This window comes from Catharus ustulatus, chromosome 5 (genome assembly GCF_009819885.2).
Source record: "Catharus ustulatus isolate bCatUst1 chromosome 5, bCatUst1.pri.v2, whole genome shotgun sequence".
In the NCBI taxonomy this organism is placed as follows: Eukaryota; Metazoa; Chordata; class Aves; order Passeriformes; family Turdidae; genus Catharus; species Catharus ustulatus.
In genome coordinates, this window is record NC_046225.1 from 11,361,805 (window position 1) to 11,503,127 (window position 141,323).

The 141,323-nt window shown below is 43.5% G+C and overlaps 7 protein-coding genes across 7 annotated transcripts in view; 3 read left to right on the plus strand and 4 right to left on the minus strand.

Moving 5' to 3' along the window:
- The window catches only part of COQ2 (coenzyme Q2, polyprenyltransferase), a 7,923-nt gene extending 514 nt beyond the window's left edge, over positions 1–7,409 (minus strand). The window contains exons 1-7 of the mRNA XM_033061230.2: positions 7,184–7,409; positions 6,926–7,092; positions 4,446–4,567; positions 4,146–4,231; positions 3,141–3,274; positions 2,494–2,682; positions 1–10 (exon numbers count right to left, since the gene is read on the minus strand). The exon at positions 1–10 is cut by the window's left edge and continues 514 nt beyond it. Coding sequence (XP_032917121.1) covers positions 1–10; positions 2,494–2,682; positions 3,141–3,274; positions 4,146–4,231; positions 4,446–4,567; positions 6,926–7,092; positions 7,184–7,409 — 934 coding nt within the window. The remainder of the gene's footprint in view (positions 11–2,493; positions 2,683–3,140; positions 3,275–4,145; positions 4,232–4,445; positions 4,568–6,925; positions 7,093–7,183) is intronic.
- Positions 7,410–10,419: 3,010 nt separating this feature from the next.
- Positions 10,420–22,743, minus strand: HPSE (heparanase). Its single transcript, XM_033061401.1, is given in 14 exon segments — positions 10,420–12,344; positions 13,080–13,226; positions 13,360–13,478; positions 15,083–15,197; positions 15,706–15,812; positions 16,449–16,542; positions 18,009–18,056; positions 18,579–18,750; positions 19,189–19,362; positions 19,712–19,837; positions 20,856–21,001; positions 22,426–22,642; positions 22,645–22,701; positions 22,704–22,743. Coding segments are annotated over 14 exon segments (1,722 nt in total). The 3' UTR covers positions 10,420–12,184.
- A 5,786-nt stretch (positions 22,744–28,529) lies between these two features.
- On the minus strand, positions 28,530–42,184 carry HELQ (helicase, POLQ like). The gene is made up of 18 exons (XM_033060792.1): positions 41,932–42,184; positions 40,795–41,533; positions 40,267–40,445; positions 39,520–39,720; positions 38,430–38,502; positions 37,848–37,945; positions 37,182–37,280; positions 36,390–36,535; positions 35,479–35,718; positions 34,675–34,816; positions 34,264–34,368; positions 33,551–33,770; positions 32,669–32,826; positions 32,199–32,297; positions 31,741–31,914; positions 31,138–31,251; positions 30,079–30,213; positions 28,530–28,727 (listed from the first exon to the last, which is right to left on the minus strand). Exons 1-18 carry the CDS (start codon positions 42,082–42,084, stop codon positions 28,620–28,622), a joined length of 3,183 nt encoding a protein of 1,060 aa, XP_032916683.1. The 5' UTR covers positions 42,085–42,184; the 3' UTR covers positions 28,530–28,619.
- Positions 42,185–42,307: 123 nt separating this feature from the next.
- MRPS18C (mitochondrial ribosomal protein S18C) lies at positions 42,308–44,641 on the plus strand. The gene is made up of 6 exons (XM_033061228.1): positions 42,308–42,371; positions 42,471–42,544; positions 43,515–43,598; positions 44,010–44,067; positions 44,379–44,438; positions 44,522–44,641. Exons 1-6 carry the CDS (start codon positions 42,320–42,322, stop codon positions 44,596–44,598), a joined length of 405 nt encoding a protein of 134 aa, XP_032917119.1. The 5' UTR covers positions 42,308–42,319; the 3' UTR covers positions 44,599–44,641.
- A 451-nt stretch (positions 44,642–45,092) lies between these two features.
- On the minus strand, positions 45,093–51,000 carry ABRAXAS1 (abraxas 1, BRCA1 A complex subunit). The gene is made up of 9 exons (XM_033061227.1): positions 50,860–51,000; positions 49,852–49,942; positions 48,902–48,938; positions 48,325–48,391; positions 47,471–47,664; positions 46,767–46,886; positions 46,420–46,504; positions 45,827–45,935; positions 45,093–45,683 (listed from the first exon to the last, which is right to left on the minus strand). Exons 1-9 carry the CDS (start codon positions 50,944–50,946, stop codon positions 45,259–45,261), a joined length of 1,215 nt encoding a protein of 404 aa, XP_032917118.1. The 5' UTR covers positions 50,947–51,000; the 3' UTR covers positions 45,093–45,258.
- Positions 51,001–52,429: 1,429 nt separating this feature from the next.
- On the plus strand, positions 52,430–73,239 carry LOC116996657 (glycerol-3-phosphate acyltransferase 3-like). The gene is made up of 13 exons (XM_033060534.1): positions 52,430–52,495; positions 52,744–52,915; positions 66,103–66,175; positions 67,699–67,969; positions 68,347–68,421; positions 68,728–68,817; positions 69,119–69,212; positions 69,499–69,614; positions 70,304–70,359; positions 70,702–70,787; positions 71,418–71,546; positions 71,973–72,052; positions 72,491–73,239. Exons 3-13 carry the CDS (start codon positions 66,148–66,150, stop codon positions 72,603–72,605), a joined length of 1,140 nt encoding a protein of 379 aa, XP_032916425.1. The 5' UTR covers positions 52,430–52,495; positions 52,744–52,915; positions 66,103–66,147; the 3' UTR covers positions 72,606–73,239.
- A 25,489-nt stretch (positions 73,240–98,728) lies between these two features.
- LOC116997026 (glycerol-3-phosphate acyltransferase 3) lies at positions 98,729–121,972 on the plus strand. Its single transcript, XM_033061218.1, has 12 exons — positions 98,729–98,933; positions 108,585–108,657; positions 114,398–114,668; positions 115,742–115,816; positions 116,309–116,398; positions 116,587–116,680; positions 117,091–117,206; positions 118,294–118,349; positions 118,812–118,897; positions 119,321–119,449; positions 119,910–119,989; positions 120,825–121,972. The coding sequence occupies exons 1-12, from the start codon at positions 98,793–98,795 to the stop codon at positions 120,949–120,951; spliced, it is 1,338 nt and encodes a 445-aa protein (XP_032917109.1). The 5' UTR covers positions 98,729–98,792; the 3' UTR covers positions 120,952–121,972.
- Positions 121,973–141,323: the final 19,351 nt, after the last annotated feature.

Below are 141,323 nucleotides of genomic sequence, written 5' to 3' on the forward strand. Positions count from 1 at the left end.
AAGTGTAAATCTGCAAAAGCACAGTATAACATTAGAGGATTATTATAAATTATCTGCAACTTCAAAAAATTATTCCTAAACTCTAAAGTCTACCCTTACCTCCACAAGAAAGAGGACTACTCTGTGCTTAAATTTTTTTTTTTGCATAACTGGCATCTGTGTCTGACAGATTTTTTCAACATACAGCAGGAAAGTCAAGGATCTCATATGAAAATGATTCCCAAACCATCTCAATGGAAGTCTATACAAATAGCCCAGTTACTGGTGTGCCTGATTTGATATTTAAAAGGGTAAAAATATCTGGGCATGTAAATAAGTCTCTTTGAGATTTTCCTTAATAGGTTGCCATCTAATTCTGCAATGCAACTTTAGATAACAAAATAAAATAAAATAAAATAAAATAAAATAAAATAAAATAAAATAAAATAAAATAAAATAAAATGGCATGCACTTTTCCATCTCTGCTGCAAGGTGCTATTCCATGTTTCAGTAGAGACAAGGCACTGGAGAGCCAGCAGTGAACCAGGGTAACTGGAAAGCACAGGGAAGTGCCAGGCCCTGCCTTGCCACACAGGGCTGGTTTCAGTCCAGCTGCTCTTAGCCAAGTTCACGCAGTTCTCTTTCAAACAAGAGCCAGAACACCTGCCAGCAGCCAGAAGTAAGGCTTGGCTTACCCAACATGGCAGCTCTCTGCTGCGAGTCATAAATAAAAGTGAAAAAAAAACCCGAAAAAACCAAACCCCACCCCCCAAAAAACCTCAAAAAACAAAACAAAATAAAACCACAAAAACAACCCAAAAGGTATAGCAAGAGGATATTTACTGAAAAAATATTCCCAAAATCAAAATTTGGTGCAAAAGTCTTGAGAACGATAACAAGAGTTAATTTTGATCAAAATGAGTGAAAGGATTAACAGAGAGAGAGCCCCTAAAACTTCAAACCTTGCACTTCAGCCTTTGAAAAAGTTAAAACAGAAAGTATTTGACTGAAAGAAGTGAAACCTTCCCCAGGAAATCTGCTTCATTTGTGGCTGCAGAGAGAAATCAGATGGTCAAATGATCCAAAACAATGTTCACAAGCTTCTAAAATAAGATGTGATCCACACCCTTAAGAACCTGTCAGCACTCAGACACTGATCTTGAAACTCTGAACTGACAAACTCAGCAGCAGCCAAGCTATTCTTTCGGAAACACAAGGAAAGTGGATGTTATCTTTCTATAGGTGCACTCCTTGAGAGGGATATAAATTGACATCATCATGACCCAAACTCCTCTGCTTCAGGCAAAAGTTCAGTGAATCAAGGAAATCTCGGAAATCCTGGTCCTCAAGCATCTTACTCAGCTTTCTGAGTTTTCCTCAGTTAAGGACACAGTCAGAAAGTTTGAACAAGAAGATAAGCATGAAAATGTTTAAGCAGGACTAATGTTAAAATAATTCCTCAAAAAGAAGCTACTCTGTGGTACACAGAACAGTTCTGCTCTTGTGACTTTGGCAGCCCACACAATTGTGAATCCTCCATCACTTACACTTACTGGTCTGCATTCTCACTTATAAAGATCCTTAAAAGAGGTTTCCATTCATGACAAAACTACAGCATAAAGGCTCTCTGACAATTCAAACTGTAAATGATCATGCAGTGGATGTAGTATTTTTTCCCTCATACATTTCCAAGCACAGGCACTATGAAAACAGTGGCTGAGCGCCAGACTACATCACCACAAGAACTCTCTTGCTCAGAGCTATGTTTAATAACCATTACCTGCATGAGCATCACCATTAAAATGCAACATTATGACCAACATGCTTTATAAAAAGTGCCACATTAGCACAGATTTAACTGCTCAGACTAGCAATGGTTTTACTAGTGCAGTACACAAACCTCTGCCATCACTCACCTATCAAGACCAGCAATTAATTTTTGAATAGGGTGACTTGTCACTTACTACAAGACTGTGTAACACAGTTGCTAGGATACAGAAAGAACAGGGTAACAAGACCCTATCTGCATCCTTTACTGACAAAACTAATTTCTTTCTTTCTGTTATTCATAAAAAAATTCTAAACAAATGCAACTACAAGACTGAACTGAACGGCTCTCTGCTATAAAGAGAACTCTTTAGAACTGTACAATTAACATCTGCTATTATGTGTGCCAGACACTGCAAGAGCTGTATCAGAACAGTCAACACCACAGTATTTTGCAGCACTGAGGAGAAAACCCTTTCCTTGAGATCACAGCTTAATGTGTGGCACTTCTGTTGGTTAGGAACAGACTGAAACTCAGTGCTCCACTGTTTGTGCTCAGGACTGAAGGTCTCCTCAACCAAAAGGTCTGCAAAAGGTACTTAAGCCAAGCTTATTGTCAGAAGACTTTAGCTCTCTTTACAGGAACTGTTTTTCATGGGTAGCTCATGAATTGATAGGGGTTGAAAAGCTCTCTGATTTCTTAGTAGGAACTTCCACATGGAAAAAGTATAAATAAACCCATCAAACCTGGTGTGCCAGGTGAGCCCCTACGGCAGCCACAGCTGAGTAATACGGGAAGGTTTGGTTGCAATTCATCCCTGCCACGCACAAACTCAGCAGCATGGCCAGGCTGAAGCCACTGAGCCACAGCTTCGTGTCCTCCTTGAACTGCAGGGCAGTTGACTTCACACCAATCATGATGTCGTCCCTCTTATCCTGGAATGAAAAGATGAATTACCACAAAATCCATAATCCAGTGTCACTTCATAAGAAAAATAAAAATGGGGGACTTGCTTAAATTTCCAATGCTTCTTACTAGGAATCCAATAAAAGGGAAGTTGTAGATCCCCATATCAACATTTTAAACTAGAAGATTGGTCTTAGAGCTGCTTTAGCAGCCAGGAGTTAATACCAGTGTCAAAGTTATTTACACAATGCAATAGCAAAAGGGCACAAAGAGCATTGTACTTCCATCTTTCCACCTGATCTGTAAAACCTTGGCAAACACCAATAAAACACTGAAGGGCTGGGACTTCATTGGTGCTGCTTCAGCTCAGCTGAGGGTGAAGAACTGCAAGAGGTTATTTCTGCTGTTTGACAACAAATCTGCAAAGGAAACACACAAAGTTGTGTGTTTAAACACAGGGATCTGGAATGTCTCACTGTTACCCTACCTGATGTGCATAAATGGTGTCGTACACCAGTGTCCACATGACTCCAGCAAAGTACAAGGGCAAACACACAGACCACTCACACGACCCTTTGATGGCAGACCAGCCAAGAAGGGCTCCCCAATTAAAGGTAAGTCCTAAAAAAAATTAAGATAATTTTAAAAAATAAGGAAGTTACAAGAATGCCATGAGTAATTAAATATTATTTATTTCAGAGTGTATCATATCAGCAGCTTTTTGTATAATATCAACATCTCTATTTTTCTACCACTTATTTTCAGGCAGGTAAGAAATACAAATAATTTGACATTAAATACTCCAGATATGCAAAGAAAAATACATATACTACACATTTTTCTCTAATTTGAATTTGACTTCATTAGTGTAGGAAACATTTGCACAGAATACTCCAGAGTACTCAGACAACAGGTCTGAAGGTAAAATGCTCAGATGACAGGCTGAAAACAGTACACAATAGCCAACTATGGTACTTCTAGGCTGAAAATGACAATTTTTGGTAAAAAGAACCCTGAAGGCAGCTGGAATATGACAGCCAACATACACAGGTATGTTTTAGTAGCTCAAACTAAAATACAAGCACCATCAGTATCTTTTCAGGAGTTGTTTTAGAAGCTGAAGACTGAAATGCTTAAATCTGTATTTAAGAAAGGTTTTGAAATAACCCCAAAACTATAATTATAACCACAAAGCTCATTCTCAAATGACAAATATTTATTTCCTCCCTACTCTTCCTCCTTCTATCGCTCCATCAAAACAATAAACTGATTTCTAACAAAAAAAAAAAAAAAAAACCCAAGGACACACATCAGCTCTGATGCTTGTCATAAATTAAGAAGCTTGTGGCACAACAGAGCTTTGTCTGTAAGGTATTTCTATTTTGATGTAAAGTTATGAAAAGTCAGATTGCTAAAGCTCAAGTACTAATTTGTAAAACACCCCAAAAACTACAGCTGAAAAACAAAATTAGAAAAAATATTTCCATCTCACCCAAAACTAGCTGGGGCCAGTATGTTATTCTCTTCATCAGAGGGTAGGTGATCACAAGGGACAAAGAGGCTGCTCCTAGAATGATACTGCAAAAAGTATCAAGAGGATTAGTTTGCCAGGCTAAGGATCAGTAGATGTAGTGCAGCATTGCAAGGGCTCTACACGGTACTGACCTAATTATTTTCCTTCCAGTTACAATTCCTCCCTCTGACCCCAACACCTTTTCTACTCAAAATCTCTGTGCTTAGCTCAGGAGCCAGAACCAGACTTTAAAAAACCAAAAGATATCTCATACATCACCTGTAGTAATTCAGACACAGGAGCACACAGAGCGCCAGGCTGAGCTGTCCCCCAAGAAAAACCAAGGACTGGAAAGTGGTGATATCTCCAGCTGCCAGGGGTCTGCTTGCTGTCCTTGCAACCTAAAAATGGAAATAATATTACCACCAGCTACTTCTGGAACTGATGGGCAATTTACAATGTTTGTTTCCTATTTTCTGAAGAGAAATGAAAGGGCCCTAATTCTGTTGTTGACTTTTGTTTCTCTCTAGTGGCATTTTCAGAATTCAGTCCCATTGATGTGGAATTCACAGCTGTGAAAAGACAATTAATTTAATCCCAGCTGGGAGACAGTGGAGTTTAGAAACTCTGTCTGGAGCAAGAAATCATACATGGTAAACTGAAGAAAGAAACAAGTATCAGAAAAAAGTTAAAATAAATGGTGAGTTACTTGCTAATGGTGACCAGTGCCCAAAAAAACCCCCAAATGACTGAATTTCACCTCAACAGGAGGAAGAACTCTACACTGAGGGTGGCAGAGCATTGGAACAGTCTACCCAGGGAAGTCATGCAGTTTGCCACTCTGGAGACATTCCAAACCCCACCTGGGTGTCCTCCTGTGCCAGCTGCTCCAGGCGACCCTGCCTCGGCAGAGGTTAGACTAGATGATCCCCAGAGATCCCTTCCAACCCTAATAATTCCATGGAATTGTGCATGTCGGTGAAAATTGTGTCAAGTCTATTCAAAGAGGTTCAAAAGGAAACTTTTTACAGAATATTATGTATATAAAGTATCTTGCCTACGCTTGAATAATGTGAATTCAGATAAACTCTTTTAGCAGTTCTTCCCCTGGCCATCAGGTTATGTCAACACCAAACACTGCTTTTGGAGTTTAAACATGCACCTAACATACCTGTAACCAATTCCACTGCACAGTGCCACCAAAGTGGGATGTTCCACTTACAGAAAACATTCAGTAGCACAAAATCTAAACCCCAAACCACCATCACCTACACCACCCAACATCCTGTTATCCTGTTGTTGGCCTGGCCTCTATGGCACTTGTGTTGAAGGCAGCTTTTTGAGGGACTCCATAAAAAGTTGTGAAGGCAATTTTTAAAACTTTCGACCTGACCACACCACATAAAGCATAAATTAAATCATTATATTGAAATTCCCTCTTAAATATCACACCCCCACATCAAATCTGTTTGGCACATGCAGTTGTCAACACTTTCCAAACCCTAAAGCACCCAAAGCTGCCATAAAATCCATCCTGACTCCCTGCCTTCCCAACAGCACAAATACAAGTGCCATATTAAGAACTTCACATACTGGATTGGCTCTTGACACACTTATTCTGTGCCTTGCAGGGCCGAAACCCAAACTCCAAAACCACGGGAACAATACAGGAACAGAAAACAGGAGAAGCAAACAGTGACACGTCACCAGGATGTTCCCCTCCAAAACTGCACCTGTGCACGTTTCAAAATCTCACACTGGGCACTGCCTTGTGCTTATTTCCCTCTTCTGAACAAATGGGAGACGAGAAATGAAAATAACAACATAATAGAAGGGGATTAGCTCAGGGTTGGGCACGATACTCTGAACAGCCAAAATTAACAACACAACAATACAAGGAAACACTGCTCCTAAAATTAAGAAAAACAAACAAACAAAAAAAAATCTTGGATAAATTGTAACTAGCGTGTGTAACAAAACAGCGTTACTTGGTTTGCTCTCCTGAAAAGCAAGGTTGAGAAAAAAAGTTGTTCAAAGCCGTGCCTACAGCTGACAACAGGATGTATTTTATCTAACACAGAGGTGAGTATTCTAGATTTATTACAGCCCTGGACAGAGAAATGTTGTATGAAGTAAAATACTTTCTACTATTTTTGGAGCAAATGAGGCAAATTAATTGTGTGCATCTCAGACAGAAACATGGAGGAATTCCTGAACCTGGAGCCTTGCACTCAGCAAGGAATCACTGGTGATGTTCACGTACTTCAGGGCTTTCAGGATCCTTGGTGCTTGGCTGAGAAAAAACAGCATGTGTAAGTGGAGTCTCCCTCCCTGGAGACATTCCAAACCCACTTGGATGCGTTCCTGTGTAACTTGCTCTAGGTAAGCTGGCCTTGGAAAGTGGGTTGAAGAGATCATCTCCCAAGGTCCCTTCCAAGTCTATAAATTTTGTTGATTCTGTAATGATGGAGATAAGTGGGAATGTGCTTGGTTCACTGAAGGACAGAAGGGCTTAGGTTGGAAGGAGACCTTAAAGATCACCTCGTTCCAACCCTTGTGCTGTGGGCAGGGACACTTTTTGCTACACCAGGTTACTCGCAGCCCCATCCAACTTGGCCTTGAACACTTGCAGGGGTAGGCCACCTAAAATTCTCTGCGCAACCTGCTCCAATGCCTCACCATCCTCAGAGTGAAGAACTTCCTCCCAGTATCTACCCTAAACCTTCTCTTTCAGCGGAAGCCGTGCCGCAGGTCTCTACCTGTCTGTCATAGTCGCGGTCCCACATGTCATTGATGGTGCAGCCGGCGCCCCGCATGAGCACGGCCCCCGCGCCGAACAGCGACAGCATGCGCCAGTCCGGCAGGCAGCCGGGCGCGGCCGCCAGCGCGATGCTCCAGGTGCACGGCAGGTACAGCAGCCACGTCCCTGCGGGGAGACAAAACCCGCGGGCGGGCTCAGCGGGGAAAGGGAGGCCAGAGCGGGGACACGGGGCCCCGGCCCTCCCGGCCGCGCTCACCGGCGGGCTGGTGCAGCCGCATCAGCCGCAGGTACGGCTGCAGCGCGGCCGGCGCGGCGCGCACCAGCTCGGCCGCCGAGAAGCTGCGCGGCCCCAGGGGAGCGACGGGGCGGCGGAGCAGCAGCGGTGGGGCGGCGGAGAGGGGCGGGCAGGCGGCGCAGAACCCCGGGGTGCCCCGGAGCCCGGGGGTGCCCCGGCACAGCCGCGCCAGCAGCACCGCCGCCATCTTAGCGCCGCCCCGGCGGCGGGCCGGGGTCACGCAGCGCTGCGCATGCGCGGCGCCCTCAGGCATCCCGGGCCGTGGCTGAGGCGGGTCGGGGCGGCCTCGGGGAAATCCTCGTCCCCGAAACTTAATCTGATCGTTCTTAACGTGCGTGTCGTCTCCAACACCTATCATCACTGTAGGTTAATAAAACAAAAGAGAAAAAATCAGATTTCCCATGTGGCCTTTGTGTGTCTTCTCCTCGCTCGCTCGGTTCTCCCGCCGCCCGCGTGAGGCGCTGAAGTGCTGAGGGTGAATGGCTCCGACAATCAGCGAGCTGCAAAAGCAGCGGGCGCTTGGCTGAGGCCGGGCTTGCACTCCCCGAGCCGGAGGGGACGAGGAGAGGGCTTGGCGTGTGTGTTGGGAAACCTCAGACCTGCACAAGAACAGCCCAGGTGGCCATAACAAACCCGCCTTGGCATTCCCACCCGGTCCAGATTGGGTGTAACCATTGAACTTCATGTTTCAGGGGCTTCCTCCACCCCCGAGGGATCAAGACTGCGATCATCACACCTGAAAATTCAATGCATCAATCAGGTGTTGTTGCTGGGTCTGCAAGTGGTGTTACTTGTGCAGAAAAATTCACAGCACCAGAGGTCTGTGTCCAAAAAGGAGACAGAGATGTCCTCTTTATTGCAATAAAGGGAGAGGCGATGGGGCATTCCCCTGGCATCTCTCAACTTGTTGGAGGACGTAGCTTCCTTTTAATCCTATTTTCCTGGCTGCACGGCCCTCTTCCTTTCCCCATTGACTGAGGTACTTGAGAGGTACTGCCCGAGTCAGCTAATGCAGAGATCCTTCTAATGTGCACAACATCCCACGGCCTCTTTCCTTGTATCTCTAAGTTCAGGAATTTAACACGGCCTTGGATGAGCAAGTCTGTGTCAATTAGTAACATTCCTCTGAAATTTATGGTTACTCCCTTTGCTTCTTTCACCTATCAGTATCTAGCTTTTCCTACAGGCAGGCTCACAGTTTGTTTGTAATGACACATTCTCCTCATTCCTTTTATATCTTTCCACTATCTTGTCCTTTCTCTTTCTTTTCCTTATGTATTTTCTTAAATGATATCTTTATACTTTTCTATTGTTGTATTTCTACAGATAATAGCCGGAATGGCTTCATACCTCTTTTCCATCATTCTAAATTAAACCTGCTGTATATAAACTCCTGTCATTCAAGTGTCATTTCACTCTTATCCAGCCCAAGGGACTCATTAACAAGGATCTCAGTTACCTCACCTTCAGGGTTGTAACGCCAGCTTATGAGCTATTGCACAAACCAGAGAGCAGAGGACAGAGCCATAAAACCTTTGCTTTGCATGACATGGTTTCTGTTTTCAAAATGCCCCCAGATCTGCTGCTGAAAAATTCCTTAGGGAGTTCATTGTCCCTGTAGAGTATAAATTCTTTTGCATTGTACACTTCCTTTAGCCTGAACAACTCAAACACTGGTAGAAAACAATGGAAACCATTTGGAACTTTAATTTCCCAAGATGCTGACTAGCAGGAGGAAGTGAAATATGAATGTGATGGAGAAGTGACTTTAATGTTTTGCCATTTATTGTTTTAATGAGCAGTACTCCACAACGGTAAAACTATTTGCACAGGACGATAAAGGAAAGAATTGCTCAATTCTGAAACAGAGTAACTAATAACCTAAGCTCCATTTCACACTGATAAGGCCATCATGGGTTTTATTAAGATATAGACAAATACCTGAGGTATGTTTGAATGGTGAGTCCTAGCAAGGAATCCCCACAGCCTCTCTGCCTGCCACATCCATACCAACATGGATGCTCTGTCACAAGGTGGGTGCTCTTCCACAGACACTGCTTTGGGGTTTTTTTATGTGTGATGGGGCAAGGAAACCCTGGACCACCTGCAGAAAATTTCTAAAGAGCTCGTGGAAGTAGAGCAGAAACATAAACTTTTTACAAAGTAAACTTTTATGGTTACTACCACTGTATTTATATTCAAAATAAAGTGGCCTGGCCCTTCAGTGAAAGATAATCTAGGGAATAGCTCATTTCAGACTTATAAAGCCTAGCTGTCTTGTTTAGCTCAAATCTGAGCTGATTGTCAAAATGTCCCTGACTCTAAGGAGATTATCAGTTTCCTTATTTTCACTAGCACAAATGATCCCCTGTACCAAAGTGTAATGCAAATTAGTTCACCTTCTGAACTGACAGGAAATCTGGTGTGACTAATCTGGCCTCCAGAGTCAAAAGGACAAAAGTGAATTGGAGTGAGATATGATTGTCCCTGTTCTCAAATAAGCGTACACACATATATTCAATCCCCCAAGGTCACAGAGGAATAAAAGCCCCAGAGATAAGGGTGGGGGAGGCATTGGTCCTGTGAGAGTGATGTTCATCTCTGTTTCAGACCATAGCTTCCTTGGAGTGCTGAGATCCGGCGTCTTTCCCATTCCCTGACCTTCTGTTCCTCTTGCTCTGTTTGTACAGAGCTAACTGTAGCTATCAGCTTGATGTGCAACACTTTGTGAAGAGAAGCGTGGTTACTGAGCTATAAAATCAAACCTCCCCACCCCACCACGAAGAGCACGGCTCAGAGAAGGATACATGGTTGGCAGCAGCTGCCATTTGCATGTACAAACACCCCGGGCCCCTCCTGGTAGTTCCAGTCACCAGCACATGGACCAGGTCTGAGTCACATTGGGTGGAGGGCTTCTGGGCTGGTCAACACCAGCTTCTGGCAAACACCATTGAAACACACCAACCTGTGTAGGATTTCTCCCATTTTTCCAAGAGCACAAGGGTGCTCTTGTTGGTAACAAAAAAAAAAAAAAAAAAAAAAAAAAAGCATGGGTAGTTATGACAAAAAGAAAAGAAGGGAGTGTCCTGGTATCAGCATAAAAAGGAGTCTTAAAGTGAAGGCTGCCAAAAGTTGGTATAAATTTAATTAAATTTAATTAAAATCTTCAAATACAAAACTCACAAGCATCGGAATAAACAAATTTTTTAGAAAAAGTTCTAAAAAGAAGCTACCAGGCAAATGATAACTTTGATATTTTAGTTGTAACTTACATTTTTATAATAATAATAATATATTATTGCCTTTACGTTGACTGTATGTAGGACTTTCCATCTTACATTCTCTTTAATTCTCTTATGGAACTTGGACAATGTAAACAAACTTAGCCTTCCTAATTTCTCATCTATTTTATCCCCTGATACATAACCCTTCACAGAATGCATTTGTTCCATGGATGCACACACTCCTTTGACACACTGAACTCAAATAAAACCTTTTTATTGTGCAGGTTTTCATCACAGCTCCTAAAGTACCTCAGGTTTGAAAGTCCTCTTATTAAAAAAGGTTCCCTGCCCTGTGTTAAACCCCATGTAGCTGGTAGCATCTTTTTAAAGCTTAAAAAGGGAAGTACAGAGGTGTGGGGTTGTTCTTCCCTGCTGTGCTCATAAATATATCATAATGCATTGAAGAGTGGAGTGGGTTACATACTTTCAAGAAAAGCAGATGCAAATAAATATATGCAGGAGGCCACAGCTACTGTCTGAGGCTTTTTGCTGCCCTGAACACCAACAGCCTGTGTGCCACAGGGAGCTATTGCTGGCACAGCCACCTGCAACAGGGTGTGCATGGGGAAGGGACAGCTGCAGAGAAAAACCACCACCAACACTGGTGGATTTTGGATTTCTGTCCAAAATCACTGTTTTCCCAGTAGGAAGGATGTCAGCCTGGCTGGGCTGCTCTGTCCCCAGGATGCTCTAAGGCCACTGATGTCCCTCTGGTGGCTGAGGGGTGAGTGGTTTCCTCAGCCTCTTTCCTATCCCATTTCCCTGAGGACGGGAGAGACCTGAGTGCATTAGGGAGTGTAAAGAGAGCTTTATCTGTGCATAGGTTCAGGGAAGTCCTTTCCAGCTGAGCTGCCTGCAGGGTGGTGCAGGTTGAAGAGTCACAAGCGCTCACTGTGCAACCCCTTGAGCACAGAGGGCCTGGTGGGCTCCTCTCCTTTCCTTGCAGGGATGAAATGTGTGATGCCAGAGGTAGACCCCCCTACAGGGACAGCCTGCATTTCCTGCCTCAACAACTCACCTTTGGAAAGCACAGAGCCACAGCTCCATCTTGTGACTGAGCACTCCTAGCTTCAGTAAAATGTGTGTCATTTCCCCAGATGTGATAGACGATCTGGTTTCCCTGCAAGGCCTTTGCCCCTGCAAGCACCCTGACCTTGGTTTGCTTTGCACTTTCCACCCCAAGATACCATCAGCAACCACAACCCTCTCCCAGGCTTCCCCTCATGGTGCAAAGTCACAGCTGTACAGCTCAAATAAAATCTCTGCTCATCCTTTCTGAAGGCAAGCTTTTGAAGAAACTGCTTTAGGAGCTGTGCTTGCAGAAATGAGAGGGAGAGGGGAGGTTGCAGTGCCTGGGCTGGCAGAGCCCCAGGCAGTATGAGAAGCTCCCTGCGTGGTGTGGAGAAGGGTTCCATGCTCAAGCACAGTGACAGACTGGATCAAGAGGAAAACCAGCCCCTACCTGAGCTTGTTCCACCTGGATAATTCTCCTGGGATCTTTCATGTACCAGTTACCCAGTGGGACCTTATGTCTTCTCCAGCTCACAGTTGTACTAGTGCTGCAACATTTGCATGCCTTACCAGAATTAAATCCCATGGTAGAAATGTGAATTTCTAGGATTAGAATTCCCTGCTAGCCAAATGCCTTACATTTGTCCTGAGTGTGTGTGTTGACCACTTAAACGCAAGCAATAGCTTTGGCATTTTTGATAACATAAAAGCCGTAGGAGAAGGCTGGAAGGCCAAGCAGGCTGCCAGGGCCAAGGGGCTTTTCCATAAGCTCTGGCAGCGTTTCATCATCCAGCATCCGTAGCACACGGCCGTTGAGCTCAATAGACCTGGAGAGGGACAGAGAGACTGTTTGGGCAGCTGTGCTCTGTTTGCCATCAAGCATAAACTGCTCTGGGCCTGAGTGTAAACATTAACTCAGCCCAAAGCCAAACTAAACTTCCCTTGAATGTGTGCACACACATGCACAGATATCTGCAGCACTCCCACTGCAAGAACTCCTTAAACACATTAAAAAGTACCTTTCTTTCTCTTCCAGTGAGGTCAACAGCTAAACAGGCTTTGAAAAGTACATGTTTTAATTGCTTTTTTCCCTGAAAATATTAATATTCCTTTATGCCCAGAGAGCAGATCCTTTCCCTGTGGATGCATTAACAACGACAACAAAAAGACTCCACCAACATACAAAGCCTGAACACATTCCTGTAAATCAGGAGCCAGCAATTGGGAAAGCAATAGACCTGTGCTTGTGCCAAAAAAAAAAAAAAACCAAAAAAACCAGCTAAACGAACCAACAAGACTTTAGCAGCTGGTCCAGAACACTGAAGCTTGCTAGGATAAACTTCCAAATTAACATCAAGTAAATTTCCTTATAACTTAGGAAGTTTTCAGCAGCCTGAGTTTAGGGGACCTGATTTAACACAAGTCAGATCTTACTGAAAAAAACCCAGATGACTGAATGGTAACCTCTTCTTTCCCCTTGCAAATTGAATAAGATGAGGTTTTAAAGATATATAAGCCTACTCACAACCTTTTCCACAGGGACTGGAGGAATTGAGGCTTACCTGGAAAGAATATTCTCCTTGCCATGTGGCAGTAAGAGGTACTGATCCACATGCTTGCTCAGTAGGTGTTCCGGTAGCTGCAGATGTTGGGTAACGTTGTAGAGGTTTAAGGCAAACAGCGTCACATCCCCTTCTCTGTACTTTGGGCTGCAAGGCAAGAGAAGGTGATGGTGGGGATCAGAATAATGTGTGACCTTGCACTGTCCCAAATGGCATTTGTTGGCCCAGAGATGGCCGTGGGCTCAGTTTCTGGGATATTCCACCCTTTCTGGAGGCTTACTTGTGGCTGTTGGTGCAGTGGAGGTAGACACGGAGCTTCCTCTTGTCAGCTCCTGCCAGGCCCACCTGCAGTACCTTGGTACCCACCAGCTTCTTGTAGAGCAGTGAGAGCCAGTAGTCCTGGGAGGCACAAAAACACATGGAAACGTTTGTGTACTGCCAGGTAATCCACACAGCGCTTCATCTAACCTTCATTTTGAAGCTCATTTCAAGGGGTTTTCCCCCAATAGCTTTTGCTTTACCAAGCTTTTCACCACATCTACTTAAATTCACACAAACACCATAGCTGAAAGGGAAGCCCTGCCTGTGAACAGCTGTGTTTACAAGATACCTCAGAGTCATTTTCCCTTTCATACTCAACCCTCAGAGCTTTGTTGGGGGAGATCGTTTGCATTTTGGAAATGCCCTTCTGCAGGGTACAGAAAACCTTGGGGCTGAATGCAGGGGTGTGAGCTGCCCTTCCTGCAAGAAAATTTGTACCTAAGGCACAGGTGCAACACCAGGAAGAAGCTCCTAAACTTCAACCCCTTTAGTTAACGTTGTACTTTAGAACAGGTATCAGGATTGTTTTCTAAACCCAAGTCACAAGTGCATCCTCTGACACCCCAGGATGATGCCTCAGAGCAGGGCAATGCTCAGTGCAGACTCATTTTTCCAGCTCATCTCTTTGTCTTTGAGGTTTTCTTAGGAGGAAAATTGTTCTGTTTCTCTTCTGACCCACCACAAGCCCAGAAAATTACTTTTGCTGTCAGCCTTGATGCTCAATCCCTCTGCAAGGAAGGGCAGCCTTCTGACTCTGCTGTGCTTCCTCATTTCTGTGCTAGCTACAGCTGATGCACCTGGGCTTGGATTTTCCTGCCTCTGAAGCATTATTGGCTTGGTTAGCATCTATACTGCCTGTAGGCAAGGAACAAGCACAGAGTTTCAGTCCCAATTAAATCTGTTTTTAATTAGGGAATGAAAAGCCAAAAGCCACAAGCCTGATGATGCAGCCTCTGGCATAGGAAGCAGCTGAACAAGTAGGATGGAAAACCCCTGTATTCTGGCTTTTCTTTCAGGCTGGCTCTATGACCACCCATGAAAATCACAATTTGGAAGCAGAAAAATGAGAGGGAAGCTAGAAAGGAAGATGCTACCCTGTCACTCCAAGCTAAGTGCTAGCAGTACAAAGAAACATGCCATATGTCCAAGAACAATTTATAGTTCATATAATGAAGTTTCATCACAGCAAAATAAATGCTAATCATCCTAATAAATCAAACCATACTAAATTAATATTTCAGTTTAATTATCCTTCAGCTGCCACTGCAGGATGAATGTGCTCACAACCTATAATGCTTAAGTCTTCATGTTGGCCTGATTTTCAGGTGGAATAGAATTGATTATAATATCTGTTTTCACTTCTGTTTATAAACTACTCATCACTCAGCTGAAGAGTAGTCAAACCAAAACAAACCATCCAAAAAAGCCTTGTGAGCTCCAGGAGCTCCTGTGTACAAAACAGAGCGTCATGTCCCACAAATCAGCTTCTGCTGTGCTGAAGACTGGCTGCACCCACATTTATATGTAATAATGCATTAACCCATAGTGGAACACGAGATAACTTCAGGTGCAAGGACACCTGTGACCATCCAAGCAAAAAAAGGTGTTAGAAAAGCTGGCTTGTCCTTCCACACCCGGTGTTATCCGTGCAGAGCTGCATTCAGGGGGTGTTATTCACATACCGGCAAAGGCTCAAAGTCGGCATCCACCAGGTGGTAGGTCCCTGCCCCGAAGAAGACCTGTCTCATCACCACATCAATCCCCTGCCTGGCTGAAAGCCCCAGCTTGTCCAACCACCTGCCAAAAAATGAGACAAATGTCACACAGATGAAAGGGCTGACCTCAACTGTACCCTGTTGCCCCTCTCCAACCAGCCTGGGAAGCAGGAAAGCAAAAATCAATGTGTGATGCTGACTTCCTTAAAAACACACAACTAATTTCAAGCCTTGCATTGATTACACTAAAAAATAACTTCAGACCGCTTCTTGAAGTCCAAATTGGTGGGAACAGTTCCATTCCCCTGTTTGTAGGTGGTGGAAACAAGGAGTGGCAGCAGATTCTCCTGAACTGGCCGAGGGTCTGAAGGCTGGGAGAAATCATCACACCAACAGCAAGGTTGCCTGTCATCATCAGACTTTAACTTGCTGGCCCACCAGGCCCTGATAAAAAGTCATCATGTCTTATAGGATGGAAAAATCTGCCTGCACTCCCCAGGAAGCCAGAGGAAGCCACGTTCCTCCTGTGGGGCGGCCCCGTTCAGCTGGTAAAATACGTAATTTCCCCACACCTGGCACAAAGTACTCACATAAAGCCAGCAACATAAGTGTTAGACAGCCTGGGAGCTCCTCCTCCATAGGCAGAGCTCGTCTCTCCCAGCCACACCTTCTTGTCTGGCACGGTCTGATCAACAATCTGCCCAGTGTGGAATTAGGGAAGAAGAGGAAGAGATGACAGTTAATTTTTTGGCTGCTGAAATAATAAAAAAAAAATTGTGCTTTAGCCAAAGGTTTACTTAGGATGTTTCTATTTAAGGGATAACACCCTGAGATGGGATGTCACAGAAATTTGGATCAAAAGGACTAGAAGTAGATTTAGATCCCCCCCGAATGAAAACCCAAACTTGCTACCTACACAAAACAGGGCAAACATCACTAATATCCAGGTTCCATAATTCTTGTGCTGAGGAGTGCTATATTCAGTAGTGCTGTGTTCTAAGTTACAATGTTCTCAGGATCTCAAAATACAAAAAAAAAATGCACCAGGGGGATGGGATAACCATAAATTACATCCCTGAGTAATCACTATATCAATAAATGAGAAAGTTGTAGGTGTGTGATAGACCTGGCACCATGTTTGCTGCATGGGAAACTGTTGGAGCTTTATTGTTAGTATCATTAATTTTAATTTTTTTTTTTAAATATACAATGTCAGCAGAACCCAAGCTTTGGGTATCCCTGTTCATTGCTAGTAAGAAATGGTGCCTTATTTTGAATTCTCTGCTAACCCTCTGGAAACTGAACATGGAAATGATTGAACATGACAAGGCACCTCCAGGACTTCATATATGGCTGTAGCAAAGGTATCCAGTACTTCAGGGCTCAAGAAATCCCCTCTTGTTGCACTCCGTCCATTCACATAGTAACTGAAAATGGGGAAAAAAAATAGCCAAAATTAGGGGAAAATGCCACCAGTGGCACAAAACACCACTGAAAGTATTCTGTTGATTGGTACATTTACCCACAGCATGATTTCTCTGTCCAGTGCTTTTTAAATTTTTCTTTTCCAAATGTGTGGGTCTGTCACTTGTATTTCAGATAAAATTACCTCGATGGAGGCAGGATATTACTGAAATTTCCACCAGCAGAAGTAATAGGTTTGTTTGCATCTCCTCATAGATTTATTAATATATTAATTATGATTACAAATATATTAATTATAATTATATCTCAATTATAGAAATGATATAATCTACTAAAACACGTTTAGAAACATCACCAAGAGCCAGCTTCTGTAAGTCTTCTCTTGTTGAGGAGTCTGGCACTCCTTTGTGATTACTTGCTTTAATCTATCAAATTATATATTAAAAAAATCACATCACAGCATCTGCCCATCTGCTGGAATATTTTGGCCACTTAGAGGGAGCTGGAACATGAGCATCCCTACAGCATGAATGTTGCCCACCACCGTAGCCTGAAGAACTTTTAAGTCTGGTTTGTCCAAATAAATTGGGATCCCTGTGGTTTTTGCATTTCATCCTGCTATCACTCACTCCTACCAAAAATAGCTGAAGCCTTCCAGCCACAAGAGGAAGCTAAAACCTGATAATCCTAAATTAGTAAAGAACAGCCCAGGAAGGGGAAAGGACATGTTCCATGCCTTTCTAGCAGCACAAAATACATAGATAATTGATGTATGTATACATGTATATATAAAATGAGTGTGTGTATCTTTTCTCACTGTTGCATGTCAGTGTCCTACTTTTGACTCTGGAAGGAAAACTCCCTTCACATGGAAATGACTTTCAAACATGTGGAGTTCATGGGCCTGGGGCCAGTTTACCCCACTGCCCCCATGAGCACTTTAAACCTACAAATCAAAGTCACTGCACAGGAGCAAAGGGCCAGGTGCCAGTGCTGTTTGCTCTGTGTGTGGGATCTGAGAGTGAATTACCCACACAGAGCCCAAAATGGCTCAGAGAGCAAACTCGAGGGAGCAGGAGGAGCTGCTGGCATGTCTCCACATGGACAAGGGTCAGCCAGACCTGCAGGGGTTTTCCTTTATATCAACTAGACATAGAGCAAACACAATTATCATCTTGCACACGTTGCATTCCCTGCTGCTGGGCTTGTGTGACAGCATCCCATCGCTGCTGTTGGTCTCTCTGTGCCAAGCAGACCCTTTGGAGGCTTCAGCATTTCTGTAATGTGCTCCCTCAATTCATCTCTAATTCTGAACAGAGAAATTTGTGGAGAGGCCCGTGAAAAATGGTTGAAAGGAGCATTTCACTCCCTTCTTTTCTGCTGAGATTGATAATTCTGTGCAAGTTGACATTTTTCAAAGAAAACGAGGCAGCAATCAGAGTGACAGTGGTGTCCAAGTGGTACTTACTGGTGCCATGTGACAGAGTCGATGACCTTCCCTCCTGATTTCAGGAAGCTGCAGCCAGAGGGGATGGTGGAGAGGAGGGGATTAGCAGTACCAGTGATGGGTCATGGCCCTCCCACCAGTGCAATGCTGAGCACAGCCCTCCCCTCTCCCCACAGCTGGCAGTACTGATGGTGAGTGCCTGGGGACCAGGCTTGCCATGGCTTTTAAGCAGGCTTTGGGCAGCCTCAGCTTTAGTTGTCTCAGCAGGTTGCTGGGAGCATGAATTGACATTTGTGTAACACATGGGTGTTGCTCAGGCTAAAAGCCCTTGTTAGCACAGTCCTAGAGCCAGTGCTGAATGGAAAATGTGCTGAATGGAAAAAAAAAAGGAAAATGGACCGCTGATGCACTGCCAGCAGCTGTTTCACCTGGCTGAGTACCCAGGCCTTGAACTCAAGCATGCGGGTAAGATTTTAGTTGTCATCAAGGGGAAAAAACTTGAAGCCTCTTCATGCATTTAGGGGCAGACAAGCCACAATTCCCCACACCTGCCCCATGCCAAGGAGTGCTGCTGGAACCTCACACCCCTACCTTCTCAGCAGTTTCTGTGTGTGCTTTCGGGGCTGCCCAACGTCGGGGCCGTAGAGCTTGGCGTGCTGGTAGAGGACATAGTTATTCAGCAGCTGGCGTAGGTGAATAAAGTCTTGCCCCAGCTGGAAGCCATCAATGTGGATGCCAGATTTCTTCCTGAAGCTGTTGGGCTCTGGGGAAGACAAATGCACATCTACACCCCACTCTGTTTCTAGGACACAAAATAGGGCAGCTCCATCCATGTGGGAAGCACCAGTTCCCTAAGGCTTCACCTGATCTGGCATGGTGTGGGTGAGATATTTGAAGGTGAGCATGATACCAAAAGCTTGGGGGATAGAGAGTGCTGCTCTCCAGCACTCTGTCCCTGCCATAGGTGACATCCTGAACCTTATGGGGCATCGTTCACCTCATCTCAAAGCCCTGGTAGGAGCAGCATTGCTCATTCATTGTGTCTTCTTGTAAAATCCCTCTGCAAATTAAAACCTTATTGTCTCTTAATAAAACACCACCTTGCCTCTATGTTCCATCAGCCAAAACATCCAAAGCTACCAGCCCTTACCCCTGGTGGCACTTTTCTAGGTGACAGCTGGCCTGGCCAACAAGCACTTACCGTTCCCAAGCTCCCAGGAGATGTTGTACCTCTGGGAAGCACAGTAGTCCAGCAGTGCCTGGGCATTCGAGCTGTCCCACTGCAAGCCACCTTTCCTCAGCAAGGCATTGAGTCCAAAGATCAGGTGAAACCCCGAGCAGTTTGCAAAGCTGTAGAGAATATCCAGAGTATTTTCTGCACAGAGGAGAAAGGAGGGGTGTTTATCTCAGGGTTGGAGCGTGCTGGTTGAGTTCTGGCCAAGCAACAATCTTTACTGCCTGTATTTATTTAGCCTGATGCTGCCAAACTCTCCCAGCCAGACAGAAGGGGTCAGGCCTCACTACACAACATCTTGCAAGCTTTGACAACCTCCCAACCCCTGCAGCTGAATTCTATTAAATGTGAGGTGGCAAACAGTAGAAAAAGAGTTCTTTGAATATTTTTCTAAGCAGCTGAAATGTTTCCTATTCAGTGGTTTCAGCTCCTAACAGCCTACACCCTTTTACTGAAGGGCAGAGAATTGCACCCCCTGTTTAAGTCTTACTTGTAATGGTGGTGTTTTTGTGCTTTTTCTTGTTCAGTTCAGCAAGAATCAGCTTCTCCTGGCTGGGCCATTGGGCCAGCAGCACCTTCCCAACAGCAGCAAACGCAGGCCTTGAGCCACAAGCCTCTGTAGGGCAGAAGAAGGTTGATAGGAATTAACCCCTCACCTCCACAGCCAGCCAACCCTTGTTCCAGTGAGCTGACAAAGCCCTGCTGTGCTTGAGGAGCAGATGAGCCAAGCTGGCATGCAGTGGTGTGGCAGGGATCACCACCTGCCTTTCTGTGGGGCAGGAACAGGGCAATGCTTCCCACACTGCCCATCTTGTGCAGGGGAAAGTGCTGCAAGTGACTTCCCCGCTGGCTCCCTGCCAGAAGCCATGAGACACTTTTCCTTCAAAGCTCATGTGTTTTCTTGGCATGCAAACCAGGAACAAGCCATAACCAGAGAGGAAGACACGAGCCAGTCACAGGAAGTGGCTGCTTAGCAGAGTGCTATTAGGGGAAAAGCATCACTTGACTTCAAAACTGAACATCACAGGTCAGTAATGTAGGATTGCACAATTGTGCTATGGGCCACAGGAATACACAGGACTTTTTTCATCTGAAAAACCTCTTGAAGAGTTTATGCACTTTTTTTAAGTTCAAAGAGAAAAACCAAGCTCAAGCAGCTGGCAGGGGTCCAGCAGGTTTGCACTTGCCGTCAAAGCAGCAGAAGGGCAAGGCTGCACCCCCAGCCCAGCTCTCTGGCTTTGGGGGAGAGATTGAACACTCTCTTCTCCTCAGGTTATGTCTTCCATCTATTCCTTAATTTTCATAATGAAACCACAGCTTCTGAGCTGAATGTGACCACTTTCCAGGCAGTGGGGGAGCTCCCAAGATTACTGCAGGGAGCAGAGGGAGAGTCTCAGCAGATGCCAGGGAGGATACAAGTTCCCATACATCCTTTCTCATTTTCCCAAAGCTGGCACAGCTCTTCCCACAAACCATGCTGAAAGTCCACAGCTTTCCTCTCCATGGATGATGCAATACTGACCCTGTGGAGGGCCCCAGTGCTGCTGCTGTGCCCTTGCAGCATCCTCAGCCTGCATCAAAGACCCTCCAAAACCCAGGATGGTTTCAAGTCTAACACGCTGATGCTTCTTTACCTTGCTGTGCCTGAAGCTCCCAGAGGACTTTTTCTTCTGAAGTTGAATCCTTGTTGGGATCAAAGATAAGAAAATCTGTCTCAGTGCCACCAAACCTCAGGAAACCTGGGGACAGGGCCGTTGCCAGGGCACGCAGTTTGGAATTGCTGAGGAGGGAATGGCGAGAAACAGAAAACCACTATATTTATGCAGACTGTGTAGAGGGTAAACGTGGCAAGCACTTTGAGGAACATGCTTCAGTGGGTGACCTGAGGCTACCCACTAGCCTCAGGGAGTTCCTGATGGCCAAGTGAGCCAGGGGAGGGTCTAATGGGGCAACAAGGGGACAACATGCCTGAGGGAACATAATGATGGGCAGGGAGCCAAATCCTGGAGGCAAAGTAAGGCAAAAATTTAATAAAACAGTCCTGGCTTTTTTGTTGTTTTTTTTTTTTCTCATCCTAAACATCCTCCTCCTCTGGAATTTTTGGTTTTGTTTATGCAGCACCGTCATAAATGTTCTGTGAGAAGTTGGGTGTAAAACTGACTACATCATCAGCCCCAGCTTCCATAGACAACAGCCAAAGCAATTGCCTTTGTACCCAAGGGAGATTTATCATCCCTGCTGGGACAGGTGTTGGCTTTATCAAAGCAGATGTACAAAACAACATAACTCTGTGGCTTGCTTATATCCCATGCAGGATGAAAGGACAGCCAGCCTTCTCTGGAGGAAACCACAAGGCATTGGAGGGCACTGGGCGCATCAGACACTATCTGCTCTGTGATGACAAACAGCAGATTAGAGGCCACCAAATACTTCCTGCTCCTTGTGGGGACAGAGCTGGCCTCAGGCTGAACCCCAAAAGTCTGCATTTGGGGCTGGATGTTGGAGACCCGAGCACTTTCCAGTAAAGCTGGTGACATCTTTCTCACCAGCTCAGTGAGGAGGAAAACGTGCAAGATTTGGGAAAACATGACACGTTTTTTGAACACTTCCATGGATGGTGATCCCACCATCTGCTTCCCTGTGCAGCCTGTTCCAATGCATGACTACCCTCTCAGTGAAGAAATTTTTCTTAATATCCGATCTAAAGCCCCCCTGGTGCAACTTGAGGCTGTTTCCTCTTGTCCAGACACTTGTTAGCTGGAGGAGACTGACCCACACCTCACTACAAACAAACTCCTCTCCAGTACTTGCTGTGAGCGATAAGGACGCTCTGAAACCTCCATTTCTCGACGGCAGACAATCGCAATTCCCTCCGTTTCCTTCTTTTTTTTTTTTTTTTTTTTTTTTTTTTCCTGCTGGCAAAGCAGCTCCTGTCCCAGGCTGAGCCCCGAGCTGACCTTTCCTTGTATCCACCCAGGCCAGCCGCTCCTTCCCCGAGCACAAAGGGACCGGCGCGGCTGGCACCTGCGGAAGGTACCGGGAATTAGGGAGAATTAGGGAACCCCGAAGCAGAGGGGACCCAGCAGCCTCTCCCCGACCCCAATTCCAGGCTGGGGAACTCCCTGCTCCCCCCAGCTCGCTCCACAGCGCGTTTGCCGGGATGACCCGTCCCCCCCAGACCCAGTGGGGTGAGAGGCGACTCACCTGAGCAAGGCGACATAGCGCGGGTCGCGGGCGAGGCTGGCATCCAGGGTGAGCGAGAGGAAAGCCGGGCTCACCTCCCTTAGGGGGCTGCCCCGGAGCCCCAGCCGCAGCTCCGCCGCCCGCTGCCCCTCGGGCAGAGCCGGCAGCAGCAGCAGCAGCAGCAGCAGCAGAGGCAGCGGCAGCAGCAGCAGCATCCTCCGCTCCGTCCCCGCCGCTCTCCGCCGGCACCACCCCCGCGGAGGGCGGGCCCGGGGCTGCTCCGCTCCCCGCTGGCGTGAGCAGGACCTTCCTCACCCTCTGGAAGGGCTGCAACAGCATCTTCGAGCCTTAAATCGGCGGCGAGACACGCGAAACCCGGCGTTACTCAAACGCTTCAACCATTGCAAAATGAACCTGTGTTTCCAGCTGGTTCCTCTCCTGCTCACACCTTGCTTGCTGCTGCCTCCTCCTGCATCCCTCTCCGCCCGAGCGGCCCTGGGCATTTCCGTGAGCAGCCAGAGGGCTGGAAAATGGCTACAGGCTGAAGGCTGCCGCTCCAGGGCTGGGATGTCAGCCTGGCATCCCATCTGCGGGAAACCGAGTCCCAGCAGCACACAGCATGTCGTGCTGAAACCTGGCTCTTGCGACAGTCCGTTCTGTTGGAACAAGTATGTCCTAATTGCAGAGGCATGAAACTTGGAATTACTGTTACTGAAAAGATTCAGGCATGCTCGGGGTCTGCCAGCAGAGTCCAGTCTGTACTCCAGCTCCTTCTCCCAGCAGCTGGCCTTGCTGGGAAGGGCTGTCGAGGAAAAGCCAGAAGCAGCCATGGAGAAGGTGTCACGGCTCAGTGTCAAGGGATGGCTTGGGCTGTTCCAAACCCTACACCATGGCAGAGCAACTAGACCAGGTTGCTCAAAGCCCCATCCAGCCTGGCCTTGAACACTTCCAGTAATGAGGCGTCCACAGCTTCTCTGGGCAACCTGTGCCTGTGCCTCAACACCTTCACAGTAAAGAATTTCTTCTTAACATCCAATCTAAACCAACCCTCATTCAGCTTAAGGCTATTCCTCTCTTGTCCTGCCCACTCCATGCCCTTCTCCAGCTCTCTTGTCATCCCTTCAGGTCCTGGAAGGTGCTCTAAGCTCACTCTGGAGCCTTCTCTTCTCCAGTCTGCACAATCCCAGCTCTCTCAGCCTCTCTTCAAAGGAGAGTTGTTCCAGCCCTCTGATCACCATTGTGGCCTCCTAACAGCTCCACATTCTTCTTCTTTTGGGGGGCCCAGGTCTGCATGCAGTACCACAGGTGGGGTCTGGAGCAGAGGGGGACAGTCACCTCCCTCGACCTACTGCCCACTCTCCCTTTGAGGCAGCCCAGAATACAATTTGCTTCCTGGGCTGCGAGAATGTTTCCAAGTTTCTAAGCACACTACTGAAACATTCGCAGAGTTTTTAAACAACTACATTTAACACCACCTTTACATTTCCCACCTGCACCAGTTCATCCTGAAGCATCCATATTTCTTAGGAAGTTTGTTTTGAAAACAGCTGGCCGCTGGAACAGGCTGTGAATCTGTTACTTTATCTGGGTGCAGCGCTTTCCACACACCGAAGTCGGGGCATTAATCTGTGGCTCAAGTGCTCGTCTGCCCGGCCCCTCCTGTTCCTGCTTGCTCTGCATTTTTGCACTGTTAAGTAACTCTCCACCGGAACTAGAAGGACTCGACCAAATTAACTCTGTTTTCCATGAGCACATCCCTCCCTGCCAAAAAGGAAACGTCAGTGACACTTCTGACTGTCTCGGTATCTTAGGCAGGGTAATGCTTCCCATTTTGGGGGTGCAGTGCCAATTATATGCCTACGCCCCAGGAAGGGCTGGGGTGACTGTCTGCCAGAGGAATAACTCATCTATCAGCAGATGACTGGAGCACCAAACAAACTACCCAGCCCCATGGGTAAACTAAGGATATAAGAATGTAGCTCAGTATGTGAAAAATCATTGCTGCAAACGTAGCTAAAGTTGTTGCTACAGGTGCAGGAAAGGGCAGGAGCTCTCAGCCTGTGCACAATGTTTTTCTGTTGGAGTTCCCTCCTTCTGCTCTCATTTCCTCCATGTTCTTCTTTGAGAAGAGGCACTTTGGGTCACTTGCCACTGTATGTGCTGTATTTCTCACAGCAAAGGCACAAGGTGTTTATTTCAAATGGTCAAGGCTATGTTTTGGGCTCACTTGCTGTGTACAGATGTGTAGGTAAAGTCTGGCACATGTTGTGTTTTTAGCACCCTGGGAAACCTTGTATCTGGAAAACAATGCCTTCCAGCAATAGCTTAAAGTTTGAGGTACTAAATGAGAAGTGGCAGCTTTTGCCTGAGTGTTTTTCACATGGTTTTACACACGTTTTTAAATATTGTAGAGTGGGGGAGTTCAGTACAGATGCATTTGGACTTACAGAAATTAGGGCAGAATTTGAGTGATGCCCTGTGAGCTGAAAGGGGAGCGCTTATGAACTAGGACAAGGCTTAAGACACTTGAGTGTCACTGGAAGCCAGCTCCAAACAAGCATTCCATCCTTCTTCCTCACTCTACACAAAGCCTACCCCTGCCTTGTGACATTCAAATGCCTTGGTCTTGCAGCTCCTATCAGACAGTTCTGCTTCTCCCAGTAATGCCATTGGACACCCTGTGATGACTGGGTTTTTATAACTAGAAAGAACTAAAAATAAAACCTTCCAGGAATTTCAACTGTCCAACAGCAGCAGCACCATGCTATTGCTAACAGGGGCACCTCTGCTGTTCCTGGGCAAGCACCAAGAACTGATATATTTATACCTATATCTACATATATGTAAGTGCTTTACCTTGTGTGTATTAAGGAAACTCAGAAGGGAAGAGCTGCCTGTGCAAAAGGCAAACAGTTCTTGTGACACAGATGTTTGGGCAGATGAACAGAGCTGACCTGTGTCAGAACATTGCTGTGTTTCTACATAGGAAACCTTAGGAAGATGAAACTAAGGCTAAGCTGATGCCAAGAGAGCATGGAAACTGCAAAACCAGAGATGCCTATCAGAGTGATTTTGTGATCTATCCGTCCTCCCTGCCCCAAGCCTGCAGCCAGACCTTGTCCTGACACAGCACACAGCTCTCAGCAATCCCTGCTGGTTTTATTTCTGAGCCCAGCTGGTTATGGGAATCTGAGATAGCACACACTGTTTATTCAGAGATGGAAATGAGACCTTGGGTCTAGATTCTAGCAGTTCCCTTTGATATCCACACAGAGATGAACTGAAGCTTCAAAAGGAAGGAAAAGGTGAGAGCTAGACAGGACTAAGTCACGTGGAAATGCCTTTCCAGAGCACAGGAGCACAATAGGTCTCATTCACACAATGAAAATTAACAGCTAAACATTACCCTAAGCCTGACTCTCTTACCAGCCCTTCCAGGGAGACAGTTTTCAGTAAGTTTTGTACAGGGGTTCCTGAAAGCATGGGATCATGACTCAGGGGAAGGAAGGGAATCACACAAACACAGGAACTTGTCCACATGGACAAGCTGGAAAGTGGAGTGAATAGAAATAAAGACTAAGAAACATGCTCTGAGGTTTTAGGTCAGAACATTTCCCTGCACCTGAACAGACTTGCACACGCAATAGCTCTGATCCAATTTACTGTGGGTTATGAAGACATTGGCAGGAACATCTGACAGACCATATATTTATGACCTACTTAGCTTTAAAGTATCTACCATTATATCACATAGGAATAAGGTAAATTCATCAATGTTGCTTCTTTCTCTTTAACACAGCCTTAGGATACCAACATCCCTTTGAAGCAAGTGAGAAATGTTTTGTTTCCAAAATATCTTGAACCCATTCTCAGCATAAGTTTTCCCATAGCACATCCACCCATAACAGGCATTTACCAAACTATTGCATACCCATTCCAACACCTGCATGTTACATATATTTAAAAAATATAAATATAAATAAAATACCTATATACATAATCAGCTCAGTACTGTACTTGACACTGAAGCACTGAGCATCATCTGGCAGCAAAAAAATACCATGAGCAGCATCTGTTGTATTCCCTTTTTTCTCCTCTCCCATCTCCACCCAGGGGAAAAGCCCAGGTAAGAAAGCTTTATCTGAAAAGCATTTAATCACACTTTAATACATCCTGCAGAAAGAAAAAGCAGTATGAAATACATCTACTGCCTGGCCTGATAAGCTTGATTTTGGGAAAGTAAGAGAAGTTACATAGAGCAAAGTTTCAGTGCAAATTAGTGCAGCTTCATTTCACTTCTGATGCTCTCAAAGGTCACAGAGAAAGCCTTGGGGGAATTGCACTCATCCATCCAGGCAGAGCACAGCTTGTGTACAGGAAAGAGCAAAGACAACAAATGCCAACCTCTTTGTCTTTCCAGACTTCATTTATGTAGATTTAAAACCACAGTTTTGTTTCAAACCAGCTTTTCCTACCATTTTCACAGGAGCTCTGGCATTTGTAGGGAATACCTGACTTTATTCCTAAATGTGGATCTCATCAAAACCTGATCTTGCAGCAGGGCTGGGTCTTGTGGTCATGTGTAGTGTGAGGATACATTTAGCAAGTGGCAGGAATGGTATTTTCCTGCTGTTCCCCTCTGCTATATAAATACACAAAGTGTACACTTTAATTAGCATGCAAGTACAAATATCATGCAAAGAATTGTGACAGAGGTTACTGGCTCATTAACTATTCTGTAATAGATGTAATTAATGGATTATTTCCATAACATCTGTTATTGCAGTAACTCAGTACTCAGAGTGAATAATTTTATAGTAACTTCCTGGAGTTCTTTTCCCTCAGATCCACACAAAATTGTACCAAACTTTGGAAAAGCACCATTAGGTACCAATAAATCTTTAATATAGCTGTGTTTTCTTCCGTGGGTATTACACCACCTGCTTAGATATGTATTCATGGTTATGCTGAGCACCATCTGCCTTTTTGAATGTAACACAAACCAATAGAGAATTTCATATAATAATAATTATTATATTAATATTATTTATCATTTGGTAAAAAATACCTCTTAATTAAAAAGGCAAGGCATTAAGAGAGACTTACATATAGCCTCAAGTCATGGCAAATATTACTTCAGCCCTTGAGGACCAACTTCACATTTTTTTCATGTTTCCAAATCCAATTGTGCCTCAGGTGCCCAAGGAAGCTGATGGCCCATGCCTCATGTTCAAGGCCAAGCTGCGTGAGGCTTTGAACAACCTGGTCTAGTGGAAGTGTGCCTGCCCATGGCAGAGATGAGTTTTAAGGTTTCTTCCAACCCAAACCACTCTATGATTCTGTAATAAACACATCAAGCTGCTCCAGCTTCCAAGTCTGGCTTAATGTGCAGGCCAATGTCAAGTACCACACACTTGAAGCTTTGAAGTTTTCTGTGTCACAAATGGGGAAAGTTAAAGCATCCTCAAAAATACTTTTATGAAGCCTGACTTTTTGCTGAAGTCTTTAAAAATCCTGGCTAGGGTGACTGACCCATGCCCATGGACTCTCAGAACTTGACAGGGCTTCTCAAATGTCAGTTCTTCAGGATTTCATCTCTGCTTAGTCTTCACATTTAAGCAAGAAATTTAAACACCTTTAAAAAAAGTAAACCCTCTGTTTAGAAGACTGCTTCAGAGGCATTCTGAAAGAATTATCTCAGGGAATTGCCAGAGGCTGAATATGAATTTGGTATCTGCATTTTTTAAAAAGGCTTAAACTAGGCATCATTTACCACCTCTTGCACAACTCTGGGACAACTTCTTTGTTATGTACTGCAGCTCCTTCCACTAGCTACACTTAGGGCACAGAGAATCCGGCAAGCAGGCATTTCAGGGTAGCTCACTCAGAGGCACATGTCCTAAAGAGAATATCCAAAGATATTATATAAATCAGCTGTGAGCATAAGCTCTCAGCAGAAGTACACACAAAGCAGTCAGTCCAATTCCCAAAGGACTCCTAGGGCTATGCCTAAAACCAGGAATGCATGAAGATATTCTGTCCTATTGCTCAAGAAGTTTATAATCCAAACCTTCATATAAAGTCAGCTTTCCAGGAAACATTCTGAATTCAGAACTCACTCAAAATTGTGGTATACAAAAGACATTAAATATTTATTATATTACAGCAGCTTTAAACAGGAGAGGTAAAAACATTAAAATATGCAAATTTTGGATTCATGGTTTTTCTTCATTAAATCCGTGGGTCCCTGGGATATCTGTTGGCACTTTCAAGAGCTCTTCAACTTCTTCCTGTAAAGCCTCAGCTTTTTCACTCAGCAGCATCTACAAGAAAAAGAAACAAAGAAACAAAAATTAGAAAACAAATACAAGCATTAGCTATAATTCTTAGATTAAAACACCAATGTTTTTTTCCAAACTTGCACCTGGGTCTGTAGAAACTTCTGCTGCTGCTGCCAGGACTGCAGCTTTGCCTCAAAGGACCAGCATTTTTTTGCTGATTAATGTACACCCACATAGAAAGCAGTCACACAAAAATTCATACAGCACACAGATGGCTTTCTGGATTCTGCCATCACATAATACACCAAATTTACAGAACATGAACAGTTTTGTCTGGAACTGTTAAGGAACATTTTAAACTTTGTTGGAATAAACATTTTAAAGTTGTACCTGCTGAGCTGACAACTTCTTCCTTTATTTGAAATTTCTTACTACAGCATTTTACACCAGACATACAGGACTCCTGGTATCAGCAGTTGTTTAATCCACTGCCCTGAACTGCTTGTTGCTGGCATGGAGAAGAACAGGACCCCATGCAAGCACTCTCCTAACTTCCCAGTTAGAGAAAACTCCATTAATTTAATATCTGAGCATGAGAGTTAGGGTAGATTTGCTAGATTTGATGTAGATAAGGAAGCTGCATATATCCCTTTCCTCTGGTTCCCACAGCAGCAAACTAAAAAAGCAGCAAGAAGCCTACAACAACATTATCTGAACATGACTTTTTATGCACAACCCCCAAAGTTGGTATGTTTACTTCATGAGAATGTGCAAACCAAAACTTTCTAATTGACTGCCTCATTTGTACACCAACCACCCATCCTTTTATTCTGGACATTCCCTTACTTCACCAAGAGCTTTCCCTTTTAACAGAATCAAACCTGCAGCCAATACCATTGCAAGAGCAAATGATGAATGGAGATAGAGAATACCATCCCTTGATAAAGTATTTTTTGTATTTTTTGTTTAGACACAACCCAGTGTTTGTTACAGAACCTGCATATTCAAAATGGAAAAGAGGAAAAAAACAAAAGCAACCTCAATAGGTGAGGTTAACCCTGCACCTTGCTGTTTTCCATTTCCACAACCCTACAAATCCTACTCTTTTGTCACAACTACCACTAGAACTGATGTAAGATAAGTCCTGAGATACAGGCAGAACTGAGCATTTCAAGCTGTCAAACATTTTTGCCCTTTGCTTCCCCTCTAAAAGCAGCACCACCTGGCCCTATACACAACAGATTGTTCTTAGCACAGATCAGCATCTGGATCATAAACATCCACTAATGCCTTCACTAGTAAACTGAATCCTTCCCTTTTAATGTCATTCAAACATCCACTTTTGACATACTGGATGCTGAAGCAGCTTTTTATAGCTTTGTTCCTAACTCACCTTTGCAGATGAAATGATTTGCTTGGCTTGACGTCGTGACAAGTGCTCAATCATCCTCACCAGAGTTTCTGGATTTGCATTAGCCAAGTGTGCCAAAGTTTTGTACCCTGCATTGTAAAGCTGTTTGGCTCGTGCCTGAAAATACAGAATTGTGTTAGATTATCAGAACAGGATATAAGAATTACTGATAAGTGCCAATCTCTGCACCAACCTCAAACATTTCCTTCTGCTTATCAAGCCAATTCTTTTTCTAACATTAATACTCACTGAGAATCTTTACAGCTCAAAACCACAGCTTTACCACTAAGATTTACCACCCTAGCAATCTTACCCAGCTCTCAGGAACCCATTTGCCTTTATTTTCTCTGAGCCTAGATGATGTCTTCTCGTTGTCATGTTTTCTGCATTCACTGTCACTGACAGGAATGACAGTCCCACATTCTTTGGAGGTGTCTGTCTTGTTTAGCTCCTCAGGTTAAAACCTCACTGTCACTAAATTCTATGGTTTTCTACAATATGCTGGACAGGAAAGTTAAATCATTTTGCAAAGAGCAGAACCTTGGACTGAAGCCCCAAAAGAGCTTTTATTTTAATAAGAGTCTTTGATTCAGAGACTGGGTAAATTTCTTTTTTAAATACATACAGTACTGGAAGTGATTGCCAAAGCCAAAGTTTCCAACAGGACTTTGCATATTTGTGTAGGGATCTTCTAACTTAAACATGTAAAATCTTATTTCTCTTTACTCCCATGAACTGAAGAATCCTTACCACAAAAGAAAATTGGACTCTGTTTTCCAACTGAGAACACAGCTAAATTATTGTCCAAATACAGCATTTTCATAGTTGCTGTGGCAGCAGCCAGAAGGAAAACATTGGTTCCAGCTCCCATTTCCTCCACAGATCACTTTTCCCCCAACCTCCAGACTGTTGTGGAATAGCTGCATTATGCTGAATTCCCAGTAACAAATTAGCTTGGTCTTTCAGACACACTTGAAAGGCACAGTAACATTATGCACACAAGTTAACATTGAAAAGTTTCATGGAGCCAGATTTACTGACCTCTAGAACCCCTGCTACCTCCATCAGAGGGATGAGCTCTGTCTTAACACAGTATGTCAACTGCTTGGTAAGTTCTGTCAGCAAGGCTTTGTAAACCCAGAATTCTTCCAATTCCTGCAGAGACAAAGATTGCTAAAAATCAGCTCCAAAGTTCTGTATTTGGGGAATATGGCTGGCAAAACTCTGCTATGGCAACAAGCACATATTTGGCTTTACATGAGGGAAGCACTATTATTTCCAGTCACCCTTTCAGAGGTGCAGAGGTGTATTCAGCATTCTTCAGCTGAACATCCCAAAGCTGAAGGATAAGCAATGCATTATTTCAATTATTTCACCAACAGCATTGGCAGTGATGAGTGCTCTGTTCAATTTGCATATTTTCACATTCTCAGTGCATAAAGTTTGCTTTTACTGTCAGAAATGACATTGTATGAGCATTCTTTGCTCAACAGAAAAAAAGACATAGAACAGGAAAGGTGAAGAAACATTTTTTCACAGGAAAGGTGAGATACAACACCTGTATTCAGTTCTAAAGAGAACAAAACTCCAGATTTTGCAAAATCAAACCACAAAGAATTTATTGACATTTTTTCAACACAGTACCTCACAGAAATGCAGGAGGCAGGATGCAAAGGAAGCAGCAGAACTGAGGAGATTCTGCACATATCCCCGGGACATGTTAAATTTCTCTGAAACACTCCATATGTTGGTCTCTTTCAGCAGGGAATAAAGGACAAATGTCAGGTACAGCCTGTTCACCACAGCATTGTCCACATTCTAGGAATAAGACAAGCCAGAATTCAGAGCCAGTATCACACTGCAGATGTTCTGTTAGTACTACAAGGCAAATCTTTTCATCTCTGCTCCCTTCACAGCTTTAAAACATTTCTATATTACACACAAAGACATTTAAACATTAAGAAAACCAACCAATGAGATTAAAAGAACTTTAATAATCAGAACAGCAATAAACAACACTAGAAGAAAAATAATCTGGAATTTGTAAATAATCAAATAAAATCACAAACTGTCATCTTAGGTATGAGAAATATCCAACCTACCTTTCTGATGGCTTGACCAGAAGCCTTTTTTGTAATAAAGCTTTCAGGCACTCCCACAATATCTGCTACTTTTCGCTCCGCTGCACTTAGCTGGTTGAACTAAAATCAAATTTTATAAAGAATTTTCCGATTATTAGTTCTCTTAATATTATAGAAAACACAAGTCTATTATCCACAGTGCAACAATGTTTTTCAATATCTCTATGTAATCAGTAGAGTAGTACTACAGGCACCAGTCACAGGCAGCTCTGAAGCTTCTTTGCCTACTTGTTTGAATTATCTGCAACTGTCCATCTCTGAATGCCTCATTTTAACAGAATTAAATAGATTTTAGTGTTCCCCCAGTAAAAAATTGTATATTTGCCATCAGATTGTTACCCTACTTCATGTCCTGTGTGTTCAAACCCCCTGCAAATTTAATACACAGGATTACTGAATGTCCCAATGCATCTTTGCTAGCAATTTCTCACCTGTCTAAAGTATATCATCCAATCTGGGCTACAGGTAAAAGTCATATCATAGGGAGTTGACAGATACAGGAGATGAAAATTGCTCTCAAGAACCAGCCCCTCCAAACCCTTCTTCAATTCTCTGTACAGAAGATTGCAGTATGCCAGGTCTATTGAGCCTAGAGTAAGCACACAGGGTAAGAATAAGCACAATTATAAACAGGCACACAGAGTTAAATAAAGTACATTTTAAAATAGAATCAGTATTGTCTCTACCTTCCAAAAAAGCTTGTAATGCCATCTGAACTGGAGAGAAGTATCTGTAACCTGAATATATTCTAACCTAACATGAGCAGTGAAGCAGAGCTGAGGAGAGGCAGCCACCTGTTTCCATCTATGTTCATTCTGCGTGGGTTTGGAGTGCTTGTGAAATGCCTTGGCTTTACTGAAATCCTGCAGTAATGTTGTAGATTGAAGGGACCCCTCAGACTCTTCCTATTTCAATGGAGTGTACCATACCCAAAAATCTTTATGATATCACAGGCAAACAGAATTTCCTGATGTATTTTTTTATTACAATTGGCCTATATGTCATATACTCCCTTTTCCTCTTAAGCTTTCCTAGAAATCCTTCTGTTTACAATAACCTGTCCATAACAATGAATTGTAAAACAAGGTCCTAAGCCACTTTGATTACAACCACTAAATCAAATCTTTAAGTGATTTTTTAGGGGTACAGTTCTGGTTTTGTTCCCAGTGGGATCAATATTATCACACCTCATTCCCATTGCATTCAGTCATGTGCTACTTCACTCCCATTTTTGGTCCACTACATCATGTAGTAAAACTCTCTACAATTTATTTTTCATTGCAGTTTATTAATAAGAATAAAAAAAGCCTTACCCTTATAAGTAGCTTTACCCAAGGGTGTGATTGTCAGTGCAGATTTGGAATCGTGGTCCTTCTCAGATATTGTCCCTTTCAGGAGTCCTTTTTCTATTAGATTTTCCAGCCCATCTTTAATTACCTCTGAGAGGCTCTTCTCTTTAGACAGCAGCTGCTGCTGAACACCCAGCAATGTACAGCACATAAAACTGTCCACTTCCTCACGGGTAACTGCTATCTGCACCAGTTTGGGAAGTGATTAGCATATTTGAAATCATAATTTCACACATTTAATAAGACATAGGAAAAAATTACTGAATAAAGAGTTTGTGTTTCTATAGAAATACATCCCAACAAGCAATGACAGTACTTGGTGGTGGATCTGATGGATTGCTCTCCATCTGTTCTATTATCTTAGCTACTGCATCATGTTAACTTGTTTCTATTTGTATTTTGAATCAGGTATCAGAAACAGAAATATTAATATTCTATTTTATAGTAAGATAGATATAATTTTTGCTTTTACACATAAAATGTGTAAAAGTTATATGATTACTTATTGAGTTAAATGAAAAGATCTAACCAGGTAAGGAAAAAATTTTATTAAAGCTGTTCTGAACTTGCAAGCCTGAGTGTTTAAGCAGTCTGTCTTTTTCTACAGAATCAACAGGTGACATTTTTTTGGCATTTCCAAGCACTTAAGTTACTCACAGAGAAGAGTTAACTGATACCTTCAGTCCAACTAAAGATAACAACAGGCTCTGCATTCCCTTGGTCAACTCCAGCAGAAGATTGCTGTAGCAATTCTCCAAAGGACTGTGAACTAAATCCCGAACCTACAAGGGGCAAGGAATATATTAGTACAGAACAATATTCATGCATTAATTTTACACTTAAAAAAAAAAAATCAAACCTGATATGCATGATTCAGCTTATAAAGAAAGTAAGGCTAAAGACTGCAAGTTTACAGTTCCCATCTGAAAACAAGCCACACAAAGGTAGTTTAAAGGTATCATAACATAAATCAAATGCTTACAACTTTAAGAGGTGAACAAAAATCAAGCTAGGCAGCTTGGCTCCTCCTGTTTATTCTGCCATCTTAACACAGCAATTTAAATTACCAACAGCTTTGTAAAAATTACCAAGTGTTTGTCTTTTTCTTGCACTATGAGAATACTTTCTCCAGCACTGTCAATACCAGCTCGACCAGCTCTGCCAATCATTTGTTTGTACTGGTTCTTCTTCAGGAAGTCATTGCCAACATAAGGAGATCTGAGAATCACCCTGCAAAGAAGTCTTGAGTAAGTTATACTTTATATTCAAATTACTAAAGCAGCAATAAAATGTTACAAATTCAAATTCATTCTTCACATGTGCCCCTTACCTCAATAAGGTAATAATAAAACAATAAAAATCAAATGCACCTCTTTGGACAGATGTGTAAATCAATTGCAAAGCATTAAACTGTTTAAGGTGTAGTAAATGTGCACACAGAAGTGGATTCTTAGCAAACAATCTTTGGTCCCACAAAGACCTATCATCAGAACTTGTATATGAAAAGATAACACATTTTTGTGTTAAAACATATTCCAACTGTAACTCCTTAGAAAAGGTTTATTTTACAATTTAAACACTATTCTTAGAGTATTTAAAGAAACTACTATTCTCTTGAATAACACTACTAAAACCACTAAAGCATTTTTTAATTTATTAAAACTTCCTTAGTCCATTCAGATAAGTGCTCTTCAGTGATGTATTACTGATTCATATTTCCTAAATACTGCAGTACTGTGTCCCAAGTTGAACACAAAAATCCCTTATACTTCCAATCTGCTGGAAAAAGCACAAACACACTTTAAATAGCACTGAGATTCCCAACTTATTAAAGAATTTTTTTTTTACAAAGCAAAAAATCAATGTAAAAACAAAATGTTTTGCCTACTAACCTTCTAGCTGGCAGGTTGACTCCAGCAGCCAGAGTGGCTGTGCAAGCAAGCAGACACAGGACACCTGAAGAATAAGTTTCCTCTATGCTTTTTCTTTCATCATTTGTAAGGCCACTGTGGTGATAGGCAATACCAAAAGGGATTGTTTGCTTCAAAACAGGACAGACAGTTCCATTTCCAATACTCTTTAGGTTCTTGATGAGATCTTGTTTTTCTTTCTCCCTGTGAGCTCTAAATTCTCTTGGAGGAAGAAAAGTATTTCTTTAGACTTTGATCAATCATTAACTAAAAAAAAATAAAAAAACAAGAGACATGCTAACTGTCTACTTCTGTTCATCATCCATTCCTCTAACATCTAAGCTGGAGAAATAGTTATTTCCAGTAACTTTGAAATAGCAATACACAAGAGGCTGATTTAGTTGCTGATTTAGAACCTTTCTTGTTTGGAAACACAGGAACAGAAGGGATCAAATACTGGGTGCTTTAGATTTAACAACTCAGATTTCCAGAGTGGGTATGGAACAGAGAGATTCAACTGACTACCAAAATACCTGACCAAACACCAGGATACAGAGAAATGTATTTGTTTTCTAAGCTTCCAGAAACCAGTGCCAAAGGGACACAAAGTTGCATTAATTTAGTATGCTTCTCCTTCTTTTCTTTAGCATTTGTCCTCTGATAATCATCTTTCTCAACTGTTTTAATACAAAAGTAAGAACTTTAAAAAAACTTTTATTTAATAAGCCTTTTGCAGTTTGCTATCACTTATGCAGTTAGCAACTTCACAAGATTCCATGCCCTAAGCATTTACTTCTAATCACCAGGGAAAGACACTTGCAAACTAAATGACAATAAATCCTAAGTTGCAAGCAATTATTTCACATATATTTTAAAAAAATACAGAAACTTACTTCTTGAGGTACTTGCACACCAATGAAGCCACATTTTCACAACTCTTTTTAGTGGGACAAAAGATCAGGCAGGAATATTTAGGAATAACTTCAGTAACCAGTGCAATGATGTGGTCAGGATCTGCTCTCTCCAGACTACTAGAATACTGCAATAAGCACAGATTGACAAATATTTAAACCTAGGAATTAAGTCATAACCTAAATATTTAATATTTGTTCTCAACAAATTGCTTGAATACTCCCATTGTGATATAATTCCAAGAAGTTGTAAGATAAGCCTTTCTCCCTCACTTGAAAGACACCTGACTTGAGGAATGCATGGATATACAAATCAAATTCTTTGCTTTTTTCTTTAATACTTCATTTTCTTTTAGCAACACTCGTGTCTACCATTAGACACATTTTTCTTTGGTTGAAATGAATCCCTTCAAGGCAGTAGCAAGCTGGCAAAACACCCAAAAGGTATTTTCTTTCAGTTTTGTCTGAGAGAAAAATCTACCCCCAAACATAAAATATTGAGTATCTGGAACACTCAAACACATTACTCTTCACATGTCAAAATATTGAAGAATCCTTTACCTTGAGGAGTAAAAAACAAGTGAAAATCAAGTTAAGCATTCAGTATTTTAAGGGGTTTTTTTCCTTCTCAAAGCCTACCACTTCTTTCTCATGGCTACTACAAATTAATTATCATGTTTAAGTGATTTCTCTAGTAAAAGGTCTGTAAGCAGATCAGTGTAAAATAATGCATTTCACAACAGTTCAAAGAAATTATAAAGATTTTGTTTTTACCTTGAAATTAAGGAGACGTGAAAAAGTAAAGCCATTTTCAGATTTGCTGTCAACTGCATAAATGGTGTCTTGTATCTTTATGTATTCCTTTAATTCTACCTAGCAAGATAGGAACCACAAAGAGAACCTTTTAATAAATCATTCAGTTTTCTCTAAAGCTATTGCTGATGTACAGCTGCAGCTTTTCTCTGAGCACCACATGTCATATACTTGCACATAAGCACAGGCTTTAGAATTTTTAATAGAACTTAACAGTTTTAATTATTTGCTTTGATAAAGCATGGAATCACAATGAAGAATGCCAAAATGTATTCCATTAGCAATTTATAAACCATGCTGTCCTGACAGCACACTCTTGCATGTAGCCAGCAGTACAGATTCTAGTTGCACCAAATGGACTGCAATGATTCATCACAGTAGCTGTAATTTAGGGATTGCTCAAGTTAAAATGAAACAAATGCCTTAGCACAGCAGTATAAAGGTTATTGCATTTGGGTATTTAGAAATGCATAGTGCTATTTATTGCATTAGCAATTAAAGAGCAATAGCAGGCCTTGTATTAAACTGCAATTAAGCACAAAAGTTGTGATACAATCCCAAATAGATTTACTGTGATTTTAGAGGCAAATATCTTCTTTACTAGTTCCTGGTGTCTTGGATACAGACCGGTCTGAAGTTATTAGTGTAGTACTCTGCTTGCAGGAACTTCTGCAGGTCTCCAACATTATTTAATGTTGCACTCATGCCAATGATCTGTGTCTTTTCTGTAAAACAGAAGTTGAGATTAATTTATTGTCACATCACCAATTTTTAACACTTCTGTTCACTACTTGTCATGAGACTCCTCCTTCATCACCTTTTCAAAATGCCAAAGGAGCAGGTTTGAAGGGAAAGGCTGCTACCAAAGAAATACTAACTAACTAAGAAATAACACTAAGTTACAAAATACTAACTGAGACATAAATGTAAAAAAAAGAAGCATTGAATTGGATGCCAAAAGGACTCCTACAAAGAAATGGAAGACTCGGGATTGCACAGAGAAGTGTCAAAAGAGCTTCAAAACCACCCTGACATCGTTAGATGGTCAAGTAACACTTAAATGAGTAAATGCTGTTAATAACAGAGAGTCATGCCATGCTTTTCACAAGCAGCCAAAACAGCACAAAGCCAGAAAGTGAGAGAGTGACTTCCTCTCAGAGAGGCCACAACTACAAAACGTTAATGACATGAACTGTAGCCATGACTTACTACTGGTGTAAAGAATTTTCGCCAGAGTGATTTCCAGTATTGCTCCACGACTTCCCTCCCCAAGCATATGCAGCTGTGCACAGAAGGGGAAAAGAAAAGGCAAGAATGCCATTAAGAGTATTTCTAAAAAAACCCTCCAAAATACATAGACCTAAAGAAATAGTATAGAACTGTCTTTGTTGGCCTTCCTCATAATATCCCTCATGTCAATTTGGATTGTTAAGTTCAGATGTACAAACTCATTTAAAAAGCATTTAAGAATCACAGAAAAACAGACTCATGGGCAAATGTAGACAACAAGATTTATCTTCCATTTAACTGGACCACAAGTGACACAAACAGTTAACTCCTGACAGTAAACAGTCAGTGTGGAGATCTTTGCATTCACCAGTCGGAGGCAACTTTACACAAAATGTGGTTCAAGCAACACTTGGAATAAAAACATTCCCAGAAAAACCAGAAGTGAATGCTTCAGCTGCCCTGTTTAAAAAGTACAGTGCTAAAGTATGGTCAGCCAGCCTGAAGAATTCCATGAGTTAAAATCCCTGTTAGATGTTATACCTGATAATCAACCCCACAATCCATCCTGGCAGCACAACTCAGCCCCACCACTTCAAGGGACAATTCTCACAGCCAAATATTACTTGGTATTTTTCTTTTTTCTCAATGCTTCACTGGGTCATCAATACCAGACACAAAGTTGCATGGTTTCACATCTAAGAGTTAAGTTCTAGGCTTCATAGAGTACGTTCCATACAATTAAATTTCTTCATGCTTTTTTACAACCCGTTAGAGACTTCTAAATGACAAACAGTTACTCAGGAATTCACCATCAACCACCACCACAGCAGATTTCTCAATATAAATCTATCTCTCTAATACAGCAATAAATGCTTCATTTAAAGAAAAAATAGCTTTCAGAATTACAGAATCATGTGCCAATTCAGAACATAGAAAATAAAAGTAATTTTCATGATGAACACTGTAGGCAAAACCAAGCAAGGCAAGAACTGCTCCTTCCTAAATAATTGCTTATTAGAACCCTAAAAGAACTTGAATCTGGTAAATCTGAGTACATTTTGTGGCCTACCTCATCTACCACAACCAGGCCGAGGTCATCAATTCTTTCTGTTTCAATTAAGGAGTTCACCAGGGCGTGTCCTTTTTCTATAGTAGCAATATAAAGAGATTTTTTTACTCTCCTTTTGATTGGTGGAAATCTTCCTTTACTTCCTGCATATTCTTCGACCAGGAAACCCAACTCTATCCCAAAACTTGATAAACCCCTAACCTATAAAAGAAAATTAATTAGAGAACAAATATATGCTCATTTTGGATTTCAGAAACTCAACAACTCAACAGAAAACCAACCCACACCACAATCAACTGTTTGAATTAGTGAAACATATTAGCTAAGAATATCTATTCCAGCTACAAAATTGAAATGTCTGCACATATTATCAAGTTGAGTTTCGTCTGTTCTCAAAAACTAACTTTCCCTTTGTACCAAAAAATGTTAGTTTTTATTTCAAGATCATTTCTCCAGCAAGTTGGGCAGCACAGCTTTTAGGCTGCAGAGCTAAACAAAACATCACCAAAAAAGCAATTATTTCAAAATTCAGCACCTTTTACTTCATAACTCAACATCTTCATCTCATGATTTGTGTGTTCCACTGCAAAATTACTGACCCTCAGAGCAGTATTTAGGAGATGTCACTCACTTCCCACCATATGTTCATAAAAACCTTGCTGAAAACCAGACAAGTGAGCAAGTAAAAAAGCCTACCAAGAAAGATTTATATCAAACAAAGCAGTACCAGAAATACTGTACCCAGACCTTTTCTTGGACAATGGCAACATATGGCAGGATCATCAGAACATCCTTCTGCCTGCAGAGTAATTCTTGGAGAATTATGATTTCAGCTACAAGAGTTTTTCCACCACTAGTTGGCAATGAGTATATCAAGTTCTTCCTTTGCTGTAGGGATTCTAACATTAAGCAATCATGCTGCCACTCTGCAAAATGAGAAAGGAATTATCAGCAACCTCAGGGGCATGTTAGTTGGTACCAAAATGCCTGTGTTTCATTCAGAACACTTTGAGCTCAGTGTCTGAGTGCTTTCTCTCAAAAAAAAAAAAAAGCACTTAAAGCCTTCAGTGATGGTCATTTCCAAAGTATTCTATAATCCAGATGGACACCACCTATTCCATCAATTTAAACCACCAAAACTGTGACTTCCTAAAACAGGAAAACTCCTTTCCAACGTGGTTTACGCTAAGCGTTACCTTAAATATTTTTACAGTAAAATGGGTGACACAGACAATACTCCACTAGCAGCTCTTTTTTATCCATTAGTTACACTACCATAGAGTGTTTCAATCCCTCGAAGTTGTCTGAATAAATCTTTAACCTTGCTAGGTAATCCATAAAAAGGGCCTATATCAACAGAAGAAGATTCAATAGCTTTCCTAGCCACAAAAATCTCTTCAGATAGAACAGCTTCTTTGAGCTGCTTGGTCTTGGAGACCTGCAGAGTCTGGGCTCTGGCATTTCCAGTCATAGCACTTTTCAGGTGATCTTTCAGACTCTCAGTTTTAAATAAAACACGCTTGGAGTTCGAGGAAGAGTCAATAGGTTTGTTCCTGTGTTCAGCACCAGCAGAAAAAGACAATGGGTCCCTGACTTTGTCTGAGGAAGAATTCACACGTTCATCCCTCCCTTTTGAGACTGGAGATGTCCTAGGAGCAGAAGAAAGTTCATCCATTTTTTCAAAATACAGAAGTTGTGATGATGGCAAGTCATCTAAAATAGACTCCGTTAATTCCTGATTGCCATCAACTGGGTCACTGTCACACATTTGGCAAGCACCCTCTTTGTCACTTTTATGATCAACCACATTTTCTGAAGCAGAAAAGTTATCTTGCTCTTTCTGGTGAGCTCCTGACAGGAGATTCCCAAGTACAACCTCTCCAGCTGCTTTCACATCCATATTTTTGTCCTGCAGGTATTTGTGTTCAATATCATCCACTTGAGCTATCAAGGAATCGTTTCCATAAAAGCTGTCATAGTCACCAAACATATCCTCCTCGCTATCGTTACTGCCCTGCAAAAACGAAAAAGGAGGAATTTACACCCTGAGGCAACACCACTGAAGGCACAACAGCTTGCAGAGCACAAACATCAAAGCCAAGTCACCCAAGTCGGCCCCAGCTTGACACAAAAGCATTTTGGCTGATGTCGTCCGTGAGGACAACCCAGCTTCGGCTCTGAAGGAATGCTTTGACTCAGATATCATACAAGCAGGAGGATACGTGCGCAGAGAGATGACAGAGATGATTTTTTTCAACGCTAAAGCCAAACAGCATCATACCCGCTCATACCAAGTATGGCCCTTCCTGACACACACCACCCTCCCAGACAGAGCTCGCCCGCCCCGCCGTCAGCCCCAGGATCCCGCCAGCCCCAGGATCCCGCCAGCCCCAGCATCCCGCCAGCCCCTACCGCGGCCTCGGCCGGGGCCCCCTCGCCGCCAGAGTTCGGTCTCTTGCGAGCCACCGGCGAGCTGGCTGCGATGGGCTGCACCGGGGCCCGGCTCCGCTTGCGCTCCGAGCTGGAGCGGCTCCTCCTCCGCACGGCGAGCCGGGGCTCTGCCATGTCCGGGGCTGTCACGGCCGCGGCGGGACACGGAGCGAAGCCACCGGACCGCCCCAAAGAGGCGCGGCCGCCATGGCGGGAGCAGGGACTTCCTGCAACAAGCCGCCGAGGGAACTCGTGACCGGGCCGTGACCAATCGCCTGCCCCGAGTCGGGAGCACCGCGCTGCTATTGGCCAGCGAGCTGCGGGCGGAAGTGACGCGAGGGCGGAAGTGGCGGTGCGCGGCGCGGGTGTCATGGCGGCGCGGGCGGTGGCGGCGCGGAGGCCTTGGCAGCGCCTGGTTCCCGGTGCGTCCCTCCCCATTCCCCGCGTCCCCTCTGTCCCAAGCGTTCGCGTGTCCGGGCTGTCACACTGCGCCGCTAAACTTATCGCTCTCTCTCCTGCAGCGGCGCTGTGGGCGCGGCCGCGCCGCCTCCAGCATGAAGGGCAGCCTGAGGGGCAGCATGAGCGCTCGGACCAGGTGAGGCTTCCCCGCCCTGCTGTGCCACTGCTCCCCCGCCGCAAGGCACAAGCGCTGGCTGGAAAAGCTGTGCCCTGGTCGCTGTGCAGCTCGGGCTCCTCAGACCCCGAATCCATTGTGGGAGTGCAGCGCAGAGGGAGATCATCAGGCGCTGGGAGTTAAGGCCCTATAGATATGTGTTCCAATATCTTAACTAGAGCCTGTTAAACCTGCTGTCTCAGTAACAGCGACAGGACAAGGACCAGTGATGTAAACTAAAAACACAACAAGTTTCACCTCAGCACGAGGAAGACTTCTTTACACCGAGGGTGGTAGAGCTGCCCACGGGTGTTGCGGAGTCTCCCTCTCTGGATACGTTCCAATCCCACCTGGATGTATTCCTGTGTCACCTGCTCCAGGTGACCTTGCCTTGGCAGGGGATTGGGCTGGATGACGTCCAGAGGTGCCTTCCAACCCTCACTGTCTGTGACTGTGAAAAGTGAAAAATAGCCTTTCATATCGTGTAAGAATTTGATGCTGGGTGTATTCTGAAGCTTGAGAAGGTGCTCAGTCCTTGGGAGGTATTTCTGAATCTCTCTCTTCAGAAAGTGTGAACATACAGGAGCTTTCTCAGGCCATTTGCTTTGAAATTATTAAAAAGAAAAAATTGTTGTGACTTATCAAACAGAACTACTTTTCTACCAGCTTCTGTAGGTTGTGACTTCAAGTAGAAGGTGTAAGCACTGTCTCACTGAATGATTTAATAGAGTTGCTAGTCACATTGTTACTGAAATATAAAAGGCTGTTGACTTGTGTGAAATCTGTTAGGTTGTAAGGTACCAAGAAGTGAGCTAAGAAGTTATTTAAAACATTTAGTGGTGCACTAAATATCTCTTCGGATTTCAAGACAAATATTGATCAAAGGATTAAAAGTATCAAATGTTCTGTTTTCTTGTGAAGCTTACAGATGTTAATAATTGTCTGATTTCAGCCCATACAAATGGAGAACCCCTATAAAGACCCTCCAAAGAGATGTGTCTTATGTGGAATAAATGTGGACTACAAGAATGTGCAGGTGAGTTTAAAAATTGCTGTCCTTGGATGAGGGTAACTGCTTTACTGTTTCTAAATAGTAGAAAGTGCAAAAATCTGTTCATATGTGTAGGGGTTTAAAACTTAAGAGTAAGAATGTGTGCAGTTAAGGGCAGAATAATGTAGTTATGCTAAGATGCGTGATCTACTAATGATGTGTGACAACTCAGTTGTTTAACAACAGAGTCCTTGGTTACAATTCAGCTGCCACAAAGCATGGAAGTTATTCTATAGAAAATACTGCCTAGCTCCAAGCTGTACTTTTTTCTTCAGGTAGAACTGAGTTTTGAAAAAAAAACAGATAAAAAAATGAAAAATAGAGTGTAACATAGTAACATAAAGCTCCAAAGAAAAAGTTCTTCAACTGACTTTGATTTTTCTTAATTTTAAGTAGCTTCTTTCCCAGTTTGTTTCTCCATATACTGGCTCCATCTATGGCAGGCATATCACAGGTATGTGAAGTATTAAATTAAATCATACATGGGATAATAATTATGTTTTTGTGACTAAATAACTGTGCATCAGCAGACTTCCTGAAACTAACCACTCCCAACTCTATACATTTTGTAACAGTATTCTCCTGACTTAGTAGCCTGCCTCAAATAATTAAAATATCCCTTAATTGTATGCATTTTGTATTTAACAGTGAAAGCACACGTGCATTTTTTTAGAAAGACTTAATCAAAGCTAGAGGGAATTGTCAGTAACATGCCTTTCACCCTCTAATGACTTGCTTAGTGTTGAAAATAATTTCTCTCTTTAGGCTTATGCAACAAGAAGCAGAAGGAAATTACAAAAGCTATTAAAAGAGCTCATGTATTTGGTAAGTATGATTTTGCTTTTGAGTTTTCTGACTCAAGGCTACTTTTCTACTAAGAACACCTCCATCTTTTTTTTTTTTAACAGGATTTATGCCAGTTATGTTTAAGAACCCACAATTTCTCACAGACCCCAAGCTATGTAATATCAAGTATCCAGAGTGATATACTGTACAGAAATAAACAATAAAATTGTATTTCTTGTTTATATACTTTTTTTGCTGGAAATGTGGTTTGTTAGCATAATATGTGGTTGACTGAGGGGTGGATGTCAGTCATTCTTTTATTTTTCTTCATGAAATCTAGACAAGTTATTGTGGAAAGGAAGATTAAAGCAACAATAGAAACTGGCAGCTGTATGGACCCCTTCCTCTGGTCTTGCTAAAGCTCAGGTGGCTATTATTTCTCTTGCTGGGTTGTAAGATGGGGAGAAGTAAACAAGCACTCGTTTCCTGAGGATAAATTTATGTATTTAAACTGTGGCAGTTCATGTAGACAGCTAATTCATGTGATGCTCCCTGCATCAGGAGGGTAGCACTGCTTCTTCACCAGCAGCTTGAAGCTGTATCACTTTGGGGCAGTGTGTGACATGCTTATCCAACTGGCAGCATCCTGTTGAACCCTGAGAGAGAAGACAGATGGAACTCTGGAAGGCAAAGTGAGGGAATGTCATCTTTGATTTATCTTTATGCTGAACAGGATTTGTGCACTGGGGGAAAAACCAACCTGCAAAAATGCCCTGTTACATACATCCCTGCAGTGCAATAGATAGATACATCCCTGGAATACACCAGCAGCAGCTGTTGGTGTGAAGTCATCTGGCAATCAGAAAGTAGGAGAGTGTGGGTATTCATTTGCATCTCTGTTTTTTTCAAACACCTCCTCATCTGTTTCAGTGCTACTCAGTGTTAGCTTCCTTTCCTGGTCGCTGTCTTCTTGGTCAAGTGGTTCTTGGTGAAGCTGCAATGATCTGCATTTCTTGAATGACTTTGAAACTGTTGTGGTCCCCCTGACTTTACGCTTGTTCACATGCCTTGTTTCAGCTTCAGTGAAGTCTCTTTCCTCTACCATGAGAGTCAGTTTGTCCATGACATTGATATGATGGTCTATGTTACAGCAGTTCTTGGATATCAGTTGGCCTTTGAAAGAAACAATGCATGTCTGAAGTCTGGAATTGGGGAAAAATGTTCGCAGTGCCTGACAAAGGAGAACATTCTCCTTTGGCTCTGGTGGGTGGTTTTTGTCCTGTCCTGAGGAAACAAAACAAAGTCAGAGTTCAGAACCTGTTGCACCACTGCTGTTTTGGGTGCTTCAGGTTCAGAAGTGTTTTTTGCTTCTGTCACTTGAGTCAACTTTGGAAGGGCAAGGCTTGCATCACATTTGGTTAACTTACCCGAAGAATTTTGTTGCTTTTTCCTCTTTATTTCTTCTTTCAATTGGCTCACCTCTGCTAAGAGTTTCTCTACAGATCGTTCACTGATTTCTACTGTAATGCATATTTTCTGCAAGAAGAAGAGCATGTTGATCAGATCAACAGTATTCACAGCAGCTGACTAAAATTGTTGCAAAATCTTTAAAGGTACTCATGGTTAAGTGGAACACAAAGTAGTAAAAAGCTTAAGTAATGACTTGAAGGTGGATTGTCAGATAATTTAAACCTTGTATTGAATGAGGTGCAAGATGTTTTATTTGATCCCATCTAGGCACAGGAGATCTAACAAGCTACAGATAGTACTCCTTCAAAATAATGCTTTTGTGAGAATTTATTCGCAGACTAGAAAATTAAACATTGTACTTTCATCAAATGGGAACTTAAAACCTCAGCTTTGAGAATATAGTGTGCAGCACAGTAAATGGAACTTGCTGATCTTTCAGTTTGTCCATGTTTTGGACACAGCTTTGTTTTCTCATGCAGTGCAAGATGTGGTAGCCCTTGGGTGCCTTGGTTTTTTAGACCTGAAGGTGAGGCAGGTATGCCCAGCTTACCTTCAGTTCCTCCTGCAAGGTGGCATACATCTCATTTATCTTATGAACCTCTTGTAGGGACCCATCTTCATGGAAGAATTCTGACCTGTGGACCAAGAGTAGAACTGTATAACTGCAAGTTAGTGATCCCAGTGCTTACTTAGTAGGAGCTTTAGTGAGTAAAGAAGTGTTTTGGGCTTCAATGGCAGGTGCCTGTGTTGAGACAGACAACTCCTTGCAAAATGGGTCAACAACTGAGCACGGTATGGGTATGGCATTTACAAAAGCACTTGAATGCTTTTATAGAATGATGAGTGTAGTTATGGTAGTGGGAAGCTACAGCTGTCAGTAAATACGACGTGTTGTACCTGTGCTGTCTCACAGCTCTCACAAAACCAGAGGATACACAGGATCCAGACACTGTTCTGTAACCTTGCTGCTCTGCCATGCCCAGGTTGGTAACCACCAAAGGGACTTTCTGGAAAAGACTTAAAATGCAGAACTATGAAAACATGATCTATTAATACCCAACGGTCTGTCTTTCAAAGTTACATGTTCTTGACAATTCAGGATCTAAGGAGAGTGTTACAGCATAGTTAATCCTTTCTAAATATATTACATCACATACAGATGAGGCTAAAGGCAAACTCCAAAAGCAACCAGAAGCTGAGCAATGTCCATAATTTCCTCCTTTCTGACTACAACACACACTAATGCAATACTTGCTAAGCCTAGACTGTGAGCAGCATGTCTCTGAAGATGAAGCTAACACAAATTTAAATATTCTGATGAACACTACATATGGTTGGAAGTCCTGTACACAAAACAATTTGATCAGGAGGGGCTTAGATGTGTAAATAAACTGACAGTGTCTGCGAGGTGATGCTGGCACTACTGATAAAAAGGGTAACCCAGAACAGAACTCCATGGTAAGCCTTCAACTGGGCTCTGACAACATTAGGAATAATCTCATTAAATATTTAAGTTTCAAAAGTAAAATACACAGTGTTACTGATTCAGTTGCAACAAAGTAGAGAAACTTTCAAGTTTTAGCACATGCTGTAGACATTACCCTTCCTGAGGCCGATGTAGAGCATGTTCCAATCTGTAAGTAGAACAACTTTCTGTCATCACACTAGAGGTTAAAAGGAGGAATACAAGCCCCTGATTTGATAGGTGTGACTGCAGGTTTTTATGCAGAACTCTTTCCCGGAATGTCATGGTCTGGTCTGTGTTGCGTCTGAATTTGTACCATCCTATTACATTCTGCAGGCAGAAGAAAATCCACAGTTACTGCTAAATCATGATGTCCCTCTGTGTCACACTGAAGCAAGTTTCATTCAGTGCAAAGTCATGTCTGAATTGTTTGCTGTAGGTACATAGTCAAGCAGTTGGTAACTTGCAACCCTTAAAAATTCTAAGCCCAATTCCCATCTTGTTTCTTGCAAAACCATCTGTGGAATTGATCTGTTTCAGAACCTATGTTCAAGCTCAAACTGCAAGCTTTCTTATGTTTTGTTTGTTTATTTATTTTCAGCTTCCACTTTCCCCTTGTAAAATTTTGTTCTATGGAAAAATGGAAATTTTTTTAATGAAGTGGTCCTCAGCCACTTGTGAGCTGGCCTCAGCTGATCTTAAGGTGGAAATTGGTGCAATTCCTTTGTGATCCTTGAAGTGTTCACTTGAGAAATTAATTATTAAAAATAAAGTTGTGACATGTAGGCAAACCCTATTCAAAGATACATTAAACTGTTTTTGGGGTTTTTTTTTAAGGAGGAAAAGGATGTAGCTGCCTTGACCAGCAGCATGAGGGACTATAAAAGGTTTAAAATGAGAAAAGAAAAACCTTGATGCAAGAGGTATCCAAAATAGCCTCCAAAATTTGAGTGAGCTCCTCAGTATGGTTTAGATTTGAAAATAAAATACCTTCTTACAGCCTGACAGTATTTTCTTCAGGGCAAGTTCATTCAGTTCTCCTGCAGAATTATAAAAGCTAGAAGAAAATTAGGACAATTAGAGGAGAAGAAATTGGACTGGAAAAATAACTAGCATGCTGGGAATCGCCTCACTTTTTTTTTTATTTTTAGTTACTACTATTAAGGGTGAGGGGTTAGAATGTATGGAATGCTTTTTTTCAGTGTGTTGACATTGTTCTGTAGCTTATATGGTATCATAGCTCACCAGAAGGTGCAGTATGCCTTATCTCTATTTCTATGTGCATGAACAAACACAAAAAACCCCACAAAAAACAAACAAAACAAAAACCAAAAAACCAAAAACCAAACCAAACAAAAACCCCACAACCAAACAAAAAAAGTTATAAACAACCAAAATAGGAATAGCATATAGCACAAGGCACTTTGGATCTGTAATTCCAAGAGGTTGATATGAGTACCATAGTTACAGCTGGGTGATTTTCTCAGCCAATAAAAGTTTAACTCTTGAAAAGTTCAAGTTAGGATTAATTTTAACTCTTCAATATCTGTTTACTTAAGATTCTTACCTGAACAACTGGTAGCAAGGAATATGCTTCTGTATGTCTGGAAAGAGAAAATAGTATTACTCTGGGTTCATCAGTTCAAGATGTATATTCTTCTATGTGCTATGATCAGCATGAAACTCGTAGAAGGACCAAGAAATAATTCCATATAATTTCTTAAAATTGCATGCATTAACATAAAATTAAATAAGGTGAAGAAAGGAAATATTTCTTTAAAAACTAATTTATTTTGTCAAATGTAAAGGGAACTACTTACATAAACTGTATTTTTTTTGTATATTTTTCTATTTTGTCAACTGAAAAATCAAGCTGGGAATTTTATATTTTTCTTCTTTCTGCTGGGTGCAGGAGTACTATGTATGAAGGATTTCTTGAGTTACTCAGTGCACATCCACTCCAATCACATCAAGAGAGTAACAAAAAATACATCTGGCATCTGCTTAGTGAAATTATTAAAGAGCTTGCAGCCTTCACACACGGAATTTTATAAGCTCCAAATGAGGTAATAGATACTAATACATTACAGTTCACATCACTGATAGACAAAGCTTTTCCAGGGCAATTGTAGTGTAGGAGAGTTTGTGATTTAGCCAAGACAAGGGTCTAAACGCTAAGATATGTTGAATGTAGCAAGATATTTGGCAAGATCTTATCCACTCAAGGAGCTAAGAACTATTATTTCTTTTAAGTTACTGTGTTTTCTGCAGTAAAATTGTAATTTTTTTAGCACTTAAAATGTTACAAAATAACCTTTCCATGTGCTTTCGGCTGGGGTTTTTTTTGTTTTGTTTGTTTGTTTTTTTGGTTGTTTGTTTGTTTTTTTACATCTGCGAATCGTGTCGAATCTTGGAGCTTTGACCTTGCCTGGAGTTTTTACAGCTGTCCCTCAAAACAGAAAGCTGTCATTTACTGCCCAAAACCAAGCAGGCTATGAAAAATACACACACACTAACCGATTGTATAAACAACTTCAACATCATCCATTTGTGAGTCCGTAATGCTGTTCTTGGCTTCACCTTTCACATCTCCGAGGAGAAAACCTTCCTTTAGAGGGGAAGAGGAAAAAAAAAAATCACATTAACAGTAGCACTGAACAGACACTCCTGCTCTCCGCGGTGCTGGTGCAGCCTCGTCCCCTGTCCCCTGTGCAGTTTTGGGTGCCACAACGTAAGACAAACACAAAGCTATTAGAAAGTATCCAGAGGATGGCTGCAAAGATGGAGCGGCTGGAGGAGCAGCCACAGCAGGAGTGGCTGAGGTCGCACAGTCTGTTCAGCCTGGAGGGGACACTTCAGTGCAGTCTGCAGCTGCCTCAGGAGGAGTGGGGCGACAGGCACTGACCCGAGGGAACGGCATGAAGCTGTGTGGGGGAGGATGAGGATGATATCAGGAAAAGGCTTTTCCCCCAGAGGGTGTTAGGGCACGGGAACAGCCTCCCCAGGGAAGTGGGCACAGCACCAAAGCCTGGCAGAGTTCAGGAAGCATTGGACAGCACTCACAGGGACAGGGTGGGATTCTTGGGGTGTCCTCTGGAGCCAAGAGTTGGACTACAAGGTCCTTGTGAGTCCCTTCCAACTCAGCATATTCTACCACGATTCTCTCTAATAAGTGCTCTCTTCAGAAGACGAAAAGGGAGAACAGCAAAGAACCCCCAGCGCTGTGTCGGGTGGCTCGGCGGAGGCTCCCGCGCTCACGGAGCCCGAGCGGCCGCGGCCGTGCCGTGCTGGGGCCGGGCTCGGCCCGGGGCGGACACGGCGCTGCAGCCGCCGCTCGCCCCGCTCGGGCACCGTGGGGAACACCCGCGTTTTTCCGCACAAAGCGGCTCAGGGGCGCGGCGGGGCGGGACGGCCCCGAGCCCCGGCGCTCTCCCGACAGGGCCGGGCAGGGGAGGCCCGGCGGCAGCGCGGCCCGCCCCTCCCTCCTCTCCCCCCGACCCGGCCCGGCCCTGGCGCGGCACCCACCGTGTCCGAGTCGGTGCTGAGGTGCTGGAAGGCGAGGGCGCCGAACACGAAGCCCGAGAGCAGGGCCGAGGTGCTCTCGCCCTCCATGCCAGCAATGGCGGGCCGGGCCGCGGGTGGAGGGAGCCCCCAGCGGCCGCCGGCGGCAGCGCCGCCCCCGGCCCGGCCCTCAGGGGGTCGGATCGCTCCTCAGCCGCAAAGCGAGGAGTTGGAAACGCCTCTCGAAAGAGCGTGTTGGCTGATTTTGATCTTGGTCTGCTCTCAAGTCTGGTCAACAAGAAGGGAGATTTAATCCGTGAAACAGTCACTGAATCAATTAGGTTGGGAAAACCTCTGAGATCAAGCCCAGGCCGTGACTGACCACGATGTGAACCAGGCCGTGGCTTTGGGTACCAGGCTTGCCATAAACACCTTCAGGGACAGTGACTCCATCACCTCCCTGGGCTTCCATTCCATTGTCTAATCACCACTTCTGTGAATAAACTCTTCCTAATGTTCAACATAAACCTCCCGTGGTGCAGCTTAAGACTGTAAGATAGCAGCTGACAAACAAGCTCTGAGTGATGTCCATGTGTTAGAAAGACTAATTAATTGTTGGTAGAATTGTCTTTTTAAGGTTTAGTGCTGGGCATGCTTCAATGGTCTCACCCAGGGGAGACTAGCTGTTATAAATGAGAACCAAAAAGTCTCGATATTAAGCAAAATTTAGATTGCTTTATTTTATACAAACAGAGCAAAGCAGAGCTGGGGAGATGTGAGGGGTCACCACCCACTCCACACTCTGTCAAACCTTGGTTGGCAGCCTCTTCTTATAGTATGGTCTCTCGTTGTCATCAAGATTTTTTGGGGTTTTTTTCTGTCATAATTTTGTCAGGCAAGCAGTGGTGGCTGAAATAAACATCCGTGTAAAAGTCTCTGGGAGTCAGTCTCATAGATAAACATCTGGTCTCGGTAGATAAAACTGGCAGAAATTGGGGAAGTCTGGTCTTTGAAGATAGGCAGTCATTGATAAAACAAAGGCAGGAAGTCTGATTTTGCAAAATCTATCGGAAAGTCTAATTTTATAAACTGGTAGTAAATACAAATTATTTAGAAAACATGATATTCATAACAGGGGGATTTAGAACAGAATGATTTAATAATATTTTCCTCTATCAAGTGTCCATGCTTCACTTCAGACCTTAGTATTCTGGTTTATAAAACCCCAATACTTTTATGATTAACGTGAATCTTTTATCAATTATCACATAACAAAGCTTGGGAAGAAGGATGCCCATTGATATTGGCTACAAAGAATGCAGAATTTAGGGGCAGTTCAAGGGTATGTCCTGAGGATGAATCACACTGTCCTGTCCTCAACCATTGCTCCCAGTCCCCTGCCTGCAAGCTCTGGGCCGAAGGGCAGGTTCTGTGCTGATGGAAGCACCACGCTGAGCTGCACTGAACTTTAGTTTGATGCTTTCACCAAAATATCAGTGTCTAAACTGAGCTGCCAGGCCCACATCATCCCACTGTGAGTGAGGGTGGAGCAAGCTCCTATCTCTGGAGTAGGAGGATTGTGTCATGCCAGCCTGCAGTATGAAAGGCATGAGCTCCTGTGCATACCAAAGCTGAGCCTTTGGAAACAGGACATGCAGCTGTGAGTATGTCTGGAGGTGCACTGCACTCTTTGAGAATGTGGGGAGAGTCTTCTGAGTTCATAACCTAATAGAATGTGATAAGGATGTAATGAAATGATAATGCTAAATAATGAGCTGACAGCAGTAACTTGTACCACTTCTTCCTCAGACAAAGACTGTTTGCAGAATGCATGTTTTGTATTTGGTGAATTGTTGCATCTTACTTCTTTTAAATACTTGTAGTAACCTTATTTTTTTCCCATTCTAGAAGCTGTTCCTGGTATATCAGTCAGAAGAAAGCCCTAGAAAACAATTTCAGGAAGAGAGAGTTACAAGTGACAACATTATTTGAGATGTCATCTGGTCTAAAGGCCACAGGAAATTTACTCCTTTACTTCAGGAGAGCAAATTTTTGATTTCATCCTTCATCAGGACTATAGGTAAGCACATTCTTTGCCTTAGATGTTAATTACCTGACTCTTGAAATAGGATGTATGGACCTATAGTCTTTCAAGAGGTATTTCTATGCTTTCTAGGGCTCACATATACTTTTTTAGATTGCATATAAAATTTATATTTTCAGTACAGTTTCTTTTCCCTTACTTTTTTCCCAAGATCTAGGAGGAGAGTGGTAAGTTTTGGCATATTTAGATTTAAATAAAATTCTTTAAGTATTATTTAAAATATGTATGAATGATGCCAGTGTTTAGAAGGGAAAATTGCTGTGATTCTTAACTATTGTTGCAGTGGAGAGAGAGACCAGGTAAGACTTTCATTTCTTAGCACACTCATAAATGATCTGAATAAGGGGATGACAAGTCACTGGATGGTACAGAATGATGGACATTTTGCAATTTCTTGCAATGCAGACCATGTGATATTAAACAAATGGGTAACAAGTACAATGCATCTAAAGGGATATATTACAACAAAAGATTCCATTATGGACCATGTTGCTGTGGTAGAGACAACAAGAACAGGTGCTGTGACAAGCTTCTGTAGCTGTTTGGGGAGAAAACGTTGAAAGTGGATACGAAATACTGACCCAATTCAGGAATTCTCCCAAAGGACCCTGTGCTGTCCTTGAAGTCACTCCTAAGCCAGAGCTGGGAGAAAATTGTGTGCATTTAATCAATGCAATAAGTGTTAGGCATTGACAAATTAATTTATTGCATTGTGTCAAAGGTACACAAACCATATACAAGATTTATGTGGACAACATATGAGGTATGTATTGACAGCCATGCAAAACCTGTAGATGGGTATTTATACATTGCTGAGGCTTACAAATGTAATCAGAACATGTAGTGGATTTCCCTGTTTTCAGATACAAAGACTCAATCCTGCTGTAAGCCATAGGATACAATAAATAACTTTCTGTAATTGTTGAATTTAACTTGTGTGGAAACAATAATGCTTCTGTGGTCAGAGCTAAATGTGTTACACTCATACAACGAGTGATACAGTAGTTAAAGATACTTCTTCATTGTTTTCATAATTCATCTGCTGATGGCTAAAGATAAAGCGTAGCTAGCACACCCTTACTGTGGTCAGATATAAACACTCTCCTGTTTGGTGGCATAGATGAAATCTGTAGTGACCTAAAGAGCTAACTGTTAGAGTGAGAGTGCAGAGGAGCACATATTTGCGCTTCAATGCATGCAGGCAGTGTTTTTTCCATAAATAAATATTGCACCTGACACTGCTTACCATGCAAGAGGTGACCTCTAAAGTTATTCTGGTCTTTTGGAGGATTTTCCACAAATAAAGCATGAACCTCAGTCTTGATAAATATCAAAACAAAACAACCAGAGATTATTGCACCCTTGAGTAGCAATTAGGTAAGGAGTTTGATAAATGTTAGGTTGGAACACTGAGGAGACATAAGCATAACTAAAAATGTCTTTTTGCTGTTGTTTTAGCTGGTTAAAGTTTAGTTGGAAAGGAGATGTTCTTAGTAGATTTCATTCTGAGTATACTCATGAGAATTACTGGGGTGTAGAATGTTCTGATCAATCCTGTTTGAAGAGTTTCTTATCCTGCAAAACATAGTCCTGGTATCCCTGGAAGTTAAATCAGCCCAGGTTTGCTATCTGACTCTGTGTCATAGACTTACAAGGCTTTTCTAAATAGATCAGTCTGCTTTGTAGCTTGGCAAAACTCACAGAGAGGTACCAGGGAGCCCAACAACTGGAGTCAGAAGAATAATTTTAGCAATAGTAACATCTTCCTGTGCCTAATGGCAATGTTGGGGTGCATTTCTGTACCCTGGATGCAAGCAGCTTTTGACAATATTGCTACTCCAAACAGGTAAAAATTACACCTTGTATATTTCTTATAAAAAGGATCAAGTGATAGAAGGTTGACCTTGATTGCCAGTAATGATGATTGTCATTTGCCTCAGGTAGAAATTGCTCTTTGTTAACCCTTAGGGAGTGTGTTACTTCAGCACCTGAAGCACCACCTGGCTGAAGCTGATGGGTCAGTGCTGTTTTGGAGCAGTATCTGCTGGGGACATGAGATATTTGGGTGGTCTGATAAGAAAGGTGGTACAAGAAAGGCAGGCTGCAGACTCTCCTCGGAGTCACTGGCATGGTTACTGTTGGACAGCAAGGAAGCATACCTGGAAAGAGTGGTTGCCAAATTTCTGTGACTGTGTGATTCCTTCTTTTTGAAGACCATGGAAAGTGTTTTTTCCAGGCTGTGTTCCCCCTGTGTATCAGAGGGAAGGCAAAATCACTTCTTGAAAGCTGCTCCCAGTGCAGTTTGTTATCTGTTCACAGGGTATATGAACCTGCTTATAACCTGACTGCTGTATAAGCACTGCTGTGCAGGAAAGGGCTGTTTATACCTGATTTAACCCTTCCATGTAAGACACTACAGACAGACACAGGTCAGTGCTGTGTTTGCTTCTTCTTGCACTGAAAAAATAAATGGGTCGTAATTCCGGTTCCCTCCAACAACTGGCAGTTAGGCAATAGGCGATGTTTTGCAATATGAAATTAGTAGAATGACCTCAAGGGATCTAGAAGCTAGAGTGGGCAGCTGATGCCCATTCCATCTCCTCGTCATTTCCCTAGGAGACCAGGAATTGTTTCAAGTGAATTTCTTATGCTTATGGGTGTCAGTTTGAAGTTTGTTAAATTAAAGAGAACTTTGCTTTTGGATTCCTCCTGTGTCACCCACATAGATTTCTTCTAAGTTAGATTCCATTCTTCCAAATGGACAGAGAGTTTTGCACATTTTCTGGTGGCTTTTCCTGACACATGGGGTACTTCATCTTAAAAAACGTACTTGTGGTTATTTGGTATAAATTCATCAGCTATTTTTTACTGGACCTTACAAATGAGTGTTGCATTCTTTGGCTGCATTTTTATTTGAATTATTTCCAATACCTTCCCACTTTTGGATAAAGCCTCTCTCACAGCTTTAAAACAGATGTGATTGAAGCAGGCTGGCTGCTGGTAAGACGGACAAAAAGGGCAGAAGAATGACATGCAGAAGCACTGTTTAGTCAGTGGATGGCAGAACTAATTCTGAAAGAAATTATTTTGCTGACGAAGTTTATGTAGCCATATTACAAACTGTAGTTATTCAGTTTGGTGTTGGATGTGTTGACTCACATTGGAATTCGACAAAAATTGCATTTCATGGTTCTTCTTCTGAAATAATAATAATAATAATAATAATAATAATAATAATAATAATAATAATAATAATAGTAGTGATGAGGTGCAAAAAAACGTATCAAATTTCTGACCAAAGCTGTGTTATGAATTGCCTGAAGAAATAAACTATTTCCTTTCTTCTTCACATCATGAGCAAATTCATTATCTTCATTCAGGGCAGAGATAAAACTCAAACCCATATTCACTTCTACAGCAGTCTCAAGTGCTTTGGAGTTAAGACATGCAGTGCTTAGACCAACATGTCTCAGTTGTTTTTATGCTCACGGTCTCGAGAGCAGACAGATGCTTTAGGAGCTTTGGTGGTCATTTTTCTGCAGAAATTTAGCAAGATTGAACTCCTTGGTCATGGTTGGACAAGTTCCAGCATTCAGGTTCATCCCTTAGTGGGTTTTGGGACTATTTTCCATTGAATTAGAATTTTTATTCCGTACTGTTAATAGATAGACATGAAGAATCTCCTTGGCTTTGGTGTCATTCCCAATCTGGGTGGCTAAGGTGCAGGTTTTTTGTTTGTGTGTTTGATTGCTTCTTTCTCTCTCCAAACCATGTGACATCAATGGTAACAGAATAGCAAGACCATTGAAATGGTTTTCATTATTTTGGAAGGTACAAAATGGATAAAGCAAAGAATAAATGTAAAAAGAGCCTTGACTATAAGGATCTTGTAATACCTTTGGGTAGATGGTTTGACCACCTCAATAGAGAGGCTACTAGAAACTTGTCAGTTCTTTCTTTATATGGTTTCACAGGATGAAAAACAATTCTCCCTTATCCAGGAGAGGAAACTTCTTCCTCCCACCCAAGCTAGGGAAGTCTGTCTTTCCTTTTCTGCTCTTAAGAAATTGTCTTAGCATGCCTAAACTTACTGCTGAGGCATCCCACCAAGCGAGTCGCCACATCTTCCTGTTCCTTGCAATGCTTCATTTTGCCCACCTTTCCTGCCTCAAATCAGGTCCCAGAAATTACCTCCACCCTCCCGCCCACGGGGTTTTTAGCGCCCAGACGGTGTGCATACCGATCCCCTGTGCCGAGGCTGATGGCAGCTATTCACAGGTGCTGCCAGGTGGATCAACGCCCTCTCCTCCACTCTCCATCACGGGCCACACTATGGAATGTGTGTTAGCTAGGCATGCCACTTGAGGAAGAGACAGAAAGGAGAATAAGGAAGGGTAGTTAAAGAAAAATAGGTAAGAAAAGCTGTTTTACAATGGAGCATTTTTCCTGGACAAGCCCTTTGGCGGGGCAGGTGAGAAATATTGTTTAATGGTGTACTTGGCAGCAGCAGGGTGGAGAGTGAGGGACTTAAGGTTTTCACCAAGAGAAAGAGCACTGGGAAGGCAGAAACTCTTAAAAAACAAACCAGTGAGGTTTGGTAGAGGGAACAGAAAGCTCAGAAGGTGGCCTGCAAGGGGAGAGAAGGTAAGGAAGCTAAGTAATGAAAAGATGCAAAAGAGAAGTTATATTGCTGGAAAAGATTGCAATGTCATTTGAAAGACCTGAGAGATGCCATGCAGCAGCAAATCTGAAGCTACTCCACTCACTGTGTGGCATAAGAAGCGTGCCATGGATTCACAGGGGCTTGCAAGTGTCAGGAGTGTGCCTGCTGATGCCTGGGTGTGTGCTGTAAGCTAGAGGTGGTGCAGCCCCTTCTGACAGCTGTGCTTCTCTCACTGCCTGGACAGTGTTGGGTGCACATTTTACACAGCATCTTTGGGGCTGCTTCCATTTCTAGGGAATCCAGCTGCTCCACAACACAAACCAAGCCATGGTGCTTGGGAATAGGATCATTTTGAAAGGACAGGCCCAGCTTCAAACACACCAAGGGAAGTACTGGCAAAGGGAAGGTCTTTTGTGGAGTGGCATGTCATGGTCTTGGAAGTTGTGCCCTAAATGCTCATTCCACCAAGACTGGTGAATTTGTTCAGTGGGAAGGTAGTAAACGAGCAGCTGCTGGGCTCTCCTTAAGTTCTAGAGTGATTCACTTGGTATCATCTGTGATGCACACAACAAGGCCCAAGAAGGGTGGCTGTAAAGGGTTGACCTGGCTATTTTGTAAAAAATACCGAATTGAATTATTGAAATTTGATAGGCTAGAAGGAGAAACAGGGTTATGTATTGCATTTCAATTCTGTAGTCGAATAGGTGCAAAGATAGATGGCTTGTTACTTCACCACAGTGTATTTTGTAACCCTGTAATACAGGCTTTTTGGCTAATTTCTGATAGAGTGGAGGAAGCAGGTTTATTGTCAATCCTTGCCTGCTGAAACTTGCATCTTCATTTCATATGTGTTATTAAAAAATAAAATAAAATATAAAAAGCCTGACTTGCATGTCAAGCTTCCATTTCATTCATTTGTTCAAATACCAAAACAAGGCAGTTATTACACCATGAAATAGAAAAATCTGATTAAATCACAGATTTGTGCAAATGTCAGTTGGAAAAATGCTTCATAATGCATTAATAAGATTTAGAAGAGAAGATTTTAGGCAGTCTGAAAAACACACCCACCTAGTTCTGTATTGTAATTTATTGGCAGGACACCTTGTGAAAACCAGTTGTCACACTGACAAGGTTCCTTATTGGCAGCATCTAATTATCTAACATATAATATTACTTATCATGTTTTTTTCTTTCTTCTCCCGTGGTGAGCAAGTGCTTATCGATTACAAGGAGGTGGGTGGAGTTAGGGCGGGACAAAGGGTAGAAATTACCTTATCACTGAGAGTATCAGTAGTGTCAGTCTTCAGTGAGCAACAGCCTTCTCTTAGAGACAGCTTTGGCTCTTACAATGTGTGATTTTTATTTACCTGTCTCTTGAAGCTTGCTTGATTTTCCACTACAGATGAGCATATATTCTCAGAAAGGCAGCTGGTTGGCATTTTGGTGGAGCAAATATGGAAGAAAATAGAGAAGGCCATGGCCTTGCAGAAGGCAAGATTTTGTCTATCTGGATGATTTTGTTTGTGGCATTAATTTTGTTGCCTTCGGTGTTTCGAGTGTCACTGGGGATTTCTCATTTCTATGTGGAAATTTTAATTAAAGTGTTAGAGGTAAGTTGAGAAGTGGGTTCAAAAGGTATGTGTTTCTACAGGACATGTTTAATAAAAAGATAAAGATCTTTATATTTGATAGAAATGCCATAATGTCAGCAAAAAAAAATATCCATTAACTTGCATGTTGTTTGCAGCTTTACTTTATGTGATAATCTTTTGAGAAGTGTCTTTAATGCTATCTAGTTATGTGCTGACTTATAATCTGCTACTGGTTTGAGGGGTTTTGGGATTAAAGTAGAGATTCCATGATATTTTCTTTCAGTTCATGCTTGTTAGAATGCTTCATGCAAACAGAATACTATATATTTATATATAACATTCTACTTGCAAGTAAAATGACAAGTATAAAGATCTATTAGTTTGTGGGAGTTGGTAAGTAATAAAAACATGTATTTTAGATGTATATAAGTTTCAGTTGTTTTATTTGGATTGTTTTAATGGCATGGAATTAATATTCCAGGCAAGAACACTGATGCTATGTGTTTGCTTCACCCAGTTATAAATCTGGGGTATCCAGCAGTTAAAAGTTCTGCTGTACAAGACTCTTAAGGAATCTGTGTGAAACCTTCTAAAAGTGTAATTTTTATAGAGAGAAAAAGGTCATGGCTAGGATCCTGATCCCGCTTCTATCGGTAAAAGGTTTCTGGGGCTTTTTATAAGCCAGAATCCCATTTAGTTTTTCAAGTTTGACTCTGGATATCCATTATTAGCCAGAAGTAGGTGCTGTGAATTCATCACATTGAACAGTGAAGCATTTTCATTTTCCAGTAGATTAACTTTGTGCTTCTGGCATAAACCTGCTTTCTGTGAATATACTTCTACTTGTGGCAGAAAACATGTTACTGTGGTTGTTGCTATTATTATTATTATTAAGCCATTGGAGTAATCTGTTTTGCAGTAGAACATCTGCAACGGTGTGATACAGTTAATATCGTGACCATCCTACCTTGCCAATTCTGTCTTTTATTCTTCTTATATTCTCTTTTGTTTGCTGTTGTTTGGAGAGTTTTGTTTGTTTGTGAGTTTGAGGAGGTTGTTTGTTTTATTTGTTTTAATACTGTTTAAGAGCTCTTGGACAGTATCTGCCTTCAGCTGTATGAACATTATTTAGCATAGTGCACGTGACTGCAAAATTTAGCGGTTACTTTTTTTTCCCGATACTGATGTCAGGGGGCAATGACTGCCTGCAGTGGCTGTATGTAATATTGACCTTTATATGTGAAATATTTTTTAATCAGACAGTGGTATGCTAATTAAATTCTTATTCATATCCTAATTAAGAGCTGCTCTCATATCAAACCTGTCTTTGACACATTTGCTGCTGCAGTTGGTGGGCATCAAAATAATTTCTGGGAGCTTTATCCCCTGTGCATTTCCCAACTTTAAGAGATGTTTGACCCACTTAGAGTGTATTTTATATAAGAAGACACTTCTCTTTCATAAAGCACATGAAGTGTTTTTCTCTCCACAGTTTTTGTAACAGGTTATGAGCATGATAATTCTGTGCTAACAATGTGGAGGATCAATGTATTGAAAAATACATAAGTTAATTGTTACATGATCAGCTATAGCCTCTTGTGTCCAGTTCCCTGTTGCCACAGCAGCTAATAACAGAAACAGCACAACTCCATGCACTGCTGTTTAGGCTGGCTCATTTTCTTCTTTTGTTCAAAGTTGTTCTCTAATTGTCATGTGGGCAAAAAAGGAGCTGCCTCTGTCTCCATCTTACAATTAACTCCAATGGTTTTCTTTGAAGTACTATCAAATGCTTCTCATTGTGCCACAGGAGTAGCTAAGAGCAATCTTGGTGGGAAATGGGAGGGAGAAGGGATGGAGGGGATGTTAGGTCCCCTTTGCTTGTAATGTGGCCCTCTAGGCTCTTTGGAAGAAAGGGTAGGACTGGAAAATGCTGGGTTAAAGCTTGTGCATAGAATTGCTGGGCCTATTCTCAGAGTCCTGGGGCTTTTTCACCAGAATACCACCAGAATACCAAAACTGCAGCTTGGGATAAGTCAGCTTTAAAGCAGGCTTGTTTGAGACATGAACAAGCTGACATTGAAAGCCCAGAGAGGTGTTGACTGGTTTCTAGCTGTGGTGCTGTGTTCCTGTGATGTTGCTAATGGGATGGTGCACAGAGAGCATCCGTGGTTCCTGTTGTCCTCTGGAATGGGGAAACAGGATGCCTTCCCAGAGAGCTGAGCTGGAAATGCTGCAGATGCTTAGTCATGTATTAGCACACAACTGACTGTATTGCAGGAATATCACTGCTCTAGGAAGGGCCAAACAACTGGGTGATGCTTCAGCAAAAATCCAACCTTGAGCACTATGGCTGGTCTCTCCACTGTGTTACATTTGACTTAGTCGGTTATGAAGACCAGCAAAATTAACAGAAAACTTCTCACCTGAGGGGTTTCTTTATATCTGTTTCTTACAGCAGAGCAGAGGGAAAGCATGTTTTACTTTCCTCCATGTTTGGCAACTTGAGAAAAATAGAAGAGTGGAGACTGAAATCAAGGACTTTAAAGTAAAAAAATAATTTTAAAAGTTTTGTTTTCAAAGAAAATGCATCTTTAGATCTTGCTTTATTTGTTGGGATCGAAAAAGGTGTTTCAGAATAAAACCCAAGTTTTCAGATCTATCACTAAGCAATGAGTAATGTTGGCATATGATGAGATAAGTCACTGATTTCTTGACTTCACTGAAGTGTTTTAGCACTGTGAATGGTGATTGGAATAAATGGCAAAGATGTAATCATGTATGGAAATAATTTTTGACTTCTGCTGTTTTTCTGTCAAGGAATCTCTATACTTGTTCTTTTAGAAAGAAAATAAATCATTTTATAAAAGCAAGATTTAAGGTTTGAAAATTTGGGGTGACTTGTTTTGTCTGCAGATGCTTTTTGTGGTGTTTTTTTTTGGTTTTTTTTGAGGACATATGGATAAGGTAATAGCAAAAGACATTCAATACAGCAGTTTCTCAATTGCATGCCTATTGGCCTATTATTATTATTACTACTACTACAACACTTAATTTACCCTTCAAATATTTCTGGAAATGATAGAGGTGAACGTGGTTTGGATTTTGTTAGTGTTATTCTTCCACATACGCTTGTAAATTTTGATTTGTAAATAATGTCTTTTCTCTGAGCTTTGTCTGTCCTGGAGTCTGTGGGAGATAAGAATAGTAGCAAATCTGTGCCAGGGATGTTACTCCAGTGATTGCAAAAGATGCATTTGCTAGGATGAAATCTATGCCTTGCTCACAGAGGCCTGTGAAGAGACAAAGAAATACATGAAACAGCTGCAGCTCTATTTGCCAAGAAAATTCTGAAGTTTTTCAGTATCTGAACTTCTGTATGAAATTGGAGCATTGTTGCACTGTTGCTTCTTGAGAAAAAGAAATCAGCCAGCTGAAAATTGTGAGTAGTTTTTGCACTGAGAGCTCACTTGTACACGGAGGCAGCTTGCTGTAAACTCCTGCTGGAGTATGGCAGATATTGCAGACACTTCAGCTGGTGAAAAAATGCTCTGCTGTGCATTTAAATACATGGTTATCCTTAGCTGGCCTCTCCATCAAAACCCAAACAAATTATACCTGTGCTTTTATCCCAAACCAACCCTTCTCAACCCATTTCATAGTTCTCATGGAGCAGCCAGGAGATTTGTGAGTCCTTTTCACAGCCTGAGGGTGGACACTCACATCCTCTCAGACGCTGAGCATAATAACACTCTCCATGTGGTCTGGGTTCATGTTTGTGATGGGCAAGGAGAAGTGAGGCCAGGCAGAAACCACTGTTGGATGAAGAGGTCACAAGTGCTTGATCTTGGTGATTTTAGTTTGTGCTGAAAACCTGCCAACCTTTTCTCTTTGCTACCAGAGTGGAAGACTTTACATAGAGAAATTACCCCAAAGCCTTTGTCACACATGAGGGAAAGATTCAGAAAAGTTCATATAATGAGTGATTACAAAAATATTTTCTGTGAATATTTGATATAAGGTAGCAAAATATGCAAAAATAGACAAAACTGAATTATTACATAGTATGGAAAAATGGAATACTGAGCTGTGCTTGAAAGTGAAAAGGGAAGAAAAATCCTGCAAGAAATGAGATGTCAGGAAATGAACATTCCACATTGTATTTCATGGCATGTCCTGTGAAGACAGTAATTAATATAATGAAGTATTGAGCACCCTCATTTTGTTTAGAATGTAATTACAGGAAGCTCAAACAAATGGACTGTTGGAGTTAAGCTGTCAAGTGTTCAGTATTGCAGGTGGGATAAACCGCGGGGTTTTGGACTCCTCACATCCTCATCACTTCAGAAATGGGAGTGAGGAAAGCGCAACGGCTGAGTTCTCATTCAGTCAGCAAACGTAGGAATGAAGTTGCTACATTTAATACTTAAATTCTGTGTTAGTTGCAACATCTGTGTTTTTTTTGTGAGGTATTTAAAACATCCTTTCATTACAGTTTTGCAACAAAGACCAGCGTGACAGCTCTGTCTCAACGCTGTGCAATACAAAGGCGATGGTGATCACAAAGCCTTATTTCATTTTTGAAAACAGATTATACAGATGCTACCAAATGCAGAACAACACAGTGGCCACTCCAGAGTTAATTAGTGCAGAGTTTGACCCAGACAGATGGCTTTGACAGGTGTCAGAAAGCCTAAGACCTGGGTGACTGTACAGCTGTACTCCCTCCTCACTGCTTGTGCTTCAGCCTCCCTTGCCAAGCCACGAGTTAGGAAAATTTTGTGTTCCAAGATGGTTTGTGGAAATATATTGTCTTTTTTCTTGCTCACACGCTCTGCCCAAAGCTTTCCCATGGTAAACCTCAGTTCTTGTAGGAGAGAAAATTGATAACTGTTCCTTAAGCACCTGTTCTGTGCCAGTCCAGACTTTGTAGATGCCTGTCTTAATCCATCTCAGCCAGCTCTTTTCCAAGCTAATGAGCCCTGTGTAACTGTTCAGGCTTTGAAAGCTCTTCCTCATCTTCCTTGGACACTGCCTTTGTAGCCTTGACTATTTACTTAGTGTGCCATTTTTGCCTTACTCTCTCTCTGTGCTAGGAGGCAAGATTTGATAATTTACTAGTAAGCTTTATAAATTTTGTTGGTTTTGACTTCTCTTGCTCATTTATTCTCCTGGATATTCTCTTCTTCTGGATATTCTCTTCAGGATAGTATGAGCAAGCTCATTTCTGGCAGTGCTGGCCAGCTGACAGGTGCTTTTTTGTGTAGGAGGACAATGATAACCAAGATAAGAGTGGTAGACAGAATGCAGGAAAGCAGAGACTAAGGCAGAAGGCTTTATTTGTCAGTCTCAGATATTTTATATTTTATATTTTTTCCTCCTCATACCATGCAGCTATCTTAGAGGATACTGGGGGAGGCATGAGGACTAGCAATATTTTGTAGAGAGGTTAAATTTGCCATGTCTGTCTTTCTTCTCTTTTGCAATGTTCCTGTACCTGTTCTGTATGTTCTTTCATTTCTCAGTGTGTGGGATGCTGTTTTCATGACATCCCCTGGCTCCACCATTCTGAATGACTCTCCATGTGTTGCAAAAGATTGAGAGAGATGATGTACCTGTTGACCTTTTCAGGAGAATAATTGGGAAGTATAGACAAGATGATGGTCTGTGGTGCAGGTTTTTAAATTTCTTTTTAGGGGGGTTGTTTGCTTTTTGGTGTTATCAAAGACAGTTTGTATGGAGTTTAAAATACGCATCAAAGCCTATTTTACCTTCACTTTTTGATTTTCTTTTATGATGGCTGGTAAAAAAAAAAGGTCAGCTAAGGGCAACTAAAATATCCTAATTATGGCAAGGCAAAATGTCCATTTTGTTACTGACTTAACTTTAATAACTACAGAGAGAGCTGGTAGAGAGCATGCAAAACTTAAGGGCGGCAAAAAGCTGATAGTTGTTTGCACATGAGACATGTTGTAATGTAGTGAAGACTATTTGAGATCAGCTTTGTGGTGACTTGTGTGGCTGCATATGTCAGCTACAGGGAAATACAATGTTTAGCAAGAGTTTATATGAAGCAGATGGATTATCCTTATCTGTTGGAGATAGCAGATGAAGGCATAAATTGAGCCTTTGATAATGAGCAGAACCTGCTCTCAGGTGTCCTGTGCCCTTTGTTATGTATTTGACATAAATGCAGACAGATTTTAGTACTTAAGAGAGCTATTATTTATATGTCTATGTATGTATGATGAAAACATTCAAAACTAGGCAAACTTCAAAAACCAGGCATATTTTTATATTTGATTTTGCTAAGGGAGAGTTTTATGATGCTCTACACAAGGAGAAACTCAAAAACATTAGTACAGGGGAGGATGAAAGGTCGGTACCAAAGCTGCTATCCTCTGAAATACTATTGGTACAAAATGTTGCCAGCTCTGTTTTCTGTCAGAGACAACTTGAATGCCCTCAAAATGAGGTAATCTCTTTTATTCTTTAAGAGCCATTTTTTAGATCTATTTTTCTGGCATGCCTGTAATGTCAGGGATACTATTTTGTATGATCCTATTGCTTGAAGCCAGCTGGCGAAGAGAGAGTTTTGGACACATTGGATCTTATAGAGTCTCATTGGTAGCTCAGTAGTTTGTTGGACCCCCAGAAAAAAAAACATCTGCCTGTGTCCTGAAAAGAAATTTGAGCCAAGCAATTTTTCCTGGAAATGGCAAAAAGTAGTCTATGTAACAAATGAACAGGAGATGTGCAAGGCATCCTTCATGCTGAATTTGAAAAGGGAAAATCCTAGATCTGTCAGGGTAAAAGAAGCTCAGACAATTCACCTTAAGTAATTACAGAATGTCTGGAACTGTCAAAATGAAAACCATCAGCATCTACTTTTCTTGTTTTGGGAACAGTGGGCCACCCTGCAGATTGAGGAGGGAGTAAAAAAGCAGAAGGCGATGGCACCTGAAAATCTAATCTCCTCTGGTAAGATCTCTGGATGAAGGGGACACAGTACTATTTATCTTGTAAAAAGGCAACTCTTTTAACAATCTTACTTAGGATTTTGATGAGCAAATATCCATTGAAGTTACAAAACTACATAAGCATGTTATAAAAAAGATAATCTCTGAGTTTTGTGAATGAAAGGAATTTGAGACTAGTGTGGGTATAGAAAGACATTGCTGATAAACATTTGGGAAGCATCCCTGTTTTCATAAGTGTTTTTTGCTTTCTGGCTTCATCAGCTTTCTCTTTACAGGATTGGGAGGAATGAGTGTTAGTGTTTGACATGGGTTTGCATGGTTATCTTTTGCTTCTTGTAACTCCTAGCATACAAAAAATCTAGGGTCTCTCAAGTGAAAGAGTTACAGCATCCCATGAATCACACTTACAATTTGCACTCTTTCCTAGACATGAGGGTAAAATCCAAATAATTGTTTTCCCCAGCTGTTTTACTTTTCTTCTTTGACCAAAGAGGAGTGGGTTAAGCTCGCATAGTTATCCTTTTACTTGTGCCATTTTTAGTCATTAGTCATGTAGGCTGCTTGATTTGTCAGCTAATGATTTTCTGGTCTGATGGTTTCCTGGGAGTTGAAGGTTTTACTGAAGTGCAAATGGAGGAAAGATTTGTGATTCTGATCAGGGGGAGTTAGGTTGATCAAGATAAATTGAGTGTATTTTTACCATGCATGTTTAATGTCATCCAATACACCCCCTCAAAAAAAACCAAATTACTGTGCGGGGGTGAGGCAAACAAAAAACCCCAAGTGTTAGCTGGTATGAACCAAGAGAATTTTAGTCACTGTAACCAGCCAGATAAGAATCTGGTCTCAGAGTGACCTCAGCAGATAGCTGAGACTTGCTGTATGTCTTCCTATGGGGTGTGATTTTACAAATAGCAGAGCAAGAATGTCTTGTCATTCTTCCTGCATGATGGGTCTGTGTAATGATTTGTATGTCTGGGGCAGGGGGGAAATCCAGGAAATTTCAAGCTTCTTGGTAGTGAAGTGACTCTTAACAAAGGAATGGGGAAGATAGAAGGTTCCACCAAAAAAAAAAAAAAAAAAGGCAGAGGAAGATGTCTTCTACAGCTGAGAAACAATAAAGTTAATCAACAGCAGCAAGAACAACTATCATACAAACTCTGCCTGAATTGAGTCAGGGCACCAGGAGGGATCTGCCATATTGGCAGTGTACAACTGACATTTCTATGTGTGAGTACCTATGTTATTTGGTAAACACCAATGAAGTAGATGTTGTGCTCAAGGTTTTATTTGCAACTGGATCAGAATCCTTTTCTCCTTCCTCAGCAATTTAGGGGAGTTATATGACATAGAATTAGAGAAATAACTTGTGGAATGATCTGTCAGTACATAAATGAGGCATAGCAATGCCATTATGATGCTCGAGTAGAAGAGCTGTTTCTAAAAATCATGTATATTTCACTGTCTTTGGAATCCATATTGTTCATTTCACCATGTGGAAGGAAGGCTCATTTCCTCGTGCAGGGATCATCCAGAGAGATGAGACCCCCATGGAAGAGGAGGTTGCTGGCCGGTGCCAAGGGTGTTTCAGCCTTGCTGATGTCATGTACTTCTCCAAGAAGGGCTGTGAGGCAGTTGCAGAAGATGAAGTCACTCGCCGGTTCTCCTCCGAGGAGCTGCTGTCCTGGAATCTCCTCAGCAGAACCAATGCCAACCTGCACCATGGCAGCTGGAAACTGGCTGCTGTGTGGGTCACTGGCATCCTCATTCGGTATTGCCTCCTGCTGCCTTTCCGGTGAGCCAGGCAGACTTGGTGGGATCTTTTGTCATGGTTCTTTTTACACAAGTTGAGAAATAATGCACTATTGGCTAGTACAGGAAGGAGAACCTGGCATGACCTTTGCAAGAAGCCATGTAACTCAAATATCCTGTTAAAAAATAGATTTCCCATGTTCCATTTGTTTTATTAGTAATTAATTTGCTTTAAAAATCCAGCAAAGCTGGATTAAAGAGTTTGTGTGCTAGTTAGCTAGTGGTTTGTTGCTAGTTAGATGCTGTTAATGGTGGAAGGAGGCGTTGTGAAGTGGATCAAAGGGCCAGATAAGAATACCTTCTTGATTACTCCTCCAGTTTGGCTTCTTGGCATTTAATTGAGATTATTTTACTTTGTAGCATCTGCTTGTCTGTTTTCAGCATCCTGTTGCTGGTGTTGGCCACTACAGTGGTAGGACAGTTTCCAAATGGCAGGTAAGTGTTGCTGAGGGCTCCTTCAATTTCTTCTGTGTTTATTTAAGGACTTGAACTGGTAGTTGAAACACTCTGCTGAAGTCCAGGGGATTGATCATGGGGTGACTTTGTCTTCTGTAAAATTTTGTCTCCTGTAAAATGAGTGTTGTGAGAGAGGGTTATGGCAATGGCATCTGAAAGCAGACATGAAGTGTGAGCCTTAGTATGGTCTTTGTAGTAACAGCAATTGGGGGTAACTCAGAGAGTTTTCATTGCATGTGTGACTCCACAGAACTGGAAATGTATTTATGGCTTCATTTCTTTTAGAGTTAAAGGCTGGCTGAGCAACCAGGTCCAGATGATATGTGCCACCTTAGGTATCCGATGTCTGAGTGGCCTTGTTCACTTCCACAACAGGTGAGTGCTGCCACCTTGCCCTTGTTAGTCTGGAATTTGTTTCTTGCAGCATTTAACATCTCGAGTTTTGGAGCAGGATTCTTATTCCATTACTGCTTGGATCCAAAAAGCTGCTTGGATCATCCAGACCCTCTCAGGATGTTCACATGCCTTCCAGTGTTTCCTGTTGTGTATTGGCATGGTGTGCGTAGATGATTTACTGTCTTCAATCATTTAGATGTTTTTCAGTGCTTGCCACTTGATTGGGCCTGCAGTCTGGAGAATAAACTTTAACTAATTACTTTTATGGTTGTTACTGCAGGGAAAACAAACCACAGCGAGGAGGCATCTGTGTAGCCAACCACACAACTCCATTGGATGTCCTAATCCTGGCCAGTGATGGATGCTATTCCTTGGTATGAGCAAGACAGTTGGTAAATATCAGCAGTGTTGAGATACCCATAGATGTAGTGTTGGGTAAGAGGATAAACTTCCTGGTAGAAAAATTGGGATTTGACAGCATTCAAACTCACATTCTGGACTGCAAAAAACCAGATGCAGGCAAGTGTGTGCACATTTATGACCAAGGGGATTGGTATAATTTGTCAGTAAGCTTAGAAATGGTTGTATCTGTGTTTAGAATTTAATCATTTAAATGTGTGTGTGTATTTGCTTTGTAACAAGTTGGTTTTGGGCTTTCAGGTTGGCCAGGTACATGGAGGGCTTATGGGACTTATTCAAAAATCCTGCATGCAAACCTCTCAGCATGTCTTGTTTGAACGCTCGGAAATGAAAGACCGTCACCTGGTGAGGAAAAAGTAAGGTAGTGAGGTGTTTGCTTCATTGTCTGATCAGGTCTGGTAATTTGTCATCAGTGCTGTCTTTTTTTTGCCATCAGTTGTCTTTTTTTTTTTTTTTTTTTTGTTATGTATGGTGTTTTGATTTTGTTCTTTAATGCAGGCCAAAGAGGAGCTCCATGCTCTTGAGCTGTAGGAAAGACAGTTGTCTTGGAAAATAACAGATTTTAGTGCCTGTAATCTGCTAAGTGGTGATATTTGTGGCTTTAAGGGATGCAGCAAATGTAGTAAGGTAGTGACCTGTCACTTAACTCAATGTGGTGAATCATTAAATTCATGTAAAATGGATGTTGTGAACCTAGAAAGCATGAAAACTAGAAATTTGGAATATATTTCAGTCTAAAGAAAAGTTTGACTGCATTCACAGTGAAATATGGGAAGTTATTTTCACATGTTTTAGATAGCACCATTCTCTGCTTAAAATGATTAAAAAAAAAAAAAGAGCTTTGTAGAAAATCTACTTTTTTAGCTAGCAAGAGATACTGAGATAAAGGCCTGAAACCAGAACATATTCCAGCTGCAGCAACTGACTGGGCAAAGGGCAAATGGGCAAGGGCTTTTCTTGTCCTATGGGAGAGGCAATGGATGTTTAGATTACTGGACAAATACAAAATTTCAGTGTATACTTCATATTTATTTTCTCTCCCCAGAATCAGAGAACACATTGCAGATAAGGCCAAGTTACCCATTTTAATTTTCCCAGAAGGTAGGAAGCAATTGTATTGATTTTATTGCTTTTCTCACTTCTTGCCATTGAGTACAGTTTATTTTATCCAGTCTTTGGAAGTGAGGTGTTTGTTTTTAGTTTGTAGAATTAATTAGCTCTTGGGAGATATTAAAAGTCAGATTCTAGTATTTTACAAAGTTTCATGAAGTTTATTTGCTTTAGCATATAACATAATGAAGGCATACAAGGCTCTGGGATTATGTTCCAGAACTAAAGCTTACTTTCTCCTATAACTAAGTCTCCTTAAGACAGTTTAGGATTCATTTCCTGATACTTTTCTCAGAGTGGATTAAGCCCTTCCTCTATTTTAATTCTGACCAGGCACCTGCATTAACAACACCTCGGTAATGATGTTTAAGAAGGGAAGCTTTGAGGTAGGAGGAACCATCCATCCAGTAGCAATCAAGGTACTGTAACTGCAGTTTTCCAAACATGTAAGGATTGTTTGCAAATGCTTCTCATGACAGAGAAGCTGTTCATGTGTAAGCCTTGAAAAGAGAAATGTTTGGTGGGCATAAAGTACCAAGAGACAGGCACTTGTTGTGGTTTTAAGCAGTGTGGGAAACATGTCATTTCTGTCCTGGCTCTTGGGTACTCTGAGGATTAAAGTTTTCTTGGCACTTTCAAGTTTTTCTGAGTAGCTTTAGCCAGGTCATTCTAGATCTGGAAATATAAGTTACTTTTTCTGGAACTATAATATAGCCTGATCTTATGGAAGTTGTTAAAATTGGTAGGAGCATTGTCAAGGAAACCTTTGTATGCATGTATGTAGATTACAAGTTTTTATATTTTGAATAAGTCTTCTGCAATAGTTGTGTTTTAACAAATCTGTCACAGTTTGGGGTCATTGCTTGTAAAGGCTAACTGTTAGAAACTTGCAATAAATATTGGAGCTTTACTCTGAATTTACTGATGCTTTCAGGAGGTGTGATTAGATTTGCCCCTTATTTAATAGGTTGAATTGTGACTTTGTAGCCAAAAAAAGAGAGCAGTTTAAGTGATTTAAACCAAGGCAGCTTATTCTTCTTATCTTCCAGTATGACCCCCGCTTTGGAGATGCCTTCTGGAACAGCACAAAGCATTCCATCATGACCTATGGTTTTAACGTGTTAACCAGCTGGGCTATTGTCTGCAATGTGTGGTACCTGCCACCGATGGTCAAAGAGGTTCTTTCTCTTTTGTATGTTTTCAAAGTGCTTGGGAAATGTTGTCTGGAAGGAGGTCTGCATTACCACACAAGGTGTTCTGATTCTTTACTGGTCACCTAATGGACAGAGGCCAGGAAGCAATGTTACAGTCTTAATTTTGAGCATGGATTTGTGTGGGATGGATCCCCTGCTCTGGCCAGGTGTGGGACCTCCTGCTGTGTATTGTTTGAGGTTGTCCCAGAAACCAGAGAGCCTCCCATGTAGTTTTTTTTTGGCACCAAATAGTGGCAAACCAGGATCAGCTGGAACTGCTCTGCAGCTCACATTCAGCTTGTGGGTCTGGCATAAACCCCAGTGCCTGCTGTCTGACAAAAACCTATCTCTTTAAGGAGGCACAGAGAAAATGTCTGTGTTGTAAAGCAATTAACTATGGTTTTTTTTCAGGAAGAAGAAGATGCTGTTCACTTTGCTGACAGAGTCAAGGCTGTCATTGCTGCTCAGGCAGGAATGTCTATGCTTCCTTGGTAAGAAGCACCACCTCTGGAATTGTTTTTCAAGGTGTTCTGTATTCTGGAACATTAGCATGGAATCCTTTAAAACCTGCTTTGTTCACACTAGTCCATCGCCCTTATTGACTGACTCAATTAATGTTACTTTATTATCTGAACAATTACATTAGAGTAATTATAATAATATAGTAGATAGACAGAAACAGAGCTGACAGTGGATCTAGACAGCAGGCAGTATGAGATGGAAATTAATTACTTGCCTGTTAAATACTGGGTTAAAAGAAGGGCATTGTGGTGTGGTAAGTCCTGGTAGTATAAATCACTAAGCATTGTCTTACAAAAGTCAACATTAAGAGTGGAAACTGCTTTGACTACACAGTCTAAATATAGTAATGTTTTCCTGTCTTGGACCCTGAAGTGAATTTAAAGCTGTTTCTTTTCTGTATCTTTCAGGGATGGGGGACTGAAAAGGAAAAAGGTCAAGGAGTCTTTCAAAGAAGAGCAACAGAAAAAATATTGCCAGATAGTATTAGAAAATGGATCCGTGGGAAATGGAAATGTTTGTTAAATGCTATTTATTTTATCTCATTTTTCCATGACTTATCTCTACCAGAAAATAGAATGGTTTTGTATTAAACCCAACTTGTTTTCCTTCTGTCGCTGTAAGGTATTTTGCATGTGACGCAGCAGGGAAACCATAAAAGATTTCCTTATTTAAAGCAAAGTACTATAATTGTATAAATAGGAAATCATAAAATATGCTAATAAAATTCTCCCTGATGCTGAAAAGAATCTACAGTAAAATTAATGAATTATGTTCATTAAAATGCCACTTTAAAATACTTGCAATACCTTGAGGACTTAAATGGTTACTTGTAATAAATCACCTCTGTACTGCTAGACTCTCTCAGGGACTTAGACTGGCAATATTCCTGTGAGCCACAGTAACCATGTTGCTCTAGAGACTGATCTCCTGATGTCAGAAGACATGAAGCATTTCACCAAAATATGTTTTCTGAATTGCATGTTGGAGAGGAAGTGTTGGATGTCAGAGGGAAAAAGCAGATGTTGACTCTCTTCCATGTCACAAGACCAGGGATGGCATTGTAGAAAGTTTTCTGCTGTGACAAAGAGCAGAACAGTGTTCAGGGCAGCATGTCCCTGATGTCAGGGTGTGTGAAGGTGAGGTAAAATTAATCACAGCCAAGGACAGTGTAATAAAAAATATCCTTTTTTTTTTAAATAATATCTTGTGATTTTGTTAGATCCCTTTCTGAGTCTGTTTGTATGCTTTACACAAATTAAAGAAAACCTGTGATGTGACATCCACTGTCCTCTGTTGCTGTTATTTCTGGATAGCTTGCTACCACTGAGTGTGAAGGCTGAGGATTTGGCCTGAAGCCCATCCTCTAGGAACAGAGCAAGTACACTTAAGGAGTATGCAATGGGACTATTTCCATCTCTTATAGTATTTATTGGTATAAAATATGTGCTCTCCTGGTAAGAGGCTCCCATATGGATCAGGCTTCTATAACTCTCTGAATGTCCCTAATAAAACACACGCAGATAGCTGCAGTTTTGGCCAAGGTGCTCTTAAGACAAACCTTGGTAAGAAGAGTTAATAATGTTTACGTGACAGCAGCCTGTTGGCTGAAGTCTCAGAAAAGACAGAGGATCAGTAGAAGAATCTGCCTTTTTAGTCACCCAGATTAAAAGGAAAGTCACCAGGCAATAAGGAAAATTGCATCAGGCTCTCCTGCTATGGAACGGGTCTTCTTGCTCCCACCTATACTAAGATGTGCTTTCATGGCTGTTTAGGCTGTTGATTTATTTTCTAGGTATAAAAATGTAAAGAAATGTGGTTGAAAATCCTGGTAACTCTCAAATTATTTCAGTGTGCCAGAGTTTAAAACTGGGAGATTTTCTTTCTGTGTGACTGATTTCTGAGAGTTGCTAGCAGAGACTGCAGTAAGACAAGTGTTGAGAGCATTCTTCCCACACTGCTGTGTGCTTTCTTCCTTCTCAGAGGTAAAATGGGAGACTGAATAGACAAAGGGCCAGACACGGGAAAATATGGAGAGATAAAGCACAACTGCTGGAAGATAAATTTTCTGCTTCTGTAAGGAATTAGGAGATTGATGTGCCTTTTTTTCCTGTCCTGCAACACTTCTCCAGCTCATCAAGAGGAGCCTTGGAATGTGTGATCCTCATTATGGTTATGACTCCAAGCTGTGTAAAAGTAAAGCTCAGACCTCTGAGTGTATGAGTGTTACATGTCATCTGTGAGAGGATGGTGGGATTGTCAGTATTTTCTCAGCCATTTTTTGGCTGTCTTAGCAAAACAAGCTGAAAACTCTGTGAAGTGGGTACTTACAGTAATTTCACGATTATAAGCCGCACCATTTTGACTAAAATTTTGGTCTGACCCTGAAGTGTGGCTTATAATCAGGTGTGGCTTATATATGGACAAAGAATGAAAAGTTGCTGTTTTAGTTTGGAGGACAGGTGTCTGCTGAGAAAGGCAGGAGCTTCTCTTTGAAATGGAGAATGTAAACCCCCTCCCTCCAAATTATTATAATTAACTCCTCTTACCCTTTTGCTTCACACACATCTGCTCCCTGTGGAGACTGAGAAACATCACCCCAGCAGGGCAGGGGAAGCATGAAATCACTCCCACATCTCTCTTCTCTTTCTTTCACAGGACCTACAAGACACTGTGAAGCTTGAAAATGAATGTCAACCACACAAAAATCCCTGGCTTAAAATTTTGCAGGCATTTAAATTTTGCAGTATTAAAATTTTGCAGGGAGTATTATCTGATGAAGGTTGGCAATAGAGGAGGGGACCAAACTGGAGCCAGGTACCATCAGAATCTTCCTGGTGGCTAAAAGTTTTGGCCCTGCCTGTCATTTCAGGTGCTATTTCCCTTTCTCCTTGCTTTATGCTGTCCATCAGCATTGTCTGACAGCATGATGTGGTTCTTTAAAAAGGGGAGGGATCAGGTGCAAGATGAATTTTCCAAAAGATCTTCCAAACGACTGTGTGTAGAGGCACAGAACAGCTTTCTGAAACAGAGTTAATAATTCCAGTTGTTAATAATACTCCACTCACAGCTGATGCTGTTCCCAGCACCCACAGCCAAGCTGTGCAGATCCCACTTGTTTGCAGGCAGGTTGGGAAGGAGAGAGAAGTGATTCTGAATAATATTTCATGTGACATTTGGCATTTAAGAATGTTATGGCATTGTTTTAAAACACTTCATGATTTCTAAGCAATCCTTCCAGAGATTGCATGTATGAAAATGTGCTTATTTGTTTCTATAGGTTGACTTTGCACGTGTGATCTCCTCAGCTTTTCAGAGCACTTTTTTTGAGCATTGGGACACACCACAGACTTCCCCAAATTAATTGTGCAAAGTGCACAATGTTTTGAAAACCAGTTCCTAAATAGATACTCGGTATTGAGCAAGAAAGGTAAGTGATTGGGAAAGCACATGAGTTGCTATTTACAGCAGCTGAATTTCAAAAAGTTTTAGCAAGTTACAAGCCCTCTTGAAAACAAGCAGGAAATATTCCACAATATTCCTTCAATTCAATTGTCATTATTAAGTTGGGGTTTTTTAATGACACGGCTTTTAGCAGCTCAGACCACCTGAAGTGGACCTCCTGCTCACTACCCTGGCCAGCAGGGCTGCAGAAACATGGCATGAAGGATGATCAGGGCTCAGGGAGCTTCAGGGATGTGCTTCAAAGGGCTTTTTTATTACTCTGCTCATCATCTTCAGAGCTCTGGGCACTGTGTCAGGCTCTCAGCAAGTGTGGAACGGTGGGGAAAAAAAACAAACAAGGACAAGAAAGAGAGAAGATTGTGTCTGTAATTGCTCACCTGTAATTATCTGCCATTGTGCATTCTGTTCCTGCTTCTCAGTAGCATAGAACCAGGAGAGTATTTAATTGCAACATGGCTCTGTCCATGGCATTATCTGCAAGCAGAGCAGATCAGCTCAGCCTTGTGGGGCTGAGGGAGAGATGAACTGCTCTGATGGAGATCAGGAGGGGCAGCACGGCACAGCTGCTGGATCAAGAGGCAGAATACAAATCACAGGGCACCAGTCTGGGATTAAACAAGCGCTGTTCTCTCTTTTTTCTACTGATCACTTGGTGGTGGCAGAGTCCCACATCCCAGCGAGCATCCCAACATGTTCTGCACTGTGAGGCTGATTTTCCAAAGCATCCACAGCTGGCTGGGGGTACAGGGATGCACATGATGGGGGATGATGTGAATTTGAGCTGCTCAAATTCTGAAGCAGAGGGAAAATTATCCAGACTTGACCTGCAGTGTGACCTGAGCACAGGGAGAGATGCTGAAGGTGTCCCCTCCTCAGTCCCTGCTCCTGTCCCCTGGCTGGAGCCCAGCTCAGGCCCATTCCCAGGTGCAGGCTGCCCCTGGCACAGGCTGTGGGTGAGTGCAGTGCGAGCCTGCAGATCTGGCTCTGTGCTGTGGGCACTCACCTGGGTACCAAGGAATTTCAGAGCTCTCTGGCAGCACTTTTGTGCCACAAAGTGAGGAGTGGGGTTTCAAACCAATGCTCTCTGCTCTCAGCTCTCCTCTTCCCTGCAGGAAAAGGAGTTTTTATACAGCCTGGCTGGACCTGTGCTCATGAGCTGATCTGACCAGTGAGGAGGATAAAACCAACACTCTTTGGTGTGTTAGCTGGAACATCCAAGTCACCACACAGCTCTGCAGCCACCTCATCTCCTGCTCCCACTCCCACAGCCTCTGTCCTGGTGCCCTGAAACACTGCCACCAGCATTAGACATAACAGCAGGCTTAATTAGAGCCTGGCAGCCTGCCAGCATCCAAGGGGCAGAGCTGAGCTGGCTGCACCGCTTTCAAAGGGGTATTGAAAACCCAAAAACAATACACTGGGAAATAGCAGGGCAAGCTTTGTCACCCTGATGTTGCTGTGGGTCAAGCACCTGTTTTGCCTCAGGTTCATTCCCTGGGAAGAAGAGTTGAGCAGGGGCTCTGTGGTCCCTGACCCCACTCCCAGGATGCTCCCAGGGGTGCACAGTGTGGTGTTGAGTCACATCTCCACCCTGCCCTGCTGGAGAGGGAGATGGAAAAGTGGGATTCCCCCCCACCATCCCTGTAGGCTGCGGTGGAGCTCAGGAATTTTTTCCCTTCTGTGACAAAATGAGATGACACAATGTATTTCCATGGTTATCACAGCAGCACATCAAGGCTCCTGGGGCAATGGATTGCCAGACAGCCTGGGGGTTTCAGTGATTTCTTTTTTTTTTTAGTGATGCTGTTTTAACTCAGAGAGCGTGAGCCTCCCAATGAATCACATCTCAGGCAATTAGAAGTTTCCTGTCAGTCGTGACTTCTTGGATATTATTCCCAGTAGTGTAAATGCCATGCTTGGAGCCAAAATTGAGCTCAGCCAGCGAGAAACCCTCACTTGTGTAAATGAGGAGAGCCCCCCTCCCCCCCCCAGACCCCTCTGAACCTCCTCAGGACCCCTCAGGGCCCCCCAAAATCCTTCTGAACCCCCTCAGGACCCCCCCAGAGCTCCCCTGAACCCCGCCAGAGTCCCCCCAGGACCCCCTCAGGACCCCCCAGGTCCCTCTGAGCCCCCTAGACCCCTCAGGACCCCCCAGACCCCCCCTGAACCCCCTCAGGACCCCCCAGACCCCCTCTGAAGCCCCTCAGGACACCTCCAGACCCCCTCAGGACTCCCCAGAACCTTTAGCAATCTCGGTCGTGCATGTGAAGAGATATCAAACAGGAATACAATTTCGGATTAGAAGAAACAATTTAGCAGATAAAGAAACAAAAAATGCAGCACTACTAACGGTAGGTACCCCAGAACTCGGAGAAGGCGAGACTCAGGGATATCCCCCTTGTCCCTCCCAAAAAGAGTTTGAAGGAAAAAAAAAATAAAAAAAAAGATAGGAGGTACATTAGAAGAAGGTAAGTAGAAATTACCAGATGAGAGGGAATTAATATCTAAGGATTGCACCAGAAAAATTCTAGAGACTACATTTGCAAACACATTGGGGATCACAGGCTCTGGCAGAACAATTTCTGAAATTCTTCGGGTGTAAGGGGATTTATGAATTAGCTAAACAGGAAGTGCAGGGGTGCCTGATATGCTAAAAGGTTCACAAAGCCAGGACATGACAGGTAATTTGGGGTAGTTGCCCTATAGCCTATAGTCTATTTGAAAGAATCCAAGTGGATTTCACTAAGTTACCAAAGGTTGGAGGTATAAATTCTTGCTAGTACTAGTAGACAAATTAACTCCTTGGGTAGAAGCTTACCCAAGCTCAAGGGCTACAGCCCAGACAGTATCTAAATTCCTTCTGGAGGAAATCATCCCCTGGTATGGTATAATCAACTATATAGACTCAGACCAAGGAACACGTTTCACCTCAAAGGTTATTAAACAACTGGCTGAAGCCCTAGGAATTCGGTGGGAATATCATACACCATGGCACCCCCAGAGTTCTGGACAAGTTGAGAAAATGAATCAGACCTTAAAAGTTCAACTATCAAATTTAATGACATAAACAAAAATGTCCTGGCCAAAATATCTCCCCTTAGCATTATCAAATACTGGGACGATGCCTCACTCTGACACAGGGCTATCTCCTTTTAAAATGTTACACGAGATGCCTTATGGCCATGGGATGCCAGTGGGACATCCAAAAATAGAAGATGGACAAATACAACCCTACTTGATAACAATAAATAAAAATTCACAAAAATTGCGAAAACAAGAAATTGTCACACAAAATGCTCCTTTGGGGTTCGCCATGCACAAAATACAGCCGGGAGATCGGGTCCTCATTAAAACCTGGAAAGAGGTTTCTCTCTCTCCTCACTGGGAAGGTCCTTTTCTTGTCCTTCTAACCACAGACACAGCAGTCCGGACAGCAGAAAAAGGCTGGACACACGCCTCCAGAGTGAAAATCAGAAACACCCAAGTGCAAAGTGGCTTCCTCCCCTCAAGATAAAATTGCCCCGAACAAGCCGGTGATCAACCTAGATCAGATAAGGTGAATAGCTTCTGGATGCAGATGTTTTCCTTTTGTTCGTTTCAAGTGCCAAATCTGTTGTGAAGTTTAGGTTACACACTGTGTACGGGAGATCTGACCTAAAGGGCTCTGTACTAAGTGTTTTGAAAAGAGCTGTCTTTGACTGACGGAATTCTAGTACTTGCCGCTGAATTGAATCTTGCTGAATTAGATTCTGTAGAGTGGGTTCTCTTACATCAACACGGGGTTAGTGGGAAACTAAATTGCAGGGCTGAAATTTTAAGAGTAGAGTGCCAGAGAACAAATAAAGTACCTTGTTGGACGGACAGGATAAAATTATCGAGGTGGGATGTTTTTAAGAGACGATATGCAGCTCGGACTTGGTCCCCTAAAGAACACCTCTGCTGCCAAGAGGACGGTTTGCCTCGCAGCTAGCAGCAACCTAGTGGGCGTAGGCAGAGAGGTATGCATTAACCGATTAACCCATACCCAAGGAATTCTACGAGCTCTGCAGCACAAAGCCGTAACAATGAGTGTGGGGGATGCCCACTAATTAGCACCCCGACTCGCTCTGTCCTGGCCAACTGCACCCGTAAAGAAAAGGAGGAGACTGAACATTTAACGGCACTCAGTATGTGAGGTGTAAATGGGGAAAGAAGATGATACGCTATGATCTCAAGGCAAGACATGAGAAAGGGCAGTCAGAGACATTTGCTCACAATATCCAGAAGAGAAATGCCAATCGCTCGGTGTGGGTAGGGGGAAAACAAAAGTCGGTATAAGTAGCTTATTTTCAGGTGAATGAGTTATGTTATGACAATACCCGATTAAATATGTGTGTCATAGAAGGAAAAATATATTGGGCGGGCAAAAATCTTAAGTTTGAGAATGGATTAATCTCGGACGGTAAACCAATCATCATCGACCTACTTGAAGAAAATGACAAACGGGTTTGCCCAATTCAATAACACTTTTTGTTTCTCCAGAAGCAAGGAAGGCATGGATCCTGAAAGCGAAATAGAACAAATAGCCTTAGAACAGAATGTTGTGCTGAAATTGATTATAGAAAAACTATAAGGGATCTTGCTACAGAAATAAAAAGGGTGGCACATGTCCCAATTCAAAAGTGAAATTCCATTCTCCAGGCATCCTGGTGAGAACAGTTATTCTCGGGAGCATAGTGGAAAAAAATTGTATTCTTTATCCTGTGCTCAGTAGCTGGAGTCGTCTTCCTACCATACTTGATACCTTGTTTCATCAGATTAATACACTTAGTGGTGCAGGGCATGCAAATAGCTGCTATGCCCATGGACCCAGAATTTAAATCTGGAAGAGATGCTTTTGGAGTCACCTTGCTCCGTGGTTTGTGTCCTCTTAGGGTACATTTGGTGTGGACATGGCCAGCTCTGCTGATGTGTTTTGGGATGGCACAGCTGGTAACGGGGGGTGTGCAGAGCTGGCAGCTCAGCTGGGCTGCTCGTGCAGCTGGAGAAGGAATTTCTTCCTGTTTGCTGGGGTCTGGCAGGTAACTCATCTCCCAGATTTGTGCAACAAAGTGCTGACAAAGGGAGCAGCAAGTCCAACTGGTCCCTGGGAAAGCCAGGAATTGCCATGGCCATGTGGACATGACAAGTGTCTTCAGTGCTGGGGCTGTTGGTGAGGAAGTGGCTCCATGGATTTTTTGTAACTTTTTTTTTTTTTTTTCACATCTAGAGTATAGATTTTCTTTTTGTCCTATAGCTGCTTTCTACTGTCATTGTTTAGTAAATTGTCTAAAGGTGGGGAGTCACTTTTTCTTTCAGAATACTTGGAGAAATTGTTTGGTTGTGCCTGGAATAGCAGGTTTGGGTGGATAATAAGCCAATGTACTGGTAGGGCAGAAATCAATGGCAGAAGTACACAGAACTTTTACCAGTTTAATTAGACTACCCACACTCCTTTTTAAACAGCCTGGTCAAAGCAGCAGAGACACAAAACTCCTCATTTAAAAGGATAGCGTTGTAGATCAAACTTTTCCACTGTTTGCAGTGAATCCTCTAAAAACAGAAGCTCACCGAACCCAGCTGAACAATTCTGCCAGAGAAAACCTGCAGAAGAGAAGGGGATGTTACAGCACCATCCAGCGCCTCTTCTCCCTGCAATATCCGGGAAATTTGGATTTTCCACTTCATTCGAGGATGTAGGTGGGGATGAGGGAGTGCATTGGCTGCTTAGGCAATGACAACTTCTTTTCTCAACCAGTGTGGAGAGAGAAGGGAGCTGAGGGATGGAAAGGAGCTTTGGAATTTCATACAGGGAAGATTTTGGCTTTCCCCCTGAGGACAGTCAGGAAGGGGATGCAGCAGCAGGAAAATGGGAAGAAAAGTTAAATAAGAAACTGGCCAAATGGCATATTTTGGGGTTGTATTTTTGGTAGAGCAATGATCTGTTCAGTGAATGACTGATCAAGAGGAGGCTGGTGTTGGTTTTTGCAAACTCCTTGTGTTGAGGACTGCACCTGTAATCGGGGAACAGGCTACATTTTAATATGCTTTACATTCCTGTCCCTTTGTTTCATTTTCTGCTGGAGAGGTGATTTAACATCCTCTGATTCCAAACTACACCAAGAACAACTTTGCAATTATTCCAAATCACCCACAGGAGATGAATTTGGGGATGAAGCCCCTCTAGGAAACAATTTCCAGTGTTCTCAGTCTGAGTTTGGGAGCACAGCTTGTGCTGCGAGTGATTCAAGTGTGAGATTAATGACTCTTCAAAGCTTTTTGTGATCATAAATATCCATAGTTATAGATGAAATGTGTTTTCTAGCAAGTTGAATTTAAACCCCTCAAAATTAATTATACCTTAAAGCATTTAGTAAATGTTCTGATGGTGATGTGGAACTTAACAAAAGTCACTTATCTCAAAAAAATCTTCACCCAAAATTCTCAGTGTTTTCACTACAGCCCTGCAGAAAAAGCTGGTGGAGAGTGTTGTCTATAAATTATAGTCAGAGTCTAAATTACAGTTAATGCCCAATCTGGGGCTTGAATTTATATTTGAAGCTCTCACTGGAGTTGCAGTGCTCATAGACAGAGCTGTTAGCAGGGTTAGGGTAAAAAGAGCTGCAACAGCATGTGAAATACTCCCAAGTTGCCACTACTTAGCATTTTATTATGATTATTACTGAATTTAGGGCTTCCTAAAAGAAACTCCAGCTCCTTGGGTAATGTGAATTTTTGGAGAATCCCAGAAGCCACTAAAAAATAAGATCTATGCTTTAAGAGTGCAGAAACAAGCTTAAAAGTGTGACTCAAATACATCCCCAGCAATTTAGTAAAAAACAACAGAAATCAAAGTACGTTAGCATATCAAAAGAATTAAAAATATTTAGCATAACATTTCTTAATAAGATCCCAGGGTTTGGAGAAGAATTGGAGAAGATTTTTTTAATTCTTCAGTTGGCCAGCTTGGTAATAAAAATATCTTCTTTTTTTTTTTTTTTTAAATAATGGTAAATTATCACATACAATATCCTGCAATTATGTCTATTACACCGAGACAGTGCAGAAAAAGCTATGGAATCATAACTTAATCATTTCAGTGATTGTTGTATTTTATAAATGCTTAATGTAGCATCAGGGGGATGTTCCTGCTCGTTTAGTAAATGTGGCATTGATTGTTGCTCTAAAGGCCCATTCAGGTCAGAATTGATAATGATTGGAAATTTCCCACCCACGATGGTAGGGTAATTACAGCGCTTTTCTGCTGGGGTTTCTCATATTCAGATCAAACCTGGACAAAGGTCCTTCCTGCGCGTCGATCAATCCTGATGATGTGTAATTTTCCTTGGGAGGGCTGATTCTCGCTTACGGGGAACCGAAGCTTTGGAATGTAATTTTTCCCAGTGGAAAGAATTTAGGGGAACTGGCATTGGTATGGGGGGAACTCCCGGCTGCCTGATCTCTGGTACTTGACAGTTCTTTAGCGATGATCGTTCCTGATCGGTTTGGAGTGGTTTCAGGATCGATCGTTGAGCTAGGTTTGTTGATATGCTAATTAAGACCTTTGTCTATGGCTCCGGGTGCTGGAGGTGGCTGAAAGATTCTCTTACTTTATTTCTTTATTTTATACAACATTCTTATATATAAACACGAACTATAACAACATATATCACAGTTTCAAATAACCCTGCCCAAACACAGTGAACTTGAACCTCTCTTAGGCACTTTTGGACCCCTCTGTGGCACTGCTCTGCTCCTTTACCTGCGAGCTTTGGCACGGCAGGGGTTGGGTGCTGGGTGTGATTCTTTTGGAGCGCCTCCAGCCGCTCAGCACTCAGGCTCCTGGGGCTGGGTGTCCTCTGCCATTCTCTGTGCCCTTGTCCCCATTGTAATGTTAACAAAGTCGTTGGCTACACCCTAGGACGGTGCTTAATGACACAAGGAGAGGCGGGGAGGACACCTGAGAGCAGGGGCGGGCTGGGGGCAGGACGGGGAAGCTCTGTGTGCCCGGGACACGCTCTCTGTCTCTCTCTCGCTCGGTGCTCGGGCAGGAAGGTGCGCGGGGCTCTGACCCCCGGGCATCCCCGAGCGGGGAGCCACGTTCGCCGCCGCCCTGCCGCTGTGCCCCGAGCAGCCTGCCACCTCCGGACACCCCTCTGAGCCACAGGTAAGCAGGGGGTCCCTCCTCCATCCCTCTCCCGCCTGAGCCATTGTCCTGCCCTCCGCAGCTGCGGGGGGACCGGCCCTGCTCCCCGCAACCGGGACCGAGAGCGTGGAGACGGCGCCGGGGGCCGAGGGGGGCTGGAACTCGTTCTGCTGCTCTGTTCTGTCGCTAATGGTCATAGCTGGTGGTGGTTTGGATGTCCTGTAGCTATCTTAGTGAAGAACTGTTATTGCTTAACGCCTATCTTTGCCTGAGACCCCCTTAACCTGTCCTCCAAAGCAGGACACGGGGCAGGGCTGCGGGGAGGAGGGAGAGACTGCACAGCTGCAGCTGGCTCTTTCAAACTGCTCGGTGCAGAACTGGAAGAACAGTTTTCCCCCTTTCTCTCCATCCCTGGGCAGAACATGAAGATGAAGCTGCACTAAGCTCTCTGTTTTGTGGGCTCTTGTTTGGCTTGGGTTTTTTCTGGCTTGATTTCTGCGTGACCTATCACAGAAATGTGCATCGGCGTGTGCACGCTCCCTGGCAAATCCAGATATGATGTGGAAATCCTAAGTGAGGATTTCCAGCCTTGGCTACAGGGGACACAGGCTTCTGAAAATGGGGCTGACCTTGGCAGAATAGGAGCCGTGAAGGGAAGCAGAACTGAAATACAGGTTAAGCAGAAAAACCCCGCTTCCCCTGCTCTTACCTTTGGGGTGCTGAGTTCCTGCATCTCCCTGGCTCTGCAGCTGGAGCTCACCCGGTCCTGGCTGTGGCTGACAAAATCGGGCCTGGGACGTTTTTAGCAGCAATCCATTTTTTAAAAGAACACAAAGAGCATCCAGTGCAGTAGAGTCTTTAGGAAATACATCAAAATAAGAGACTTTGGTTTTCCTGTAGTTCTCCCTCCTGTTTTCACCTGGGCCGGAAGGATGGGCAGGGCCTGTGCTTATCATATGAAAGTGATGCTACTAAATTTCTCCAGAAGTTCTGATGATGATGATGATGATTATTATTATTACTAATTTTCTGACAGAAAACACTGTCATTTTCCCACATTGTTTTCAGGTGCTGCCCAGGATGGACATGTGTGGGTGGGTGAGAATTACTTCACAGAGAATTTACTCTTTTTCGTGTTTTGTTTTTTTTTTTTTTTAGACATAGATAGCCCTGAATAGAGGTCTCTGTGACACTTACACCATTCTTCTCGTTCCTGTTCTTGTCCATCCTAGTTAGTTACATGTGTAGTAAGTTTTTGCATTGACTAAGGACTAATTTTGCCACCTAACAAATGCTCTGCATTATCTAGCTACGCTGCCGAAACACAAAGTTTTATTTCTGATGCAATTTTTACCCCTTTTTCTGAACGCACTTGTTGCAAAAAGGAAAGCACGTGCATTTCCTATAAAATTGTTTGCATTGAAAAATGACTCACCTTTCTCTTGTTGAATTCCCTCACCTCGAATTCAAGTCTGAGGAGCCAAACAGCTGCAGCTATTCTGAGGCCTTTTATACCTCGTGCAAACGAGAGGCGGTCCCATATATATATATATTTATATATATAGGGGTATAATTAACCACAGCCTTTGCTAAGGGCCTCCCTTCCCTCTCTGGGAATCAGCTGGGATAAGGGTTCTCCTCTCATTTCAATGAAGAGGGTGTTTCACCTTATCTCAGTTTGTTTTTCAGTAGATGCTTTTGGGCATCTAAAGCAGAGGCTTTGACGATTGTGTGAAGAAAATGGCATTAAATACAGTGAACATTTAAGTTCATAGTTTTGGGTTGTGTGTTCATAGGTGATAAGATGCTTTTGTAATTTTTAGTTGTTCTTGGGGTTTTTTTGTGTTTTTTCTTTTTTTTTTTTTTTTTTTTTTTTTTGGTGGAATACTGGTTCCTGAAATTTCAGGTTGAGTAAAGTATGACACCTGAGATTTTTTTCAGCACCTTTGTTGTATGACAAAAGGCATCTGACCTGTGTTAAATATGTCTGAGATTGAAGCTTCAGGCGAGTAAAGGGAGGACTGGGACCAGGAGAGGGAGGGTGAGCAGGCTATCCAGTTAGGTGTTACCTTAGAGTGGGTGGGGGTGGTTTGAAGGCAGTGCGGTGTAAAATGTCCATTTGTGAGCCTTTGAGACTTTTCACAAGTGCGGCAGATGGATTTGCACATCTCACAGCACATGGGCACACCCGCCTCGCTCACAGAAACGCCACCTAACTTTGTCTCTTCCTAACCCAGGTGCCCATCGGAACAGCCACAACCTCAGGCTCTGGCTGAAGCTGTGACCACTCAGGACCCCCAAATCCCACCCCAGGACCCTCCCAATGACCCCCATCTCCCCCCCAGCCATGACCACCCCCTGGTGCTGCTGCTGCCTCCCCCCGCCCCACCGACATCCCTGCCCGTGTCCTGATCGCCGCCCGCTTCTCCCCGGACTGCCCCACACCTCCTGGCCTGGGACCCCCGCCCGGAGAGGGGGTTTGGGGGGGATTTGGGGGTCCCTGAGGGGTTTGGGGGGGTTGTTAGGGGGGGTACAGGGGGGTTATGGGGGATTTGGGGAGGTTATGGTGGGTACAGAGGGGGGTTTTGGAGGGGAAAGAAGGGTTTCTGGGGGTTATGGAGGGGTAGAGAGGGGTTTTGGGGGGGACAGAGGGGATTTGGGGGGGTAATGGGGGTTTGGGGGGTTTCAGGACGGGTCTCTGACCCCCCCGTGCCCCACCAGGTCTGGCCCAGGGCCCTGCAGGAGCTCCAGAGGGGTCTGGGGTCTCTGGGGAGCTCTATGGGGTCTGGGGATTTCAGGGGGGTTTTTGAGGGTCCCTGTGGGAGCTTTTTGAGTCTGGGGGTGTCTCTGGGGGTCTCTGACCCCCCATGTTCCCTCTCCCCAAATTCACAGGGACCCCTCCCCAAATTCAGAGGGACCCCCCAGAAACCCCCCAAGCCCCACCCATGACCACCCCCCCAAAACCCCCTGGGACCCCCCGGAACCCCCTGAGACCCCTCCCCAAATCCCCCCGTGTCTCTCCCCAGCATCTGTGGGACGCTGCACTCAGTGGATCAGGTGAGTGGGGGCGTCCCAGGGTGGTCTGGGGGGGTCCTGGGGGGTTTTCAGACCCCTCTGACCTCTCCCTTGCCCCCTCCCCAATACCTGAACATCAAACTGACGGACATCAGCGTCACGGACCCCGAGAAGTACCCGCACATGGTGAGGGGTGGGGGGCTCAGGGGGGTTTTGGGGGGTCTCCGGGGGTCTCAGTGAGTTTTTGGGGGCTGCTCAGGGGTCTCAGTGTGTTTTTGGGTATTGCAGCGGTTTTTTGGGGGTCTCACCGGGTTTTCTGGGGTCTCACTGAGTTTTTGGGGCCCTTCTGGGGTCTCGGAAGTTTTTGGGTTCTCACTCATTTTTGGGGCCTGCTCGGGGGTCTCATTGAGTTTTTGGGGTCCCCTTGGGGGGTCTCAGGGGAATTTTGGGAGGTTTTTGAGGGTCTCAGGGGGGGTTTTGGGAGCAGTTTGGGGGTCTCACTGGGTTTTTTGGGGCTCTCACCAGGTTTTTTGGGGGTCGTTCTGGGGTCTCAGAAGTTTTTGGGCTCTCACTGAATTTTGGGATCTCTTCAAGGGTCTCATTGAGTTTTTTGGGGGCCCCTTGGGGGGTCTCAGTGTGTTTTTGGGGGTCCCTCCTGGTTTCTTAGGGGTCTCACTGGGTTTTTTGGGGGCCGTTCAGGGGTCCCACTGGGCTTTTGTGGATCCCAGCAGGTTTTGGGGGCCTCATTGAGTTTTTGGGGGCTGCTCAGGGGTCTCAGTGTATTTTTGGGTATTGCAGCATTTTTTCAGGGGTCTCAGTGGATTTTTTGGGGGTCTCACCAGGTTTTTTGATGCTCTCACCAGGATTTTTGGGGTCTCACCAGGTTTTTTGGGGGGCTGCTTGGGGGTGTCTGAGTTTTTGGGGCCCTTCTGGGGTCTCAGAGGTTTTTGGGGGACCCCTTGGGGCAATCTCAGGGGAATTTTGGGGGTCTCAGGAGGTTTTTGAGGGTCTCGGGGGGGTTTTTTGGGGGGGCCCTTCTGGGGTCTCACTGGGTTTTTCCGGGCCTCACCGAATTTTGGGGGTCCCTTCAAGGGTCTCATTGAGTTTTTGGGGCCCTTTGTGGGTCTCAGGGGGGTTTTGGGAGCAGTTTGGGGGTCTCACCCGGTTTTTAGAGGGCCGTTCTGGGGTCCCACTGGGATTTTGGGGTCTCAGAGGTTTTCGGGCTCTCACCGAATTTTGGGATCCCTTTAGGGATCTCATTGAGTTTTTGGGGCCTCATTGAGTTTTTTGGGGCCCCCTTGGGGGGCTCCCCCTCACCCTCCCCCCCTCCCCAAATTGAGATTTCCTCCCCCCCTTAAGCCCCCACCCCAAATTGGGATTTTTCCCCCTGAAGCCCCCTCCCCACCCTGAGGGCGCGCCGTGGCTGCAGCATGGACACTGTGAAGTCTTGGGGAGGGGGCGTGGGGTGGGTTCAGGACCCCCAGAAACCTCCCTGGAACCGCTGCAGACACCGAGAAACCCCCCCCAAAAAAACCCTCAAAAAAGACTCCCCACAAAATGCCCCAAATTTTTCCCCCAAAGCCCTCCAAAATTGCCCCCAAATTCCCCCAAACTCCCCTGGGCTCTGAACCCCAGAATTTCTTGGGGGTCTGACCCACCCAGAGCCCCCTTAACCCCCCAAAGCCCCCGAAAATTGCCCCCAAATTCCCCCCAAAAACCTCCAAAGCCCCCCGAATTTCCCCCAAGATCCCCCCAAACCCTCTGCAGGTCTGAACGCCCAAATTCCCTCTGATATTCCCTCCAAATCCCACCCAGAGCCCCCCAAACCCCCCAGGGGATCTGAGCCCCCCAAGCCCCCCGGGGGTCTCACCCTGAAGGCGTCGGCCACGGCCTCGGCCCCTCGCAGGTTGGTCCAGGGCGAGATTCCCACAAAGAATTCCTGGACTCTGGGGGGCAGGGGGCGGTTGGGACCCCCAGAGGGTCCGGGAAGGGGTCCCAGGAGGGTCCCGGGGGTCCTGGTGCCCCCCGGACTCTGCGGTGAACAGAACGTCACCCCCGTCCAGCGCCGCCCCCTCGTCCGTCACCGACAGCACGCAGAGCTGGAGCTGCTCCAGCACCTCCCGGAGCCCCCCGAGCTGGGGGAGGGGGCAAGGGGTTGGGGGGGGTCACGGGGGGGGGAGGACACCAGGTTAGAGCCCCCTCCCTGCAGATCCACAGAGAGCCCCACGAGCTGGGGAGGGGGGCAGGGGGATCCCAGGGGGGGCGGGTGGGACAGCGGGCACAACTTCTCCGGAACCCGCAGTGATCCTCCAGAGCCCCGGGAGCTGGGGAGGGGAACAAAGGGGTCATGGCGGGGGGGGGACAGCGGGCACAACCCTCCCACAGAATCCACAGAGACCCCGCGGACCCACAGAGCCGCCTGAGCTTGGGGTGTGGGCAGGGCGGGTCACAGGGTGGGGGGACAACAGGCACGATCCCCCCCAGAACCCGCAGGGGGCAGCGCCCACACCAGGGCGTGCATGAAGTGGCTGAAGGGCTCGGACATGGCCGGGGGCTCTTTCCAAAAAACGGGACTTTCCAAAAAATGCGACCCCTCCTCAAAATGAGGTCTCCTCCCAAAAAATGGTACCTTCCAAAAACGGGCCCCCTCCCAAAAAATGGAACCTTCCAAAATAGAGACTACTTCCAAAAACAGGATACCCCCCTCCCGAAAATGGAACCTTCCAAAATAGAGACTACTCCCAAAAACAGGATACCCCCCTCCCCAAAAACGGGACCCTGCCCCTCATCAGCGGGGCAGATTTGAGGTCGCCCCTTGAAACGTCCCCCCTGATCAAAACAGCTCAAATTTTGAATGGGGGCGGCCCAGAGCCCCCACTGGGACCCCCAGTTTATTCCCCCCCCAAACGGCGGGCCCCTACCCATAATGCATTGCGGCGGCCCTTACCCATAACGAATTGCGGCGCCCCCCATACCCATAATGCATTGCGGCCCCGCCTACCCATAATGCATTGCGGCCCCGCCTACCCATAATGCCTTGCGAACGCGCCTACCCACAATGCATTGCGCCCCCCCCGTAATGCATTGCGCCCCCCCCCCCCCAATAATGCATTGCGGCCGCGTGACCGGCGCGTGGCGGTCGCGTGGCGGGCGCGTGACTGGCGCGTGACGGACGCGTGGCGGGCGCGTGGCGGGCGCGTGACTGGCGCGTGGCGGGCGCGTGACTGGCGCGTGACGGTCGCGTGGCGGGCGCGTGCCGGTCGAGTGCCAGTCGCGTGCCGGGCGCGTGGCGGGCGCGTGGCGGGCGCGTGGCGGGCGCGTGGCGGGCGCGTGACGGGCGCGTGACTGGCGCGTGCCGGTCGCGTGACTGGCGCGTGACTGGCGCGTGGCGGGCGCGTGGCGGGCGCGTGCCAGTCGCGTGCCGGGCGCGTGGCGGGCGCGTGGCGGGCGCGTGACGGGCGCGTGCCGGGCGCGTGGCGGGCGCGTGACGGGCGCGTGACTGGTGCGTGACGGGCGCGTGACGGGCGCGTGGCGGGCGCGTGGAAAAAACTCGCGGGGAAAAATCTCGCGTGAAAAAAAAACTCGCGTGGAAAAATCTCGCGTGGAAAAAACTCGCGTGGAAAAAATCTCGCGTGGAAAAAAACTTGCGTGGAAAAAACTCCCGTGGAAAATAACTTGCGTGGGAAAATCTCGCGTGGAAAAAACTCGCGTGGAAAAAATCTCGCGTGGAAAATAACTTGCGTGGAAAAATCTCGCGTGGAAAAAAACTTGCGTGGAAAAAACTCCCGTGAAAATAACTCGCGTGGAAAAATCTCGCGTGGAAAAAACTCGCGTGGAAAAATCTCGCGTGGAAAAAAAACTCCCGTGGAAAAAACTCCCGTGGAAAAAAACTCGCGTGGAAAAATCTCGCGTGGAAAAAACTCGCGTGGGAAAAACTCGCGTTGGGCGGGCTCGCGTTTGGCGGGGAGCTCGCGTGGGGTGGGGGGGGTCGCGTGGGAGGGGCTCGGGTGGTGGGGGGCTCGCGTGGCGCTGGCGTGGGGGGGGGCTCGCGTGGAGGGGGTTTGCGTGGGGGGGGGGGAGCTCACGTGGGGTAGTCTCGCTTGGGGGGGGTTAGCTGGGGGGGGGGCTCCCGTGTGGATGGGGGACGCTCGCGTTGGGGGGGGGGGTCTGGCGTCGGGGGACGTCGCCTGGCGGTCACGTGGCGCCATGGCCGCGGCTCGGGGAGAAGGCGGGGGGGCTCCGTCCCTGTCTGCCACCGTGGGGCAGCGCTGGGCCAGGGCGAGCGAGCCCAGAGGCGGCGGCCGGCCCCGAGCGGCCCCGCCGAGCGGCAGCACCGGGCTCGGCCACCTGGCCCTGTCGGCACCCCCGAGCGGGCCGATCCTGCACAGCCTTAGCTCAGCCAGTAAACCCCGCCCTGCCGCGGTTCTGTTACTAATTGGCAACTAGTTGGCACGCGGGTCCTCGCTGCGAACGACAGAGCGGCTTCCACTCAGGTGCGGCTTATTTATGGACAAAGAACGAAATGTTTGCCAACACCCAGAGATGCGGCTTATACTCAGTGCGGCTTGTATTCGTGAAATGACTGTACATAAAGAATGGGGAAATGTAAAGCAGGTGATGAACCCACACACTTGTCAGCTACAAGTGGAATGTGCTTTGTTAGCTGCTGGTAAAAATGCCAATCTGACTTGAAATAGAGACTACTTTGTCTTGCCTTGTTTTAAAGAAGTGTTTCTGATTTTTGGTGTTATTTTCTCTACCTACCTTCCACCTCTTCCTTTCTTTTCTCTTGAAATGTAAATGAAATACAGAATATGTCAGCAGAGACCTTGGCAATTGCTTTTACCTGAAATTGTATACTGCCAAGGTTATGGAGGAATTGATTATTATCCAAAAGGTCTCCACAGATAAGTGTGTTTTCCTCCTCCACCAGGAGGGCATGGTAACAGTAAAAAAGAACAAGTGCTTATGACAACAACACGAGTGGGAAGCTGACAAACAGCTTATTTTTTACAATCAAGTATTTTGCACTCATGTTACTCTTCCTCTTTGCTTATCTTTCACTGGTCTTGCAGGAACCAGGCTTTTAAACTATTAGAGCTCCTCTTTTTTAACCATGTACCTTTGCAGGATCAAATGCTGTATGGTCTCATGCTGACAAATGATAGGCTGAAAAGGAAACAAGTGGAATATTTGGGTGGATCAGGCAAAACAAAGCCAATCAAGGAAAAAAAAACCCAGAAAACTTGCAAGCCTTGTCAGTGTTAGTAATGTTTTGCTTGTTTTATTTTTTAATTTATTATCTGATAGCTGTGCAAACAATATAGACAAGATGTATCGTCTTGGACAAGCCTGTGAGCTCTTTCTCCAGAGCACTAATTTCCTCTATTGTTTACCATTTAATGTATTTGCCCTTAACCAAAGAGCCTCGTTCTTTTAATTGACTGGATGACCTCATCTCCAAATTAAATATGATACAGCTAATAAGTGCAGCTAATAAGACCTACATTCCAGGTAGCTTTGCTTTGTAATGTGGTGCTGCAGCTGGTACCTTTGTTTGAAGCATGTGAGGGATGCTGTTGCTGTGGCACTAATGCATGAGGAAACTGAAACAAACTACAGTGGTCCAGAGTGCATTCATCCCAAACTTGAGCTGCCTAAGTTGAAAATAAATATAGGTTGGAATGAATTAATAAAATAACTCCCTCTCACTCTGTGAGTGGGGCAGAGAATGAAATTAGCTGCTGCTTTTAATTCTTGAAGATATCACTGTTTTAACAGCTGTGTGGATGGAAAACCAGATATATTTTAAAAAGTCCTCCTTTATGAAACTCAGGCAGTGTGCTGATTTTTATAATAATCTTTCTCTATAACATACTTGCAATACTGATTGGTATATCTCAAGTCCTTTATTCCCTTGGCTCTGAATGTCTTTTTCTAGCGCTGCCTTACATTAGGGAACGTTTAAAAGCTCATCTCCAGCTTTTCCCTGCTGGCTGCCTGTTTAAGGTGCACCGTGTGCTGAGCATTAGAAGAGATGTGCAACGGGGGCCATCTGGTGGCGTCCAGTCACTGGTAGCAAACTGGTACCAGTATAGAGTACAGCCTGCTCTCCCATTTCCAGGAAACCATGAAAACGTAGAAATAACATTGCATACCCCAAACATTGCATTTTCAATCATTGGCCATGGTTTGCTACCCGCAAAACTTGTGCTTGCTTGAAGTTTCAGCAGCCTTTGCCTTGTGGTTTCTCCAAGCCATCTCTTCCTGTCACAAACCAAAATCAGAACTACTGTCCTTTAGTTCATTCAAAATGAGGTAGGGGTCTAACCCCTGAACTTTATTTTTGTTTTGTATTTTAACACTCAGTAGATGTGACAAACCTGATATGGTACTGGAGGCAATACATTTGCATTTGCTGGGGTGAGTTTCTTCAGTACCTTTAAGCTGTTTGATCTGGGGCTGAGGATGCTTTCAGAATAAGTTTTCAGGATAATGAAGATGTTTGGAACTTGTTTTCTACCAGCATGCAGTTCCTTGAGCTATAGTGGGAACTATAAACAGCGCCAAATTTAACAACACAGAACTTCACTCAAACTCTTCCATGTGCAGGTTGTCCTGAAAAAAGTCAAGCCTGGGCAGCTCCTCACTCTAAGGAAAGTATTTTGGTTACATATTAGTCTGAGGTCTGATTTCAAGCAGACCAATGGAGATTGGTCACATGTGTCACAGATGAGACCTCTGGGGTTTCTGGCCACTTTGTGGGATTTGCTTTTGGAAATGTTTCTGATGAAAATATTTCTGTTTCTGTTCTCACTCTTCTGAGCAGGTTTCCAAACTATGGCACAGATTGTGGAGATGACCTGTGAGGAGTTCACAGATGTTCCAACATTTGGTGATGGAAAAGGAGACTTGGAAGTTAGTGAACATCCAGCATACAGAGGCCTTCCTGGCTCTTTGGGTTTTTATTGTTTTGTTGCACATACAGGCAGGACTTCAGCTTTGTAGCCATTTCTCCTCTCCCCTCCTCCTCTATTTATTATTCTGTTTAAGGATGGCTCCTCAATTAGTGTACCAGACTCCTCTGTGAGCAGAGTTCATTGTGATCAATTGTCATCAAGGCTCATGTTTAGTACATCCAATCAATGCTATTCTATATAATGGCTGTGGTATTGACTGATTTGTAATTTTACAGTATGTTGAGCCCTGCTGAACTCTTTTGATATGATAATTGCTTTACTAATCAGTAGTCATGATTTGTGTGCAGTTGTGGATTATTGACATCAGTTGATATCCCCTGGCACTTGTATTTGACAGTATGAAAGATGCATGTGGTAAAAGATGTGTAATATCTAAACTGTGGCTATTAGTCAGAGTAATATTGGGAAAAGTACTGTATCCTTGCATATCAAACTTTTAAGAAGTAGGTTATTAAATAATTTGGAAAGATGTATTTCTTTTTATAAGGGTTAGTTATTAATAACTATCCTTTAAGTTTATACAGACATCTGTTAAACAGCCCTTTTTGTAAGCATTCATTATTTCATACATTAAATACTGCATTTATCAACTATATAAGAGATTTTTTTTCCTAAAATGCTCATCATATGTGGCTATGGGTGGCCTACTTTTCTCATGTAATTTATGGTTTCAATAAGAAGTATGTACATGCATTCAATGAAATAATAATTGAAGTTTGTTACACTTCAAATAACACCTCAGTCCAGTGTTTTAGTAATATAATATTCTGAAATCCACCTACAAGGGATTAGAAGGAGACAGATCGATATACAAATTAAATTCTTGTTTGATTTGAGCTGAAGCTGATTTTTATCCAGGTGCTGTCGTAAGATATTTGGGCTTTTAAGTTCTTCTTTGCATGTTGCAGTGCCTGTGTGACACGGGGATCCAGTGGGTGCGTTGAGCTCAAGGATTACACCAAGAAGTGGCATCCCTCTCTGTGTGTCTAAGCTGCCATGAGGACTACAACCTTATTAATGCTCTTTTGGGAAGTGCAGGCTTTAATATCACTCAAGGAAAAATAAAAATAATAAAAAAAACCCCAAACCAAGATGTAAACTTAAAATAATTTACTGGCTATCAGCATGTTTGTCCTTCCTTAAAATCCTAGAGTGAATGGAAAGAGTTTCTTTTAATTTAGTTGCCCTAGAAGTTTCAGTCATTAAAGAGATAATGAAGTTCTGGAATAACTTCCATGTTTTTTCCCTCACTGTTTCCTCTCTCCCAGTGCAGTAGAAATCCAGGCAGCCAGGTCACAGTTGACAGCTGAAGGAGGCGTCATCCTTGTGGCCTTCTCCTTGTATTGGTGTCACAAATTCTAGCAAATCTGCTGGGTTGATGAATTCCGAGAAACCTACATTTCTAAACCATGGAAATTAAATTGTTTGAGGTGGGGCATGCATGGGTGCTGTGTTCATGAAGCACACAGTCCTTTTAAGCCCTTGCTGCTGCTGGGGACAGCACACAAGGCTGCAGCTCTGTCCGTGCACACTGCCAGGCTCAAAGGCTGTGTGGAAGCCAAACTACTTCTATTTATTTTCAGCGTAATAAGAATTGTAAGTCCATGACAGCAGACAGTAAAATTCCACTTAAGATACAAAATGAAGCTGAAAACATCTGACTCCTCGTATAAAAGGTATCAATTTTTACAGTGAGTTACAGCAAATACAGTGGTAGAGAGAAAGCATGACCTGCCTGCAGCCAGAAGACAGACGAGAGAGTGCAGGATTCCCCCAAGAGGCTTGCTGGCTACCTGCCATTCCTCAACAGCACAAGATAAAAGGGAGCACTGGGATAACCACCCTGACCCTATTTGTTTGCAGTAAAACACTGATATTTACATGAGATGAAACTTTTTGATATTCTGAAGCTGCGCAGCTCCAGTGATAGGAGACAAATGAAATGCTACTCTTTATTGAATCTGACCTACCAGAAACTAGAAACATGCAATAATTCAGCAAAGGGAGACTGGGACTGTCTCATGAGGTACAGGCTTTCTTTCCAGGCTGGTTCCTCCATCCTGGAAACCAATTTTGCAGCCATGTTCCATACCACCAAAACTTGAGAGGTGCTGATAATTAAGGGGGATAAAATAAGTGTGGCCAAGCAAACAAACAAACAAAAAAAACCAACAAAAAATTTAGAAAAGCATTGTGGTAAGACTGACCCTTTTCCTCTGTTTTTTATTCAGTTTAACCCCCACTAAAGCATGTGTTACACCACAGAGTCATGTATGTTTGGACAATAAACATTTTCTTGCTACAGACATAAAATACACTATTGCTAGTATTAATAGGACAAAAATTAAGAATCTCTGAAACTCTTCACAAAGTTAAAGAAAAAAAAACAACTGAAGTTTTTGCATCCATTTGGAGCACCTGATTTAGGTAAACTTGAAGCATACCACTTCAACCACAGCTTTTTTGGCATGCACTGTACTTTGTGAAATAAATTGAAAAATGAGCATATATGAAAATGTTTTCTTCCAAGTACAGCAACACTGGTATATTCTCATGGGATGTTTCTTTTTGGAAAATACTCTGTTAGAAACATGACTAACTGTAGCCCTTTACATAAAATAGGTCTTGAACAAAATAAAGCATTGGAAATCGTTAAAACTGGCACTCTTTCTGTATCTTCAATGGAATCATGCTATCTTACTCATACTGAAGGTATGATCTTAGTGCTTGAACAAAAAAAAAAAATCTTTCTCTCTTAGGATAACAGGCTCACTGGTAAAAGTGAGGCAAAGACATTTTATGCCCTTGCAGATTACATTGCAAACAAATAAAATGTAATGATCTAATCAACTTGGAACTAAATTGCCACTAAAGAGGTGATCAGCAGTTTATAACAGCTTTATCTTTAAAAGGCAAAGGCCACTTGGTAAAGAACTTCAGCACAGCCATGACAGGACTTTGGTAGCAGCTCTGTCACCAGGAAGCTGTTGGATGAGCAGGCATGTTTCCTTCCTGCTGTCCTAGGCAGAGAAGGTGGCTTTTCAAGCAACTCAATAACAGAATTGATTTTTTCCCTTCCCTTTTAACATTAATGGCTTTGTGAATTATTCATGCAAGCATGGAGGGGAAACCTAGAAGCAATAAATGTGCTTACCTGTGTCGTGACTCTGTCCTGGTGCTGTTCAGCTCACACAGGATGGCTGCCTGTGCCTAAAACTGCCTTCTGCCATGATATATTTTCAGTGTTTTCCCCACAGTTGTGTAGTGGGAGAAGGGGTCAACTCAGCCACCTTCCCTTGCTCTTAAAGCACAAATGTTGGTAGAGACTGCTCCCTTCCTACTCTTTGTTTATGGAGCCTGAGGACAGGGCCAGCAGGTCCAATAGCCAGGCTATTGCAGCACAAAAAAGCAATGCCTTAATTCCATGTGCTGAATATTACAAGCAGAGGTCTCCAGAACCTTCTTTCGTTTCTCCAGGTACACTGATGGATTTCAGACTTCTGAGACTCAGGAATTTGCCACACACCATCAAATTTGACATACAGTGTGCCATTTCACTAAAGCAGAGGTTAACAAGCACATGGAATAAGTCAAACTATTTTCAGTTTTCAAGGTTTGTTTTCTCAACAAACCCACAAGGCAACACTTTGCCTTGCACAGGATTATCTGTATTGCAATCCCTGCTTCAGATGGCAATATTAGAGGAAGGTACTGAAATGTCAGGGAGATACAAAGCTGTGTGACCCATTACTGTGAACGCTGTACTGTTTTCCTCAGCATCTAGACAGCATCCACTGTTGCTGCTTGGGCTACCTCTGTCCTTTGGATGAAGACTTTTGTTCTTTAATGCCAGATGCAGACAAACCAACCAGGCATTTGGCCTCTGCCACTTGTACCCTAGATGAAAATTCACAAACAAGTGCTAAAAAACTTGTATCACTTTCTGCTTGGGTAGCCACAGATAAAATACAGAATTAAAATATCTTATCCATGGGTGTGTTACAAAGCCAGTTTGGGAAGTAATGTTATTTTAATTTGTTTCTGTTCTGGGCTTTGGGCACTTTTAATTGACTTGGATTCACACATCTTTGTAATATTTAAAAACCACTTGCAGTGCAGATAGTAAAAACTCTTTATTACAATGTGTATGGCACTGTCAGGTTATGGCCTTGATCCTAACTGAGCCTTTTGGGCATGATCATAACTAAACACTCAGAAAAATGGAGATGCTGAAGTGCTGCTTGGCAATGTCAGATCTAGCAGGACAATTGTGGTTGTTGTGTCTAGAGGCTTCATCAGGATTCATCCTGCTTCTGCCTCAGAGAAATGATTTAACCAGATGAGGCAGAGTAGGAGGAGAGACACCAGAGCCCTTGTCCACACGGCTCTCCTGAAAATAGTTCTTTAGGCCTTGGACTCCAATTCAGTTTTGTTTTTGTTTTTGTTTTTTTTTTGTTTTTTTTTTGGGTGGGTTCTAAGCACTTGGCTCTCAGATCTATTTCTGATCTCTCAAACATGGAGAGGCACACCAAACATCCCATTTCTATGGAACAGCTACGAAAGATGCACGCAGAAATTTTGCTGGCTGCCTTTTTCTCCGAAGACGATGCCATGCCCTGGGGCAGTGAATGCCTCTTCCCTCCTCAAATCAAAAGAGAACACAGGCAGACTTGCCCCTTCTCCTTTCTTTAGCTATCCTTATCCTCTTTGATATTCACGGACGCAGGAGCTTTGCCCAGTTTTCATTTTGCTCGCCCAGCTGCTCGTTTCGGGCTTCCTACGGCGCTCCAGCCCACGCTGCGGCCCCGCGGCGCCCGCAGTGCCGCCCCCGTTGGAGCCGTTTCTTCCTCCACCAGGAGCTCTCCGTGCCATCCGCCAGACCCGGCTCCAGCCGCTGTTCACGAGGCACATCGGCTTCCCGAGGCGGCCGGGCCCGCCCGAGCCCCCGGGGCGGAGCGCAGCGGGGCGGGCCGGGGGCGGGCCGGGGCGGCCGCGGGCCTTTAGGGCCGGCGTGAGGCGGCGCCGCCCGCTCCCCGCTGGCTCCCCGCTGCTGCCGGCCCTGCCCTGCCCGGCCCGGCCGTGCCCGCCATGGAGGTCGTGTGGGCCGTGGGGCAGCTGGGCGCTGCCTGGCTGGCGCTGGTGATCGGGCTGGTCATGCTGCCCTCGGCGCTGGGCATCTCGCTGGGCATCTCCGAGGCCTATATGTGGGTGCTGGTGAAGACGCTGGAGGTAGGCGGGAGCTCTGAGGGGAGCGGGGGTGTTCCCCGGGGGAGCCGGGCACGGCACCGGGGGGTGCGGGTGGATATCCTGGATCTCCCTGTCGGCTCCGGTCCTCTCTGCCTCCTCCTGAGGGCGGGTCACGTCCTGCCGGGCGTCAGCTCTGCCCGGCTGGGAAAACTGGAGATCGGCGTTGATTTCTGTAGCTGTGGAGTGCTCTCCCTGAGGGGCAGGAGAGCGGAATAAAGCTCGTCACCTCGGGCTGTACCATGGCCTGGGCGAGGCTGGCGCTGCTCGCTGGCAGCGGTGCTCCACCCGCGGGAAGTGATGCCGGGCCGTGCTCTCGCAGGGGGTAGATAAAGCTCTAAATAAAGCTGCCAGCTGTGCTGATGCTCAATACGCCGACTCCCATCCGAGCGGAGCATGTCCAGCACCTCAGTTGCCATCTGTCCCTAAATTCTCAGGTTTCTCGCAGAGGAACTGCTTTCTGCATGGGGCGTATTTAATGTGTGAAAACCCTCCCTCTGAAGCTCACCGTAGTGGTGACGAAGAGTGTTTTTAAATTGTTGCTGGACACGATTAGATTTAAATATTTACTACGCTTTTTCCAAGGAGGAGGGGCATCCAAGCCAAGGGAACAGCTGTAAGGAGGAAAAGTGCGATGACTCACAGCACAGTCAGTGGCCATGCGATAGATATCAGTATGTGATATGGAAAGTAGATTTTGTCTAATTTCATCTTGTTCTTCGAGGTTTTCGGTCAAGCTTTGTTCCTGTACTTCAGTGCCTGGCTAAAATAGAACCCTACCTATTAAATCAGCATTTGTTAAATGCATCTTAAGTCAAAATGTTGTAAGCTTTTGGGTAAGAATGAATCTGCTTAAGCACTTTCTGGGACTGTGAATAGTATCAGGATAACTGTTGAGCAGAGATGTAGGATTTGGGTAGCAGGTAGGAAGTAAAGATCACCCTGGCCTGAGGGAGCAATCCAGATGGCCTAGTGAGATAGTCTTGTTTGGATGGCTTGTGATGACCTGCGAATAACCACAATTTGCATTCTTTATTCCTAGATCATTAATCATTATTTTTTAGTGTCATCAAATGTTGCAACAAGAGGTGACTCAAAATGGTTTGGGCAAAATTACGGAGAAGTATCATGGCATATTGACGATGGTTAATTGTGAGAGCTCTCCTGTTGCCTAAGGGAGGAAATAATGACTTATCTTGCAGGTCAACATTACTTTTACACGAAGTGCTTTCTGGAATTGCATGCTGCTCAGTATATTAAAAATTGTATTCGTACATAACGGCATTGGAAATAGATATAAATTAATGCTTATATAAAAGAAAAGGCAGTGGAAAATTGGCAAGTATTCTGAGATGAGTCAGATAAGTTGGATTTTGTGTGAGAATGAAGAAGCTCAATCCACCCAGGTATTCTGCTTATCTCAGCTTGGCCTTGCTTTGCTTGCAAATTCTTTGTCCTCAGAACACTTGCATGGGGATAATCCCTGAAAGGAAGTGGCTTGTTTTGGGATGCCTCCTCTTCGTGGCTCACAGGTGTGTCTTGGTTAGAAGCCCCACAGAGACTGATTGTCTGCAGCCAGGTCAAAGCAGCACCTGAAGATGTGCAATATCTAAATTGTGGATATTAATCAGTAATATTGGGAAAAGTACTGTATCCTTGCATATCAGACTTCTAAGAAGTAGGTTACTAAATAATTTGGAAAGTTATTAATAACTGTCATGTTAACAATGAAATGTGCTGCTAGCTGGGTGTCTGAGACTTCCTGGGATGTTGAATTGAGTGTGCACATCTCCTGAGAAGAGTTTTTTGGCTCTGTGAAGTCACAGGATGCTTCGATCTCTGATGGCTGAGGCCTTTTTCAGCTGTGTTAACTTAATAGCTTTCTTAAGCTTCCTCTTCCGCTCCCAGCCCTGGATCTCCCTAGGCCTTTTCCCCTCTTTCCCAGGAGGAGGGCGGGCTCTTGTACCTGCAGAGTGTTCAGTCAGGATGCTGCTGCTTTTGTTGCTTCTTTAATGGGCCGGATTACAGGAACTGTCTGCAGAGTGGTGGCTGTTTGTGCATCCCAGCTGATACCCAGTGGCTCCTTGGCTTTGCCTGTTTGTATCCCGTGTCTTGGCTTGGAAGGACACAGTGACTGGGGTTTGTTTCCTGCGTGGCCTGTGTTGTCAGCTTACAACTCCTGCTTTGTGACAGTCAATCTGTTTTGAGGGCCCAAGTCTGTCCTTAGTTCAGGGACGGTTTGCTGTGATACCTCTTCAGGTCATGTCAGATAAAACAAGACATAAAGCAAGAGTGAGTCTGTGGTGTTCAGTCGAGCAGGCTGTGGGATGGAGCAAGCTGAAGATGACAGGGGGCTGGTGCTTGAATTTTTCCCTGCCAGTTAAATAAAAAATAAATCTTTTTCTGCTTGTTCCTGGTGCTGCATGATCCAAGAAAAGGGAGGGGAATGCTCCTTTTAGGAACAAAGTGTTTTTGTACTTTGACCATCTGACATTTCTGACAAGGGACATCAGTTGGTGCACAATAGATTTTTCTCTCTCAGCTGCCTCAGCAAGACACGCCGCTAAGAAAAGCGCAGCGTGTACAGATGAGGATGTGCTGCTGTTGGGTTGCATTTGACCCTTAAGTACTGCACTAGGGATTACCAGCTTTATATGGATATATTTTTCCTATGTGACTGTATTTTTTTTAGTGTGATAAGGGAAAATGTGTAGAAGGTTATGCTAAAGAAGTGCAGCAGGCAGACCGCTTGTTATTTGAAAGCCTGCTGAAAGTGCATTAACTTGCTTCTGAATTACCTTACCAAACTCAGCAAACTTTTAGGAAATTGCTCATTTTTTCTTGTGGCTTTTCTTCTAGTGTTAATGTAGAAGGATTTCTAGCACCATGTTAGCATGTTTTTTAAAAATGTGGGAGTACTGCTGCAGAAACATCTCCAGCAGCTGTTTGCCCCTACGAGGAGCTAGTCTGGACTGGTCACCTGCTGTCCTGATGCTTGTGAAGTCACAATATTCCCTACTGCTGAAATGCTGGGGACTGTCTCTTGAAGTCATCACAGCACACTGCACTGCTCTGTTTGTTAGATAGCTTCCAATTTTAAATTTAGTGTATCTTTACCTCTTGGTCTCATTTTTGCTCTGTCTTAATCCAGTGCCTCTTGTGAACTCTTAATATGATTTGAGGGTGTTGAGGCCCCTGCAAACATGCCATTGGAGCTGTCTTGCCAAACACTGGAGAATCCAGCCTTTCAGCAGGTCCTTTGCTTTCATTGAGGCTCCCAGAGCAGCCACTGTCACAGAGGGTCAATTTCTCTTATTTCCATCAGATCGTAGAAAATCTGGAGGACCGTTCTGGGTTGTGTCTGTATATTTGGCAGTTGCAATGCACCCTCAAATTGATGGTCTCTTCTTGATGGATTGTAGCTCACCTTGTTAAATACTCTGGATTTTTTTTTTTCCAGTCTCCTGGAGTATTTTTTGGGTGTGCCTTGCTGCCTGAGACAGTTGAGTTATCAACAACACTTTGTGCAGACTGCCCTGCTTGCCCTTTCTAATAGGAAAAGTTTCTTGTGTTTTTTAAATTCTGCAGTGCATAATACTTGTGAAATATTAAGAAACAAGAAAGCCTGAGGGAAGTGAGGTCTTTAGGTCACAGTTGTCAGGAAACAACTAACCTGGCTATTAAGTAACCAACATTATTGTCTATTTCTGGTTTGTTGATGACTGTGAGCACTTTTAGTACACTCCCCCTCCCAGTCTCTCGAGGCTTTTTGTGGGGCTTGCAGTGAGCAGAGACAGTGCTTCTTGTGTGGCTGGTTTTGCTGGCTGTAATGCACAGCAGATGCTCCACTTGTAGGTGTTTTTCATGTTCTGTAACTGATCCATCAGGGTTTAACAGCAGCCTCTTGTAACAGAAGCAATTTCTGATACCTTATTATGCTGCCTGTAGGGAATGTATTTTTGCTAGTCAAGAGTGTAATATTATTCTGTAGCTGCAGGTTAAGCCCAAGTTCCTTGTGTTGCAGTTAACCTTGGCAGTAAGAATGGACCTAGATGTGAAGAAAAAAGGACCTCTCATTGCCTCAGTCAAACTGGAGATCGTGGCTGTGCAGGGCAGGAGGGACGGACTGTTACTCTTGTCCTAGGTATGCCAGGCTGCAGCTTCTTCCCATGAGTCACCATCAGGATCGTGTGTGATACCGGGTGTGAGGGTGGGGAAGGGAGAAGGAGAGGACAAAGCTGATAAATAGATGAATCATTGTGGGCTTTGACTGCTGCTTGTGTAACTCGCTGGCCTGGGCAGCAAGCTCTGCTGACTAATGTCATTGCACAGAGTCAATGAAGGCCTCTGTCTGTGTAATTGGTATCCTTCAAGGACTGCTGGGCAGAGGAGAACCCAAGAGCTCTTCGAGCTGCCAGCTCAGATGGTAATGAGAAGCATGTCTTGGAGACATGCCTGATGTGAGTGATGCACCCTTGTTTACAGGACTCATGCTGACTTTTGGAATAGTATTTTAGCAAATTTTCTGCAGAATTGTGAAGTAAATCCCCAGCCTGTATTAATGTAGACCCCAGTCATTTGAAGGCCTTTATGTATGTTTACCACAGATTTAGAAATCAAGAGTCTTTGCACATCAATAAATTCGGCAGAGCTGCCCTCTCCTGTGGTTGCACTGGCAATTAATGTCCCATATTCCAGGTCAGCAGCTCTTGTCTGAAACTGCTCTCAATTTTACAGCAGGTGAACACTGTTCGTAGGCAAATGCTATTAAAAAAATAATAGCGGCTGTCTTCAGAGCTTGCCTTGAAATAAAAGTTTGTGAATCTGCTGTAAAGGAAGCTGCTTGGCATTCCTTTTGCTGATCCCATTGGTGTTATCCTGTAAAGCTGGACTCTTTATTGCTCATTGGATACCTGTCCACCAGGAATGACCTGCTATGCAACTCCTGTGTGCAGAAGAATTTGGGAAGCTCCTTGGAGGCAGTGCCAAGGGTTTCCCATCAGAATGAGAAGTGCATGGGAGATGAGAGAAGACCTTTTGCCCTGACTTGGAAATGATTGCTCCTTGTGGTGGTGGTGTTGCCTCACACAAAACAACCCAATGACTGGCATGCAGATTTTGCTGTGTTAAACAAGTGGCATTGTGTGGGATGTGCTCTGCAATCTTTCTGTTGTTGAGGTTTGGAGAGATTCCAAGGAGGAATGGTCACCTAAACTAGCACATAAACTTTTGGCTTTGATCTGGCAGTGCCTTTAAAAGAGGAACATCAGTGGTCTGTGTCCACATGATTGTGGATCTCAGTCATCTCTCCCTTCTGAAAAATTGTCAAACATTAAGTCAGAGGTGATGTAAAGGTGGTAAATGAGGTGAAAGGTTAAGACCTATTTTTTAGGGGAAGGAACAGGGCAACACTCTGAGGTGTTCCTAGTGATTTGTCTTTTAATCCCAGCAAAGAATGTCTGGAGGTGCTTTCATGAAATGACATGTCAGGTTTGGCTTTGGAGATAGACAGCTGTCAGAGGCAAAAATCACACATTTACAAAAGATACCAAAAGCTCTTCCTAATTCCAGGTAAGACAGTTGCCAAATAGACAACTGTGTTTCTCAAGTACTGCATAGATCCTCTGTGTGTGGCAGTTGCTTAGTGATAAGCAAGTTTGACCACTTTGGATTTTTTTTATTTAAAGTGCTGATAAATTAGAGACCTTTTCTAGGAGGATAAGGAGGAAGAGCTTTTCAGGGGAAAGTTGATGTTTTCCTTGTCTAGTAAAGTGTGGTATGTTCAGATTCTGCCTTGTGTAACTAAAACATGCAAGCTGCGTTCTTGTCAGCAGTTAAGATACTGAAGTTTCAAAATCAGATTTGTGGTGATGCTTGTAGTTCTGGGATTATGCTATTTTCTAACTTTACATTTTCAGTCCAGTGCATAGCCCCATTATAGAACTATTTTTAATCTTTTCAGGACCCTGGTCTTTTATACTTATTCCTCAAAGCTGCTTCAAGAATCCCTACTAAAAACACAGATCTGCACCAGGGTCCTTGGGACTGCCAGCCCAGCACCAGCTGGGAGAAGCCACTTGGATTTGTGCCAGTGTTACCGAGAGATCCAAAAGATTTGCCAGTCTGCTTTTTGCTCATTTCCTGAGCAGAAGAGAGGCTATGGCTTATAATTGTTTCATGCTTTGATCTCTAATACACAAACATACTGTTTTTCCCTCTGTGGGGTGGATCAGCTCACACTGTGATAGCTTTTTGTAGCATAACATTGCCCTTCAGCATAGGAACCAGCTGAAGCAGTGATGGATGGCACATACCCCTGACCAGCAGGAAGGAAGGGGAATTACTCACATTGCTGTGGGTGGTGTCTCTTTTGTTTCCCAGCCTGGATATAAACAAACTTTTCATTTCATCAGAGTTGAGGTTCTGGCTTTGATGGTAGTGCCTTTAATTCAGGTGCCTGAGAATTAGATGTTAGTAAATATTTAGTAAAAATTTCTCATTTCTTGCTCCTTGGAAGCTGGAACACACATAGTTTTTGGAAATATGATGGATTGAGGAAAGGAGAAAGCTGACAGAGAACTTAAAACTTGCTTGCTGTGTCATGTGGTAGATGTGGGTCCTTAGGAATTCCCAAACACTCCTGACCAAGAGGGAGAGCTGATCTCATCATTGCCTATTTTATTAAGTGTGCTTAAATCCCGTGAGAGACCTGGCATGGGATGTCAAGCTGCCTCAGGCACTGACTTGTGGAGCACAAGTCAGCTGTCCCCTGGCATGCTGTGCAACCTTTGTACAGGGTGCCACGCTGGTGTCAGGCTCGTGGCAGCGCTCCCATCTCCTGGGAAGGCACGGGTAGAGGGCAAAGGGAACTGTCCTCTCCTGGCTTTCTCTTTGCCACTGCTCCCCCATCCCCCAGGTGGGCTGCTGCCCCTTTCTGGAGTTGGATGGATCTGAGGAGCAGAGGTCAGAGCACTTAGGAAGAAGGAATGTGCTTTTCTGAATAGGGCTGATAAATGCCTCGAAGCAGTGGAAACTGAATTGAGTTACATGCCCCTGCAATTTTTTTGCTTTGGGAAGGTTGCACTGCCTCCTTTGCATAGCAGAATGTCAAAAGATACTGCAGTACAGGGGGGTGTTGCAAGCTTTTGGGCATTACAAAGGCCTGTCTCAATAACCTGTGTCCTCATGATTTGTGCTGAGGCTCAGGCTTTGACACAGTCTAGCATGAACCCATAACTGCAGGATTTCTCTGGCAAGAGCTTTCTGAAGGGAGTATTGCATTCTCTTTCTAAGCACCAAAAAAACTGTTTTTCCAGGTTTTGATTATCCCTTTGAGAGAATTTGAAAGGGGAAATTATTTTTTTTTTTTTGCTGCTATGTACAGCTGAGGCCATTAGCTAAGTATGCTCCTGTTCTTCTGTGTGATGAGTGACTTAGCTGTTTGTAGAGATTTTAATTCATTGAATGCAGTGGTTCAAGTCTGGTCAGAAATGATTGCATAAATGTATTTGCTGGTCCCTCTGCACCCCCAAATGCATTCCATAGGCAGAATGTAAAATGACAGTGCTGTCAATAGGTTCTTCCTTGAACAGTGCTTTGGTTTGCTGTTTCCCAGAACTTTTGTGGTGACAGTACTGCTAAGAATGATGTGTAGCCAGAAAGTTACTGAAAGTATTTGAGTACTATAGAAAGAACTGAATTATTCCTACAGTTAAAATTAATTCCTGGAAGAGCTATTGCCTTAACAGCAGCAGAACTGGGAAAATGAGTGACTGTATTGGCAGTGTAGGTTGTGATTCAGCAAAACCTGATAAAGTAAGCAGTATTGGCTCATACTGGGAAGTTATTTGGTGGTGATAATGGCATGAGTCAGGATGCTGACCTTTCAGAAGGGAGCTACATCTACATGTCCCACAGCTCGTTTGGAGGGGAAAGGTGGAAAATGCATGGTTTAACATGGGGCTGGGTCCTTTCTGTGCAGGCCAAGCATCATCTGTATGCTTTTAAAAATATATGCCTTTGATACTGATCAGTATCTGATTGTACTGATTTGAACAGGATAATATTCCTGATCTCATATCGAGAGCTCATTTCTACCAGGTCACCTGTCTGTCTTGAAAATGCTCATTATAACAGTGTTCTAGAAATAGAAAGGAGTCTTGTGCAGGAGGAATTGATGTGGGTAATGGGGAACCACCAAATTAGCCTTATTTGGCTGAGATTTCCATCCCTTAACAAAGCTGCCATGTGGGGAAAGGAAGGATTCAGGCCAAAGGGCTGCTTTGACATCGCAGACTTTGGGGTGGAAAAAGGATTATAATTGTTAACCCAGTAAAAATGAAGCCTGAGATAGAGGGCTATATAAAAGCTCTCTGGAACCGAGTCAGATGGAGGTCAAGAAACCCTTCTGCCCTGTGAGAACAGGTTAAACTGGCTCCAGCCTCATCAGGGCTGGAAAGGAGACAAAGTCTCTTGACTCTGTCTTGCTTTTGCAGGAGCCAGGGCAGCTAGGAAGTTTTGGCACTCACTGGAGAGCAGAGATTACCTTATTCCCTATTTCAGTTTCATTCTCTCAGACCACCCACAGGAAAAGAGCAGGTAAACCTCCTGTGAGCTGGCAGCCCTTCCCAAGGGCAGGGGAGGGGGCTCTGTGGAGCTCACCCTAAAGCTGGTGAATTGACCTGTTTTTCTGCTGCTCAGAGCTTCAAAATGAGAACTAAGACAGTTGAGGTTGTTCAGCCTGGAGAGGACAAGGCAACTGGAACATGTTGCCCAGAGAAGCTGGGAATTCTCCATCCCTGGAGGTGTTCAAGACCTGGCTGGATGGGGCTCTGAGCAACCTGATGTGGTAGAAGGTGTTCCTGTCCATGGCAGGGGGTTGGAACTAGGGTGATGTCTAAGATGCCTCCTAACCCAAACCATTCTACCACTCTGAAGGTGCCAAGAAATGAGCAGTTGCAGAGTCAAGGGAAATGTCAGGTTTGTTCAGCTTGGAAAATTCTTGGGTGCAATCTTTTTTGGGTTGAGTCTGAATTTAATTGAAACTTCCCATGACTGCAAATGCTATTTTTGGTTTTTAGTGGAATCAGCTGTGTGCAGGCTTAATTTCACTTAACCCAGTTACAACGTTTTGGGCTTTTTTGCTTCAGTATGATGAAACTACTCTGAAAGAAGACAGGCTGGGTGGTGATGTCTGTCAGCTTTATGGACATGTGCTGTGTGTTCTGTGTCTAGCTCAGCTCCTGGGGCTTTCCATGCAGCCTGGACTCAGTGGCTGCTGTGGCAGTAGCAAGGCTGACAGAAGCCTTTCAGGCTCTTGGTGGCTGTGTACCTGAACTGGAACTGAAACAGGTGTGGAGCACTGAGCTGGCTCTCTAAAGACTGAAAGCAGAGTTGGGAGGCACTGAGTGTTGTTTTGGTTTAGTTTTAATAATTTTTATTAATTACTCTGAGTTTCTTCATAAGAACTGTGTATGGGTTTGGGTTGTGGATACATCTGAGGAAGATGAATGATGATTACCTGACAAAGATATTCTTTGAAAAATGTGTCTTTGACTAACTGTTGGTTTTTTGATGACATTTTTCCTTAAGTGAGTACTGCATTTTTGAAATTAATGTTTTCTTTCTGTTCAACAGTGGGCCACTATCCGGATACAAAAAGGTGCCAAAAAGCCACAGCCACAGATGCCACGGACTCCTACTGCTAATGGTGAGAGCTGGGGGCAAAGTCACATTGCTGAGGCTCATACTGGGACGTTGGGGTACTGAGGCCTTCTCAAATGAAGCAGTTGGATGTGTGCATGAGAGAACTGGAGAAGAGGAGGGGTGTTACATGCTCCATTAAAATCATGGTTTATCCTCAGGCAGCTGCTCACTCACTGCCCCAGCAGGACTGGGGACAGAATTGCAAGGGTAAAAGCCTGAAAACCCATGGGCTGAGGTAAAGACAGTTTAACAGGGAAAGCAAAAGTCACACATACAAGCAAAGCAAAACAAGGAATGAATTCCCTGCTTTCCCATGGGCAGGCAGGAGAGCAGAATCCCTCATGAATAACACTGAACACCATCACTCCCTCCTCTTTGCTCCCACTTTATACCCTGAACATGATGCCATATGGTTGGGAAGATTCCTTTGGTCACTTTGGGTCACCTGTCTGGGCTGTGCCTCCTCCCACTCTCCCAAGCACCCCCAACTTCCTCATCAGCTTGGCTGTAGGAAAAACAGGAAAGCCCCTGTCTCTGTAAATCCTGCTCAACATTAACAAAAACATGTCTATATTATTAACTGTGTGTTCAGCACAAATCCAAAACATAGCCCCATACCAGTCACTGTGAATAAAATTAACTCTGCCCCAGTGAAAACCAGCACACTTAAACATCTAATCATTTTGCGATGCTACTGGCTAGCAAATAGTTCCTGCAGAATAAAATGCTGCTTTTACTGGCTTATACCAAGTTGTTGAAAAATCAGGGGATGAGGAAATAAAGGGTATGAAACAACATTAAATTTAAAAAACAAAGTAGAGCTTAAGATGGAGACTCTTCTCAGTTGATGGAAATTTTTGTGTTTAAATACGAGGCTAATTTTCATCTTGACATTTGTCTTTACCCTGATGCTTGCAAGGTTGCTGACCAGCTATCTCAAACCTAACAGCATTAGAGTGCATTCATTCTCTGAAGAGATCTAAGAGTTTGTTGGACAGCACTTTCCAAAGCTCAGTGCTTTTTCTGTGGTAGGACTGCAAGTTGAAAGTGTGTGGTGGGCTACTTGTCTTTTATTTCAGCCTGCTGCTATTGACCTTTTACCCTCTGCAGTTAGTATCGGTGTTTGCCAAACTTCTTACACTCACTGTCTGTAGAAAGACAGCTGAAAAGTTGCTTCATCTTTCTTCCTTTAGCCTAGTTTTGAAATTAGTTCTTTAACTATATCTTAACCCATGCTGTGTGTGAGTTGTGGTAGACTGTAGTAGGTCAGAGTTGGCTTTAAGACTTTGGAGCCATGAGAGAAGTCTGCCCAGGAAACAGGAGAAGGCTGAAAAAGGCATTGCAACCAGCACTTGGTTTTCTGATTCCTGAATGTTTCAGTTTTGTTACTCAATTGCTCTGTTTTGACAGCATTTGGCAGCAGTGTTGAGCATTTTCTGTGTGCTCCCTCCTTAGGCTGCACAGCTGGAAGCAAGCCCAGCCTGCCAGTTAGCAGACAAGTCAGTTGTTACCTGAGCCTGTGGATTAGCTCATGTGAACATGATCCAGCAGTGGGGACTGAATTGCTGAGCTGGGTATGTGTGTTTCAGCTCCAAAGGGATGTCCTTATCAATACTGCAAACACTGGGATCACACTGTCTGCAGGCTAGGCATGGAACTGGCTTCCATGGCAGCAGATGCAACTGTCAGCATCTGTGATAATAAACTGGAGGTACTGCACTGAAAATAGGTTAAACCTTGTATTGCTTAATTGTTGACTTTCAAGTGACTGAGAAAAAGTACATCCTGTATCACTCACCAGTGTCCTGAAAGCTGTGGTGATTTTTGGGAGGGAAGGGAGAAAGGCAAAGTTAGCAGTCCTTTCAGGTAATTGTCAGGGACATGTTGTCTGCTTTCCAGGTAGTCGGTGATAAAGGAAAATATCCTTTTTCTTCCTGTAAGGCTGATGGTGCCCCATCGTGTCATGGGTCAGTGAGGGGGCAGGAGACCCTACTGAGCTGCTTTAGCTGCACAGTAGGAGCTGTCACCCTCCTAGACATCTGGTCGTTCTTACACATAGTTATTTCTTCTCTAGTAAAGAGACATCAAGGGAGAGATGTCCTTGCTAGTAGATTGTTCTTTGAGCTATCTTAAAGAAAAAAAAAGCAACAAGTAGCTATTTCTCCTGTGTGCAGCTGAGGGGTGTGTAGTGTTAATATGTGCTGTGGTTCAGAACCTGCACTAAGTTGAGTGTACTCACTATCTGGAGGACCACTAGAGATAGTAAAAATGGCCTGAGGTAATTCATATAGATGATTGCATGCAGGCTGTGTTCAAGCAGTCTTATGGATGGGGATGCACAATCACAGTGGTAGCCTGAAGCCCTTTTTAATGTCCTTTAATATCTGAAATAAAAAGTTAAAACCTTTCCCCACTGGAGGTGGCTCTTTCTGCTGGAAGCTGGAGTCTTAACTGTTCCTTACTTGAGAAAGTATGGGGAGACATGTGGTGCCAAGCTGTGCTCCACATCTTGCTCTTGGGAATTTTTGAAGCATAGGAGTAACTGACTTGTGATTAGGAGTTCCTGGCTGTGGAAGAAAGTACTTGAGGGCCAGAGCAGGTGTAGGTCTGACAGTGCATTATATAAGTTCATGTCCCCTGAGGTGACAGAACACAAGCAGACAGAGAGGCCCAATTGCATTACACAATATTTACTGAGGGAGGAGAAACTCCTGCTGATAATGAATTAGAGGAGTTGATTAAATCAGGGTAAAGGTAAATGTTTGTGTGTGTGTGTATGCACCTGTGTGTAAATGCTGAAAGGATGTGTGGATCACCTTTTATGTCTTTCCTGACCACCCAGCCAGTACTAGGAGGTGGGTTGGGATAGGAGGGAGCACTGCAGATGTATGTGCAAGGGCAAGTTTTCCTGTTCCCTGGCAGAGCAAAAATGGTCCTCTCCAAACACTTTGAAATTGTGACCCTGAGTTAAAAAGGGAAAAAACAAAAAAGGAACCAAAAAACCCAAGTGGGCATGTTTGAGGAGATACCAGCTTTCTCTGCAGTATCAAATCCAGCATGCTTTACATCTCTTGGCAGAAAGGGCAGCCCATGCCCCTGTGTTGGTGGTGTGATAAGGAATGGTTTCAAGAGAAATGTTGGCTGATGTATTTACATGGGGAATTAGGTGGTGCTGTCACCTCAAGATCCTTCTCTGCGAGAGGGCAGTGTGTCCTGAACCCAGTGGTAGCAGGTGCCTGAAGCATAGGTGTCTATGTCAGTGCAGCTGAATAACCACAGAGAGCTCTCTGCTCTCTGTGTGGGTGCTGGCTGGGTTGGCTTCAAGGTGGTGGGTTAAAAAAAGAGAAAAATGCTAATGAGCGATTTTCTTTTATTTAATGTACTTTTCAAAGCTTACTCAAAGTTAGTAGTATCTAGTTACTACATAAGTAGATACTACTAAGGAACTAATTGCTAGATACTACTAAGCAGATAGATCTACTTACAGTGTAAGAAGTGTCAAATTTGGGCCTGGTATAATTAGTTGGAGTATGTGAGCTTGAAGGCTTGGGGTTTGTGCTGCAATATTGAGAAAAACCAGTGACTATAGCTTTTGTTGTTGTTGAGAGTAATGTTTGCTGTACTCCTGAGTAGTGCTGCCTTTGGCAAGCTCAGCTCTACCCATGGCCAAGGGATTAAAGGCCATTAAATGTGACTTGTGATTAGAAGAAGGCTGAGTGCATCACCAGAGCAGCGTGTGTATAGTTCTGTTCGTAGTACCTTCACGTGCTGCTGAGATCTTGGCTTGGAGTGGCTGTCCCAAGGCTGCAGGGCAGCTGGTGCTGGCATGGAGGGATCATGTGACAATGACAGCACAGGCTGATGAGGCAAGACTTTACAGCCCTGCTACCTCAGCTTGCTGGCAGTGTGGTAAACTTGAACCCTGGGCTGGGTTCAGCTGAGAAGCTGGAGCTAGACTGGCCAGCTGCCTGAGTGGTGCTGAATGGACTGAAGAAGGAGGAAACATTCCCAGCTCTGGCAGCTGGAGAGAGGGGTGGTACTTGTGTGATGGGTGCTGGAGCATTCCCCTGGTTTCTTGCACACAACCTGTTTCCAGCAACACAGAGCAGACGGGTCAGACTGACTCAGCTACAGTCCTGGATATTTCAGTTTAGAGATTTTCTGAGTGCAAGGAAAATTGAATAAAAAACTAGAGCTCTGATTTGGGCTTAATGTATGACATAAGCATAGTCCATTTTGGTAAATGTTTGTTGCGATGCACGCTTGTATTATTTAGATCCTGAAGAGCATGTGGCTTTTGAGTGAGCCATATTAATGGTTTATATCTGTAGGCTTGTGATAGGGTGATGCAGTGGGGTGACCTGCTTGTACAGTGGGAAGCTGTGGCTACCAGGTTCCAAGCTGAAGATGCCAGTAGGTTTTGTTGCAGTGTTGTTGTTCTGTAGTGTTTACCTCAGTGGTTTGTGGGATTTGTATTTTGGAGCTTCCTGTGTTATCCTATGTGTATGTATGTGCCATATGAAGATTTTCCATATCACTTGTAAATCAAATGTTACAATTATTGGCACAGGAAATGTATTGAGAGATTTTCAGCTGGCAAGACTTCATTAGGGGAAGATTTCCTACAAAAACACATCCTATGACGTGGAAAGTTCCTAGTAGCTTGATGAAATTGGGTACTATGTCCTTTCCCTTTTTATTTATCTCAGCATGGAAGCACAGAGATTATGCAATTTATCAGAGGGTATCTGACAGAGTGGCAACCTGAACTTGGACCTCTGTAATCCAAGTTGGGTGTCTCAGGGGATGGTTGTTCTGGTTAACTGTTACTCTAGATTTCTTTGGTCATCAGTTTCTGGAGCCAGACTTGCTTGCCAGCCAGCAGTTACTTGATCTTTGTTTAGCTTACACAATTTGTTCTTGCCTTTGAAAACTCTGATGAGAAATTTGTGCTTATCAGTCCATAAACTTAAAAAATAAAAAGGGCAGAGGAAGGGGAATACTTGTTTGCACTGCAGTTCTGAATCCTACAGGTTTCTTTCCAGGCATTATGTAGTCAGAGTTGAAATGAAACAGCAGTTAGTGCTGAACTAAATCAAAGCTCCTCTAGGCACAACTTTGAGGTGGTGTTTTGGAGGGTTTTTCTTTGATTTTAAATAAAATAAAAAGAAATAGTGTGGTCTGCCTGTACTTACAGAAAATATTTGTGCTGTGAAGGCAGGGAAATGTGTTTTGTTCAGAGTTGGTCCATGCACAGTGTTGTGGTCTGGGGCTTTGGCAGTGTTGTGACTGTGGGACACCAGAACGTCAGACAAAAGATTGAAATGGGGAATAGGGAAGCCTCCATCAAGGAGATTAAATGCCTGCAAATAAACAGAGCACAGAAGGGAATGGAAAGGCCAAGGTCTCACTTGATTTCTTCTGAAAGCACAAGAGAGTCCTGGATAAAGTTTGAATTGAGAACATGCCAGATGGTGGGAAAGGGTTTGCCTTCTTGCTTTGTGTTCAGTAGGTAACAGAACTCGATAGAGTTGCTGCTCAAGGTGTTGGTGTGAGGAAGGGGAGCTGCAGGTGTCCTCCTGCAGGGTATGCTGAGTTCACCTGCACAGCTTCTCTTCCTGCCCTAGGAGGGCATCTAACAATAAGTTTGTCTCCTTGAGTAATGCAGAGTGACAGGTGGTCTGGAGGGTGGCTGTTACATCACAGAATCATTTTCTCAGGTGGCTACCCTTTTCTTTCCCAAGGTATCATTGAAAGGGATGAAACACCCATGGAGAAAGAGATCTCCCTTCTCCATCGAGCAGACTTCGAATTCTCCCACATTTTCTACTTCTGCAGAAAAGGGTTTGAGGCCATTGTGGAAGATGAAGTCACTCAGCGATTTTCCTCAGAAGAGCTGCTCTCCTGGAATCTGCTCACAAGGACTAATGTCAACTTCCATTACATCAGCCTGAGGCTGACTGTTGTGTGGGTCATTGGGGTGATAGTGCGCTACTGCTTCCTGCTGCCCCTACGGTAAGCTCTGGTGCTGAGGGGTTTTGTCAGCCTGGGAATGGGTAAATTTGTGTTTTTTGGTAAATGTCATCTCAGCTTTCTTTAACCTAGAAAGCAGCATTGGCAGATATAAAGTATTAACTTGCTTAAAAGGCTCCCTTTGTGTTAAAAACTCCCTGTGGAGAGTAGAGTAGGGCTGGTGGTCATCTTTTCCACGGATGCTTTCCCTAAGTCCATGTGTATTGGCAAAAATAAATGTAAACACTAAAGCTCCCTGACACCCATGTGCAGGGGAGTATCTGGATCTGCTGCTAATGGGTTTAGTTGCACCACTTAATTAGTGCTTGTTTTCTTTTTTTTTTTTGCTTTTACTCAGAGCTAGGATTAAAACACAAAGGAGATGGATTTCTCGTTCGGACTTGGTTGTTTATTGAATCTTATTTAAAGTACAGAGAGTTCTGCAGCACTTCTAGCTACTAGCTAAAAGTGAGGAAAATGGAGATGGATTTAGCTAGTTACAAGGGTTTTTTAAAGCTAAATAATTTAATTAAAAGCTAGCACCTATATTGTTTATACTTTTGACCCAACAACTAAACACCTATGACCCACACTGCAGGATTTTTTTTCCAACTAAAAACTACTGCCTGAAATCCTGAAGAAGGAAGAAAGAGACAATGCCCAAGAATGTCCACCTTATAACCTATATCTATTACTATATTCTAAAAACTCCAAATTCAAAACCTTTCACCATGTGAAATGACACACTTCTATTCTAACTACACACCGGTCATTCTAACTTTATCACTCAAATTTGGAAGCCTTCTCCAAGGCCTTAAGCCAAAAGCAGTGTTCCCTTGGGGTTGGTGTCAGTAAGCCCAGAAAGTTCAAAACTCTTGGGTTTCTGGGTTCCAACATGCTGCCTTTGCCAGACCTTGACTTTAAGCAATAGGTCAGGGAACTGCTGAGTTAGAGAACTGCATATGTCAAGTATCTGAAGAATAATTGAATTTCTGCAATCCCTTTTCATTTTAAAGGGGGGAAAATATTAAAATGAGCAAAGCTACTTACTTAGGTTTAATGTCTTTTGTCTGTAGCTTTACCCTCGCTGCCATTGGAATTACGTCCATGATTGTGGGAACAACAGCGGTGGGACAGCTACCAAACGGCAGGTAGGTGCTGTGTGTGAGGGATGAACTCACCAATATGATCACCTGAAGATTAGAAGTGGACAGATTTGTGCCTATGACAGACTACTGATAGTCCATTCCTCCCACAAATTAGTGGACCTTATCTTAGTGGCATTTTGAACTTGGGCCGAGGTTGGATTCTTACCAGTCTTGGCACTGAGGTTGATGATTTATAAAGGGCTCCTCCAGCTGCCATGAGACACTCAGTGGGGCATTGTAGGGCAGGTAGTAAGTAGAGCTGGGATGAAAAACACCCAGCAGAGTGGGGACAGCCTTGCCTAGCTAAGTGGCACCAAGGATATGATGTATCTTGGCTGAGCTGCTGTAGCAAGTGAGTATTGGAGCTGGGAACATCCCTCTGTGCTCCAGAATACCAGGCAAATTTCAGCCCTGAGTGGTGTTGAGTAGGCTGGAGAATATTGCATGTGTATCTGGCTGCTTTCCTGGATGCTTCAGATGTCTGATTTTTTTCAGTGTGAAGAACTACCTGAGCGAAGTGGTTCACCTCACGTGCTCCCGCATCCTCGTCAGAGCTCTGTCTGGTACTATCCGTTACCATAACAAGTGAGTGAGCAAAAGTGTGGATATGCTTACATGTGTGTGTCATCCCATTGGAACTGGGGACTGCTCTCCTGAGCTGCAGGTTGATGTCACACTGGAGGGTCACTCACCTGACAGCTTCATGGAGATATTTGGTGTGCAATGTGGTGCTTAGTGCACTAGCAGTCTAACAAAAAAATATGTAATTGCAGGGAAAACAGGCCTCAGAAAGGAGGAATTTGTGTTGCCAACCACACATCACCGATAGATGCGATCATTTTGACAAATGATGGATGCTATGCAATGGTATGAAGAGATCTAAGATAACCACAGCAGAGAGACCTGGAGAGGGAAAGATTGTGGGGTATTGCTTGTGGATTTCAGTACTTAACTTTCACAGCAGAGGTGCTTGCTTGAGCGCTGGTCAGTGGGGAAAAGTGTAAATTGTGTTTAAATTGGTCTATATTATGTGCTGGGGAAGTTGCCCTTGGAGTGTCAATGCCAGGCTCTTCATCTGTTGAAGTACCTGAGATAGGCTTCCCTGTGAATGTGTAGATGCTCTCAAGTGAATGCATTTTAACAGTTCTGTGGTCACTGCTCAATCCTGGCTTGCTGCCTCCCAGTGCATTTGGGTTTGTTGGATTTTCTTGGAGGGGGGTGGAGAGAAGTTCTACCTTTCATGAGTCTCACACTGATGTGCCTTGCTGGGCTTGCAGGTGGGCCAGGTTCACGGTGGGCTGATGGGCATTATCCAGCGAGCCACAGTCAAAGCCTGTCCTCATGTCTGGTTCGAGCGCTCCGAGATCAAGGACCGCCATCTAGTGACAAAAAGGTGAGGTGTGTGCTGGGCTGTCTCCCTGGAGAGGCACTGAGCAGTCAAAGACCTGGATTTGGGAATGAGTTTTGTGGGTGGTGTGCAGCACACTGCATTGCTCAGAATGACCTGAGTGTGCTTGCTTGTATGGGCTTTGGTGCAGTGCACTGCAGTCAAAATGTCAGGTTCCCAACTCACCAAGGAAGGCTTGAAATGTTGATGCAGTGTGTCATGGTTCAGTCTGGGAAGGTTTGGATTGCAGACCATCACAAAGCATCTCAGTTGGGAAGCCATCAGCCTAGTAACTAATATCTGATGAATCAAGTGTGTATTTTGAAAGGATGTGAAGATACTTCAATTTTGGTACTTTCTGTTGAAGAAATACTGATGATAAAATTGGCTGTGACAAAAACAATCTGTTTCACTGGAAGTTGTGAGCCACTAGAAATATAAAGCTTTATTTGGTTGGGTGAGAGGCAAAATGTCCTGCTCTATAAACTGTGTACAAAGGTGGTTTTCTGCTGGATGCCTCCAAAAGCATACCTGTTAATATTGTAGTACAAGGATAAAAATTTTTGCTAATCTGTAGAGAACTTTTTAGGGTAGTTTGGACAGGTTAACTTCTTCACTGGCTTATTGGCCTCTGCACAGCAGGACAGCTTTGCCAAGTTGTCCAAGTGTTATTCAAGTAGTGTGAATTGTAGGCATTTAGAAGTCTCTCTTTAAGAAATATGCTGTTAAATAGCAGAGGCTGGATGGACCACAGCATCAATATGTTTTTTTCTTATATAGACAACTTCTTGAAGGTTGACTTGATCAGAGTTAGTGGGACTGGCTTAATTGTTGGCTTCTCTGACAGTCATTTGTAAAATAATGTAGAGGAAAGAAAACAGGATGTTGCCTCAATGTAAAGCCCCCAGGGGCTTAAGGGACAAAGGCAGGCACAAAGCTTCAGTTTCTGTGGGAAAGAAAAGCAAGTACAAATTAATGTATAGTAAAAGGCTTTGGTTTCATATGTAATACATAAAGGTATTTTTAATGCACCTGCCTGGGGAAAGAAGAGTGGAAAGGAGCTATTTTTTAAGCTTTCCTTCTGCTTCCACAGACTCAGGGAACATGTGGCAGATAAAAGCAAGCTCCCGATCTTAATTTTTCCAGAAGGTAAGAAGCTGAGCTACTTATCTCCATTCAGTGTAGTTGTCATCCCTGTTCTCTTTTCATAGCTTCTGCTGTTCAAATCTATCTTCACTCTGGCTTCAACTTTGTTAGAGTGCTCCTGGTTTTCATCTTTAATGCAAGATGAATACACATGGAGACAACACAATACTGTCCCTGGATGTTGCTTCTCCTGGCAGAAGCTGCAGGCAGAAGAAGGGGAAGATTATTTTGCCCTGAGATTATTACTTTGTTGTCCTACAGATTTAACCTCAGCATTGTGCTTTTTATCTTGCACACTTTCTGGCTTTATTCAGGAAGTCAGTCAAAAGACAAAGGCTTAAAGCATGGGAGAGCTGCTTGACTGAGTGAGCAGCAAATGCAGGCCCTTTATGGGTAAGACCTGTATGTGGATTTTGTGTTGTACTGAAATGACTGTGTGAAGCAATGACTTTCTCTTCTGGACAGGCACCTGCATAAACAATACATCTGTGATGATGTTCAAGAAGGGGAGCTTTGAAATAGGAGGGACAATCTATCCTGTTGCAATCAAAGTAAGTGGAAATAGCTGGCTGCTGAATTTCAGAGTTTGGGATGGGTTTTGTCAGAGGGGCAGGAAGCTGTCTCAATACAGCTGCTACTGAAGGCAGAGTAGCTCTGGTAATTGGGTGCATGCTGTGGATGGCTCCTGGAGAATAAGCGGCTGAAATTAAAGTGAAATCCTTTGGCCTATAGGGCCTGGCTGGTAGGCCCTGATGAGGTCAGCTTCTTCCTCCAGGAAGCTGGGAGGAAAAGACATCCAGCTAGTCCTTTCCCATGCTGAAGGGAAACATCCTGCTCACAGCAGACTTAATTCTTTCAGCTGTTCAGGCAAATGGGTGACATCTGCTGCTGACTCTGTCATGTAATCCCAGGTCTGAGAGGCTGTGATGGTCTGGGGAAAGGCTTAACCAGTTGTTTTTTGTGATCCTCTGCAGTATGATCCTCAGTTTGGAGATGCCTTCTGGAACAGCAGCAAATACAACATCGTGAGCTATCTGCTGCGAATAATGACCAGCTGGGCCATCGTTTGCAACGTGTGGTACTTGCCACCAATGGTTAGAAAGGTAATCCAGCATCTGTTAGGATGAAGAACTTGACTGTGTCTGCAAGTGCACTTTTACTCTTTTTTCCCTCCAAAACCTCTGCCCACCCCATGTCTCCAAATAAGTTTTATACTGGATTTTTGTCAGTGCTGACTGATGTATGATTGGACTCTGCTTTTCCTGATGCAGCTTGCACTATCAGCAGTGCACCAAATATGCAAAGGATTGCAGTAAATGCAATGCTGTTCACAATAGCAATAATGATAATGTTCTATCATGTTGAAGCAAAATTTTCTCCTAATTTTGACACTCTAGGGGAAAAATGAGTTATCACATGGGAACAGCAGATTGTGATGTTGGCATGATAAGGAATGGGTTGTTTGGCAGTGACCTAATTTGATGAGACAGCAGATTAAAAAATGTTGTGAAAGTCTGATTCAGCTGACTTCTCTGCTTTATGTTGAATTTATGACCCTTGAAGGAAGGTGAAGATGCTGTTCAGTTCGCCAACAGAGTGAGGTCAGCCATTGCTCACCAAGGAGGACTGACTGAACTCCCTTGGTGAGTTATGCCATCCTTGTCAGAATTCATGGGCTATTTGTGGTTAGTTTGACTGATAGGTGCTTCCCTCCTTAGCTTGGAGACAGATAACATTCAGCATCACTTTATTCCACTCTGGGAAAACAATGCAGTAATTCCACATGCATCTATGTGAAAGTAAAACGTGTATAAAGTCTTTGGAGCATATAGCATGCAGTGAGTTTCATCTAAAGGCTTAATGCTTTTGAAGTAGGTCCATTAACAATTGTTTCTCGTGTTGAGATTAAGTAGCAAAAGTGAGATTGCTTGGCAAATCTGATGAGCAACAAAAACCAAAACAGGCCTGGAGGCCTTCTGCTCTGACTTTCTCATGTCCTGCCTCAGTAACTAGCAGGATAATGTCTAGATTTTATGTGACACACACATGAGAGCAAAATTCAGATGAAGACAATGGACAAATAGATTCAACTATGAAACCCAGCCCTGAGTAATATAAGGCAAAACACAACTGTAGTGTTGCAGAAGATTGGCTGACTCTACAGTCTGGGGAAGTAGCATTCCCGATTGCCAAAGATTTCTATTGTAGGTACAGCCTGTTACCAACATGAATAGGCTGCTTTAATGGGCTGAATTCAAAATTTGAACTGCATAAGCATTGTGGCTTAACGTAGAGGCTTTAATAAATGTGCTTAAAATTGGATGTTGTAGAAGCTCTGAAGAAAAGCCTTTAATAATAATAATTTAGATTACCTTCCTTAATCAACTGTAGAGTTTTAATGTAATGCATAGTTTTAATAGCAATAACAATAGCCATAACAGCCCTGATGGTTTACTGTTCCCTCTTGCTCTGTTCCAGGGATGGAGGTCTGAAACGAGCAAAAGTCAAAGATACTTTCAAAGAAGAACAGCAGAAGAACTACAGCAAGATGCTAGTGAGAAATGGATCAGTAGGAAGCTTGTCTGCAGAAACTGAGTCAGACTGAAGGGTGATTTTTGAAAAGTAACTTTGCACAACCAGCCTTAGCAGGAATGTTTTTTTTTTTAATTAAAAAAAAACCTGACAGAAAACAGAGCAAGAAAACAACAAAATCCTTCATTGTGTGTATGCATATTCTCTGTGTGGCTGGTGCAGAGCCTGCCAAGGGCAGTGTCTCTGTGTTCCTCCCTGTTCATTCTTTTGCTATCCTGCCCCTCTCCATCTTCATGTGATGATGCACTGCAGCTCCTGGTATTCCCAAGCTGAATGCCTGCAGAGTGAGAAGATGAAAAAACCACCCCAGTTTTTCTGAGTTTGTAAGGATGAAGTACACTGAACAGATGCTGTCAGGACACTGGTTGTGAAGATACCTCTTGTTCATGGTACTTTAAAGGTTTAAACATAACAAATTTTTGTTGTTTTTTTCCTGTTGCTCACAGCCTTTTTGTTGTAGATGACTTAAATAACATGCTTTAGGATGTTGTCAGAACTGTAAGATTGATTCTTTGTGTTAGCTTGCACCTGGATGTGCAAGGATGGAATGAAAGCAAGGGCTGCAGAGACCCTACAGGATGGGAAAGGAGCTACCTGCCAAAAGCACAGACTATGGACTATGTGAGGAATTTGGTTGCCTTATAACATGGTATTGCCTTTATTGAGAACTGCTGCCTGAGGGAAGATAAGGGGCAAGTCCTCAATCTCCCTGTCCGTTGCTGTTGTTGAAATTGCTTTCTTGAGCTCTGGAACTGTAAAGGTAAGGTGCAGTTAGGGTTGGATAATGTAGGCTATGACAGATGAATTTTTGTGGATTGTCAAGAGTGCCCATCTGCAAAAATTATTGTTAATGGCTTGAAGTTCTCAAGAGAGCCACTCCAGAAACACATTGTGTGTTTCCTGGGCTAGCAATAGCTATCACAACTACAAGCATAGGATCTGTAAGTCAGCTTTGATACGAGATATGGCATGTCCAAATCTGCAATATATTGCTGCTGAATGTAATGAGAAATAAATTCTATATTTCTAATGGGTCTTGTGTGGCATTACTACTGTTCTCTAAAGCTATATAACTGAAAAATTTATATTTCCTGGGAGCTTAACAATGGAGTAATGGAAACTTCAGTAACCAACATAAAGGACAAGTTGTAGTTGAGTTCTACAGATTTCTAACTTGACTTTCTTTGCTTTTTTACCCTCTTCTTGGACTCTAAGGCACATAGATGGCTTGGTGTTTATCCTTGTTAGAGCAGGGGTAACACATCATGCAGACTCATCTTGAAATTACAGCATGAAGTCATATCAGGGAGACTCAATGAATCTGCAACTAACTGGAAAACAACTACACTTCTAAATTTTTAGCTAAGTTCATTTCTAAGTAGTCTTTTCCATTTAGCAAAGAGAATTTAAATTTAATGCTGAAAAAATTACTGTTCTATAAAGCAACATTTCAAATTGTTAGAACATAGTCTCCCAGAAAAAAAAATCCTGATTCCCATTATGGACTTACACGAGGACAAATATATAGGGAAGTGTTTTCAGGTTTGGCATGGCAGGCCTTCAGGAAGGAAATTGTTTATGTTAAAGGGGTTAGTTTAGAGTGGTAAGACAAGTGAGACACAGTAAAGGCTTTCTGCTTAAGGTGAACTTAGTTCAGCTGTGGTCTGAGTTGTTATTATTGTTAAGATGAACTGGTCATGCAAGCTTTGGGCTAATGAATGGGTTTATCATAATTTATAGATATTAACTGCGAGCTTGATCTTTCCTGGATTGCACTCACAATAGGAAGCTTTGTAAAGACAACTCTTAAAAACATGCCTGCCTGTTTTGTTTGCATACACATATAAAATACAGTTTAGGTAACATATTTTAAAACCTACCCCATAAATACTGGGTTTATATATATTTTTTAAAGTTTCTTATAAGGTGTAGATTATGATGTATTTCTCTGCAGATGGAACAAGAATTGTTCTGGTTGAGGGTTTAAATATGATTCCTAAGAGAACCTTCACAGCCAGTTTATAGGCTCTGCTTTCTTCCTGCTTTTGGAGTTGATCATCAGTACCTGAACTGCAGTGTTTTTTTGGATGCTCTGTTAGGTGCATGTATTTGCAGCAACAGGACTCTGAGCTTTGGCAAAAGTGCCCAAGGTTGCAGTTTGCTTTTTGCTCAGGGCAAAACTGAATTTTAAGGCAAAAAAGCCCTGCTAAGTTAGAGGATAATGACAAGGTAATCCAATGACACTGAAATGTTTGACAAGCCAAAGGGAATTCTGTGACTTAATTAGAAGTAGTCCCCACTGAATTGATTTTTAACAAAATCTGCCTTATTTTGGAGAGACTTTGTCAAGAAGTGTGTACATTTAGCTGTATGAGTGGCACTGGCCATGAGAAGAGGCATCATGCAGTCATTTCCTAATTGAGAATATGTAGGTCAATCAGCTGAGATTTCTTGAACCTGCAGCAGCTTGTACATCTTTACTAAGCAGAATGTCCTGTGTGTTCTTTGAGTCTTGGTGGTGTATCCCCACACTTAGCTCTGAAAATGTGTTCAGAGAGGCTGTGTGGGCAATGGTGATAACTAATAGGTGGTTCTGGACTGTATCCCAGATTTGTTACAGACATGAGATCCACATTCTTGAGGACGTTTAATTTTTAGTTTGGAGAAGTATTTTTATAGGGCAGCATGTATGCCATGATGACTGATAGCAGATGGTCAGTGCATAGAAGGTGTGACTTGATTCACTCTCTCTCTCTCTCTCTCTCTCTCTCTCTCTCTACTGCCTTTGGAAAGCTTTTTGTACATTTTTTCCTTTTCCCTTGACAGACCTGGGAAATGTTGCAGCTGTATCAGGCTGAATGAGTAGAGATGGCTCGAGAAATCAATGGTTGAACTGTAAGTTTTAGTTTCTGGTGCAGGGCATACAGAACATTTATCCTTCTTTTAGGACCTAAATACATATTTTTGTTTAGATTTAAAGAGAGACCTTTGAGTTTAGCGAATGTTGACCCCTTTCAAGCTCTGATAAAACTCTACAGGCCTTGGACAGGGAGGTGGTTTTAAAGGTGATGATGCAATCCAATTCAAATGTTAATAATTATTTTTCTGCTGCTGAGATTTGTTTCTACCTAGAGCGCAATGGGTATAGCCACGTGTTCGCTTTAAGCTACTTGGCCTCTAATACACATTCCATATATGCAGGCTGTCATTATAGACAGCTCCTAATTGACATGAAGGAGGCAAAAAAACCTCAATTGAGAGTATTTGGAAACTTGTTTAAAAAGACCTCAGTGTTGATTCTGGAAGTTCCAGGCCCAATCCTGAAATTTAAGGTAATTAAAAGTGTACTTGTCCCCCCATTACTGAACTGATTGATGAAGTTTTCTAGTTAAGATTATGGTCTTCCCCCAGTATTTATCTGTTATAATTCATAGAAGACTTCAAGTGTCAGACTGGCAAATGTGATGTATTCCTGTTCTTCCTTGTTTTAACTAGTGCTTCTCAAGAACTGGGCAGTCCTGATACTATCAAATTCTATGGGCAGCCATAACAGAACTGGGCCAGCCAGGAAATTTGTGGCATAGTGTATAGAGAGATGGGAATGACTCACCAAAAAACAACTTTTAATGTAAAAAAAACAAACAGTGTGTGTGTTAAAGTACTACCATGCACGTTAAAGTTCTACTACTGTAGAACATAGACTGTAAAGATGACATGCAGAGCTCATTAGGAACACAATGTTACACAGTACAGTAATATAAAATCAGAGAACGGAGGACATCATAAAATGACCTTCCTATAGAAATTATGAAAATACAGTTACGGTAAAATCAGTGCAAAATAGACCAAAATGTAGTAAAGGCACACAGAGTCCTGACTTCTGTTCTCCAGTGTGTGCTGAAGCAAAGATTGGAGTGGTGATTGTCATTTTTTGGGTGGCTTGAGATGCTTTAGTCAAGGCATGTTTTGTTTCATTAGTCAGTTCTCAATGTAGGATCAGTCAGCTTTTGCCTGTCGTGAAGTGTCCTTATTGTTCTATATTGAGGCCTGTCCTTTTTAAAATGTCTCTACTGCATTTTTGGTGTTATCCAATACCTGCCTTGTGGGGCAGGTGGCTGAAACATGCGTACTGTGGCTGTGATGGTATAATTTTCCTGGCAGCCAGAGCTTCCACAATCCCCTGCCCAATTGTCTGTGCTTGAAGAGCTGGAATGTTCTCTTGCATCAGTGGCTCCCTGGATGTTAGGACAGGCTTAGGGAGGTTTACTGCTCGGTTTTTAGGTTGCTTGCACACCCCTTCTATTGTCAATCCAGCTTGTACTTGACCCCCGCATAATCTTGCAACAATTGATTTAACAGTATCTTAAAACAAACCTGGTTTTTCATCTCCAGCATGGACTTCATGAGTGCCGCCATGTTGGAGGCGTCACTTCTGGAATCCCGGGGAGGTGTTTCCGGTGTGCCACTAGGGGGCGCTGCAGCCCCAGGGGAGGCGCGGCGTGAGGCGGGCTCTGAGGCGGGAGAGGTGGAGCCCGAGGTAGGGGTGGAGCCCGACCTGCAGTGGGGTACGCCAGAGTGGGAACTGAGGGCAGAGCTCTGGAAGTGACTGGCATTTTGCTAAGGGTGGAGAAGGAGTAGCTGTGGGAAGGAGGGTGAAGGGATGGAGAGGGTTGCAGTCTGCACAGGCCCCTTGTCTGTGATGGGCTCCGATCTTGTGTCCCTCTCCCAGGGCTAAGAGGGCTGGGAGCAGTTCCATGTTGGAAGGGGGTGGCTGGGGTGGGGTCTCACAGCTTTTGCTCTGCCTTAATCATTTCATAAATTGCATGAAATGCAGGCAACATGCAAGGAGCTAGAGGGTTCCTGCGAGTAGTCAGATCATATAATCTGGACCCCACTGAGTTCCAAAATGTGGGAATCAAGATGTTACAGCCGATTGGAACCTTGTGGTAGGGCTGGTTGTGGTGTTGGGGAGATTACACCATACCCTTTTTACAAAGGTTTTCAGCTCATGTTTGTCCAACGCCTTTCTGTGGGCTGCTAAAAGAATTTTAAACTGTCCATATACAGATGATGGCCTAGCACCCATTGTGCAACCAGCACAGCTTGGATGGAGTGGGATATGCCCCCCCTTTAGGAAAGGGTGATGGTGTGGCTGTCCCTCCTCCACTCACCTGCTTCCCACAGGTATCTCCAGGCTGGCTGGTCACAGTCCAAAAGTCACCCTAAACTTTCCATGTCAGGCCTGATTAGTTTGTAAGCCGTAGAGAAGTCCTATCAGTCAGTTCTTCCCTGCTGACCCAATTCCCGGAGAGGTCCCTGTTTGGGTACCACCCTCATCCACTGTGGGCGGCCGTAACAGGACCGGGACCCCGAGCCAGCAGGGGAATTTGTGGCATAATATATAGAGAGGCAGGAACAATGGAGTTGGTGAAAAACAAAGAACTTTTAATGTAAAAACAACAAATGTAGAAACCACATGGTACAAGAGGCAACCTTCAAAGACTCCGAAACCCTGAAAGCACAGAGATATATAGGTAAGCCAGAGTCGTATAGATGTGATGGAGGGCCTAGGGTCCAATCAACAAGGATAAGGAACAAAACCATAAATGTAGCTGGCAACCAGCCAACCATGTATTGAAACCAAGAACAACACCTTGTTTGTAACAAACTGGTTAACATATTAATTCCTGTGAGACAACTCTTCTTTCTGTTCTCTCACCATGATGTAAAGGATGTCCTTCCTCCTAGCTAGGTGTCTCCCAGGGTTTGAAGCTGAAGCCCTCTACATCTGCAGATGAAACCAGCTCCCTGTCCACCTCAGTTTCCACAAAATTCTTGCTTGAGTGAATGGAAATGATTTCAGACAGTGCTGAGATATTTAAGGGAAGGGCTAAAGAAAACTCCATAGAGGCACAACTAAGGTGAAAGCAGACTTGGGCTGTGAAGCCTTCTCCAAGGTGTTAGTACTAAAGCTCTGGAAGGAGGTTCCTGGTTCTGATTTTTTTGTGAATGGTGGACAAACAAAATATTTATCAGTGCTAGTACTAAGGAAGCCTAATTTTATATGTATTTGTGCCTCAACTTAGGCTGCAAGCTCTGATTGAAGCTGTGGTGCGATACAGTGTTATCACAGAATGGTTTGGGTTGGAAGAGACTTTTCAAGACCATCCTGTGCAACCCCCCTGCAGTAAGCAGGGACATTTTCAACTAGACCACACTGCTCAGAGCTTTGTCCAACCTGAGCTCAAATGTTTCCAGGGATGGGGCTTCTACCACCTCTCTGGGAAACCTGTTGTCAGCATTTCACTACCCTAGTTGTAGAAAAATTCATCCTTGTCTCTAGTCTAGTTCTACCTTTTAGTTTAAAACATTCTCCTTTGTCCTATTCCCTACTAAAAAGTCTGTCCCCATCTTTGATGTAAGGCTGCTACAAGTACTGAAAGGCTACCACAAAATCTCTGGGGCCCTCTTCTTGAACTTGTTCAGGTATCCTGTCCTCCAGGTATGGCAACAGCATCACTCAGCTTGGTGTCATCTGCAAGTGTGCTGAGGGGGCACTGGATCCCAGTATGTCATGGATGAAGTTAGTACTGCTCCCAGTACATCCTCTGAGAGGCACCACTGCAGCATGATGTAGGCCAGTGCATGCTGCAGACAGAGCTTTGACTCAGCCCTGTGTGAGGATGTGCAGGTGGACTGAAAGCTGCGAAAAATCTTGGGGATTTTTAATATTTATTTGTGTGACAAACTGGCTGCTCAAGCCTAGTGGTGAGGGTGAATTCTTTGATTTTGTCACAAATGTGTTTTTGGGCACTGCTGTGCCCTGAATGATGTGGCCATGCAATTACCAATCCTCATTTTTCCCATCAAAAAAGGTTTTTTGTTTCTCTGAAATGAACATAATAAAAACAGCAGAACTGTGACCTCAAGAGTCAAGATACAGACTCCAATGATTGTTCACTGTCTCCATCTTTTTATTAAATTTTTCTGAGGCTCTTTTTTGCTGCATAAAATCCATACAAATGAAATACAAGCACAGTCAGTAAATACTAATGAAAAGGTAAATTCATTTTGCAAAGAAGCCAGTGCATATAAGACATCATCTGGAATAATGATGATTTTTTTTCTTTCTTTTTTTGCGCAGATCACAAAGCTATTGCAGTCTTTTAAAATTAATATCTGGCTTTTAGGCTCTGTAATGGGTTGTATGACCTCTTCTTACCCTTTGGCTAATAAGAAAAATTATATTGTTTTTAAATACAAGACAGACACAAGATATGATAATTGTATGGATAAGACTGATATTTCTGTTAAATAGCATGGAATGGTAAAGTGCTTTGTTCAGTTTTCCAAATTGTGTCCACCTTTGGGGCAGGGTGGTATGAATTTGTATCTGAGCTTCAGCAGAGCTGCCCTGCTCAGTGAGGAGGCACAGGGAAATCTCCCTGCCAGCTTCCCACCTCTCTTCTTAGACCAGGCATGGTACAAGGCTGCAAACTCAGCTGGACGTGGCCAGGTTGCAGTTTGTGCATCTCTGTGATGAGGAGGGTCTGTCCTGGACTTGGCTCATTCTGAAATACAGAATTTCCAGCACCCCCAGGGCAGTGACTCTGCTGTATCCTTGTGCTGTGGTAGCGTGCAGTTCACAGGCTGGACTTTATCCAGTCTTTTCTCACACACCAGACGATGTTCTGTGCATGCAGCATATCTCGGAGACCTAATTTGTGGGGGGTTTTAATTTCAAAGAGAACCTGAGAACTGAATAACCTTTAACTGCTTTGAATTGCTCTGTCATGTGATGGCCTGACACCATTCCCCCAGTGGAGTCATGTCAGTTCTGAAGGAATCACAGAATCACAGAATGGTCTGGGTTGGAAGAGACCTTTAGGATCATCTCATTCCAGCCCCCCTTGCCATGGGCAGAAACACTTTCCACTAGACCAGGTTGCTCAGAGCCCCACCCAGCCTGGCCTTGAACACTTCCAGGGATGGGCATTGAGACATGGATCTCAGGAGTGAGGTTTTTAGCTATACCTTAAATACATGTCCTGTCTCAGTAGTCTGAGCTTTTGATTCCATGTCACATGTAAAACCAAGTTACAGAATCCAAAGGAAATTTGCTTTGGAGCCTTGAGGCCATTACCTAATCCAGCCGCGTTGCAGGAAAGAAATTTCCTTGCCAAGCAGCACCATCTATCAGCTGATGACTGCACAAAGGTTTATTGGGTTTTGGGGCTTGGTTTTTTTGTTGGTTTGGGGAGTGAAGAGTGAAGGGTTTTTGTTGGTTTTGGGAGACCTGGCACTGAGCTTGGGTGAGAGCAGGGAACGTGTGCCTTTTGCAGTTAAGTCTTCCTTGGTGCTCTTGGAGTTTTCAAGTACAGGGCATTCCCGGAGGAGCACTGCCACCCTCAGTGTGGGACCCTGTGTCAGGCTAGGCAGGCCAAAATTTTCTGCCTCTGAAGTGACTTGTTGGCTTTATTGGGCAGCAGCAGATTTTTGTGTGTGCTTTTCTCATCAAGACTTTCCACCTTTCTGTATTTTGCATCACTCGTTTGTTGTAACCTAATTTTTATTTTGTTTTTTAGTGTTATCTGGCTGTGAAATTCCATGCCTGGTGTTTAGGAAAGGCACTGAAGGATGATGTCTGTATGTATTTTTGGTTTTGTCTCACACTGCTTGCTTGTGGGCTCTGTCCTTCTACCTCCATTCCCACACAGCAGCAAGTCACTGTCTCCTGCAATTAGTTACAAAGAACGATGAGATTGGCCCTGTGTTTTCCTCACTTCATCCTGGGATAATGGATTAGTCCAGATGCTTGACAGTGTTGCATAAAGTGAGCGTGATGGAGTGTAAGCCCAGGTGGGGACAGCTCTAGCACAAAACAACCTTGGCATGGCATACTCTAATTTCCTTCCTCATGCTTCATCTTGTGCAATGGTTCCACTTAATTATTGCACTGTGGAAGTCAGCTGCCGGGGCAGGGATTAATCCTTTCCAACAATTGCAATCAAACTTCCACTTGTGTACTCGACTCCTAATGCTGGGTTCGTGCTCAGGGAGAGGGATGGGAATTCAGAAGCATGAGCTCTTGAGAGCAGCAGAAATTTCCTCCTTGTCTTGTTCAATAATAGTAGTGGCACTACTTTTTGGGGACGGAGAGGAGTGATGTTATTTAGGAAGTTGTCAATTCCCAAGTTAGCCACATGAAGAAACCAGCGACCAGCTGAAATCCCAAACCCACTTGTTTAGCTGGGCTGGCCAAGGGTGAAGGTTAAACATGCCTGAGGTTTTGGGATGGAGTTAAGGGGTGAGGGAGGGTACTTGGCTGTTAGAGGTACTAATAAAATGCTGGTTGGAATGCCTAAAAAACTTGTATCTTTAATTTTCATGTACCAAAAGATCTTTGGAAATTGTCCCTGATATCCTGAGAAAGGGGATGCCCAAATGTAAATCTTCCTAAGTAGTTGAGAAGTAACACAGGCTTGGTCTAGCTCTGTGAAACTAGAGATAATGCAGGAATGAGGAGTACACAACTGGGAAGGGCTGAAGTTATGGCATTAGAAATAATTTGCTGTTCAGAAAATGTAGTGCTGAAGCCAAACCGCAGTCTTAGTTTGTGCTCGCCTCAGTATCCTTTGGAGCTGCACAGAGTTGGTCTTATGACCATCTCTTCATGGGCCAAAGGGGCAAAATCTTTGCTTGTATTTGAGCTTAATACCTTGTCCTTGGACTTTGAATGTGTCAGGATTCAGCTGTGCTCCCACTTCTGTCAGTACAGAGTTTTTTACTGTGTTTCCAAGGTGCTCCAAATAAACCTCAAAGATGGCAGGAATTTTTGTGTGGCATCCCTGTTCCTCCCCTGAAATCATGTGCACTCATTTAGCTCCTCAAGAAAACTCCTGGGGAGTTTATCATCGAGGCTATCTGAGGACTTCCATTTCCTGTAGAAATCCTGATTTCTGGTCCTGAAGTTATTCAAGCAGGATGTTTGCTGCTGTATTTGCAGATGTCTCCAAGAGGCTGCAGTGGTTTGCTAAAAGGGCTAAGGCTTGTCTTAAGGGCTAAGACTGAGAGTTCACTTCTACCCAGGGTGGCATCACTGTCGTGTTCCTAATGGTGTAAAAGATGAAGGTTGAATGTGTGTGTGTGCTCTCTGGGAAGAACTAGCAAGCCTTAGTTAATCACTGCTGTAGATGCTATTGAGACACTTTGTGACTTCCTTTAAATCACAGATATCATTCAGACTTTGTTTCTCTAATGGGCTCTCCGTGAGGTGTGGGTGTTACAGTCCTCATTGATGGCTGCACCAGGAACTGGTAACTATAGGGATATTGCTACTCCCATTCCAGGCTTTGGGAGCAAATAAGAGCATTGGTCCCTTCCTGGTAGAAACACACACCAGCTTCTGACACAGTTTGTGTTTGGTCTGGCTAAATCACAGTAAACTTGTATTACAGAAATCCAGTTTTGGAAACCATCCAAGTCTAGACTTATTGTCAAAAATATAAAAATTATATGTACTGTCCAGCTTTGCAAGGTTGAAGTGACTTAACAGTTCAGGACCTTCTGGATTAATCTTTGCTTGAAGTAGCTTTATTTGCCTTGCTACATCACCAGCTGAAATGAAATTGTGAAAAGATGGATGGACTCTGTAAGTGGGGCCACTACTGAGGCTTGCCTGTTGTTGCATTTTAGGTCCCTCTTCGTAGTTTCCTTCCTCCCAACTAATATATTGCTCCTGACAATTTTTCCAGCTTGTTGCTGTTCGTGGGATTTTCCATCAGTGCTGTTTTGTTCTGGCTATGGAGCATCTTTTCCTGTAGCTTCAAAGAAGAGAGAGATCATTAACAGATAAAGAATCAGGTTGCTTGTGTATGTCACTGTGGTCCTTTAGGAAGATGGACTTTTCCTAAAGGAGGGAGCAAAACTCTGAGCCATTTAGAAGATTGCTGTCTGAATTGGTTGTGGCCCAGAGAGAAAGCAGAAGAAATACATCCCAGGTGGGACAGGAGAAGTGCTGTCTTGAGCATGCCCTTGATAACCCTGAGGTTTTTTTTCATGGGCATGTGATGGCAATTCCAGCTGACTTCTTTACAGCTTACAGAATTCCCTTACTGCAGTGTCTCTCACGGCCCTCCATTAGTGCATGCATCTTGAAGTAAAAGTGGATATTTCACACTCTTCTCTTAGCAGAAATGTAAAATTAACTTTTAAGGATACTGTTTCAAGGAGGGTGTTATGCTGTTGAACATCGTGTTACTTTGCTCGAGTTTGCTTGTAGTTTCTAAAACTGTTTGAGGAGGGTGCTTTTTATTTCAAATAGCTGCTTATGAAGTAATGAACAGTTTTGTTTCCCCACTTTTTTTTTGTTTTAAAGGTTTCAGTTCTAATGCTTTCTGTTCCTGAAGTCATACAGTATTTAAATATGAAGATTATTTTGTAAGTGGTTAAATGCTGATGTTTGGATTTAGCATAGAAATCGATGTTAACTAATATGCAGAGAGAGTGAGGATCAACAGTGTTTGGAGAGCTTGAACTCCCAGGTTTAGCTTCTCACATGTCTGGGGAAGGTGTGCCAAGACTTAAAAACAGAAATGGTTTGTCTTCCATGCTTTATGTGTAGCACAGTCATGCTCCTTTCCAAGGTGCTTAAAAAAAGCCCCCTTGGCTATAATATGACCAGCATAAAAATAACAATATGAGAAAACAACCAACCAAACAAACACAAAGTTCCCACCACACACAGCCCAAAAGCTTGGAATATGCTGCAACATCAAGGTTTCTGCACCAGAAAAAACTAGAGGCACCCTATTCTTGCAGAAGTTGTGCATTTTTTTACATCCTTCTGTAGTTGCTGCTCTGTGGTTTACCCCAAGCCCCAGCACTGCCAAGTGTGGCAATAAAGTAAATATTACATCATAATTTTTAGGTAGCCAATGGAAAGATGAAGCTGTCTGTCAAATCTGGCTCTGAGGCCGAGGGTGGAGTCCCACTATATGGGCAGAAAGCCACTACTAAGGGGCTTTTGGCCAAAATGTCCTTGGGCTGCAGCCAGAAAGCTGGGAAGCTCAGTTCCTGTGGGTGGCTCCTTGAAAGGAATTATCCTGTCTGCTGTGAGCAAACGATGGGGTCATTGGTCAGGATGAGCAGGACTTGGGATTTGTGTGGGTGCATGAAGTTGGATGTTGCAGTCTGGCAGGCACTTGCTCCGTGCCTGAATCCTGCAAGGATGTGTGTGCAGTCACTGCCAGCACTCTCAGTGCTCCCGGGGGGCGGGGGTGGCACTGGTGGAACAAGAGGTTGAGCTCAGAGCAGCTCATGCTGCAGTAGCCTTGTGTCTCCTGACAGCTGTGGGCATGCATTGCATGCAGGAAAATTTTGGCAAATTTTTCCTTTGTGTTTTGAATTTTCACAGGGAAGAGGAGAAAGCTTCCTGAAATGCTATGGGTTTGGTGCTGGGAAAAACAAGTTCAGATTAGAATGGTGGCAGGGTGGAGTGTACTACAGCCCTGGTAGCCAGAATTCTGTTCTGAAAACCCAGATTTGCCATTTGAGAGGGCGAGAGGTTTAATTGATGGCACTTGGATTAAACTCTTGCCTTGCCATTTCATTATTAATATTATAATTGTATAATTATTATATGCTTCTTCAAGTGCCTTTTCCTCTTGATGTAAGATGATGAAGGCAGGTCAGCTCTCTGTTTTCTGCAGCTTTGCACACCCGGTTTCTGTAAATAATGCTGAATCTGCTGTCTGAGACATGCTGGTGGCCTTCCTGCACCTGAAATTCCCGGGCAGGAGGCTGCTGGAGAGCTGCTGTTGGGCACAGTTGGTCTCTGCTACGTTTGCATCTCTCTGCAAAGGAGCTGTGAGGAGCTGGTGTATCACAGCACAGGCAGCTAGGTGCCAGCACCAGCTCACGTTTGGTTTGCCTGACGCGTGTCCTCCCCGGCAGTGCCCAGAGCAAGAGCAGCTCAGCTCCACGGGGCTCTATTTGCATACTCTAACGAGTTGGGCTATAATTGGCCTTCATTGATTTTGTTTTCATTGAGCTAAAATAGAGTCAGAGCTTCTTAGGCAAGAAGAGCTGATTGATTTGTGGTAGGATTCAGGATTATTCAGTTGAAGGAATAATTAATTATGTTCTTATTTAGTAATTGTCAGGGTCTAAGTTTACTCTTACCTTTCAAGTAGACACTGCTAAATTTGCTCTCTAGACTCTGTCTCTCCTTTTAAAAGCTGGGATTAGGTGCCAACATGCAGAAGACAGTTCACAGGAAACACTCAAGTCGTTTCCTTCTCTAGCCTTTCATTACCACTTCTTTTTCTCTCTGCACTATCTCCCTGCTTATCCATATGCATGACATCCTTCTTTCCGGGTCTTAATTGATCAGCTCCATTCTCTGGCAATTTTCTTTTAAACAATTCCAAGAAAACACCTTTTAAACCAAAAGTTGGAAAACAAAGGCAAAAAAAATCGCTTACTTGAGAAAATTTGAATGGTAATATGCTGTTAAGATTTTTATGATCTTTTTTTGGTTCTAATTCAAGCTCTTGCCCCAAAGAAATATTTTCTAGTGTTGAACAAACCCACCTTCAAAGCTCAAGAGCTGGGGGTGTTGATTGTGTGCTGTTTAACACTCATAAAGGTGAAACTCTGGGTATGAGTGCGAGTGATGGTCTTGCTGAAAGTGGAAACTTGTCCTTCCTTGAGCTCTTCTTAGCAAGTATCAATTTAATTAAACATTAGCACTGTGTGAGCAGACAGTGCTCTGTGGCAGAGGCAGGTTTTATGAGCTATTTCTGCAGAGTTGAAAGCAAGGTTATAATGGCCACATACAGCAAGGTTAGCATTGGCACACGTGTAACAAAGATGATGTTTAGCACATTTTCTCCTCTTCTTATCTTGTGCTTGCAGCATAATGTGGTGGCAACGTTTGCTAGCGGTTAGGTGGTGGATCTTACTACAAATATAATGTTAAAGGCTAATGAATTGAGTCCAGGTGGTTTCTGTGCTGCTGCCAGGAATGCAGTGCTCAGTAAATACCTTGCACCAAGCAAGTGAATGACAAAGGAACTCCCTGGGCAAACAACAACCAAATGCAGGGGATCATTCTTTGTAACAAATTAGTTCTTAAATAGAAGGGTCTTCCACCAGCTTCACCCGATGAAAACTCCTGGCTCAATGAGGGTACTGAAGTGGACACAATTGCCAATAATAAGTAGGACACAACCCCCATGTGGCCTCAAGTCCTTTGCAGTACGTGAGTTTGCAGGGGTGGGAAAACCAGTGGAAGTAATAGGGGGAGAGGTTGATGGCTTTAAGTAAAGGGGCAATTCCAGCAGCACCACAACTGGTTTGTCTGAAACACACATGGGCAGTATTGTTCAGATAGAGAAGGTGCCTCTCAGTTTGGAGATGTTCAGAGGGGTTCAGTGTACTCTGGGGATGTTGCCTCCTTGCATGAGGGTTGGTTGAAAAACTTGGGAAACTGCCATGGAAGACTGCAAAGTTCCTTTTCTTATGTTCTTTGCAGGAAAGAATTTAATTTGGAAGGAACTTAGCAGAAAATGCTATGCGAGAAATCAGCTGTGTTAAGATTTCCTTTTTTCCTTTCTTCCCCTTTAATTTCCAAGAAAAAGCAGAAGAAATGCTGTTATATGCAGAAAAATCATCTTCCCAGTCATCAGTTTCCTACCAAAAAAAAAAAAAAAAAAGACAGAAAGAAAGTAAGTTCTGAGGTTTTTGGTTTTTTGTGGTTTTTTCCATTTTGGACAAGAGGTGGGGTTTATTTTGTTTTGGGTTGTTTTGTTTGAATGAGAGATATCTTATTTAGAAAAGTTATAGCAGATATCTTTGGGAAATATCATTCCTACTCCTTTACTTTTCCCAGATGTGAACAAATTTCTTCAGTCCTACTGCCTGGAAGGAGCTGTCACAGAGAGGGAGAGAACTGGAAGCAAGCTTCTTTAAAACTGATGTCTGAATGGATTTTGAATGCCATTCTGCTTCTGAAAAGTTTCCCAAACTGTGACAAAGTCACAGCCAGGTAATAACTACATAGGATCTGGGGCACTCAGTAGCTGTGTAGGGTCACCTGGATCCTGCTGGGCTGAGCAGCTATCTCTGCATATGAGATAAACCCCTTTTCCAAGCTCTACTCTCTCTGCAGATGTCTCAGCTGGAAACCTCTTATTTCCTTGCTTGCTGTCTCACTTTTTGGTTAAATCAGCTTTTGCCACTCCTGCAGGACACATACACACCCCCCACCTCTGGCTCTGCCCCAGTTCCTGCCTTGCACTGGCAGGATGGGTCCCAAACCCTCCAGCTGTTTTGTGGCCTGTGCAGCAACTTCCATGTTGGGAACAGTGCTTTGACTGGGAAACAAGGTTGTGTGGGAGGCTGTGGAGTTTGGAGACTGAAAGAAAAGAGGTTCAGGGGGTAAACTGAAGCAGAAAAAACAGCTGTGTGATCTTACAGTGGTAAATCAAAGTCTGTGCAAGCCAGCATGTTCCTTTGAATTGGACACTCCCATTACATCATCTAAGTTGTTCTCTTTTTGGCAGTCACTTTTCTCTAAATAATGCTTTTTATTACTCTGGATGGTCCTATTTTGAGAGCTTAAGGTCACAGGCTCCACCATTTCCATAGAGTTGTTTCTTCTCTTTCCTGCTGACCTGTTTTAAGGGGCAGGGAGGCATTGAATTATCTTTTTTCCCATGCAGAATCTTCCTCTGTAAAGCTGAGATGCTCTGTCGTAAAATACCTTTTTGCTAAAAAAGTGAATGGGAGCACCATAGCCCAAGACAATTAGCACCACTTTGTGCCTGAGTGCTTTCTAGTGAGGAATTAACTCACGTGTGCCTCCTGGGATTTCTGTGATTTGTGCAGCCATCTTGCTATTTGTCCTGTGTCAGAGTTCACCGATCATTTCAGAGCGGGGAAGGCAGGAGCTGGGCTATTCTGCACGTGTGCTTTCTAGGCTTTCATTTGCCAGGGGCCTGCAGGCTCCTGCCTCGTTCAGTTTACTGAGAGCAGCTTTCTCCACTGCATATATATCTCTTGGATTGGATTCTTGTGTGTTTCTGCCTTGGGATAGAGGCAACGCTTAGTGCATACCAGGGTGTTTGTAAAGGTTGCCTGGTGTTGTTGAGGCTGTGAAATGAACCTGAATTCCAAGTGCTCAGTATGACTTTTTCCTTTCACTGAAAGCACTGATTAAACACGTGTTTACAGGCCTTTTACACTTCATGTAGTTAAGGTGCACCAGAGTTTCAAAGACTTGTCATTTCTACTAGACTGATTGCCTGGGAAATTGAAGAATTTTCTATGCTGATATGCTCTGGGTAATGAATGATCAGCTTAGAAGAAGATGAGTACTTTGGGGGTTGTAAGGATTATTGGACTGCCTATCCTGGACCTCCAGCTATTGCATTGTGAAGATAATGAATGATTAATTGGTCTCATACTTTGAACTTAACTTAATTGGTAGCTGCACTTTGGATGCACTGGCTGCTGTAGCAACTTAGAAGATATACCTGTTCTGAATCAAAAATTTAGAAAAAAATGAAGGGGTATAGGACAAGGAGCAGAAATGGCTACCTCACTGGCTCATTTAATTGTTGTGGGCAAAATTAAAATAAAGGGAAGAGCTGGGAAAGGGAACTACAGCAGGAATCCCCCAGCTGGGAAGATGTAGAAACTCCCCCTGTCCTGAGAGAAGAGCTTGCATTGTATCCTTCTCCCTTACTGGCTGTTTTTTTTTATCTTTTAGAAAAATGCAGAACTATGTTAAATGCCTGAAGTTTCCTTCTCACATGATATCTCTGTACTAAGCCTCTGTCTAGAAGGAGGCTGACCCTGGATCTCTCCTGGATACCTGCTCCTTTACCAATGAATTTATTGTAGCAAGCTGCAGCTACAAGGCTTGTTCCCGCTGTTGTGTTATTTTCTCTTCCAAGTATTCCTGCTCAGGTGTTCTGTGTCCTTGGTGGATCATTAAACCCTGCACTCCTGTGTTTCAAGGGGTGAGCTACAGAAGTAAGTGGCTATTAGAAGCAGCAGTTGGCCACAAGTCTATGTTGGACATGAAGTTAGTTCCTGTTATTGTTGCCTTTTTCTTTGTAACCAGTAAATCCATGTTTTCCTCCCCTGTTTGTGTGGGTATGTAAAATAACTTGCCAGGTCTAAAGGGAGCACTGGCAGCTGTGCGGCTCTAATCTTGTGTGCAACAAGGGAGAGTCACAATCACATTTTGTCTAACAGTCTGCCAGAAACCATCACACATTCATTTCACAAAGTAGAAGGAAAAAGCTCTGAAATTCCTTATGTAAACCAGGGAACAAGATGTAGAGCTGCATTGTCTTCCTTCCTTCCTGATGGAACAAGAAAGGATCCTATAGTGACTTGCATCAGAATGAGATGCTGGAGTAGATGTTTTATGGGTTGTTCACCCTTCTGTCCAGGTGAAACTTCATCTTGGTGGAGATGGTAATAGTAATGACTAGAATTGTTCCTCTCATGGAAATTTCTCACTAGTTTGGAAAAAAAAAAACCTGAGGTAAAGGTGGTAAAATTGCACTTGAAAATGAAAACATGGACATTATGTTTGGATAAATGGTTTGATGGGTGGAGCATGAAATTGCCAATACTTCTGCAGCAGTGTTTGTGGCCAGGACACTGACTTGGGCAAAAATCCCTGAAGTGAAGAAGTGCATCATTCTGCCAGATCTTGAAAAGGACAGACATCTGTCATTAGTGGCCCAGAGATGTGAAAGTCTGTCAGTGGGAAAATAAGTCAGTTTTCTAATGTGCTGTTTCTGCTACTGCAACTTAGAAATAATTGCCGATATAAGAGCGGAAAGAGATACAAATGAGTATGTTATGGTGTGAGCAAATGGAGGTTATGTTAATCTTGGTATGAAGAACCCATGTATGTTAATAATGATTAAATTAAATTGCTCATTAATAATCACCATAAGTAATATTGATCTCTACAGCACTTCTTACCCAGATGCTTAAAAATGTTTTATGAATCTTTGAAATTCACAGCAAGACAAGGTGAGGAATTTTGTGTAGCATAGGCAGTGACAGTGGAGGGGTGGAAATTAAATTGAAAAAATTCAATGAACAAAGCTGAGTTGTCCTGAGAACTAAAATTCCTTGACTTGACCTGATGCACGAAACTACATGTTCAGTGGCTCTGCTCTGGCTTACCTGCAGTTGGAGGACTGCAGCAAAACTTGGTAACTCTGCACACTGCTTGTGCTGCTAAGGAGCAACTTCCTCTTTATACTGACGTGCAAGATGCACTCAGAAGATAGCCAATATTGTGTATTTTGTAGCAATAATGTGTGAAAAATCTTTTAGGTTGGTTTTCTAATTTGTTTCTACTTCAATTAACTTTTTAAACTGCATGTCTTGTCTCATAAAATGATGAACGCTTTCCAATTTATTGAAACAGTGGTTCTATAAAAGAACAATATGCTTGAGCAACTCTTTGTACTGATACATCATCATCAACCTGAGTAATGAGTGGGAGAGAGATAGGAATGGGTTTGGCTCCATTGAAAACATTTGTAGATTTTATCTGCAACAGATTTTATTAAAATTGCAACAAACTTTATTCAGCCCAATATACGCTTCATTAAGGGAACATTACCTTACAATTATGATTAATTAGATTAAACTTATGAAAGTGTGTTATTTGTTCAAATCAAAAGGGTGGCAGGGAAGAATGATGGATGATGAAAGAGTGTGATAAATGAAGAAAGCAGCTGAACTAAATTGAATGTGTATTCATCCGTTTTCACTTCATAACTAATGATAAATTGAGCATGTCACATTTAACAATACATGTCTGGGCTTAAGCACAGTCCCAGCCCCTGTAGTCTAATGTCTTTTGTCAGGTAGCTGCATTCAGGGGACGTGATATTTGGTTTGGAGAAATCTACGCAGTTCATTATCTATCTGTCCCTGCAGCTAAAATCACAAATGAAGGCTCCTGCCCTCCCTTGAAATGAAATCACGGAAGTCTCAATTAGGATAGAGTTGTCTAGGAGGCAGAATCTGACTGTGAAGTGTTAATTTGACTCGAAAAGCAAGTGATGTATTGAAAATTGTGTGTTGTTGACAAGAATACGTTTTGGGGTAATTGCAAACTCAAACAAGCCCGTGAGGTCAGAGTCTAACTCACAGGCTCAGGCACTTGTTGTGCAGCCACGTGAGAAAGATGCCATTCAGCACCACTGAAATGCCTGAATTTGGCCGGAAGGCCTGGGGAGTTTGTATGGGCAATGACTGGCTGCCTTGGGATGGTTTGCAGACTTCTCAACTTGTACCTCAGTTTTTGATGGTCAGCCTTTCTGTGGCAGTCAGCGGTTCTGGTTGTGTCCTTGGTTGTAAGAGATGTGGAGCAGAATGTCAGGAATGTGTGCCTACTGAAGGGAGGATCTTCCTTTTGTCATCATCAAAACAAAAAAGGAAAACATTTTGTTCTGGGATCTTTGGTCAGCATTTCATACCAAAAATGTAATTTTGGCTGTCTTTGTTGTTCCGCTCCTGGTCCAAAATTATTCACACGTGTTAGGCCTAACTGAGTAATGATGGACTGAGCTGCTGAACCACACCAGGGATGAATTTTGAGGGTGAGATGTTTAGCATTTCCAGGAATAGTTCAGGTCCTTGTGTGCCACAGACCAGAGAGAGAGAAAAGGTTGTTGCACAGTTTTAAGGAGTAACAGAAAGCAACTGCAGAAGAGCTGAATGCATGAAATAATAGCTGTGGTCCTCCAAAACTGAAATGGGGGAAAGTGCTGCATCTCCAAAGGGATATTCTGTAAACAGATGAAGAATAAAACTGAGTAGCTAAGCATGGGCATAAGTGTCACATACAGGGATAGGGAGTAGGGAAGGGTCAGTCTCTTGTATTTCTCAGGTTGCTTTAGTTGCTTTAGAGCAGTATCAGAGACCCCTGTAGTTCTCTGTGCTGTTCCTCAAATTCTCCTTGTCCCTCTCTTGCAATCAAGTCTCTTCACATGGCAACAGCACTCCCTGTCCCTTGCTAGGAGCACTCTGTGGAGTTTCAGTGATGTTTTTGAGCTTCTAAGTCAGGAGTAGGCCAGACTTTGTTCTTTTACAAAAAACCTGTAAGAGTGGATATTAAATAGCTTCTGGACAATTAAGGTAATTTAAGAAGGCTGGTGATATTTAACTTTGCCAGACTCTCTAAATTTATTGACAGGAGGAAAGGAGTTTGTGTATAAAAGTTAAGGAAACAAAAGAGACTATGAGATAAAGAAAACTGTAATGTTAAACTTTTCAACCAGTTTTAGCAATGACATTGTTTCCCCCAAGACTAATGCCAGCGTTTCAAGTGGCTGTAGT

Bases quoted from the DNA above. Each gene is read 5' to 3' on its own strand.
- LOC116996657 (XM_033060534.1), top strand. From the start codon at position 66,148: ATGGCACCTGAAAATCTAATCTCCTCTG. The intron at 67,970-68,346 runs GTGAGCCAGGCA...TTTACTTTGTAG, and splicing joins TGCCTCCTGCTGCCTTTCCG to CATCTGCTTGTCTGTTTTCA. The intron at 70,788-71,417 runs GTACTGTAACTG...CTTATCTTCCAG, and splicing joins TCCATCCAGTAGCAATCAAG to TATGACCCCCGCTTTGGAGA.
- HELQ (XM_033060792.1), bottom strand. From the start codon at position 42,084: ATGGCAGAGCCCCGGCTCGCCGTGCGGAGGAGGAGCCGCTCCAGCTCG. The intron at 40,446-40,794 runs GTAGTGTAACTA...CTCATTTTGCAG, and splicing joins AGGGATTGAAACACTCTATG to AGTGGCAGCATGATTGCTTA. The intron at 36,536-37,181 runs GTAAAAACAAAA...TGCTTATTGCAG, and splicing joins CACGTCTCCTTAATTTCAAG to TATTCTAGTAGTCTGGAGAG.
- ABRAXAS1 (XM_033061227.1), bottom strand. From the start codon at position 50,946: ATGGAGGGCGAGAGCACCTCGGCCCTGCTCTCGGGCTTCGTGTTCGGC. The intron at 49,943-50,859 runs GTGGGTGCCGCG...TCCCCTCTAAAG, and splicing joins TCAGCACCGACTCGGACACG to GAAGGTTTTCTCCTCGGAGA. The intron at 45,936-46,419 runs GTAAGCTGGGCA...TTCTTCTTGCAG, and splicing joins CCTTGCAGGAGGAACTGAAG to AAAATATGCATTACAGTAGA.
- LOC116997026 (XM_033061218.1), top strand. From the start codon at position 98,793: ATGGAGGTCGTGTGGGCCGTGGGGCAGCTGGGCGCTGCCTGGCTGGCG. The intron at 117,207-118,293 runs GTGAGGTGTGTG...CTGCTTCCACAG, and splicing joins CGCCATCTAGTGACAAAAAG to ACTCAGGGAACATGTGGCAG. The intron at 118,350-118,811 runs GTAAGAAGCTGA...TCTTCTGGACAG, and splicing joins GATCTTAATTTTTCCAGAAG to GCACCTGCATAAACAATACA.
- MRPS18C (XM_033061228.1), top strand. From the start codon at position 42,320: ATGGCGGCGCGGGCGGTGGCGGCGCGGAGGCCTTGGCAGCGCCTGGTT. The intron at 42,372-42,470 runs GTGCGTCCCTCC...TCTCTCCTGCAG, and splicing joins TTGGCAGCGCCTGGTTCCCG to CGGCGCTGTGGGCGCGGCCG. The intron at 44,068-44,378 runs GTATGTGAAGTA...TTCTCTCTTTAG, and splicing joins CTATGGCAGGCATATCACAG to GCTTATGCAACAAGAAGCAG.